A 143257-nucleotide genomic window follows, 5' to 3' on the forward strand; every position below is an offset into this window, starting at 1 on the left:
TGACATGTGGCGGTGTTAGAAAACAGACCTACAGCTCGTTTTTAAACGGGCTTGGGTCGACTAGTAATGTATATTTTGTACATGGAGACAATTTTGTTTTTATATATGAAAAATTATAACTCGAATTGTTTGTAAGTAGGAGACTGCCTGTACACACATAAAGAAGCAAAATAATTTCAGTTACACTCATGTAAAGATGAAGGAAGTTAAACTCGAATCTAAATTCGAAAATTGTGAATCTAATCTAATAATCCCTAACTGTCCCTGCGTCATCCTCCTCCTGTCCGTTTGTCCATGTTTTCTGGCTACTGCGCATGTGTATCCGACAGGAGGAAGATGGGGACAGGGGGTCGGGCGGCCATTGGTGTGCTCGGCGGGGAGCGGAACAACTGCGGAAAATGGCTAGTGGCAACAGGCCCTTATGTGAATTTTCATATGCGTCTAACAATGAGGTCAAGGGAAACAGATGCGTGGTGCAGAAATCTGCAGTATGCAATCCATATTTTTTCTGCATTGCACCTGTATGCAAAAATTTGAATGGGGTCAGCCTGCACTAGGCCAAGATAATCCAGCACTCCAGATATCAGCAACGCATTAAGATAAATTATTTCAGCAAGATGCCAAACATATTATAACAGTATGGCTTTGTAGTAAAAAGTTCAGGAAATAAACGGACTTGCCAGTAGTCCAGATCTTACACCTATTGAAAACATTATAAAACAGAATTACAACAAAGGAAGCCATAAATTGTTGAGCAGCTAAAATCCGGTACCAGACAAAACTGAGTAAAATTATACCGGTACTTTCAGAACTATAGCAATTAGGCTCTTCAGCTCCCAGTGTTTAGAGAGTTGGTAAAAGAGGTGAAACAATACACTGGTAAACATGCTGCTATCCTAACTTCTTCTAAAATGTTTCTGATATGAAATTCAAAACAAGTACCGGTATATACAAATTGCTAGGTTCTCTATACTATTGTCAAATATAGTGTTAAATGGTGTGTAAACCAATGCATTGTTTTTATTTACATTTTACATAACACTTCAGGTTTTCTAGTAATGAGGTTGAAAGTGCATTGTGTATTTAGCATTTCTGTTCATATACCACTCAGTCACCAACAGTACTGCACAAAAATAAGATGTAAGCCTGACCACTTATTTTTGTGTAAATTCTATTTACAAAAGCTGATGTAGGCAGTAACAAAATGCTTGTGGCAAATGGTACCTGTCTGCACTGCGAAGTCACAGAAAAGCAATCACAAAACAAAAAACACTCAAGTAGAAGTTGCTTTTGTCATGGATCAGCAACAGATTCTGGTGAAAATAGTTTTGATACATCTCCACAAGAGCTGGATAGGCCAGGGAGATATTTCAAGATCATCATTTGGAATTCTCTGCTGGGGGGTTGGGAATAAAAAAAACAAAACAAAAGCTTTTGTCTGGAACTCTGAAGATAATACACAGTGCAGTGCTATCCACATATAAACACTACTGTTATCTTCACAGACCAAATATTATCATATCCTTGCAGCCCCATAAGCTGCTTTCCAGGCCTGCTCAGTCACATGATCCCTAGGCACCCCATTCAGTTGTCCCATGCCAGCTATGTACCCCTATTACCTACACACTCTGTCAGCGTTGCCATTCTCATACCAGGCTCCCTGCCCTCATCCTCACCTTGAAGTACCCCTCCTCGTAGAAGGTGTTGGGGGGCCCAAATATTGCCACCTCCCAGTTGTACAGATCCCCCTCATCCACCAGGGTGACCCGGAACCCCTCCACTGGCTCCTCCTGCAGCCCCTTTAGTTCTAACAGTAGCGCCTTCTGGGAGCTGGGCACCGGCATCACTTGCCGGGCCATGGCGGCTCTGCTCCCCGAGATAGAGCTGGGGCCGGAGAGTCCTCTGCGTACTGCAGCTTGGGAATGCCTGTTGTGCTCACAGGGAAGCCGGATGACACGGACGGGACTCTGTGTCAGGACATGTCGCCGACAGCTGCTAACAGTGTGAGGGGAGGTGCGGACTACAACTCCCAGCACCAGGGGGCGGCGCTGTGACGCTACTGTAGTGACGTGCAGAAGGGAATGGATGAGGAGGAGAATGAGGCTCTGCTCTGCAATGCTGCTAGAAGCTTGGGCTCTCACTGTCAGTCCTTTGCTTGCCAAATGTGGATGCTGGACATCTGGGGATGGTTCTTGCAATATTGGGAGCACTAAAGGTGGCCATACATCTCTGGACTTGGGGGCCAATAGACCACCTATATAAATATTTGTTATCGAATTGGATGAAAATCGGTGCCGACAAGAGCATGCCCAATCGGCGATGCAACCTATACCCTTTTAATGCCAAAAATTGGTTGCATGTATCGATCGGACATGCTGCAAGATGTCGGCCATCGTGGTCAAGCAACAAAACCCCCCCCCCCCCGCGCTGTTCCTTCTAGTGTGTGACATCACACATGCACAACATGCTCTGTGCTGGCGGCGTATAGCCGCCAGAGATGGATGGGCAGCGGGCAGTGGGTGACACAGGACATATAATGCACACACGGGGAGCACATTTATACACTAAGGGGGCAGCGGTCTCGGCCAATTCCCGAGAGATTTCAGCATGAAATAGAACTATCCGGGTAACTCTCGAATTCGGATTTGAGCAACTTTACTTTCAACCATACATTAGGGGCTCACATTACTGGGTCGCAACCAGAGTCGCTCAAATCCGAATTCGGGAGATACCCGGATAGTTCTATCCGGATATCTCCCAGTAAACCTGGGAGGAGGGGTCAATCTTTCCTGCATGACGTCTTCTTCGGTCCGTCCCTGGCTCCTCCCATTATGCGTTCCATGCACCGGTCACGTGACTACAAACACTTCCTCCTTCAACGTGACCGCCGCTTGGACCGCATCGTGGGAGGCGCCAGGGACGGACCGAAGAAAGACGTCATACAGGTAAGATTGACTCCGCCCCCCGCTACCCAGCCCGCACAGGTTTACTGGGAGATATCCGGATAGAACTATCCGGGTATCTCCCGAATTCGGATTTGAGCAACTCTAGTCGCAAGCATGACCACTTCTTATTATTCTTATGCAAAAATATCCCACGCTCGTGATGCTCCAGAGCAGCATACCACTCCCCCTAGTCCGACAGACAGCGCTCTAAAGAACGCTTCCACTGCCTTACATTAAATCGTGGTAAGATAGCTGCGTTCATGATTTTAAAAAAAAACGCATTTACGGTAATTTTACTGTGATTGTATTGCAATTTTAATGAAAGTCAATGGAAGCGGTTTGTCAAAAACGACCCGCAGAACTCAGCAAACCTCCCCCCCTAGTCCGACAGACAGCGCTCTAAAGAACGGTTCCACTGCCTTACATTAAAATCATGGCAAGATAGCTGCAATCCTGATTTTTTTTTTAATTCGCCTTTGCGGAAATTTTACTGTGATTGTACCGCAATTTTAATGAAAGTCAATGGAAGCGGTTTGTTAAAAAGAAAAACGACCCACAAACACTTTCCAGTGTGTCAGGGCCCTGAGAGAGAGAGCGAGATCTCTGATCACTGCTGGAGCCATGGATGAGGCTGCTCGTGCTGCTGCTGCTGCTTAACCACTTGCCGACTGCCTAATGCCGATTGGCGGCGGCGGCAGATTGGCTCTCTTGTTCCCCCATGACACCATATGGCGTCATACCATGAGGAGCGAGATTTGACAGGAGCTCACACAAACTCCGTAAGTAAACACACTCTTTATTATTATTATTATTAATTGGATTTATATAGCGCCAACATATTGTACGCAGCGCTGTACAATAAATAAGATTACAGACAATGATAACAGGGGTGACAGCACAATAAGGTAATAGACAATAGATAGAACAATACAAGTAATAAGCAATAAGATACACAACACAATGCAGATAGTAATACAATGCCAGATCAAACACTGGAGTGGTAGTGGTAAAAATACAAGTTCCATAATTCTGGGTAAAGTGCACACAGTCATGTATGATACACAAGGGAAGAGGGCCCTGCCAAAGGCTTACTATCTAGAGGGAGGGGTTGGTGACACGACGAGAGGGGTACATCAAGATGTTCTTGGCAGAGAGGATTAGGGCAGTGTTGAGTTGATGTAGGCCTCCTTGAAGAAGTGAGTTTTGAGTACTTTTTTGAAGATGTTGAGGGTGGGAGCAAGCGTGATGGGCAGTGAAAGAGAGTTCCACAGGATGGGGGCAGCTCTGGTGTAGTCCTGTAGTGGAGCATGGGAGTACGAGATGCGTGGGGTGGTTAGGAGGAAGTTGTTGGAGGAGCGAAGTGGGCGGCCAGGTGTATATCTGCTGACCAGGTCAGAGATGTAGGTTGGGCAGGACTTGTGTATAGATTTGTATGCCAAACATAGGATCTTGAAGCTGATTCTAAAGCAAAATGGAAGCCACTGAAGGGATTTGCGTAGGGGAGTCGTGGAGACAGTGCGGTGGGAGGAATAGATTAGTCTGGCTGCTGCGTTCCTGATGGATTGTAGGGGTGGGGGGGCCGTGCGGTTTTGAGGAAGGCCTGACAGGAGGAAGTTGCAGTAGTCTAGGCCACAGAAGCTTGTATTTTCCGCACTATGGGCTCTATTCACTAAGAGGCAAAACACCACAAAATGTTACCGCTATATTTCCGCCAGCGATCTACTCCGCATGGTTTCCACATTCACTAATATTTTCCGCATGTTTTCCGCATGCGGGAAAAAAGATGCGGAAACAAGCCATTATTCATGCGGGAATCATGCGGTAAAAAGGTCGCATGAAAAAGTGTTTAACAAAAAAAAAAAATTAAAGTCCAGCAAGCACAGCCCTTAAGCCTCCAGACTTCATTAAAGTCAATGGGATGCGGAATATATCACCTACCATTTGTAGGTGATTAAAAAAAAAATAAAAAAATAAAAAAAAAATAAATTAAAAAAAAAAAAACTCTTTGTTTATAAATTAAAAAAAACAAAAAACTACAAATAGCAGCAGCGATCACATACCACCAGAAGAAAGCTCTATTTGTGAGAAGAAAAGGAGGTAAAATTCATTTCGGTGCTAAGTTGTATGACTGAGCAATAAACCGTTATGTCGTGAAGTGCCGAATTGTAAAAAATGGACTGGTAGCCCCTGGAAGCCTGCCCTGTGCTCCGTGTCGTGGCCGCTGGCCCCTTCTGCCATAACTCACATGGCCCGTTCCAGCGTCCACTCTCACCACTCTCCTTCTGTCAGCTTTGCATCCTTTCACCATGGTTACTTCCAGTCGGTGCCTCTCATGATATAAGAGGTGCCAGCTGGAAGTAACCATGGTGACAAGACGCAAAGCCAGTGGCAAGAGAGCACTTAGAGTCGGCACTGGATCGGGGCATGTGAGGTACGGCAGAAGGGGCCCAGAGCAAAGCTGGGGGACCAAAGGTGACAGAGGACAGGGGGACAAAAGTTGACACACAGTGGGGCAAGAGATGACGCAGGGGGACAAGAGTTCACACAGAAAGGGAAAAGAGATGACAAGGGGTACCAGAGATGACACAGAGGGAGACAAGAAATGACACAGAGGGAGACAAAAGAGGTACAGGGGGTACAGAGATGACACGTATGCATGAGGTAACACAGAGGGGGACAAAAGAGGCACAAGAAACAGGGACAGAAGAGGGAACAGAGATGACACGTGGGCATGAGGTAGCACAGACGGGGACAAAAGAGGCAAAGGGTACAGAGATTACAAGTGGGCATGAGGTAACAGAGGGGGACAGGAGGTGACAAGGGGTACCAGAGATGACACAGAGGGAGACAAGAAATTACACAGAGTGGGACAAAAGAGGTACAGGGGGAACAGAGATAGCACGTAGGCATGAGGTAACACAGAGGGGGACAAAAGAGGCACAAGAAACAAAGAGGGACAGAAGAGGCAAAGAGGGAACAGAGATGACACGTGGGCATGAGGTAACAGAGGAGGACAAAAGAGGGAACAGAGATGACACGTGGGCATGAGGTAGCACAGAGGGAGACAAAAGAGGCAAAAAGGGGACAGAGATGACACATGGGCAAGAGGTAGCACAGAGGGGGACAAAAGAGGCAAAGAGGGAACAGATACGACACGTGGGCATTAGTGTTGGGCGAACAGTGTTCGCCACTGTTCGGGTTCTGCAGAACATCACCCTGTTCGGGTGATGTTCGAGTTCGGCCGAACACCTGGTGGTGTTCGGTCAAACCGTTCGGCCACATGGCCGAACTAAGAGCGCATGGCCGAACGTTCCCCGAACGTTCGGCTAGCGCTGTGATTGGCCGAACGGGTCACGTGGTTCGGACCCGAACGCGCTCTGAATGGCCGAACTGTCACGTGGTTCGGGTAAATAAATACCCGAACCACGTCATATCTCCGCCATTTGTCTGTGGGTTTAGCTTTGGGTAGGCAGGCAGGGTAGTTCGCGCTCCAGCCACGCTAGCCAGGGTCCCCCCAGTCATTGTGTCGCTGCTGGGAATAGTAGTACACCGCTCGCTCAGCCACACTATGTAGCATTCTGTTTACTGCCACTCTGTGTACCTCGCTCAGCCACACTATATAGCATTCTGTTTACTGTTCTGTGTCTGCTGGGAATAGTAGTACACCGCTCGCTCAGCCACACTATATAGCATTCTGTTTACTGCCACTCTGTGTACCTCGCTCAGCCACACTATATAGCATTCTGTTTACTGCCACTCTGTGTCTGCTGGGAATAGTAGTACACCGCTCGCTCAGCCACACTATATAGCATTCTGTTTACTGCCACTCTGTGTACCTCGCTCAGCCACACAATATAGCATTCTGTTTACTGTTCTGTGTCTGCTGGGAATAGTAGTACACCGCTCGCTCAGCCACACTATATAGCATTCTGTTTACTGCCACTCTGTGTACCTCGCTCAGCCACACAATATAGCATTCTGTTTACTGTTCTGTGTCTGCTGGGAATAGTAGTACACCGGTCGCTCAGCCACACTATATAGCATTCTGTTTACTGCCACTCTGTGTCTGCTGGGAACAGTAGTACACCGCTCGCTCAGCCACACTATATAGCATTCTGTTTACTGCCACTCTGTGTACCTCGCTCAGCCACACTATATAGCATTGTGTTTACTGCCACTCTGTGTCTGCTGGGAACAGTAGTACACTGCCGCTCACTCAGTCACCCCATTACCATATAGCATTGCTGGGATCTGTAGTACTCTGCTCACCCACCCATACCATTGTACTGCCAGTCACTGTGTATATTGCTGGGATCTGTAGTACTTCACTCACCGTCAACCACTATATAGCATTGCGTACTCTGCCAGTCAGTGTGTATATTGCTGGGATCAGTAATACTCCACTCAACGTCAACCACTATATGAGCTCACCATGAGTTCCTCAGAGACCTCCGCTGTGAGCAGCACTCCCAACAACAGCAACAGCCAACGCCCCACGCAAGCTATAACATCCACCCCAGCAGCCAGTGGTTAGCAGCAGCCCTCCCCGGAGGAGAACGTTGTGTCCATCGGTCCGGCGCCAGAGCGATTATTGAGGGCTGCCATTGAGGAGATGATGGGGCCTGATGTGGAGGAGGAGGTCGGGCTCAGGCCAGCATCCCAAGTTAATGTTGAGGACGATGAAGGGTCTGTGTCTGGGGATGTTGGGGTGGCAGAGGTGGTGGGTGGGTCAGACTCAGGAGAAGAGTTGTATGATGAGGATGATGATCGGGACCATCTGTATGTGCCTCAGAGTCCGACCCCGGAAAACATGTTGTATCGTGTGTTTAGGTACTAAAATCTGCGTTCTCACTTCCCAGTACTGCCCGGGTCCACGGATCCATATAATTTTTTGGGCAGCACTATCAAACTGTGGTACTATGAGTGAGTTGCCATGGTCCTTCTGTGCTGTCTGTCACACTCACCGTCTGTCTGCAGATGGATTGTTCAACACAGCTACGCCATCTGACATGTAGTCCTTGACCATCTTCTCCAGGCGATTGGTGTTGGAGGACGTGGAACTGCCCGTTTGCTGTTCTGTGGGCTGCTGCATAGGTGTCAGAAAATGTTCCCACTCCAAGGACACTGCCAATACCATTCCCCTTTGGGCACTAGCAGCAGCTTGTGTTCTTTGCTGCCCTCCTGGTCCTCCTGGGTTTGCTGAAGTCAGTCTGTCGGCCAGTGGCGTAGCTAAGGAGCTGTGGGCCCCGATGCAAATTGTACAATGGGGCCCCCCTAAGCACTCTATACCTAACAATTGATGCGGCGCACCAAAACCTGCCAATGGTAACTACAGTGTCAGAGGTGCAAGAATGGGATGGGGAACAGTTTGTTAATGGTTACCACTATTCAAAGTATCTATAGAAGTGATTATTAGGCGCACAGGACCAATAGAGAGCTAATACTGTAGTTGAGAGAGGGCCCTTCGGGGCCCCTCTGGCCCAAGGGCCCCGATGCGGTCGCTACCTCTGCACCCCCTATTGCTACGCCCCTGCTGTCGGCGTACAACTGGCTAGAGAAGGAGGAGGATGTCAATCTCCTCTCTAAAGTCTCCATCCTCAAGGGCCTGCTGGAATTGTTCCATTTTTGACCTGTCTGACACTTTCTTCAATCAGTTTTTTAACATTGTGTTTGTATAAACTGGGTATAAACCCAGTAATTGGTGTTGTCCAGAATAATGAATAATAATGAATAGTGAATAATGCGCGGGCCGCGTTCAATGCAGTCTAGCATGAATTGAGCCATGTGTGCCAGAGAATCCTGCCAGACTCATCTGTCTTCATGTTCTTGTGAGCGTTGTGATTGTTGTGATGCACCATATGCGTCACCAGCATCACTTTCTTCCTCTTCTGCTGTCCATTCCCGCTAAATTGTGGAAGTCCAACATGCACCGCTCTGTCCCTCGGCAGTGGGGGCATCCAATTCCTGCTCCAACTCCAGCTGTTCCTCGTCCTGTTCTTTGTCATAGCTGGGACTAGCGTTTCCTGAGGCAGGCTGCCTGATGTTGGTATTATCACGCTGATCGTTTTTATCTTCAGATTACCCCACTTGCATCATGCCAGCGGTTTCCATCTTCAACATTGATTTCTTCAGTAAACACAGCAGTGGTATTGTAATGCTGACTGTAGAGTTGTCACTGCTCAGTCACAAGCAACGTGGATTGCTCAAAATTTTGGAGGACTTGGCAGAGATCCAACACGGTGGCCCAATCAGATCCACAGAAGCTTGGTAGCTAGCTAGCTGCTGGAATGCGCCTCGGCACTGCGCAAAAGCGTGCTAGCATGTGCAGCGTAGAATTCCAGCGCGTAGGGAGGGACATCACCCAGCGAGCGATGGTGCGCTAGATTGAAGCGCTCCTGCATCTCTTGGTGAGTCCTTCAGAAGCGGTACTGGACTTTTAAAAATGTGTTTTTTTTTCCTTCAACAGAAGATCTTCCACGTTGGAGTGAGGAGGACGCCGCCGACCCCGACACCAAGCTGAACCCGGCGAACTCCAAGCAGAGGATCTTCAGGAACCCTCAAGGCTTTGAGCAAGCTGAGGAGGATCAGCAGTCCCGACGAGACCTCTCCTCATATGTGACTGTGTGCAGTGGAGTAGAGCTCCCCAGAACAACCTCTCACTTGTCACTTTGTCACTGGTCACTTTGTCACTTTGTCATTTTGTCACTTTGTCAGTCACTTTGTCACTGGTCACTTTGTCACTTTTCACTTGGTCACTTGTCCAGATGATCTTGGTACACCTTCTGCGATTCAAATTCCTGCACACATTGCTCTGGGATTTGGGTGTGATGAATGATGCATCTAACCGGCCACCGGAGGCAATTAAGGCCTTCAAAACATTGAAAGCAGCTTTCTGTTCCGCCCCCATTTTGCGTCATGTTGAGTTGTTGACGTCATGTTCATCCTCGGCCTCGCCTTGCATTTCAGTGCGAGGTGCATTTTCCACAGAAAAAGGTTGTGAATCCGGGCACAACATTTGTGGCTGTTCCATTGACCTTTCACAGGTAGAAGATTGTGGGGGTGGGAATAGCTCCTCCGAATAGCCCATTGTGTCCTGAAAACTACTCATTGCATTGCTTTGCGCACGCATTTTTTTGTCCTCATGCAAGGCCTGAGTTGCGCCTGAAAGCTTGGCCTTCTCCTCCTGCGCCTCCTCCTGTTCCATCACGTCTGCTGCTGCTGGGTTAGCGTTGCCGCCCGGTCCCTGTTTATTGAACCTCTTATCTTTATTACATTTATGACTGCATGGCGGTACAAAGCATGCTATCCGCACGCTTCTTGTCCTCATGCAAGGCCTGGGTTGTTGTGTCTCAAAGCGTGGCCTTCTCCTCCTGCGCCTCCTCCTGTTCCATCACGTGTGCTGCTGCTGCTGCTGGGTTAGCGTTGCCGGTCCCTGTTTATGGAACCTCTCATCTTTATTACATTTATGACTGCATGGCGGTAAAAAGCATGCTATCCGCACGCTTCTTGTCCTCCTGCAAGGCCTGGGTTGTTGTGTCTCAAAGCATGGCCTTCTCCTCCTGCGCCTCCTCCTGTTCCATCACGTGTGCTGCTGCTGCTGCTGCTGGGTTAGCGTTGCCGGTCCCTGTTTATGGAACCTCTCATCTTTATTACATTTATGACTGCATGGCGGTAAAAAGCATGCTATCCGCACGCTTCTTGTCCTCATGCAAGGCCTGGGTTGTTGTGTCTCAAAAAGTGTGGCCTTCTCCTCCTGCGCCTCCTCCTCCTGTTCCATCACGTGTGCTGCTGCTGGTGCTGGGTTAGCGTTACCGGTCCCTTTTCCTGGAACCTCTTCTCTGTATTACATTTATGACTGCATGGCGACAAAAAGCATGTTACCTGTGCAAAGAAACATGACATTTTCCACATTTAAAAGACAGTTTTTCCTTTGAAACTTTACAATCAATTTTCTCAAAAACTATAAGCTCTTTTTCAAATATTTTTTTTCCTCTTGTACCCACTCCCAAGGTGCACATACCCTGCAAATTTGGGGTATGTAGCATGTAAGGAAGCTTTACAAAGCACGAAAGTTCGGGTCCCCATTGACTTCCATTATGTTCGGAGTTCGGCGCGAACACCCGAACATCGCGGCGATGTTCGGCGATCGTTCGCGAACCCGAACATCTAGGTGTTCGCCCAACACTAGTGGGCATGAGGTAACACAGAGGGGGACGAAAGAGGCACAAGGAACTGAGGTGACACAGAGAGGGACAAAGAATGGATTCAGGTTAAGAATGGACCTACACTCCCCATCTCATTCATTAAACGGGGACTACCCGTATTTCGCTTTTCACTTTTTTCGGTACATCTTGCTAGTACTGAATATGACTTTTTTCCATCAGAACTGTCTTAAAGGACACATCAGTGTTTGCTTTATTTCTTCATGGCAATCTTTAGAGATTTTTTGGTTCATATTGACATGACAGCATCATGCAGTTGGCACCACCCACATCATGTCATGGCCATTCTTCAGTGGCCCATTTTTCCCCCAGAGGAGGGGATGGTTAGGTTATCAAAGAATTGCATGCATACCCTTGCATGCATACCCATTACTAAATGGAGTGTCCTCAGTGGATGCAAAATGTCCATGCAGTTTACAGTGAATTTGATATACAGTAGTTGCGGTGTAGTAAAAACAACAAATATGGCCCTCCTATATGCCATACTTCCCAGCATCTGTGGGCAGGAAAGGGGACAAATCATGAAGGGCAAAAGAAATGAACCCCTTAGGTTCAAGTGATTTTTCCAGTGTTTGGAACACTGACAATGCGAGAAAACACTACAGGACTGTAAATTCAATAGAAATGTTCACATTGAAGCGATTTGCGATTTTGTAAATCACAAACACGTTGCAGGCAGCATTTTGGGAGCTATAGTGCTCCCATGCAAAGTATGTATTTGCTTTTGAAATGTAGTGTGAAGCGTTTTGTGAGAGCTTTCAACACCAAGTACAATACAGTTTCAAATACAAACTACCGTCCACCAATCACAGGCAACGCAGAGTGCTCCAAAATCACTTTTTCACTGAACACAAAATCGCTGAGAAATCAATGTAAAATCACTCTACAAAAATGAACAAAGCACTAGGCAATTGCGTTTGTGATCCAGCCCTTAGGGGGGCTCACTTTAAACTAGGGTTGTCATGGTATACCGGTGGTGCTGTTACAGGGAGATGGAATGCAAGAACAGTAAGAAGTAAGATAAGTCCCAGCGATTTGAGTATGTGTTTTCTCCCACCGCTGTTTGTGCACCCGCCACTGTGCCCCCCTCCCCTCCACCTGGCTCCCTTTACCGGCTGCACCTATTTCTGGCTACCTATACTGGATCCACTTATTTCTGGCTACCTATACTGTGGGCACCTGTTCTTGGTTTCCTATACTGTGGGCACCTATTCCTGGCTACCTATACTGGTTTCACCTATTCCTTGCTACCTATACTGGCTGCACCTATTCCTAGCTACCTATTCCAGGCTACCTATACTGGTGACACCTATTCCTGGATACCTATACTGGGGGCACCTATGCCTGATTACCTATACTGGGGGCACCTATTCCTGGCTACCTATACTCCGGGCACCTATTCCAGGCTACGTATATTGGTGACACCTATTCCTGGATACCTATACTGGGGGCACCTATTCCTGGCTACCTATACTGGATCAACCTATTCCTGGCTACCTATACTGGGGGCACCTATTCCTGGTTACCTATACTGGATCCACGTATTCCTGGCTACCTATACTGGGGCACCTATACCTCGTTACCTAGGCTGCGCCCCCCCTCCCCTCCACCTGGCTACCTATACTGGCTGCACCTACAGTGGGTTGCAAAAGTATTCGGCCCCCTTGAAGCTTTCCAAATTTTGTCACATCACTGCCACAAACATGAATCAAAGTGTATCATGAATACAAAGTGGTGTACATGTGAGAATTGGATCGAAAATCATACATCATTCCAAACATTTTTTACAAATAAATAACTGCAAAGTGGGGTGTGCGTAATTATTCGGCCCTCTGAGTCAATACTTTGTAGAACCACCTTTTTCCTGCAATTACAGCTGCCAGTCTTTTAGGGGATGCCTCTACCAGCTTTGCACATCTAGAGACTGAAATCCTTGCCCATTCTTCTTTGCAAAACAGCTCCAGCTCAGTCAGATTAGATGGACAGCGTTTGTGAACAGCAGTTTTCAGATCTTGCCACAGATTCTCGATTGGATTTAGATCTGGACTTTGACTGGGCCATTCTAAAACATAGATGTTTTGTTTTAAACCATTCCATTGTTGCCCTGGCTTTAGGTTTAGGGTCATTGTCCTGCTGGCAGGTGAACCTCCGCCCCAGTCTCAAGTCTTTTGCAGTCTCCAAGAGGTTTTCTTCCAAGTTTGCCCTGTATTTGGCTCCATAGCCGGCCTTTGACCTGAGCGACCGGAGCGGTCGCTCAGGGCGCCGGCTTCCAAGGGGGCGCCTATAGCTAGTTCCTATAATATTCCAGAAAGGTTCTAGTCTTCATTTTTAAGTGTATTCAGGATAATGCACTCTTTCCATCCATTCGTGGTTATTAATAATATTTTTTCTATTTTACATATGTGATGTGTCACGGAGATCTAAGCATTTGGCGTGATGTGTCACGACGTTAAAAAGGTTGGGAACCACTATCCTAGGAGATATCTCAGGAGAAAAGGAGAATTGCATATGGGCCTGCATGTGTGTGCGTGTGCGCCAAGAGGATGAAAGGGGGGGCACAAAAATTAGGTTTCGCTCAGGGCGCTGTGAAACCTAAGGCCGGCCCTGTTTGGCTCCATCCATCTTCCCATCAACTCTGACCAGCTTCCCTGTCCCTGCTGAAGAGATGCACCCCCCGAGCATGATGCTGCCACCACCATATTTGACAGTGGGGATGGTGTGTTCAGAGTGATGTGCAGTGTTAGTTTTCCGCCACACATAGCGTTTTGCATTTTGGCCAAAAAGTTCTATTTTGGTCTCATCCGACCAGAGCACCTTCTTCCACATGGCTTGTGGCAAACTGCAAACAGGACTTCTTATGCTTTCTGTTAACAATGCCTTTCTTCTCGCCACTCTTCCATAAAGGCCAACTTTGTACAGTGCATGACTAATAGTTGTCCTATGGACAGAGTCTCCCACCTGAGCTGTAGATCTCTGCAGTTCGTTCAGTCACCGTGGGCCTCTTGACTGCATTTCTGATCAGCGCTCTCCTTGTTTGGCCTGTGAGTTTAGGTGGATGGCCTTGTCTTGGTAGGTTTACAGTTGTGCCATACTCCTTCTATTTCTGAATGATCGCTTGAACAGTGCTCCGTGGGACATTCAAGGCATTGGAAATCTTTTTGTAGCCTAAGCCTGCTTTAAATTTCTCAATAACTTGATCCCTGACCTGTCTTGTTTGTTCTTTGGACTTCACGGTGTTGTTGCTCCCAATATTCTCTTACACAACCTCTGAGGCCCTCACAGAGCAGCTGTATTTGTACTGACATTAGATTACACACAGGTGCACTCTATTTAGTCTTTAGCACTCATCAGGCAATGTCTATAGGCAACTGACTGCACTCAGATCAAAGGGTGCCGAATAATTATGCACACACCACTTTGCAGTTATTTATTTGTAAAAAGTGTTTGGAATCATGTATGATTTTCGTTCCACTTCTCATGTGTACACCACTTTGTGTTGGTCTTTCATGTGGAATTCCAGTAAAATTGATTCATGTTTGTGGCAGTAATATGACAAAACGTGGAAAACTTCAAGGGGGCCGAATACTTTTGCAACCCACTGTATTTCTGGCTACCTATACTGGATCCACGTATTCTTGGCTACCTATACCTAGTTACCTAGGCTGCGCCCCCCCCCCTCCACCTGGCTACCTATACTAGATCCAGCTATACCTGGCTACCATACAGGAGGGATGAGGGAGTAGAGCTCCGTAAAAACAGTGCCAGAGATTTGGACGCATATACTGATCCTAAAACCTGGAAAAGATGTGACCTTTTTCGCCACATTTCTCTACTTCCAACTGATGTCAAGATCTTGGCTAAGCTCTTAGCATCAGATTAAATAGGGTCATTCTGTCACTAGTGCATAGTGACCATACTGGCTTTATGCCAGATAAAAAGACCTCACATTAGGAGGCTTCTTGCTAATATTCAAGCAAATTATGAGAAGGTAAGAGCCAAAGGGTCAGTCTACTTAGATGCCGCTAAACATTTGATGCCGGTTGTATGGCTATTTCTTTTAGCGATGGTGGCAAGATTCGTCTTCAGAGATAATTTTATAAAATGGGCAAAAATCCTATGTATAAACCCCCTGGCCCAAATCTGCACTAAGAGCTGGTCCACACTAGGTCCGGAAACGTATCCGTGGCTGCGTTTTTCAAACCTGATGAAAAACGGAGTCCCGGATACTAATGTTTAAAATAGCAGCCAGCCTCACCCAAGTAAAAAACGGATCCGTCTGCGTTTGCGGGGATCCGTTTTCAAAACCTGAACGGAAGGTCTGGACCTGCTGCATTTTCACGCAACGGATCAGGACCACGGATACACGCAGGGGTAGTGAAAGCAATGAGAAAACGCATCTCCAGCTCCACAGGCAAAAAACGGACGTGAAAACGGATAGCCTGAGCTTTATGATTGGCCCAAAAAATCCTCCCACTCCTTCCTAATGATAGAGACGTTTTCTGTCAGGGAAAAACCTGAACGGAAACTGATACAAAACTGATGCACTTTCATCAGTTTGCAGTACGGTGGGTACTTCCCCTGATCCGGACTGCAGTGTCCGTCCTGCAACCGGGTCTAGTGTGGACCCAGCCTAACTCTGATACCTGACTCTTGAGACTCACAGAGGAATGAGGCAAGGGTGTCTCCTTTCTGCCTTATTGTATGCTCTCTCTACTGAACCTCTGGCATGCATGATTAGAAGTCAAAAATAAATACAGGGCCTGCGAGTTGGTGGAATTGAGGGGAAAAAAATGCCAATAGTCTAGAGTAATGGTACCAAACATCCAGATCTTCATGACAAACTGCTGCTGGCACAGTTGTGGTTGCTAATCAGTGTCTGATTGTTGCTGCTGGCACCGTGGCGACTGCTAATTAGTGGTTAGTGCTGCTGGCACAGTGGCGACTGCTAATCAGTGGTTGTTGATGCTGACACCATGGCAACTGCTAATCATTGGTTGTTGCTGGCACTGTGGCGATGGCTAAACAGTGATTGCTACTTCTGGCACCGTGGCGATTGCTAATCAGTGATGGTTGCTGCTGCTTGCACCATGGCAACTGCTAATCAGTGGTTGTTGTTGCTGCTGCTGCTTGCACCATGGCAACTGCTAATCAGTGGTTGTTGCTGCTGCTGGCACCGTGGCGACTGCTAATCAGTAGTTGCTAAATTGTGCAGAGAGGTGCTTCATTTACTCCACATTAGAAGGCGGTCAGTGTAATGAAGCCCCACTTTTTCTTATAAAGGTGGTTCAGCATCCAATCTGAAGTTCTGCCTCCCCCTGCTCACTCGTGACACCTGGAGTCATTTACCATTGTAGTTACTATTACACTACAAAAAACTTCAAGGTCTTTAAAAAAAACAAAAAACATTTTTCACTTGCTTCCACAGAATCAAATTTTAAGGACCCTGCTATTGGTGGGGGACTACCTGTACTGAGAATAAACTATAAAAATATGTCCGTAAATGTGGACTTCCATTGCCATTATTTTTGTAGTCCTATAGCAATTAGGCTGAAACTACAGAGTGGAGGAGGGTAGGCCAAATGGCTGCACATTGTGTGGGAATCCCTGGTCTAGACTATAGACAATACTACTAGTTTAGATTCCCTTTAAGTGGAGTGTTTTACAGTACACAGCAAATCTCATGACAGAGGCCATTAACCTTCCTTTTGCTGTCTTTTCTGGTCTATACAGGTACACTTCTGTACGTATATCTGCTCGTCTGATAGCGTCCACTGCAAACAGGATTATGCTCATATTTGTAAACAGCTACCAACCTACCAGTGCATAATATGATCGGAGTACAGCAGGGCAGGAGATAGGGAAGGTAATAGTATTCTTGAAAGCCCAAATTCATGTTTCCATTTATTGGTAATTTTAGTTGTATACCTGAAAGTTTTGTAAAGATTGTGTTTGCAAAATAAAGGAAATTTGCTGATTTAGGTGGCTGCATGGGGAAGGTGGAGGGGGAACTTCATTCAACAATACAATCACGCTCCCGTTATTCCCATATGGCTAAGTCAGGGAGCACACTTACCAGAGTCGTGCACGTGCACATGTACATGTGACAAAAACACACGCCACTGCACTGGCCATTGATTTGAATGGCTTGCTCGGGAAACGCACGATGCACATTATTTTTTTTGCCGCAATTTAAAAGCAGACAGCTGTTTTTCCTACACAATGTACATGTTCCTGATTACGGTCAGTAGATGTGATCAGCTTAATGGACTACATCTCCTGGTATACATTGCAGCAGCCAAGCCCACGCGACATCGGCACAGGAACAGAAAAGATGGATGCCTGCATATAGACGGGGAGACTATGGAGCAGCCTGCTGTAGGTAAGTGAATGCACACTACCTCTCAAAGCCCACACTATACTCCCTTAGGGGAAGCTTCCATTGATAGGTTTGTGTATAATTTTCCTTTAAAGAGAAGGGAGGTAAAGAAAAATGAGGGGAAGCAGTGGGCATGAGGACTGCTGCCTATATATGCCTGCTCCTTTGCCTTGGATATCTTTTACACAGATGAAGATTACTGTTACATTGTTCCACTATTTACCTGAAGGCATACATTTAAAATCGGCGCAGCAAGACCTGGGCGCAGGATACAGCTGGTATATGGCTGATCCTGCTGCTGCACAAGTCCGGGCCGTGTTAATTACTATTCCCCCTCCAGGCTGTCATGGATAGTGGGGAATGGTATAATTCAGCTTCCAGCAATTACTGGAAGCCGAATTATTGTTTTAAAAGCAACTTCAGCTCAGTCTTCTAACGGCGCCGACGTTACTCACTGAGCACCGCTGTAGATGTACCGTATTTCGCGCCGTATAAGACGCTCCGGAATATAAGACGCACCCAGGTTTAGAGGGCAAAAACCAGGGGAAAAAAAATATATATACTAAACCTGGGGCGTCCATGTTCCAGGAGCGTCTTGTACATGTTATCCCCCAAATGGTACTCCTGTGTGCCCCATCTGTCCTGCTGTGTGCCCCCATATGTCCTGCTGTGTGCCCCATGTGTCCTCCTTTGTCCTGTCCCCACCCACACGTGCCTCAGCTTTTGCCCTCTAATCACCTCCTGCCCCCCATGTGCAACTCCCCCGGTCCCCCCTGCATGCCTCCGATATCCCAGCGTGTCTCCGATATCCCTATTGTATGTATTTCCCCCCTCAAGGTCTGCAGCATCAGCGGCTTACCAGATCCATGCCGCCGCGAGAACTGCAGACACCCGGCATCTCCATACGCTTCCTCTATTGTGCGCTTGTACTGATGACGTCATGAGTACAAGCGCACAATAGAGGAAGCGTATGGAGATGCCGGGTGTCTGCAGTTCTCGCGGCGGCATGGATCTGGTAAGCCGCTGATGCTGCAGACACTGAGGGGGGAAATACATACAATAGGGATATCGGAGACACGCTGGGATATCGGAGACACGAGGGGGGACCGGGGGAGTCGCACACGGGGGGCAGAAGGTAATTAGAGGACAAAAGCTGAGGCACGGGGTAGTCTAACGCTGCGGGCACACAGGCAGGGAATCCCTAACATGGCGGCGGGTCGGATCGGCGGGCGTTTGCAATTTGGGGGTTCCCTGCCTTAGCCGTACAAGACGCAGGGACTTTTTCTCCCCATTTTTGGGGGAGAAAAAGTGCGTCTTATACGGCGCCAAATACAGTAATTCCTATTATTATAGTCTATGGTGGCGCCGGCTGCACCAAAATCTTCCTGCGCTGAAAAGGACTGCTTCGACCTGAAGAGTGATGTACCTCTCCCCATTTTTACTTCTGAAAACCTCTCTGGGAAGCTATTTTACATGCAACAATAGGATTAACCTATTACTGATTAACTTTCTTAGGGATGAGATGTTCCACCTGGTGTGTGTATTTTGTTTTTTAAATATGTTATGGCTATCAAATTCCATGTAAGGTTGGGAGGATAAATATTTGGAGAAACCACCCAAAAAATATTAGCATCCAACTTTATTGTATCAAAAAGTACAAAATATTTGACAAAAGTTTTTGTCAAAAATGATAACTCTTCAGACAGGGAGTCAATTTCAAAAAAAGGATCATACAGTTTAACAATTTACCTCCTAAGTGTAGAGTTGCTGTCTCCTGCCTCAGATTTCTTAGTTGCAGCTGAAGTGGAGAACTCCGATTCAGGTCTCAGAGAAGCAGTGGACCAACATGACAGGAATGAATTACGGTAGGTCTTGGTGTGAACGTTTTTTTGATTCATGCATTTTCCTGTTTTCTCAGACAATGATGGAAAGTGCATCTGCTATTACGTCTAGGCATGGGTTACAACTGTCTGCCACTCATCTTCCTTTGACACATTTTTATTTTTCAGTGTTTTTATTTTATACTGGGGACTCATATTTTTGTATATAACACATAGTGTTTGATCCTAGATTCTTTGTTTTGTAAAGGCCTGATGAAGGGTCATTAGTGACCTGAAACGGACTAGTGTAATTGCCTGAATAAAATTGTCAAACTGTATGCTTTTTTTTTTTAAATGATCGACTCTGTGTCTAAAGAGTTTTGTTTTTTGACAAAAAAAAATTTGCAGAAATATTTTGTAATTTTTCATACAATAAAGTTGGAAATTAATCATTTATGGTAGTTTCTCCAAATACTTATCCTAAGTCTACAATGTGTTGATCAGAGTGTGGTGGACTACTCAAAACTCCTCACCAAACTATCGTATACACTTACCAAATTCAGCATGAGCACGCATTTGTCATGACATCTGCAGTGTGGTCGTAGTAATATTGTAAATTAAAGATGGGGTTTAAATTATTTGTAAATCATTCTGTTTTTTAATTTACATTTCACACAGTATCCCAACTTTTGGGGGGAAAAAGAATTGTACACATATCTCAAGGTACCTGAAAATACATTTGTTGTATTCCAGATTTCATGTATTTCAAAGGAGCCTCACAGTTTCCAGTTGTCACTGCCCGAGGCTTTTAGTGACAAAACCCATCGCATTGAAAAAAAAACAAAAAAAAAAACAAAAAAAAAACACTACAAAGGGTCGCCATAAAATTAGTTTGATTTGGAAATCCAAACATTTTCCTGCTAAAGATAAAATCGCCACTGCACTATTACAGGGATTATCAAAACAAAACAAAACAAAATCAATAAATTAAAAAGGCTTATATCTGCCTACTAGACAAAGAGGAAACTTCTGGGTGACAGCTACACCGATTGTAAGCAACAGAATCCTGTTTTTCTTGACATGCACAGTTCCCTCTGAAAAAGATAGAACATAAATGCACAATAACTGCTGTCAGTACTGTCTGTATCCCGAAAAATTAGTCTGTTTTTACACAGATGTTACTTTAAGACAAAAGCAGGTAGGCTAACTATATGTTTACTAAGGAGTTGAAGACCAGTTTTCATCATAGGTTCTTTAATGATAGGTCTCATAAAAGACTCAAATTTCTTCACTTCTCTGGAACTCCCTCAGTTTGTTCAGTAGTCACCCACATGTACCCGCTTTAGGTGCAATCTGAAAACTCGCCTCTTTAAACAAAAATGTAATCTCACCAAAGACACTTCCTGGCATTCAGTTTCTGCAGGGTTTCTGTGCAAAATGTTATTTAATGAATTTTCATAAAATGTTTACCTGCAACTTACCAAAATGTGTCAAGCAAGGGTCTAGCATACATTGAGTATAATAAAAGTTTCCAACGCAAAATCATGTGAAAATTTTTAAATTTTCCATTTCTGCTGGGTCACACTCCCCACCCTTCAACTTTTTGGCAGAAAACGTGCAGTTTTTGCATTGAAATTTGTGTTCTAATTTTCACATGCAGGTTTCCAGAGCGTGCAAGGGCAAATTTTAATGCAAAGAAAAAAAAAAAAAGCATTCTAGAGGAGACAAGCTCGTCCATGCTGCCAGGGAGGTTAAAGATAAACTCCAACCAAGAATTGAACTTTATCCCAATCAGTAGCTGATACCCCCTTTTACATGAGAAATCTATTCCTTTTCTCAAACAGACCATCAGGGGGGCACTGTATGGCTGATAGTGGTGAAACCCCTCCCACAAGAAACTGAGGACCATGGTACTCCTGGCAGCTTCCTGTCTGTGAACCCTGTTACATTGTGGGAAATAGCTGAATATAAATATATCAGAATATAAATCAGGGATTTAAAAGATTTTACAATGGGCAAACACTGACTAAATCATTTAGACATAATTATTGTAAAAATGATGCACTTTTTTGTATTACATTATTTTCACTGGAGTTCCTCTTTAGCGAACCATGGATCACCACACTACTATTATCCACCTTCATGTATGATGCATCACTGACTTGTTCAATTGTCATTTGCCTGTAACTCAATCCCTTGTAACGCTATATTTTGTATGCTCTATTGTACAATGCCATGGAAGATTCTGGTGCCATATAAATCCACAACAATGTTATCCCAGACTGTAGCTTGGCTTTAAGCTATCACTTAGTGTATTTGGTACTGTACCTGGAGTTGGGTTTTAGAATATAGAGCAAAATAATTCAATGGATTGGTTTGACTTTATCAAGAAAGTGGGAACATGCTCCTTTCATAAATTCATCACGGTTCACAGGGACACCTGCATTTTTACCTAAGAGTGCACGGTCCATAGCAATAGCCAAACAGTCAGGCCCCAGCTTGGAACCAGCCTCTAAATAACTAGCGGGAACTGATAAGTCACTAGCAACCAGTGCTTCTTCCAAAGTGCTCAGTACTGCTTGACAGACTCTTTGGTCCACCTGGTTATCTCCATCCAGAACAGTGAACAAGGTGTCTGCTTTAGATCTGAACTCTATCAAGACAAAGCAGGTGAGTACGCCATAACGGAAGACATCAAATGGCACAGCCTCATAGTCACGACACTTTATCTTCTTCAGAAGAGCAGAGGAAATCTCACTGGGAAGATCACTGTCCTGGCAAATCTTGCTCAACACCTCACTGTAAGTCTTGCCATTTAAACCTGGCTTTTTCTTCCGACCTTCAGCACTGAGACAGTCATAGGCAATGCTTAGGTTGTTGTTAAAGGCAGTCCTGTCAATAAGGAAAAATAGTTTACAAGAAGACATTTTTATATCATTACCTGTACATGTAGCTGCACATGAAGTGACGTAGCGGCAGGGATGCGACGCAGTGGCGAGCGCACGAACAGCGGTGGGGATACAAATACTCACTTGCAGGCAGCCAGCTTCATCCTGAATGATGTACTAGCTTCATTGTACTTCCTGTTCTTGCATCACATTTCCCTGAAACAGCGCCCCCTGGGTGCTATTACAAGATGATGCAAAACCAGGAAGTTGAATGAAGCCCGTACATCGGTGAAGGACCTTGCTGCCGGCAAATGAGTATTTATCCCTGCTGCTGCATCCCCTCTACCCCCCCCCCCCCCGGCTCTCTGTGCTGCGGCCACCTATTTCTGGCTACACCTATCCCTGGCTACCTTTGCTGCAAGCACCTACTACTGGCTACACCTATCTTGAGAGCACCTACTACTGGCTTCACCTGTCCCTGGCTACCTTTGCTGCGAGCACCTACTACTGGCTACACCTATCCTGCGAGCACCTACTACTGGCTACACCTATCCTGCGAGCACCTACTACTGGCTACACCTATCCTGCGAGCACCTACTACTGGCTACACCTATCCCTGGCTACCTTTGTTGCAAGCACCTACTACTGGCTACACCTATGCTGCGAACACCTACTACTGGCTACCTTTGCTGCGAGCACCTACTACTGGCTACCTTTGCTGCGAGCACCAACTACTGGCTACACCTATCCCTAGCTACCTTTGCTGCGAGCACCTACTACTGGCTACACCTATCCTGCGAGCACCTACTACTGGCTACACCTCTCACTGGCTACCTATGCTGCGAGCACCTACTACTGATTACACCTATCCCTGGCTACCTTTGCTGCGAGCACCTACTACTGACTGCACCTATCCCTAGCTACCTATGCTGCGAGCACCTACTACTGGCTACACCTATCCCTAGTTACCTATGCTGCGAGCACCTACTACTGGCTACACCTATCCTGTGAGCACCTACTACTGGCTACATCTGTCCCTGGCTACCTTTGCTGCGAGCACCTACTACTGGCTACACCTATCCCCGGCTACCTATGCTGAGAGCACCTACTACTGGCTACACCTATCCCTGGCTACCTATGCTGCGAGCACCTACTACTGGCTACACCTATCCTGTGAGCACCTACTACTGGCTACATCTGTCCCTGGCTACCTTCGCTGCAAGCACCTACTACTGGCTACACCTATCCTGCGAGCACCTACTACTGGCTACACCGGTCCCTGGCTACCTATGCTGCGAGCACCTACTACTGGCTACACCTATCCTGTGAGCACCTACTACTGGATACACCTGTCCCTGGCTACCTATGCTGAGAGCACCTACTACTGGCTACACCTGTCCCTGGCTACCTTTGCTGCAAGCACCTACTACTGGCTACACCTATCCTGTGAGCACCTACTACTGGCTACACCTGTCCCTGGCTACCTATGCTGCGAGCACCTACTACTGGCTACACCTATCCTGTGAGCACCTACTACTGGCTACACCTGTCCCTGGCTACCTATGCTGAGAGCACCTACTACTGGCTACACCTATCCCTGGCTACCTATCCTGCGAGCACCTACTACTGGATACACCTGTCCCTGGCTACCTATGCTGAGAGCACCTACTACTGGCTACACCTATCCCTGGCTACCTATGCTGCGAGCACCTACTACTGGCTACACCTATCCTGCGAGCACCTACTACTGGCTACACCTGTCCCTGGCTACCTGTGCCGGAAGCACCTACTACTGGCTACACCTATCCCTGGCTACCTTTGCCGCGAGCACCTACTACTGGCTACACCTATCCCTGGCCACCTTTGCCGCGAGCACCTACTACTGGCTACACCTATCCCTGGCCACCTTTGCTGCGAGCACCTACTACTGGCTACACCTATCCCTGCCTACCTATACTGCGGCCACCTATTACTGGTTACACCTATCCCTGGCTACCTTTGCTGCGAGCACCTACTACTGGCTACACCTATCCTGCGAGCACCTACTACTGGCTACACCTATCCCTGCCTACCTATACTGCGGCCACCTATTACTGGTTACACCTATCCCTGGCTACGAATACTGCGGCCACCAATTACTGGCTACACCTAGCCCTAGCTACATATGCTGTGGCCACCTACTACTGGCTACAAAGGGGGGGCCCGGGTCCAAATTGTATAGAACCGTATACCGTAATACCGTCATACCGTGGTATTTTTTTTTGACAGTTATCTTACCATGGAATTTCATACCGTTGCAACCCTAGTAGGTGGTTTATTGTTTCTTATACAGTTTGGGAGGCAAACATAACTCTACTTTTGTATGCAAGTACAGATATCTTTTAAACTATGTAATAAAGTTAGATTGCCTTGGATAAAAATCAAAGTGCAATTATCTCCTCACAGTGCTGATCCTTAGCAATCCACCACATTCGATAGTATCCTTGCATGCCCTTCTGCACTAGGAACATCCTACAGGATGCTCTGACGCTGCATCTGTACAATCATTTCTAAACTGTCGCCTGAAATTAGCATGAATGCTCATTTAGAGGCCAGTTATCTAGCATGTGTACATGGCATCAGTCCAGCAACTCTGTTGGCAGTTTAGCAGTGTACATTGACTTTGTAAGGCAACCTGTTGGCATCAGATGAAAAGATCAGGATGCAACTCTCATAAAGCTTCCTGTCAGCCTAAAGATAGCCATACACTGGTCGATTTGCCATCAGATTTGACCAACAGATAGATCCCTCTCTGATTGAATCTGATCAGAGAGGAATCGTATGGCTGCCTTTACTGCAAAGAAAATTGTGAATCGATTTCAGCATGAAACCGTTCACAATCTGTGGTGGTGCTACCAGTGCCCCCGCCCGCATACATTACCTGCTCCGGCCAGCGCGACTCCCCCTCTTTCCCCTCAGCTTCTTCTCCGCTCTGGTCTCCGGTCCGGCTGGCTTGTCTTCACTGAACTTCTTGTCCGGGGGAAGTTTAAACAGTAGAGGGCGCTCTACTGTTTAAACTTCCTGCCGGGACAGGAAGTTCAATGAAGCAGGAGCCGGTCCGGAACCCAGGGCGGAGAAGAAGCTGCGGGGACAGAGGGGGAGTCGCGCCGTCCGGAGCAGGTAATGTATTGCCGCTAGTGTCGGTCATCGAGCATTCGAACACCGCTATCGACGCACTTCCGACCCGCCGGCGATCGAGGGAAATCTTCTGCACGGACGGATCGACGGGAATCGGTGGGAACGATTGATTTCAGACGGAAATCGATCGTTCTGTCAGTGTTTGCGCAACGATTTCACAGCAGATTCGATCAAAGTGATCGAATCTGCTGTATATCGGCAGCAAAATCGTTAGGTGTATGGGCAGCTTAACATGGTTACTGCATTCAGAGTGCAAATGAATGGAACACAATTAGTTAAACTTGGAGAAATTTGTTGAGAAAATCTCAAAGTTTTCACTTTGATTCTATTATGTAGGTAGATACATACATATCTCTCAACTTGGATCACCACCACTGCCCAATAATGGCCACTCAGCTTTGCCTTTATTAATAGCTATTTGTTTTGATAAATTCACAATGCAGTAAAATGTACTAACATGACAGAAAATGACATCATACTATCAATTTGATAGTATGATGTAATTTTCTGTCAATGCATGTTTGTAAATGTTACTGTACATTGTGAATTTAGTGCTAAAGCTTGATTTGAAAAAAAAAAAAAAAAAAAAAAAAAAAAAAAAATCGTAAAAAAAAAAAAATCAAAATCGAAATTTGACAGAAAAATTAAAAATCGCCATTCAATATTTTCCCAAAATTTTCTGTCAAAGCCAATTCTGATTGGCCAACGATTGCCCAATTTTACCACTTCCATGTAATATGAGAATCTGTTAGCCCTCATACGGTGTAGAAATGGTACAGTGTATTCAGGTCAGTAGGCAAAATACAGTACTGCAATTCTTCAATAATGAATATTCTCCATTATAACAAGGTTAATGTTTTTTGTGGAATGGATTGATACTAGACGAGTAGAATCCCTTTATAGTAAACTCCAAAGGACCAGGAAAAGTAGTTTACTATAGCGGAAATTGTCATAGCAATTGTCATTGGCACATAAAGTATACTATAGTACTGTATCTTAATTCAGTCAATAGTTGGCAGTAATTTTTATTTTCATAGCTTCAGCAAGCAAGCACAGAAAACATATGAGCTAGCTCAAAATTCACAGTGCTCAATATACTTGCAGCAGCTTGCACAGGAAGCATAGGTCTCATTAGTTGATAGATACAGTACTGGTTGTGTGCTCCACTACCCACATTTCTGTGCAGTCTGGATGATTCTGTAACATTGCAGCTATGCACAAGCAAGTCACAGATGACAGTCAATGCCCTCAGTAATCAAGAAGCAGTTTAAGCTTACATATAATTAAGCCACCGGGAAATTTGGGCACAGAGTAAAGCCGATAAATGGCTCACTCTGCTACTGCAAAAATCCCAGTGATGTTATTTACTATTACCCCTCCAAGTCACCATGGACAGCTATTGCTGTTTTTATATTAATTTTTGCTTTGTTTTTTGACGGCACCCAAAGTACTGTCTGGGTGCCATTTTAGCCGTAATTCCTATTGTGGTGACTAAATCTCCGAAATGGTTTTCACTTGATTCGGCGGCTTACACAAGAAGCACAAGTCTCACCAGCTAGTGTTTTTGAGGGTATCCACGCAGGCCCACAGTAGCATGCAAATAGCCAGCAGGCCACAAATGGTTGCCAGCCCACCGACAGCTCATGGGTCTCAGACTTACGTATGGTGCATGAACACGCCCATTCTCCACTTTAGCCGGATACAGAATACCACAGGGGCCAAAAAATACAAGGTTTAATGTAACATAAGTATTACCGGTATATCAGGGTTTACTATACCAGGTGTTAGGCCCGGTTCACATTAGCGGTCGCCGTCCGGAATCGCCATGCCGGAGCCGGACCGCATGCGGGACGGACGGAACGGACGCACGGCATAGCAATGAAAGTCTATGCGTCCGTTCACATGCGTCCGTTTCGTCCGGACCGGAGCGGATCCGGACTCCGGCATAAGATCCAACATGTGCTATTTTTTGGTCCGGCTCCTCCGGTAGACGTATCCGGAGCGGAGCCGGACTGTTGCATCCGGCCAATACAAACCAATGAGAACCGGAGAGCGCACAACACGCTGGCTATAAAAACCGGACGTTCTACCCCACTTCCTATGCTTTTTCTAGTGGCCATTTTGGATGGGGACCACATGGGCCCAGCGTTCACAGAGTGGAGCAGCAGGGATTTCATGCTGGAGCTCTTTGGCAGCAACAGGTCTGATATGTCTGATAACGAGGAGGTGAGGCCTTCTCCCCACATAGTAGTAGGTGAACAACAGGAAGGAGAGAATTCCCAGGTACGAGTAAAAGATGACTGGATCCATGGTCCCAACTGCAGTCTCTGTATCCACGGATGGTCTCCACACGTCCACCTGTCTCCAACAATGACCCCAGAGCTTCTGCTGACCTCCCAGACCCCAGGTATTTACAGGTTGTTATCTCTTTAAGAAACCGGATCCGGACCGCAACCGTGTTCATACCGCACAGAAAACGGATGCAAACGGACCGGATCCGGATAGGAACCGTACGGATTAGGTCCGGTCCGGATCCGGTGCGGTCCGGACATCCGTTCCGGTTTTTACAAAACCGCAAGTGTGAACGGGGCCTAACTCCCATATACTTATAATTGTGCTTGGCTAGGAAATGGACATTTCGCTTTCTATACCCAAATGATTACTATATCAGGAGTTTACTATAACAAGATTATACTGTATATGTTTAATTTGGCCACTTTTATTTTTTATTTTTTAAGGCATGACGTTGATAGAGATGGTCAGTGAGATGCACAGAATTATGGCTATATGCACATTTCATGCAATTCGACCAAACAATGCAAGCTGGATCCCTTTGCATCTCATCAACCTTCTCTGGAGCCTTATTTCAGGACTAGACCACCTCTAATCTTTGAATTATTACAGGTCTCTGATTAGAACACCATTCAGAATAAATAGGTCTGCCTTTGCCTAAACTTACTTGAATTCTGATTGCATTATTTGCTAGGAGAACACCATCATTTGCATTAAAGTAGTAGGTTCCTTCGCACCCACATTTCATACCTCCCAACTTTTGGAGATAAGAAAGAGGGACACAAGCCACGCCCCTGCCACACCCCTATAGTCAGGCATGTTATAAAGATTTCATAAGGAAAATGTGTTTTATAATTTAAACCACATTGGTCCTTTCTATCTTGGTTCATTTCCCTTCATATTAACAAATTAAAATAAGAAATATATCAATTTAAATGATGGAAATAACGTTTAGAATCAACTAAACATTTTTTTTTTGAGTAGAAAAACATTTACTTACATAGATCTGTACATCAGACCTGAAAGAGGGACAAATGAAGAGGAAAGAGGGACAGTTGGGAGCTATGCATTATGATTCTAGTTTTTATGACTGCATATATTTTGCCATACCCCATCTATTAGAATAATGCACAACTTGTACGTGTTGGTTTCCTTTGGTTTTATTATCCCTAAAGCATCCTTTCCCTATGGGCTATTCCTGCACCCACCCCGATGGTCCCCTGCATCAGCACACAGTAGGCAGACCTCTGAGAGTGATGAGCCAGCTTCAGGTACCACAGGGCGCGGCTTAGGCGCTGCTGTCCCAGCAGATGAGGGCCGCGTTCACCACCAGTCGCTGCAGAGCCCAGGCCGAGCTTTCCGAAGTAATCCGCAAGGAAAGCCATCGGATCCTCAGGCCTGGATTCCAGTAATTTGAGCATGGCTTCTCTGAGCACGTCGCGGACCCCAGCCTGTGCCAGGAAATCAGCCTCGCTGGTCTGTCGCGGTGGAGGCCGGGGGACCGGAGAGCTGCCCGCTGCACGCCTCTTGTCTGCTATACTCATGCTGCTCAAAGGAGTCCTGTCGGACGCCATCTTTGTGGAGGTAGCGCTACAACATCCGTTACCAAGTGTTCTGTCACTTTTAGTTATACCTATCGGAAACCACTACTTTCATGAAAGCGCATGCGCGCACATGCGCCAACCTAAAAGCAGCGCTTTCCGACGGGGAGCTAAAAGTGACAGAACACCGGAAGTGGGCGATGTGGGAATGATGCGAAGGGGCCGCCGTTTCCATGGAAGTGTGGCCCGGTGAGCTGTAAGGGCCTACCTGCCGAGTCTCTCCCGGTGTCGGGATGACGGGCCTAAGCTCACCATGACCGGGGAAAAGAAAAAGAAGAAGAGGTTAAATCGCAGCATCTTGCTGGCCAAGAAGATTATCATTAAGGATGGAGGGACGGTGAGTGGAGTCATGACGGCAGCACACATCTGTCGGAAGTGTCATGGCACTAGTAACAGGCACCTCGGAGTCAGGCGCTGGAGGATGACAACAACATATGGCAGCAACTGGTGACTTGAATGATGATATGCATAGGATGTCATGGTGCACCCAAGCTGTGTGACGTCAGTGTTAAGGATGTAATATGCCTTGGCTTCATGTGAATGTTTGATGGGCATGGTGACAAGATGATTAAGCTGCTGGTGTTTATAGTATTGCAGCTGTATTGTGTAACATCATTAGCACTGAACACATAAGTCGGCATTGTAGCAGTTTTTGCTTTGTAGTAGGAGAGTCACAGGTGGAGTGTGAAGGAGCACAGCTGTTATGTGTGTGACTTTGTGTGGTGAAAAGGTGAACATGGCACTGATATGAAACAATCGGTGGCTAGAAGAACTTTCTCGTAGATGTATCCTCCATGGTATACACTCAGGGCCGGATTTCTACTTTTCAACACCCAAGGCCAGCGATTACCAGCCGCCCCCCCCCCCCCCCCTTCTAAATGAAGCATGTACATGTGTTAGATTATAGCGCATGGCATGCTTTGTCAGTTGTATTTTACCCCTACATCCCCGACAATGTTAAGTTGGTCCCACCACAAAAACTGGCCTAACTATGACTATGGTAGAGATAAGATTTTGAGCTCCTCTGAGGACAGTCAGTGACATGACTATGTACTCTGTAAAGTGCTACAGGAGATGTCAGTGCTATATAAATACATAATAATAATAGTAATACGGTAGGACATTAGTCTATGACTATGGTGGGATTAGATTGTGAGCTCCTATGAGGACAGTCAGTGACATGACTATGCACTCTGTAATGTGCTGAAGAAGATGTCATAAATACATAATAATAATATCTTATTTTGTAGCCAGCTCTGGTACACTTTAAATACATTGGCAGAAGTTCACAGATAAGCATGATAGAGAAAGCAACAAGAGTGGGTTGGCAGGGAAAGTGAGACAGGACAGTGGGCATAGAGATAGTGAGAAGGGATAATGAGAGCACTAGCCTAGAGGGAGAGAAGAGACAGGGTGGGCAGTGAAATAATACAACTATTTGTCAGCCTAGTTAGATTACAAGTATATGCCATATGAAAAAGTATATTTGCAGAACATAATCATTCTGCCTTTGCATCCCCACCAACAACCCACACACAGCACAGAGGGACAATGCCTGCACCCCCAGTGTTCTCTCCCCCAAACATTGCCTTGTCCCTGGTAAGTTTCAGAATGCAGCCATGCAAGACAGACAGCAGATTCGTATTGCAGAGCAGCCAGTCTTATCTTAACACATGCCTGACATTCTGACGCTGCCTGCAGAGACCATGAAGGAAAGGCTGCAGCACGATTGGTTACAAGTACACAGTGTACATGCACAGATGTTGCAGACACACTCTATCCCCCGCGCAGAGCTGACAGTGGCAGTGCAGGCAGAGGCTTTTTCCTATTTACCTCTCCGTACAGGCACTATTGTCTTCCTCCTCCAGCAGGTCTGCTCGGCTGGCTCTAGGCAGCTCCATACTTTGGTACCATGATGCTGAGGGAAGGGGCGGAGAGCCTAGCAAACCTGCTGGAGGAAGGAAATAGTGGGTGCACGAAGGGGTAAATATGATAGAGCCACTGCAAAAAGGGTCAGCAGAGCCTCCCCAGCCTGTGACCTCCCTGCTCGCTCCCCGTTTGGTCAAATCTAAAGCTCACCCTCCTCTAGAGCTGATGAGGGAATAAGGGCAGAGGCTCCATCTGATCGCTGCCTGCCTAAGCCTCTCGTGTACCACCAGGACTTTTCATCCCTGCCGCCATGTGTGACGAGTGACTCACGTGTAATCAGACCCAGCCGTTCAGCCTGCCCGCGGCCGCCCGCTGCTAGCCTATTATCTGCAAACTAACGCTGGGCGGTTGCTGATGTGCTGGGTCTGGCTGCCTTTAGCAGAGTGTGGGAACTGGTGAGAGGAAGTGGAGGAGAGTGCAGGGGAGGCCAGACGGGCGGCATGAATAGCGCGGTCAGACGCTTTGATGTTGCTTGTTCACTGTAAACACTTTACTAGCCCCAGCCGCCCTAAAAGATGCTGAAATTCTGGCGCCCTAGGCATTGGCCTAGGTTGGCCTTGCCATAAATCCGGCCCCGTATACACTTAAGGTAGCCATATATCTAGCGATGTTTGCTTCAGTCAACTAACTTTATTGGGTGATCAACTTCAGTATGTTGATTGAAATGTGATTGTCTAGTGGTCCACACACCATAAGCGAGTCACTTTCACTATCCATCTGACTGATGTTGTGCCTCCATGCTCCTGAATGCAAAAACTCATTGTTAATCGATTGATACAGTAGGCGATTCATATGCAATCAACTGATATTTTCCATTCCACTCGATCAACAAAGTTTTTTTTGATTTGACATGATATAGGCACTTTTCATTGATCTTGCATACTAAAACACACCCGATTCTCTCTTGATTTGATAGAATGATTGATTGTACAGCCAAATTGCTAGATGCATGACAACCTTTAGGTCTCTTTCAGATGGCTAGTGAATTCACCGTTCATCAGCTGCTCTCTTGCACCAGCCTGGCGCTTGTAAACGCTCAGTACTGGTGCCGAACAGGCAACCCTCCATGGAGTCACATCCGCAGCCGTGCTCAGATGTGACATGTCACTGTTATCTGCGGCTGGGTGACACACGTGGTGTCACATTCTCTGCCATTTGCCTGAACCACTACCATCATGAAAAAAATAGGCAGTTAAAATCTGACAGAACCGACAGGTTTTGGACTACTCCATCTCCTCATAGGGGATTCTCAGGGTTTTCTTTGTTTTCAATAGCATTTCCTGAACAGCAGTTTAACAGTAAGATACCAGCCAGCCTCCCTACTCCCTTGTACACTATTTTGTTAGTTAGACTTTGCAACTGCTGTTAAGGAAATGCTGTTGAAAACAAAGAAAACCCTGAATCCCCCATGAAGAGATGGTCTAGTACAAAACCTGTTGGTTATGTCAGATTTTAACTGCTTACTTTTTTCGCGATAGTGATCCTATAAATTGCACATGACTGTCACTCATAGGCTGCTGATGGCACGTTGAACTGTCTGACAAGCATGCAGATCAGCCTTTTTCAGTTTTTTTGCTACTGGGTATTACCCTCTCATGTTAAAGAGAATCTGTATTGTTAAAATCGCTCAAAAGTAAACATACCAGTGCGTTAGGGGACATCTCCTATTACCCTCTGTCACAATTTCGCCGCTCCTCGCCGCATTAAAAGTGGTTAAAAACAGTTTTTAAAAGTTTGTTTGTAAACAAACAAAATGGCCACCAAAACAGGAAGTAGGTTGATGTACAGTATGTCCACACATAGAAAATACATCCATACACAAGCAGGCTGTATACAGCCTTCCTTTTGAATCTCAAGAGATCATTTGTGTGTTTCTTTCCCCCATGCACTGAAGTTTCAGGCTGCTCTTTTCTTCCTGCAAACAGTTTTGCCCTTGTTTGTAATTCCTCAGTATGTGAAAGCCCAGCCAGCTCAGAGGACGATTTATCCAGCTTGTAAAAGATAAGAGAGAGAAGAGAGAAGCTGCTCTAATCCTAAATAACACACAGGCAGTGTGCATAAAGGGGAGTTCATAGCAGAACCACAACACTGAAGAACTTGGCAGCCTTCCAGACACAGGCCGACAAGTCTGACAGGGGAAAGATACATTGATTTATTACAGAGACTGTGTTAGTAGAAAGTGCTGCAGTTAGCCAGAACACATTAGAATAGCTTTTGGAACGTGTAGGATGATAAAAAACAGGATGCAATTTTTGTTACGGAGTCTCTTTAAACGTGACACACACGATGTAACTAACCACTCCAATTCGGCAGCATGTAATTGCAGCCGATTGGTGCTTGTGGCCGGGATGCTGAACTGCTTGACAAACGAGCAGTTCAGCCGTCCGTAGAAAAGAAGCCTAATACACATTACCATAGCAACGCTTGCGGTACTTTAGTACTGAGGGTTGCCCTTATAGAGTACCTTGCTGAACACTGCTGGCAGTAATATTGCCATGGGCTTAGGAATGGCCTAAGCAAGAGGCAGACAGTGCAAGCAGTGCTTACCGTAGTAATTGCCACTCTTGATCCCTTTCTAAGCAAAATGTTCAGCAGGGATGAATACATGATTTGGTTCTGATCAACAGTCTTTCCATTTATCCCATACGAGATGAAATATCTTGGTTGCTCCCCTATGTACATAGACCAGTTTTATCCAACTTGCGTAGGTCCAGGCCATCTGTATGCCACCTCTTGCCATAAATAAGGTTTTGGATAAAAATGTTTTGAGGGGAGCACCATGTCCTTCATCTTGGATTACACCTAAAATGCATAACACAATTGGGCAGCCCATGTTATCATGCAGGAAATCCAGTGACCAGTTTCCAATAATCAATCAACTCATTCCCATATGAGATGGAATAATGTGAGGGAAGTAGACTGCCATTTAAGGCAAACATCTGCAGTATTAGGTTTAAATTTATGGAGTCCTCTGGGCGTCGATGGGGGCTTGATGAAGTATGTGTAGCTGTGTCATTTGCTCTTAAACACACAGTGATTTTTTTTATTTTTTTTATTTATTTTTTTTAACCATCAAGAGTTACCAATATTCATGATCATCACAATTGTGGCAGTGGCAATACTTAATGGCAGGACATACACTCCCAATAAAGAAAACACATATAATGGTTTTAACTCATCATATCAAAAATGTATTAATTGCAAATTACAACTCATTAAAAATATTTATAAAAAATACATGGGATGGCCACCCCGTCACGACACATCTACTCGATACACCACACCATACAATCAAATACGCCGGCATCTATCAGTGATAGCAGATATAACTTCGAATACAATGCCAAGCAAGTCCGGTTGCATGCAAAAGGCATTCCAGGCCCAGATATGAATATAGGCTGTCAGCAGGCAGAGTCAAGCGATGTTAGATAATAGCCTTGTTGTTAATATTGCAATAGTATGGCAGCACACAGTTCATCCATGAATGCACAATAAAGCAAATCAGCAAGCACAGTTGTCAGGTCGCTGTGAGCAAAAAGCATCAAAACTTGTCAACTATGAAGTCATTCCCAGGATGTCTCATCATCAAGACATATATCCATGAGAACACCATATGCTTCATAACACAAGTATGGGAAAGTTCATCTCACCATATCCTTAGCTGTAGAAAAAGCGTCACTCCATGCTTACTGATAGTCCAAGATGCAGGTGCTTTAGACTCAGATCCTGAGAGTGTTAGCCCAGGGCTGTTGTGGAAAGATAGCAGCAGTCTAGGCTGTGGTCATCGCTGCAGCCGTCCGGTGTGTGTGGCAGGGTGGCAATGCGGCCCGTTGGTAAGGGCCTCAGCGTGGCATCCCATGCGGCAGGCAGACAGTTTCCCCAACGTTTCATCGGCTTCCGGCTTTCTCAACGGCGTGTCTGTCATTGCCTGCTACTTCCTTGCTATAAACTACAGTTAGTCAATCAGACACATGCAGGAACCACCCACCAGTCAACCAAAACCAATGTGCGTGTGCATAGAGGTGAGGAGCAAGAGCGGGCACGATGTAGAGGGAGTGGAGGAGCGGTGACACGCAACAAGAAAAGGGGCGGGGTCTCACGGATAGCCAGAGATTCTAATATATACAGCCCACATTGGTACAAAAATATATGCACTATTAAACTGTGGATTCAATATCCTGCTGGCAACCCCCGCACCTATCGCAATATTATGCCACCCATCACATCCCCACGTCACAGGTCCTCCTCCTCGTGCACCGGCTGTTCTACATTGCAAAATACAAACCTTAGAAAAAAGCATAGACTATTATACATTTTGCCCATTAACCAAATGCTACTATTATGGCTCCATGGACTCAATCCGTCCAGGGAGACACTAATGGGAAAAAGTTCCAAATAGCACTAAAAACTGACATAACGCACCAGGTCACTCCCAAAGCCAAAGATATAGCCAGGGGTGCGAGTATGGTGCGTTTTAGGGCAGGAAGGACCCAAAGAGCACCAAAGGTACGCATCAAAACACAGGCAGCAGAGCAGCGCCCCCATCAGGGCGCCCAGCAGTGAACCCTACATGGGCAAGAAATGGGCAAAACTTATCTGCTCATTTAGGCCAGGTGCATCACAGGCTTGCAGGTTGTAAATCCATCGGGACTCGCATCGAAAGAGGAGTCCATCTAGATTCCCTCCTCTAATTGTAGGGTGTATACTGTCCAGAACCATGAACTGAACACCTCTAGTACTACTGTCCTGTTCAAGGGCATAGTTTCTCGCGACGGGAGCTCACGTCCCCTTTCTCAATATACTTTATATATTCTGACATAGGTTCTCTAAGGACCTGTTTCCACTGCACGCAGATTGGATGCAGAAAAACTGACTCCAATGAATGCCTATTGGAAAATCTGCATCAGAAAAATCACGTTTAGTGGAAACCGCCCCATAGGCATTCATTAGAGTCAGTTTTTCTGCATCCAATCTGCGTGTAGTGGAAATAGGCCCTAAGAGGACGTTTAGTTTTGCCCACATAAAAGGCTTCACAGTGGCACAATATGTAAACCACTAGAGCCGGTTTACAGTTACCAAAGTGGGACAATGTAACTCTCCTGTCACATGACAGAGAAAACGCTCTGCCTACCTGAACATACTGACAATAGTCACAACCCCCACATGTGTAAGTCCCTATCGTCAAACAATGTCTCTTGAGGGCAACGCCAGGAAAGTGGCTCCGTACAAGTCCATCTCGCAGGGATCTCGCTCTACGAAAGGTGAGGTCAGGTCTTGCAGGCACCATAGGGCTGACCACAGGGTCATTTTGTAAGAGGTACCAATGTCGGTTTAAAATACCCCTGAGTGCAGGATGCTCATCTGTTATCTCCATACTATCAGGCCCCACTGTTTGAAAGTGATTAAAATGAACCTGAAGCCGATAAAAACAAAGTTACATATTTACAGTAATCTAAGGCCTTGTTTGGCTCGCGTGTCCGTCCGAGTTGGGCTGTTTTTGAGGCGTTTTGGGTTTTTTTCCAATTCCCGGCGCTTGGGTGGGCAATTAGTTTTTGTGCTTAGCAGTTTTCTAAGTGTTTTTTTTTCCAAGCGGTTTTGTAATTCACTCCCTGACACAAGTCAGGAAGTGAACTCTGTACCCGGAAAATAATAAATACAATGTATTTATTCTTAAACGCGAACGCAATTGCTACACAAAGCGATTTTGTGAGCCTTTTGCTTTTCTCCTATACTTTCCATTGAGGAATGCCTACAGTGTGAACAAGCCCTAATGCAGCAGGTGGTCTTCATTACTGATAACTATAGTTCCTGGCCAGTCACTCTATAATTTAGAGCACCTGGTACTTTTCTGCAAAACATCAGTGTATCCTATTATTATAGTACCCATACAAGGCTACATTATCCATTAGTAGATCTTCTAGAATCCTTTAGTCCAAAACCAGGTAAGATTTATACAACGCAGCCTGTCGTCCGTGTGAACTTTAGCCTTAGGGCTGGTTCACACAGACTTTTTTGCTGGCATTAAAAGTAACGTTTTTTAGGGATCTACCGCCCTCCCATGCAAGTGAATGGGAGCGAGCTTTTGCAAGCTTTCATGAAAGCCTGCCAGTTGATCCTGGTGTCTCGTCTCCTCTCAAAAGCAACATGCAGCTTCTAGAAGGCATTTGAAAGCAAGCAAAAGCCACTGAAAGCCCATAAAAACCCAGCCTTTCCCTATACTTCCTGCAAAAGCCCAAAAAACACAATGCTCTCCTGAAAGCCTTTAAAAGCCATTGAAAGCTAAGCTGTTAAACGCTGGCATTCTTGGGGGGGGAACCCCCCCCCCCCAAAAAAAAAACAGCGTTTGAACGAGAAGCTGAGCAAAAGCTCAGCAGAAGCCAGTGTGAACCAGCCCTTAGTGAGTTTGGAGTATATTCACTTAACTGTGCCAAGCAGAAGGTGCCCATACACTCATTGATTTTTCTCTTTCGATTCCTTGCAGATTAGATTCATCTGCTGCAAATTGATTCCCCAATATGTTAAATCAATCGATTTTTGATTGATTTTGCCACACAGATTGTGTACACATATTGTCCTCAATTCACTAAGCTTGATCGAACACTTTTTATCAAACGTTTGATAATTTACCTCGTGAGTAAAATCTAATTTTGAATTCACTAAGGTGTTATAGATTTATTTAATGTTTTATCGGTAAAATGTTCAATAAATCTATAACACCTTAGTGAATTCAAAATTAGATTTCGTCCATGAGGTAAATTATCAAACGTTTGATAAAGTGTTCGATAAAGCTTAGTGAATTGAGGCCAATGTGTATAAATTCATCTTGGTCACCGGGGCGGCTTACAAAATAGCCTGCATTGTGGTTGGTTTCCCTAGAAAGTACATTGGAGTTGTGTAGTCCGCTGAACTTCTGTTCACGTCTAAGCATGAATCATTCAGGAACGTTTGTTATTTTGCACATAATTACATGTTTGAAGTGAGCACACCTTCACTTAATTGCACTTCTCATTATAGCAGACCTCAGATCTGCAGATATATATTCGAGCTGCGATGCACCAAGCTGTAATATCACCTATCTTAGGTAATATGTGCCAAATCTTGTGACCTTTTACAGTTGATAATTGGTATAAGCATTACGCATGCCATACATGAAAAGCAAATAATGCATGTAAAAGTGCACCTGTCAAATGTTTTAAATATGGAGGCTGCCATTTCATATTTTTATTTGTAAGTGCTAGCTCCTTCACAGTAATAACAATCCTGTCTATAGTATCTTTAGTCACGTACATGGAAAAAATTGGAACTTACTGCTATAGCAGCCTTCCTGGTCATCTCATAGTATTGCATTATTATTATTATATACATTACTTGTATAAAATTAAAATTGTATCTAAATGTCTGTTATGGTACTTAGTCCAATACTAGTAATTTATCAGATTTATACGTTTTTAAAGAAACGTTTGTATAGACCTTCAATTTCACATTGAATATGTTAAATTGTTGAAAAGCTGTAATTTAGTACAGAAAGTCCCCTACTTACATATGACTCGTGTTACGTTTAAGGCCTGGGACCCACTAGGAGTGCTTTTCTGAGCGCTTTGTGATTTGACAAGCTCTTGCTAATGTAATGCTATGAGTGTGATCCCACTTGAGGAATGGGATTTTATAAAATCCTCCATAGCATTGCATTAGCAAGAACTTTTTCAAATCAATAGTGCTTAGAAAAGGCTGCTAGTGGGTTTGAGCCCTCAGGCTGGATTCACAGTGGTCAGTTGTATAATGCACACGTTTTAATGTGTGTTAACTGCAATGAAGAATGGACATAGACTTTATTACAAAGCCTGCATGCAGCGACTTAGAATAACGCAATCAGTTACAACGCAGTACTGTGAACAGCTCAATAGAAGTTTATAGGCAGTTGCAGAATAATTCTACAATGCAGCTGAGCCCTGTGAACTAGGCCTATGAGATACAAATTTGTCTTCATATACAAAATATTCAATACAATCTCATGGTACAGAAGCTGTTTGTAAGTAGGCGACCGCTTGTATAGGAATTCTTAGACATAATAAATGCTAATTCTTGTCAAATAATCAAATATCGGGAGTGGCCCCAAAAATCACCAAAAGGCCAACACATATTTCTAGCTACTCATTAATGGTGATGACTTTGTGACCCAATTGTGAACAAGATTAATGAAACCCCATAATAACTATTAGAGATGGTCAGTAAGATGTACCATATTTTTTGGACAATAGGATATCCTTTCTCCCCCAAAAATCAGAATCAGATTTATTTCGCCAAATACAGCAAGAGCTATAGTCGGAATTATTTGTGCTACACATGGCATAGACATAGTATAGGAAGACAAGACGCACAGCACAAACAATTTAGAACTGCAGCAATGGTATATATGACAGATTAGTGTTCCTTCCTGCCGGGCGGTAGCAGTCCCATAATAATAATGATAATACTAATAGTACTGCTGATGATGGTGATGGTGACCCCCGTACGGACCTTGGGCAGCGTGAACGAGGGCAGGCAGTGGCGGGAACTGAGAGACCCCGCTAGGGCATGCCAGTAGGCGGGCCTGACGGGGGGAGGTTGGAGTTCAGCAGCCGGACCGCTTGGAGGAAGAAGGTGTTCTTACGTCTGGTGGTTTTGCATGGTATAGACCTGTAGCGGCGGCCCAATGAGAGGAGCTTGAAGTAGCGACTGCCTGGGTGGGAGGGTTCACAGGAGATCACAGTGGCCCTCTTCATCATCCTAGTGGAGTGGAGGAGATCAAGTGGTGGGAGAGGAGCCCCGATGATTCTCTCTGCGTCAGTTATGACTCTCTGCAGTTTGTTTTTCGCTGGCCGTTGTGCCCGCATACCAGACAATGACTGAGGAGCAGAGGATGGATTCTATAGTGGCAGTATAGAAGCTGGTCAGCAGTTCCCTGGGAATGCTGAATCTCTTCAGTTGGCGCAGGAAGAACAACCTCTGCTGCGATTTTCTTCTGAATTTTGGAGGTGTTCAGCCCCCACTTCAGGTTGTTAGTTAGAGTCGTGCCGAGGAACCGCACGGATGTAACCCTAGAGACTTCGGTACCCTCAATGAAGACAGGTGGGAGGGGGTTCCTCCTGAAGTCAACGAGTAGTTCAACATTATTTGCGGCGTTGAGTACTAGGTTATTGTCTCTGCACCAGCTACAGATTCGCTCGACTTCGCTGCGGTACGCATACTCTCCGTTGCTGCCGATTAGGCCGATGATAGTGGTGTTGTCTGCAAATTTGATGACTTTCACAGAGTCTGCGGATGATATGCAATTGTTGGTATAGAGGGAGAACAAAAGTGGTGACAGTACACAGCCTTGTGGAGCCCCAGTATTGGTTCTGACACTGGAGTAGCAGTTGCCGAGCTTCACCTGTTGCGTTCTGTTTGTCAGGAAGTCCTTGATCCACGCTTGAAGGGTGGGGTCTACTCCGAGCTGCTCCAGATTGGTGAGCAGGATGTCTGGGCATATCGTGTTGAACACTGAGCTAAAATCCAGAAACGGGATCCTAGCGTAGGAGGCAGGATTGTCTAGGTGCTCCGTGATGTATGCCAGGCTGGCATTGATGGCGTCCTCCACGGATCTGTTTGCCCTATAAGCAAGTTGGAGCTGGTCGAGGTGAGCGTCCGTGTACCTCTTCAGGTGGGCAAGGACCAGCCGCTCAAGGAGCTTCATGATGTTTGAAGTTAGGGCCACTGGTCGGAAGTTGTTGTGCTCAGTGCTGCCAGGTTTTTTGGGGACTGGTACAATTGCGGACCGCTTAAAACTGGAAGGGACTGTGCCGTCTGATAGTGACCGCTCGAACAAGGACGTGAGCACAGGGGCTAACTGATCAGCACAGGTTCTCAGGCAGATCGATGACACTCCATCTGGGCCAGAAGACTTCTGGGATTTAGTTTACGGAGCTGCCGGAGTACCTCTAGTTCATGGACAGCAACAGGAGCCAGGGCGCCGAGTTCCCCTGAGGGGGGGGGGCATCGTAGCCAAGGCTGATTGGTACACGTGCGGGTTTGGGTGTTGCTCGAACCTGCAGTAGAACTCTTTGAGCTCCTCCGCCAGCCGAAGGCTCGGGGTCGCAGGCTGAGGTGCGGGTTTGAAGTTCGTGGCTGCTCTCAAGCCCTTCCATACCTCCCCGTGTATTGTTTGATTGGAGGCAGAGCCCCAGCTTATTGGAATATCCCTCTTTGCTAATCGCAGTTCTCTTTTCAGGGCGTACCTGGCCTCTGTATTTCTCCGGGGAGCCAGACCTGTGCGCTTCCTCTTTGCATTTCCGAAGTTGGCGGAGCTTGTCATTAAACCAGGGCTTGTTGTTGAGGAAAGTCCTGAAGGACTTGGATGGGAAACATGCTTCCTCGCAGAAGCTAATGTAGGAGGTAACGTTCTCGGCCCATTCATCAAGGGAGGGTGCCTCCAGGGTCGTCCAGTCAGTGGTGTCAAAACAGGTTTGGAGTTCCAGTTTTGCTTCTGCTGTCCATTTTTTGATGGTTTTGACAGTGGGCTTGGAGGTCTCTAGGAGCCGCCTGTAAGTGGGGATCAGGTGGATTGCGTTATGATCAGAGTTTCCCAGAGGGGCTCCTTGGGTGGCCTTGTATGCGTTCTTATGGACTGTGTAGCAGTGGTCCAGGATGTTAACGTTTCTGGTAGGGCAGGTTATGTGCTGCTTGTAGCGGGGCATCTCAAAGCGTAGGTTCGCCTTGTTAAAGTCGCCCAGGATGATGATTAGAGCCTCAGGGAGGGATGTTTCCCACGCGAGATATTGTCACTGAGGGCTTGCAGTGTGGTCTTGGAGCATGCGTCGGGAGGGATGTAGACCACAACAAGGACGAGGGAAGAGTACTCCCTGGGGGAGTATTTAGGCCTGCAGTTTATCGCCAGAAACTCCACATCTGGTGTACAGGTCTTGTTGAGGGTGATGATGTTGGAGCACCAGGAGGTGTTGATGTAAAAGCAGATGCCCCCACCTCTCATTTTCCCAGAGAGGGCTACATCGCGGTCTGCTCTTAGGAGGTTGTAGCCTGGTACATGTACAGAGTTTTCGGGGATGCTGTCGCTCAGCCAGGTCTCGGTGAAACAGAGAACCGGGGTGTTATTGCTGATCTGGGGTTTGCTACCAAGTAGGAGGAGCAGCTCGTCCAATTTGTTGGGAAGTGAGCAGACATTTGCAAGAAGGATGGCAGGGACGGGAGAGCGTAGACCTTTCCTTTTGTGTCGGACCAAAATGGGGGAAGGTGTCAGTCCATCTCATTACTCCAAGCCCCCACCCCTCATACTTCCATCTCCAGCCACTGTAATCAGAAGATTCCACTGCTGTACACGATTGACTTTGTAAGTTTGCCAGGGTCATGCATGACATGGACAGCTAGAGGGCACCGGTGAAACAGGAAGTATGGAGGCCACAGAAGACTATTATGTACAGCGGCGGAATCTTGTGACTACAACAGTTGGAGACGGACGCATAGAGGAGATGGATGGAGGATTCTAAGCACGTTGCTGGATAGGTAAAAGCATGCAATATAGTTAATGTAGTTGGGAGTGTAGTGAGTGTAGCTGGGCAGTATAGCTTAGAGACCACAAGATGTCCCTGCACTATAGATTCACCAAGTTTAGGTCCCCCCCCCTCCCTGATTTTTGCCCTCTAAACTTAGGTGCATCTTATGTTTTCCTGGAGCATCTTATAATCCGAAACATACGATATGCCATTTCAGTTTGAAATTGGCAAGTCAAAATCTGCAGTAAGCTCTTTTGAGCAGGGCTGTCGGATGACTGGTATAGTTTAAAAGGAAATAAATATTCCAGCCTCTCTAGTCTTCTCTCTTCAGCATTAACTTAGTTTGTTTTTTTTCATGCATACTATCTAGTGTTCACAGAGTATATAGTCTTGCTGCCCTCTATCCCTCAGAGGGGCTTACAGTGTAATCTCTACCATAGTCATATGTCCAATTTGGTGGAAAACAAATACCTTGTTTTGTATATTTTTGAAATGTTGGAGTAAGCCAGAATGCATGAGACGTCCTCTTGTCCCCAGGGTTGAGAAGTAGAAGGCTCTGACACATCTCAGTGTTCCTCAAAATAATAGAGGTGGAATAACCATTGAATTTTTAAGATCCCTTAATGTAACAATTTCCAAATTTGCTGGCAAGTGTGGGAGGTTTCAGAGGGATGTGGCCAAGGTCAGATGTAGGAGAGTACATCCTACCTTGGCTGGTAGGGTGACAAAAAAAGCAACCTGCAGGCCTATGCTTAAAGGGAGAAGGATATGGATTTTTCCTTTTAAAATACCAGTTTCCTGTCTCTCCTGTGTCTCTAATACTTTTAGCCACAGCCCCTGAACAGGCATGTAGATCAGGTGCTCTGACTGAAGTCAGACTGGATTAGCTGGATGCCTGTTTCAGGTGTGTGATTCAACCACTACTGCAGCAAATAGATCTGCAGAACTGCCAGGCAACTGGTATTGTTTAAAAGGAAACATCCTTATTCCTCTCAGTTTAGGTTCCCTTTAACACTAATCTCCCTTCTCTGCCATTAACAATGTGAATCTTTGGATGATCAGATGCGATAGTTGGGCCCACTAACAGGATAGCTGCTATCCAATTCAATCAGATGAATGGAATCAATCAAAAAATTATCTATATCGAATAGAAAAATTGAGCACCCGAAGAATCGTATGGTTAATGGCCACCTTAACCACTTAAGGACCAGGGGATATTCCAGTGATCGGTGCTGCGTGGGCTTTACAGCCCGCAGCACCGATCAGGTATGTACCAGGGCGATCAGACTACCCCCCCCCCCTTTTTTTCCCCACTAGGGGGATGTCCTGCTGGGGGGGTCTGATCGCCGCCGGCCATTATTGATTTGCGGGGGGAGGGGCTCCTCAAAGCCCCCCTCCGCAGCGTTTTCTGGCCTCCCCTCCGTTTCCTTCCCCTCTGAGCGGCGCAGGACGGATATCCGGCTTCTGCCTATCAGATGCCGGCGATCCCCGGCCAATCAGAGGCCGGGGATCGCCGATCTATGTCACGGCGCCGTATGTTGTAAACAGCGGGGATTTCTTCCCCGCGTGTTTATGCGTGCGAGCCGCGATCGGCGGCTCGCACACTGTTCACGGATACAGTCTCCGTGAACTGGTCGAGCAGCCGTTTCCATGCTACACCACTAACGACCCGCCGACGCCCATCGGCGTTATGCGGTCGTTAAGTGGTTAATGCTAACCTTCCCCAACACTCTCACCTCCCTCTCTTTTCTGCCTAACACTATTCCCCCCACCCCCCACCCCCCCCCCCCATTCATATCTGAGAAAATTACACACCAGGCAAATACAGTGGTTTGCAAAAGTATTCGGCTTCCTTGAAGTTTTCCTAATTTTGTCATATTACTGCCACAAACCTGAATCCAATTGTATTGGAATTCTACGTGAAAGACCAATGCGAAGTGGTGTACACGTGAGAAGTGGAAAGAAAATCATACATGATTCCAAACATTTTTTACAAATAACTGCAAAGTGGGGTGTGCATAATTATTCAGCCCCCTTTAGTCTGAGTGCAGTCAGTTGCCCATAGACATTGCCTGATGAGTGCTAATGACTAAATAGAGTGCACCTGTGTGTAATCCGTCAGTACAATTACAGCTGCTCTGTGACGGCCTCAGGTTGTCTAAGAGAATATTGGAAGCAACAACACCATGAAGTCCAAAGAACACACCAGACAGGTCCAAGACAGGTCAGGGATCAAGTTATTGAGAAATTTAAAGCAGGCTTATGCTACAAAAAGATTTCCAAAGCCGTGAACATCCCACAGAGCACTGTTCAAGCGATCATTCAGAGATGGAAGGAGTATGGCACAACTGTAAACCTACCAAGACAAGGCCGTCCACCTAAACTCACAGGCCAAACAAGAAGAGCGCTGATCAGAAATGCAGTCAAGAAGCCCATGGTGACTCTGGACGAGCTGCAGAGATCTACAGCTCAGGTGGGGGAATCTGTCCATAGGACAACTATAAGTTATGCACTGTACAAAGTTGGCCTTTATGGAAGAGTGGCAAGAAGAAAGCCATTGTTAACAGAAAAGCATAAGCAGTCTCGTTTGCAGTTTGCCACAAGCCATGTGGGGGACACATCAAATATATGGAAGAAGGTGCACTGGTCAGATGAGACTAAAATGGAACTTTTTGGCCAAAATGCAAAACGCTATGTGTGGTGGAAAACTAACACTGCACATCACTCTGAACACTATCCCCACTGTCAAAAATGATGGTGGCAGCATCATGCTCTGGGGATGCTTCTCTTCAGCAGGGGCAGGGAATCTGGTCAGAGTTGATGAGAAGATGGATGGAACCAAATACAGGGTAATCTTGGAAGAAAACCTCTTGGAATCTGCAAAAGACTTGAGACTGGGGCGGAGGTTCACCTTCCAGCAGGACAACGACCCTAAACATAAAGCCAGGGCAACAATGGAATGGTTTAAAACAAAACATCTATGTGTTAGAATGGCAAAGTCAAAGTCCAGATCTAAATCCAATTGAGAATCTGTGGCAAGATCTGAAAACTGCTGTTCACAAACGCTGTCCATCTAATCTGACTGAGCTGGAGCTGTTTTGCAAAGAAGAATGGGCAAGGATTTCAGTCTCTAGATGTGCAAAGCTGGTAGAGACATACCCTAAAAGACTGGCAGCTGTAACTGCAGCAAAAGGTGGTTCTACAAAGTATTGGCTGAATAATTACGCACACCCCACTTCACAGTTATTTATTTGTAAAAAATGTTTGGAATAATATATGATTTTTCGTTCCACTTCTCACGTGTACACCACTTTATATTGGTCTTTCACGTGGCATTCCAATAAAATTGATTCAGGTTTGTAGCAGTAATATAACAAAATGTGGAAAACTTCAATGGGGCCGAATACTTTTGCAAACCACTGTAGTGTAATGGAAGGAAATCCATTTTGTTCATGGGCCAGTCAGTTTGGCTGTAATGATATATCAATTTTTATTATTTAGCGAGTCTGATATTTAACAATCCATGCATTTTAAATAAAAAAAAAAAAAAAAGTGTCAGTCCAGAATGTGCATCGTACATAATAAACAATGAAGTTGGGTTTTGCTTTTCCTTTCAATGCAAAAAATGATATTGAGATTGTCCACACTAAATTATATCATGCGTTGAGCTATACTGTTATTTATTAACAACGGTAGCATATTAATAGAACTGTACATAGATGGATGTACTCTAGTGACAAATCATTGCAGCATACTGAGAAAACCATACAAGGAATGGAAGTTATATGATGGAACATAAACCAACAGTAATCGGCAGGAATAATTCCACTCAAATCTCGGAGCTAGCAGTGGACTGCACTAAAATGCAGCTTAGATTTTTTTTTTTTTTTTTTTTTTTTTTTCCTTAATATTATTAGACATATTTACCCACCTAACTATATTTTTTAACAATTCTTTTCAGTGGTATGTTCTTTCTTGCTAGTGTTGTAACTAAAAAAAGACATCGATTTTGGCTACAATGAAACATTGTTTTTAAAAGCCAGGATGGGAGTGTATAGCATAGTGTGTGTGTGTATAGCATAGTGTAAGAACAGGTAAGTGCTTTGTTAGCTATGCTGATTCTATCCCTGAAAATTAATGCTGACATTTGTTTAGAATGCATGTGTGCATCTTTAGCATTAACATAGCATTTGCCAACAGTTCTGCTGGGCATTTTAGAGGTTTGTGCAGTCTGGCTGGCAACTCCACTTGTAAACTGGTTGACAAAGAATAGAGACCAAGAAGACAAAGGGTTAATGCATCTCAGTATGAATCTGTGTGCACTGAAACACTGCCATATTCTCCACAGAGAGCAAATATTAACTCAGAAGCAGGTTACTGCTGATCACGCCCTTTGCCTTTACCTGTAGTTTTGAATTCCCGTAGGATTTATGAAGCTGACTTTTTTCAGTGTTTATGTACTATCTCTTTTAAAATGTTGTGGTGTTTAGCACTGCAAAAAAGAGAGGTAGACAAAGGAAAAATGCAACAATATCTGACACTAACTTCTTTTATTTATTTATTTTCTTTTGCTAAATGGGCATGATTCACAAAGCTTTTTCACCTGTTTTCACCTTATCTATGTTACATTTTTAAACTCCCAAAGAGCAAAAATGCCATTTATACTAATTAGGTCATAAATAAGTAATGTATTATTATTATTATTATTATTATTATTATTTAATATTTATATAGCGCCGACATCTTACATAGCGCTGTACAGAGTGTGGGAGGAAACTGGTGTGCCCGGAGGAAACCCACGCAGACACGGGGAGGACATACAAACTCCTTGCAGATGTTGACCTGGCTGGGATTCGAACCGGGGACCCAGCTTTGCAAAGCGAGAGCGCTAACCACTGTGCCACCGTGCTGCCCATATGCCCAATGTATGAGAAGTTTTGTAAATGGAGCCCAATGTGGTAATACAGGAAGGATAGTTTTGTGATACCAGTACCTCGCTAGACTGGCTTTGTACTGGGAAAGTCATCTACACGCACGCGCACACACGCACGCTGCTCGTGCTAAGTGTGGAAGACTCACATCCATCAGCACGAATCCTGGCCTCCTCCAATGTCCGGCGTCACAGCGATCGCTTGTACCACTTGACACGCCGCTACATGTGCTGATGCCCCATGTGGTACAGGTGCTTGCGGTGATGCCAGGACACCAGAGGAGGCCAGGATTCGCGCTGGCAGATAGGTGTGCCTTCAACACTGCACAGGGGAGGGGGGATACATTATCTGGGAGTTTGCCTGTCCTCACCACATCGAGCGCCGTTACTGCTGCACCCAATTTTGATTTTTTATTTTTTTTTTCCCTACAAGCATTTCCCATCAATCCTTTGGATGATTACTGTCAGAAGTCAATAGAAATATCGATCAGGTGTTGCTGCACTGTTTCACCTTCAATGCAATAAAATTATTGGATCAAAAGGTCGGTCAGCCCGTAACATTGAATAATGTATAGGCACCCTTAAAGTGAACCCAATGTGAGAGAAATATGGAGGTGGCCATATTTTCTTCCTTTTAAACTTGTCAACAGTAGTCACACCACGGAAACAAGCATTTGGCTAATCCAGTCATACTGACGTTGGAGCACCTGCTCTGCATGCTTGTTCAGAATCTATGGCTAAAAGTATTACACCCTGTTCACACTGGCTTAAAAATGCTAAAAATTAGTTTGTTTAGAATGGGTCGTTCAGACAAAGGAAATATAAGCTGTGGTCTGGATCGACCAGACACGATGGAGGCCGAAGGAATCAGTGCTAGCCTAGGAGAACGGCGTGTGTCAGTTCTTACTATGCTGCTCGTCACTTGTGTTTCACAAGATACTCACCTGCTGCCATCTACAGGAAGTGCAGAATTATTAGGCAAATGAGTATTTTGACCACATCATCCTCTTTATGCATGTTGTCTAGCTGTATAGGCTCGAAAGCCTACTACCATTTAAGCATATTAGGTGATGTGCATTTCTGTAATGAGAAGGGGTGTGGTCTAATGACATCAACACCCTATATCAGGTGTGCATAATTAGGCAACTTCCTTTGCTATGGAAAAATGGGTCAAAAGAAGGACTTGACAGGCTCAGAAAAATCCAAAAATAGTGAGATATCTTGCAGAGGGATGCAGCGCTCTTAAAATTGCAAAGCTTCTGAAGCGTGATCATCGAACAATCAAGCGTTTCATTCAAAATAGTCAACCGGGTCGCAAGAAGCGTGTGGAAAAACCAAGGCGCAAAATAACTGCCCATGAACTGAGAAAAGTCAAGCGTGCAGCTGCCAAGATGCCACTTGCCACCAGTTTGGCCATATTTCAGAGCTGCAACATCACTGGAGTGCCCAAAAGCACAAGTTGTGCAATACTCGGAGACATGGCCAAGGTAAGAAAGGCTGAAAGACGACCACCACTGAACAAGACACACAAGCTGAAACGTCAAGACTGGGCCAAGAAATATCTCAAGACTGATTTTTCTAAGGTTTTATAGACTGATGAAATGAGAGTGAGTCTTGATGGGCCAGATGGATGGGCTCGTGGCTGGATTGGTAAAGGGCAGAGAGTCCAACTCAGACGCCAGCAAGGTGGAGGTGGAGTACTGGTTTGGGCTGGTATCATCAAAGATGAGCTTGTGGGGCCTTTTGGGTTGAGGATGGCGTCAAGCTCAACTCCCAGTCCTACTGCCAGTTTCTAGAAGACACCTTCTTCAAGCAGTGGTACAGGAAGAAGTCTGCATCCTTCAAGAAAAACATGATTTTCATGCAGGACAATGCTCCATCACACGCGTCCAAGTACTCCACAGCGTGGCTGGCAAGAAAGGGTATAAAAGAAGAAAAACTAATGACATGGCCTACTTGTTCACCAGATCTGAACCCCATTGAGAACCTGTGGTCCATCATAAAATGTGAGATTTACAAGGAGAGAAAACAGTACACTTCTCTGAACAGTGTCTGGGAGACTGTGGTTGCTGCTGCACACAATGTTGGTGGTGAACAGATCAAAACACTGACAGAATCCATGGATGGCAGGCTTTTGAGTGTCCTTGCAAAGAAAGGTGCCTATATACAGTGGAGGAAATAATTATTTGACCCCTCACTGATTTTGTAAGTTTGTCCAATGACAAAGAAATTAAAAGTCTCAGAACAGTATCATTTCAATGGTAGGTTTATTTTAACAGTAGCAGATAGCACATCAAAAGGAAAATCTAAAAAAATAACCTTAAATAAAAGATAGCAACTGATTTGCATTTCATTGAGTGAAATAAGTTTTTTAACCCTCTAACAATAAAAGACTGAATACTTAGTGGAAAAACCCTTGTTTGCAAGCACAGAGGTCAAACGTTTCTTGTAATTGATGACCAAGTTTGCACACATTTTAGGAGGAATGTTGGTCCACTCCTCTTTGCAGATCATCTCTAAATCCCTAAGGTTTCGAGGCTGTCTCTGTGCAACTCTGAGCTTGAGCTCCCTCCATAGGTTTTCTATTGGATTATGGTCCGGAGACTGACTAGGCCACTCCATGACCTTAATGTGCTTCTTCTTGAGCCACTCCTTTGTTGCCTTTGCTGTATGTTTTGGGTCATTGTCATGCTGGAACATCCATCCACGACCCATTTTCAGTTTCCTGGCAGAGGGAAGGAGGTTGTCATTCAGGATTTCACGATACATGGCTCCGTCCATTTTCCCGTTAATGCGATTAAGTTGTCCTGTGCCCTTAGCAGAAAAACACCCCCAAAGCAAAATGTTTCCACCCCCATGCTTGACGGTGGGGACGGTGTTTTGGGGGTCATAGGCAGCATTTTTCTTCCTCCAAACACAGCGAGTTGAGTTAATGCCAAAGAGCTCTATTTTGGTCTCATCAGACCACAGCACCTTCTCCCAGTCACTCACAGAATCATTCAGGTGTTCATTGGCAAACTTCAGACGGGCCTGCACATGTGCCTTCTTGAGCAGGGGGACCTTGCGAGCCCTGCAGGATTTTAATCCATTGCGGTGTAATGTGTTTCCAATGGTTTTCTTGGTGACTCTGGTCCCTGCTAATTTGAGGTCATTCACTAACTCCTCCCGTGTAGTTCTAGGATGCTTTTTCACCTTTCTCAGAACCATTGACACCCCACGAGGTGAGATCTTGCGTGGAGCCCCAGAGCGAGGTCGATTGATTGTCATTTTGTGCTCCTTCCATTTTCGAACAATCGCACCAACAATTGTCACCTTCTCTCCCAGCTTCTTGCTAATGGTTTTGTAGCCCATTCCAGCCTTGTGCAGGTCTACAATTTTGTCTCTGACATCCTTGGACAGCTCTTTGGTTTTTCCCATGTTGGAGAGTTTGGAGTCTGCTTGATTGATTCTGTGGACAGGTGTCTTTTATACAGGTGACTAGTTAAGACAGATGTCCTTAATGAGGGTGACTAATTGAGTAGAAGTGTCTAACCACTCTGTGGGAGCCAGAACTCTTAATGGTTGGTAGGGGTTCAAAAACTTATTTCACTCAATGAAATGCAAATCAGTTGCTATCTTTTATTTAAGGTTATTTTTTCGATTTTCCTTTTGATGTGCTATCTGCCACTGTTAACATAAACCTACCATTGAAATTATACTGTTCTGAGACTTTTCATTTCTTTGTCATTGGACAAACTTACAAAATCAGTGAGGGGTCAAATAATTATTTCCTCCACTGTAGGTCCTAGGTTCTCAACGTGCGGTACGCGTACCCCAGGCGGTACTTCTGATGGTTCCAGGGGGTACTCAGACTTGCTATACTTAACCAAGAATAACAAATTTAGAGTTTTAGAAAATGATAAATCCCATTTAAACAACACCAAATTAGTATTTTAGCTAAATAAAAGCAATAGTAAATGCTTGGAAATTGTTTAGAACCAATTATCATGTAATATGATACCTACATACATTTGTCTAGGGGTACTTGCGATAATGTTTACTATGCTAGGGGGTACTTGGTGAGTACAGGGTTTTAAAAGGGGTACATACTAATAACATGTTGAGAAACACTGCTGTAGGTCACTGATTTTTGTTTTTGAATGTCAGAAATGTATATTTATGAATATTGAGATGTTATATTGATTTCACTGGTAAAAATAAATAATTGAAATGGGTATATATTTGTTTTTTGTTAAGTTGCCTAATAATTATGCACAGTAATAGTCACCTGCACACACAGATATCCCCCTAAAATAGCTAAAACTAAAAACAAACTAAAAACTACTTTCAAAAATATTCAGCTTTGATATTAATTATTTTTTTGGGTTCATTGAGAACATGATTGTTGTTCAATAATAAAATTATTCCTCAAAAATACAACTTGCCTAATAATTCTGCACTCCCTGTATTTGGGTCCTTGCATACTGGAAATGCTGGTATACCAATCCTGAGGCCCCAGCAGAAGCATCTCTGGCAGTAGACCAATGGGATTCGTCCCTCCTCAGAGAGGGTTCTCATTGGTTCACTGAAAATCCTTCCTGGGGAGCGACAATTCCTATTACATAGTTACATAGTTATTTGGGTTGAAAAAACATTGCGTTCAACCAGAAAACAAAGTACAATACCAGCCTGCTCCCTCATATCCCTGTTGATCCAGAGGAAGGCGAAAAACTCTTACAAGGCATGGTCCAATTAGCCCCATAAGGGAAAAAAATCCTTCCCGACTCCAGATGGCAAATCCCTGGATCAACACCACTGAGCATTACCTAGTAATTATAGCCATGGATGTCTTTCAGTGCAAGGAAAGCATCTAAACCCCCTTTAAATGCAGATATATAATTTGCCATAACTAGTTCCTGTGACAATGCATTCCACATCTTAATCACTCTTACTGTAAAGAACCCTTTCCTAAATAAATAGCTAAAACGTTTTTCCTCCATGCGCAGATCATGTCCTCTAGTCCTTTGTGAAGGCCTAGGGACAAAAAGCTCATCCGCCAAGGTATTATATTGCCCTCTGATGTATTTATACATGTTAATTAGATCTCCTCTAAGGCGTCTTTTCTCTAGACTAAATAAATCCAGTTTATCTAACCTTTCTTGGTAAGTGAGACCTTCCATCCCTCGTATCAATTTAGTTGCTCGTCTCTGCACCTGCTCTAAAACTGCAATATCTTTCCTGTAATGTGTTGCCCAGAACTGAATTCCAGAGAGTTAAACAGGGGCAATATTATGCTAGCATCTCAAGTTTTTATTTCCCTTTTAATGCATCCCAACATTTTATTAGCTTTAGCTGCAGCGGCTTGGCATTGAATACGAGTATTCAACTTGTTGCCGATGAGCACTCTTAAGTCCTTTTCCAAGTTTGATGTCCCCAACTGTATCCCATTTATTTAGTATGGTGCTAGACCATTGGTACGACCAAAATGCATGACTTTACATTTTTCAACATTGAATTTCATCTGCCATGTATGTGCCCATATAGCCATCCTATCCAGATCCTGTTGACATATGTCACTATCTTCCTGAGAGTTGTTGATTCTGTACAATTTTGTATCATCTGCAATAATAGCAACATTGCTTTCTACTGCATCTACTAGGACTAGGTTATTGATAAATAAATTGAAGAGCACTTAACCAAGTACAGACCCCTGTGGGACCCCACTGCTAACAGTCACCCATTTTGAGTATGATCCATTGACCACAACGCTTTGTTTTCTGTCCATTAGCCAGTTCCCTGTCCATAAACACAGACTCTTCCCCAGTTCTTGCATCCTCAACTTGCACCAGACTTTTGTGGGGAACAGTGTCGAAGGCCTTTGCAAAGTCCAAGTATATCACATCTACAACATTCCCAATATCCACATTAACATTCACTACTTCATAAAAGACAAATAACATTTATATCGTGCTTTTCTCCTGGCGGACTCAAAGCGCCAAGCTGAGCATGTTAGTCAAACATAGTATGAGCTGAACAGAGGCGCCAAAAGAGTAAAAACAATATTTAAAATGTTAAAAATGCTAAGGGGGCAGTGGTGGACTCACCCCCTTCAAGCAGACCAACAAATACTGTGTAGTATAGCAAAAATAAATTTGGTACACTCCAGGGTTTTATACAACGCGTTTCGCAGACATAGACCCGCTTCTTCAGGCAGTAGAGGTAGGAGTACACTTATTAGGGAAAAAAGGCACGTATTGGTATGTAATCAGACAATCATGCTTGAAAATTAATTAATTCACTTTTTGTTTTTTTTTTAAAAGAGATATTCTGAGTGTGCATTTTTGGCTGAGCGGAAGTGTAAGAACAGAGTGGGGATTATTTACACTGGGGGAGGTAGGGGGGGGGGGGTGTGGGTTAGGGTGGCCAGGGGGGGTTTTAAGCTGCAAGGGGGTGTGGAAGAACAGTGAGGGTTAATTTTACAGAGAGGGAGGGGGGGAGGGGGAGGAAAAAAATGTGGGTTATATTGGCAGGAGCGGGACAATTGTGGAGGATTTACGGGTATAGTTGGGAAGGTAGGGGGAGGGGCTAGAGCGGTTGGTGAGGATGGTCAATGAAAAATGCTACACAAGGATTAGGCATATAGTAGCTACAAACAAGAAAACTGCGTGTGTAATAATGAAAAAACATTAGTAAAATAAAGGTGAATTGATGTATGAGATTACGCTAGTCTCATGTGCAGGGATGAGTTAGAAGTTGAATGAGTAAAGTAGGAGCAAAAACTAACCAGCAAGTTGTCAGGAACACACCTGGCGCCTTTGTGCCTAGGTGTTGTTCTCTGGCTGTTTAACCACCCTGGTGGTATTGACGAGCTCAGCTCGTCCAGGAAAAACTTGCTGAAAGCGGTATTGACGAGCTGAGCTCGTCAATACTGCCAGGGAGATTTATTGTTTCTCTGCCCCGCCGGCTGCACTTTTCCCTCATCAGAGGGATTCCCCAGGATGGCTGGATGCCTGTCAGCACGCTGTGGGTAGCGATCTGTGCTACCCACAGCGTGCAGAACTAGCATCCAGCCACCCTGGGGAATCCCTGTGCAGCCATCGGAGCAGAGAATGTGCTCAGCAGCATGCGGGATTCCCCTTCTGTGCTGCGGGTGGCTGGTGCGGGGATCCCCTCTGTGGGGGGGGGGGGGGGGTCCCCTGCTGTGCTGCGGGTGGCTGGTGCGGGGATCCCCTCTGTGCGGGGGGAGGGTGTCCCCTTCTGTGCTGGCTGGTAGTGGCCGGTACCGGCGGGGATCCTCTCTGTGGGGAGGGGGGGGGGGCATCCCCGTAATTTGCGTGCGGGTGACCCTGTAGTGTGTGTGGGGGGGGGGGGCGGGTATCCCCCCTATGGGGCGAGTCTTGGCCGGTCGGGGACACCCCCTTCTGTGCGGGGGGGGGGGGAGGTGGGTGTCCCCTTCTATGAGAGCTGTGGGTGGCCTTTCCCTCCTCCCTCTCTGTACCCCCGTGCCCTCCTCACCCCCGATCCTGTGTCCCCCCCCCCATCCCGTGTCTCCCCCCTGTCAGTCAAAAGCCCTGCTTTACTCACCTGAGGGCTTTCTCCTGCGCTGGCCGAGATGCACACCCTCCATCTCCATCGCCGAAGTCCCGGTCTCTGTAATTACAGTACGCGGCTTGGTGACGTCACCAAGCCGCGTACAGTAATTACAGAGAACACGAGACTTCGCGATGGAGGAGGAAGTGCGCCGCTTCCGCCGCAGGAGCAAGCCCTCAGGTGAGTAGATCAGGGCTTCTGACGGGGGAGACACGGGATTGGGGGGGGGGGGGGGCACGGGGGATCGGAAGGGATGGGGGGAAGAGGAGGGAGAGGCCACCCACAGCCCTCATAGATGGGGACACCCACCTCCCCCCACAACAGAAGGGGGTGTCCCCGACAGACCATGACTAGCCCCCATAGAAGGGGATATCCCCCACACACACAGAAGGGCCACCCAGCCACCTGCACGCACAGTATGGGGATCCCCCCCCCCCCCCACAGAGGGGATCCCCACCGGCCACTACCAGCCAGCACAGAAGGGGAGCCCCCCCACAGAAGGGACACCCGGCCAGAGTCAGGGGGCAATGGGGGGGGGGGGTGGGGGGGCAGAGGCACCCGCAAACCTGGCTCCCTATACATATGACTCCCTACACCTGGCTGCACATCTGTCTCCTATACACCTGGCTGCACATCTGTCTCCTATACACCTGGCTGCACATCTGTCTCCTATACACCTGGCAAACATCTGTCTCCTATACACCTGGCAAACATCTTGCTCCCTATATACCTGGCAAAACATCTGGCTAAACTATTCCTGGCTAATACATCTGGCTAACTACACCTGGCTGCACATCTGGCTAACTATACATCTGGCTAACTATACCTGGCTATACATCTGGCTAACTATACCTGGCTATACATCTGGGTCTTATACTCACCATTGGCATGCTGATCCCTCGTCGCGTACCTCTGATAGCTTCCCCGGTGCCTTCTTCCATGTCCCTTGGCGGATTTTGCTTCTCCCTTGGAGATCACATGTCCCCCGTCGATCGGCGTTGATGGAACCAGTGTCACACAGCATCATCAAAATCTCGCAGCAAACACTTTTTTTTTTAAATTTAATTCAATACAATAACCTGTATTGAATTCAATACAAAAAAAAAAGATTGCAAAAAAAAAAATTGGTTGAAAATTATGGGAAACTAATTGAACCACTTTTTGCACGGAAATCCTGGGGAAATAGAACGCCAGGGTGGCTACATAGAGACCAAATTGCCTCTGGTTGTGTGCTGGGCGGGCAGGTGGTGATCACGCACGTAGCGCATCATTAATCCGCGTCATCACTAGGCGCCACGCGTAACCATGGTGACGCGTACAGGGCAGGGTACGTACTAACTTCCGCATTGGGCGGGGATTACGTAAAGCGTCACCTATGTCCAGCGGTGGTAATTTCGTAGGCCGGTAGCGCTTGATGTGCGCATGTGCGAGGTTCCAAAGTGCCATTTTTGATGTGGGAAGGGTGCCAGCGGAGGCATTTTTTGGTGTCAGGGCAGGAAACGGGGGTGAATGATTGGTGCCATAACCAGGGGCCTGTGATTGTATTGTATCGCACATGTCATCTATATCATCACCTGCCCCTGTCGCCTTCAGTACGTGGGCCGCACCACGCAACCGGCACGTAGCAGAATTGGACAACACAAAAGAAATATACTTAAAAATTTCCCACTTCACAGCGTATCAAAACACTTCGGCACCCATCACGACAGTGACCCCTCCATGTTTCGCATCACTCTGTGTTCTCCCCAGAATTTTTTTCCAGCCGGGTGGCATGAAAAAGTAGCCGGGTGGGTTGCAACCAGGGGAAAGCAGGGCCGGCAACTCTGCTTACAGCATAGGACATCCCTGTACCCCCTATCACGTCCTCTGCAACCCCTATCACGGCCCATGCATTCCTGCACCCCCTATCACATCACATTCATCCCTGCACCCCTATCACGTCCCATGCATTACTGCACTCCCTATCACCATGCGTCCCTTCACCCCCATTACTCTTACCTAATACTTTACTGCAGCTCCACCTATCTCCCAATAGACAACTCAAACAATACTATTTCCTTATAACATAGGTTATTGCACTCTGACACATTTCATACAATACTGTACCACTATCACATTCCACATATCACTGCACTTCAGTATGCTCCCTTACATCACCCGCCACACTCCACATGATTGCACCGACCTACAGCTTATTAGTGATCACATCCCATCACCCTACATTACAGCACATACATTGCAGCATTACTACAACCATTCTATTTATAAATACACAACCATTCTATGATTATTACACCCTGCAGTATAGGGCACCCTCTGCCCTGATCCAGTATGCTTGCATTTTAACACCGCTTCCTCCCCTTAACCATACCGCCCAACTTTTTGAGATGAGGAAGAGGGACACTTAAGCCACGCCCCTGCCACAACCCCATCACAACCCTATTCATGCATACTATAAAGATTTCCCAAAAAAAATACGTTGTTTTATAATTCAAACCACCCTGGTCCTTTTTATCCTGGTTCATTTTCCTTCATGTTCCTCGTGTTTCATAGTAACATTTTACCGTTCGTGATATATCAATTTAAAGTATGGGAATAAAATTTACAGTCAAACACATTTTTAGTCGAGAGGTGTATATAGGCCTGAAAGAGGGACAAATTAGGAGGAAAGAGGGACAGGACTCCCAAAGAGGGACAGGTGGGAGCTATTTAACATTTCCCAATGTCACCCCCTCCCCCTGCTCACCCCTTTGGCAGCCGCGATTAGGATGAGTTGAATGGCCTCCTTGATGTAGTAGCGCTTGTCCACAGCACCCTGTCCTGCCGCTCTGCTGGAACACTGTGACCCACCTCTACCGCCCGCTTGTGCCCGGCTTTTGATTGCAGTACGGCTTCACGCTGAGTGTCTTCACAGCCATGATCGGCTGCGAGGAGAATACACGTGCTGCAGGCAGCCCAAGGGAGCCACTGGCCAGGCCACTGTACGGACGGGGGATGGGTGTACTAGAGGGGACCGGAGGATGTGCTCCCTAGTTCCGGCTGCGCTGCATCATGTAGCGCATTGCTGCACATCGCTTCTCTCCCATATCCCTGCGGCAGCGATCTGACGATCGGACAGAAGAGAACTCTACAGGCGGGGAGCGCAGCCGGAACTAGGGAGCACATCCTCCGGTCCCCTCTAGTACACCCATCCCCCGTCCGTACAGTGGCCTGGCCAGTGGCTCCCTTGGGCTGCCTGCAGCACGTGTATTCTCCTCGCAGCCGATCATGGCTGTGAAGACAGTCAGCGTGAAGCCGTACTGCAATCAAAAGCCGGGCACAAGCGGGCGGTAGAGGTGGGTCACAGTGTTCCAGCAGAGCGGCAGGACAGGGTGCTGTGGACAAGCGCTACTACATCAAGGAGGCTGCCGCTGATCTGAAGATATAACAGGCGCCAGGAGGGCAGCGCAGCCGGAACTAGGGATTGCTATATTCAGAGGGAGACCCGCTCTATGCGGGGAGACGGCAGCGCACATGAGCGTGTGATGTGGGCGGGCCTTGGAGCACCCGGGCGGGGTTTCAAAACAGCCGGGCGGCCCGCCCACTTAATAGGTCCTGGGGAGAACACTGACTCTTATTGAATCTATCTCACAACAGCATGATGCTTTTGAAAAGCTGCACATGAGACTAGCGTAATCTCATACATCAATTCACCTTTATTTTACTAATGTTTTTTCATTATTACACACGCAGTTTTCTTGTTTGTAGCTACTATATGCCTAATCCTTGTGTAGCATTTTTCATTGACCATCCTCACCAGCCGCTCTAGCCCCTCCCCCTCCCTTCCCAACTATACCCGTAAATCCTCCAATTATCCCGCTCCTGCCATTATAACCCACATTTTTTTTCCTCCCCCCCCCCCCCCTCCCTCTCTGTAAAATTAACCCTCACTGTTCTTCCACACCCCCTTGCAGCTTAAGAGTCACAAAAGATAAGATAAAAGGGTTTATCGATAACTGAACTTAATTCCCTTACGATCCAGAGGATGCATGCCATCCGGGCCAGGTGCCTTGTCTATTTTTAATTTTAGTCTTGCCATCACTTCCTGCATTAAAGAGAATCTGTACTCTCAAACTCTTACAATAAAAGCATACCATTCTATTCATGATGTTCTCCTGGGCCCCTCTTTGCTGTTTCTGCCACTTCCTGCTGCAATCCTGGCTTGTAATTGCCAGTTTTAGGCAGTGTTTACAAACAAAAAACATGGCTGCTAACCAGCATGTGATAGGCTGAGAGAAGCTCAGTCTGTGACTCATACAGAGCCTGGAGGAGGCGTGGAAAGGGTGTGTATAACTTCTTCCTTTCACAGCAGAGCAGCACATTCCTGCCTGAGCCGACAAAGCTGACAAAGGAAAGATTAGATTATATAACAGAGAATACAGCCACTGTGCAACTAGGAAAGGCTGCAGTAATCCAGACCACATTAGAACAGGTATAGGAATTTATAGAATAAAAGAAATAAGGCTGAACATTTTGAGAGAGAGAGAGAGAGAGAGAGAGAGAGAGAGAGAGAGAGAGAGAGAGAGAGAGAGAGAGAGAGAGAGAGAGAGAGAGAGAGAGAGAGAGAGAGAGAGAGAGAGAGAGAGAGAGAGAGAGAGAGAGAGAGAGAGAGAGAGAGAGAGAGAGAGAGAGAGAGAGAGAACCAAATCTAGTGTGGTAGGTACTAATAAATGGGTAAAATAGAAAAGAGTACAAAGTTATACTCGCAAACCAGGGTTACCTCCAGACCACCACTGTAATAGGCAGGTGAGGAGATTGTTCTGTCCTCACTCAGGGTTAAGAAGTCGCTCTCTGTAGATAGGAAGAACAAGAGGTATCCCCCTCCACCAAGAGTGGATATTACAGTGGCTTGCAAAAGTATTCGGCCCCCTGGAAGTTTTCCACATTTTTTCATATTACTGCCACAACGATGAATTAATTTTATTGGAATTCCACATGATAAACCAATACAAAGTGGTGTACACGTGAGAAGTGGAACGGAAATCATACATGATTCCAAACATTTTTCACAAATAAATAACTGCAAAGTGGTGTGTGCATAATTATTCAGCCCCCTGAGTCAATACATTGTAGAATCACCTTTTGCTGCAATTACAGCTGCCAGTCTTTTAGGGTATGTCTCTACCAGCTTTGCACATCTAGAGACTGAAATCCTTGCCCATTCTTCTTTGCAAAACAGCTCCAGCTCAGTCAGCTTAGATGGACAGCGTTTGTGAACAGCAGTTTATAAATCTTGCCACAGATTCTCAATTGGATTTAGATCTGGACTTTGGCTGGGCCATTCTAACACATGGATATGTTTAGTTTTAAACCATTCCATTGTTGCCCTGGCTTTATGTTTAGGGTCGTTGTTCTGCTGGAAGGTGAACCTCCACCACAGTCTCAAGTCTTTTGCAGACTCCAAGGGGTTTTCTTCCAAGATTGCCCTGTATTTGGCTCCATCCATTTTCCCATCAACTCTGACCAGCTTCCCCTGTCCCTGCTGAAAAGAAGCATCCCCAGAGCATGATGCTGCCACCACCATATTTGACAGTGGAGATGGTGTATTCAGAGTGATGTGTAGTGGTAGTTTTCCGCCACACATAGCATTTTGCATTTTGGCCAAAAAGTTCCATTTTGGCCTCAACTGACCAGAGCACTTTCTTCCACATTTTTGCTGTGTCCCCCACATGGCTTGTGGCAAACTGCAAACGGGACTTCTTATGCTTTCTGTTAGCAATGCCTTTCTTCTTGCCACTCTTCCATAAAGGCCAACTTTGTGCAGTGCACGACTAATAGTTGTCCTATGGACAGAGTCTCCCACCTGAGCTGTAGATCTCTGCAGCTCGTCCAGAGTCACCATGGGCCTCTTGACTGCATTTCTGATCAGCGCTCTCCTTGTTTGGCCTGTGAGTTTAGGTGGACGGCCTTGTCTTGGTAGGTTTACAGTTGTGCCATACTCCTTCCATTTCTGAATGATCGCTTGAACAGTGCTCCGTGAGATGTTCAAGGCTTTTGAAATCTTTTTGTAGCCTAAACCTGCTTTTAAATTTCTCAATAACCTTATCCCTGACCTGTCTGGTGTGTTCTTTGGACTTCATGGTGTTGTTGCTCCCAATATTTTCTTAGACAACCTCTGAGGCCCACACAGAGCAGCTGTATTTGTACTGACATTAGATTACACACAGGTGCACTCTATTTAGTCATTAGCACTCATCAGGCAATGTCTATGGGCAACTGACTGCACATCAGACCAAAAGGGGCTGAATAATTACGCACACCCCACTTTGTAGTTATTTATTTGTAAAACATGTTTGGGAATAATGTATGGTATGATTTTCATTCCACTTCTCACGTGTACAGCACTTTGTATTGGTCTTTCATGTGAAATTCCAGTAAAATTGGATTCAGGTTTGTGGCAATAATGTGAAAAAATGTGGAAACCTTCAAGAGGGCTGAATACTTTTGCAAGTCACTGTATGTCTAGTGTAATGGATAACAGAGGCGCCAAAAGCATTTTAAAACTTATTAACAATTGATTTTATCCCTTTGGCGCCTCTGTTATCCATTACACTAGATTTTGTTAGTCTCTTATTTAACATTACAATTGGAAGACTGAGACTTCTCTGCATCCGCAATTTGCAACAGTGCTGTTTCCCTTGTGAAGACCGATGCAAAGAAAGCATTTAATAACTCTGCCTTACCTTGGTCATCCACCATTGAGCTCCCACACTTATCCTTTAGGAGTCCAGTACAGTCAACTTTTTTTTTTTTTTTTTTTTTTTTTTTTTTTTTTTAGAGTTGATGTACTTGTAAAACTTCTTTGGGTTAGATTTGATATCCCTAGTGATTTGATTTTCAGCTTTAAACTTTGCAAGCCTAATTGCACTCCTTTATAATTGCTTAATGCAGCCCGTTCCCCTTTAGTCTATGACTAAAGGTATTAGAGACACAGGTTTAGGAGGCCTGCCAGGCAACTGATATTGTTTAAAAGGAAATATGGCAGCTCCCGCCCCCCCCCCTCCCCTCTTCGGGTTTCCTTTCAGCCTGGTACACACTTTCAATTATGAGTGGCCAATCACTGACCACTTTTACCACCTCCATGTAGCATGCGGGTTTGCTTACACAATCTGCTTATAGTACTCAATATCTGTTGACCCTCTTACTAGGTGGAGGTGGTAACATTGGTCAGTATTTGACCAATAATAATTTAAAGTGTGTACCAGGTTTAAGAGACACGGGGTGCCCCTCCTGTATTTGGAATTGCCCAGTGGCCCCGTCCTCCGGTCAGCTTGGTCGGGAAGCAGTGCGTCTTTCTGGCCAGGCTGCATGCAACCCCTGCTGGCACGCATACCACAGCACACAACCCACAGCCGGGAGCGCTCTGTGCATGCGTGTGACGTCAGCAGGGCTGTGGAGTTGGTATATAAATCATCCGACTCCTCAGTTCATGAAACCACTGACTCCAACTACGACTTCACAGTCCTGGTCCTAAGACCTCTTGCCACATTGCCCCACTCAATATTAGATCAGACTTCTGAGAGATCTAATATGCCTCTCCTGCTTTGCTCAGTCTCTCAAAGAACATTTTTCCTAATAGATGATCCATCAACATAGTGCTCCAAATATGGATGGAGGAATCCTCCATTTTTATGGAGTCTGGTCTGTCTAGAGGCTTCCCTCCACCTAGAGAAGTATCTAACAATTTTATTTTTTTTCCTGCCGCCTCTGGTTGACTTGAGTTGAGGTGGTTGCTGGGAGATTTAGCTTAAGATCAGCTTTAATGTCTACTAACCGTACACCATATGTACCAACACTAGGTTCCATGTCTAACAGTAGAGAAGTTAAGTTGAATGCACAAGGTAATGCAAAAGCACTTTAATGGAAATGAAAAAGCACTTTAAATGGTTGGTTGTTCATCATTCTTCAAAGTTCTATGGATATTTGAGTAAATTGAAAACCAGTCTTTCCAGAGTGGATTGTAGCTTAGGAACAGAATACCATTGCACTTATTTGTGCACTCCTCTCCTGAAGTGCAAGATTTCTATTTTTTTTTTTTTTTTTTTTGAATTTCTATAGCTCCAGCAGATTACAAGCGTAATCACAGCAGATAACGGAATACAGTATGTTGGCGCTTTATAAATCAATAAAAATAATATGCGGCCCTGTGGTCCTCTCCTCACACACTTCCCTCTGTATTTCTTTTGTCCAGAATAACAAAGTATTGTATATCCATTTATAGTATAGGTGATTCTTATATTTTCTTTACACAGCGGCAGGGAGTTGGTGAGCCCAGTGTCTACCATGCGGTGGTGGTTATATTCTTAGAGTTTTTTGCCTGGGGTCTATTGACAACACCTATGTTAACGGTAAGCAAGATGGGCTATCACACTTTTTTCTAAATCCTGCATACTTGTTGAGAGGCTAACGCCTGATGTTTCTGTACAGGTACTGCACCAAACCTTCCCGCAACATACATTTCTAATGAATGGCTTAATCCATGGCGTTAAGGTAAGAATGTGTCAACTGTGTAGTTATATGTAGGTGAAAGAACTACACATTTACAGCCTCTGTATCTTATGTGTGCCTTTTGACCTCTTAACTCTACCTCAATTCTTCCAGGGTCTTCTCTCCTTCCTTAGTGCCCCCCTCATTGGAGCACTATCCGATGTGTGGGGCAGAAAGTCATTCCTTCTCCTCACTGTTTTCTTCACATGTGCACCTATACCTCTACTCAAGATCAGTCCATGGTATGTAATGGCGGTGGTGGTAGGTAGCTTGTAACGTAGTATATATATTTTTTTTTTCTTTCTTTTTTTTTTTAATCTTTTCTCGCTCTCGCTTTCTCTCTGATTTATCAAAGTGTCTCAAGAAACTGTCCATGTTGTCCTACTTGCAGTGAAACGAATTTATCTAGCCTCCATGGACAGTTCTTTTAGACAGTGATAAATGAAACCGATTTTCCTCTTTGTCTTTTTAGTCTAACATATTTTTGTGTGTACTTGTTTGAGAGCCTTCCTACTTTCAGGTTTTAGAACTCTCTGCATATGGTATTTTCTACAGGTGGTACTTTGCTGTAATATCTATGTCTGGTGTCTTCGCTGTTACCTTCTCAGTGATCTTCGCTTATGTGGCTGATATCACCCAGGAACATGAGCGGAGCACAGCATATGGCCTGGTAAGTCTTACCTCTCATGGGCCCATATGCAATTCACTATTTTTCCTTGTCATAAAATGCCTTTTAAGCCACCAGCAACCAAGAAAATACAATAATTTTGATGGTACCTTTTCACCAATGTTTGGGCACTTTTTCAGTTGTAAAATGCTGAAAATTTAGTTTCATTAGAATATGAAAATGATCTCCTAGGAGATAAATCAGGTGGAAAAATAATTGCATATGGGCCATATTGTTTTAAGAGGGGGGGGGGGGGGGGGAGTTTATTGCAGAAATCAATTCACATAGATGGTGAGTGCCAATGCAGTGGCGCGCCTACCCTAAATAAATGTATAGTGATAATTAGACATGCCCCAGAGGACTTATCTTGCTGTTCTGTGAATATTTCCCATGCTGCAGAGAAGCCACAGCCCATATTGAATGTTTTGAATCCCAGCCAGGGCATTATGTGCATGGAATTTGTTCACTCTGGTTTCCTTCCACACACCAAAAACACACAGATAAATTAATTGGCCTCTACCTAAAATTGGCCGTAGATTATGATGGAAATTTGGGGAAAAAGAAGGGAACACCGAGAACCCGATATAGTGTAGTATGTAAATGGTATGGGTGATTGCAAAGTAAGTAAATGATATACTCACAAACCAGGGTTACCGCAAAGGCAACCACTGTCAACGCAAGTGAGGAGATTAGACCTGTCTGCACTCAGGATTAAGATGTCGCTCTCTGTAGATCGGAATAAGAAAAGGAGTATGAATATCCACCAGGGGTGGATACTGATATTGTAAAAGAGAACAGAGGCACCAAAAGGATAAAATGTACTAAAAGTTTTAAAATTTCAAGGGAGGCAGAGACAGAGGCACTCAGCGTGTTCTCGAGACACTACTGTTTTGTACTCCTCCCTGTTATTGCCTGAGGAAGCGGGAATATACCTGCGAAACGCGTTGCATTGTATGTTGGAGTATCTGAATACATTTTTCTGTATGAAAATGGACAGTTTCATGTCTGCTTTGGGGAGGTAAGTCCACCACTGCCTCCCTTAAAATTGTAAAACTTTTAAGTACATTTTTATCCTTTTGGCACCTCTGTTCTCTTTTACAATATGATGGACATATGACTATGCTAGGGATTAGATAGCGAGGGACGGTCAGTGATATGACTACATAATCTGTAAAGGGCAGTGGAAGATGTCATCGCTTTTTAAATACTGAATACAGTAATAATAATAGTGAATGCTTATTTTCTCACAAATACCCCAACATTAATAAGCAAGAAGTATATCTAAATACAACGTAAACTAAGAGGCAAACTTCTCATCACTATATAAATACTTATTGCTCACTGGTGGAGCAGTTTGTAAAGGCTTTCTGTCTTAAAGGACACAAAGTGTGAGAGAGGTGAAGTCTGCCATATTTGTTTCCTATTTAAACAATACCCGTTGCCTAGAAGTCCTGCTGATCTTTCTGGCATCAGTTGTGTCTAAATCACACACCTGAAACAAGCATGCAGCTAATCTTGCCAGATAGGTGTACATATGTACTCGTCACCAGTGAGTTGGGCGCACGAAAAGCCGAATGTCTGCTCTCGCTGCTGCCGAAAAACTCTGACGTTAAATACTATTCTTCGGGGTTCGGCAGCCGGCGCCCCGAATTACCTTTACGTGTCCTGTGCAGTATTATGTTACTGTTTCGACGCTGAGTGCTGAAACAACCTGCTTTGGGATAGTGCTTATTTAGTAGGATGTTTTTTTCTGTGTTTTATTTTTATTTTTGTTTTGTTTTGTTTCTTCTTTCCCTCTGCATTAAATATTCCAGGTACTGATTCCTGATAGCCTGGAATGTATGAATAGTTTCCAAGATTACATGCACAAGTTTACTAGCCTCGTTATGCATACAGGAATAATACAGTAATGCCCAAGTGTCATTTTTGCTCATGGTGTTTGTCATTTTCCGCATGTATAATATCCACTCGTTTTGTCCATGTTTTCCTCAGGTGTCTGCCACCTTTGCTGCCAGCCTGGTAACTAGTCCTGCAATTGGTGCCTATTTGGCTCGTGCATACAGTGACACTCTTGTGGTTGTTCTGGCCTCTGGTGTGGCACTTCTGGATATTGGATTCATCCTACTTGCTGTTCCTGAGTCTCTACCTGAAGAAATGAGACCGGTGTCCTGGGGAGCTCCCATATCTTGGGAACAAGCTGATCCTTTTGCGGTAAAAAATGTTTAAGAATTTCCCTTCTACTATTAAATGAACTCAAGCATTAAATGAACACAGCAGTGTTTGGCCCCTTTAGGCTGGTACTAGAAAACTGACGAATTGCTGCACATACTCGCTGGTCACGATGCTCTCCCACTGCCTCAGGGCCGTCTCTATGACGGCAGAGCGATGCCAGCCGGTCAGGAGCTTCTCTCATTGGCACTGTCTGTCAATGTAAGCCAATATGATTGGTTCACAATGATCACGCGGTCAGGAGCCAACGGAAGCGGTCCCTGACCTGCTCAGAGTTCTGCCATTTTATAGACGGCAGGACGAGCGGATTGTGGATGGTGCAGAGCGTCGATCGACGGTAGCGCGCAGCGGGGGAAGGAGAAATCTACGTCCTGTCAGAGCTGCGCAGCCACCTGCAGGACGTAGATTTCTACCAGCGTGGTCCGGAAGTGGTTAATGAACACAGAAAAAAATAGCCATTTTCAAGAGACTCCTAAACTTCAGTGTCAAAACCGTTCTCACTGAAAGAACCCTGGTTACATTTTCAACGTCAACACAAACCTAAAGGATCACGATTACTAAAAATGTAGATTGAGAAATAAACATTGCTCATATTACTTTACTGCATACAGGGGGATTCAACTCTGCGTACAGTAATGTAATATGAGAAACATTTATTTATCAGTATTCTTTGTTTTAAAACAATGTGTAGAAATATATAATTTTTCATGACACAAGAACTCCTTTCACATTAGCAGCTGTCGTGATCTAATGGGAACTCCACCTCTTCACTTCCATGCAATTTCCCATCAGATCAATGGGTAGAACCGATCATTTCTGACATGTCTGATCTGCTACCAATCGATAACTGGATTGATTTAGTGCAGGATTGATTTAGTGCAGTAGTGATCTGAAAATCTATCCGGCTCTCAATCGGGAGCAGATAGGACATGTCGGAAATTATCTTTTCGACACACTGATCTGGCAGGAAATTGCATGGTGTGTACCTAGCATTAGACTAATTCATGTGAGGCTTTCAGCCATTGCATCTCCCAGTCTCCACTCGTTAGTCACTGCTCATATCTCTGCTGCCTGTTGTCAGCGGATTGTGTTACAGTGTGTAATAGAGTTTCTAACAAAGAGATCCAGCCATTTATGTTGTGTGGAAACTGAGCCGCTAACCTCTTACAGCTCACACTGTGAGAAATGAAGGACCAGGAACCTTCCTAACAAAAAAACACAAGGTATACTGAGAGCCAGAGATAGTGTAGTATGTCATTATATAACGGTACATGTGTGAAAAAGTGATTGAACCCATATCAGACAAAAAAGGGAAACCAAGAACCCGCAATAGTGTAGTTCATTAGAGTGTGATAAATAATCGTATTTAGTAAGTAAATGATACTCACAAGCAAGGGTCACCACTCAGGCAACCACTGTAAAGGTAGGTGGGGTGATTAGACCTGACTCCACTCTTAAGTCGCTCTCTGTAGACAGGCAGGGAGATATCACCGCTCCAACAAGGGCAGACTAGACTAAACACTGGTATTATGTACATAGGCACCAATACAAGAGTAAAAGCCGTTCAAAAAGGGAGGTAGTAGTGCACCTCCCCAATTAGCAGGCAAATATCAGGGTAACTATAATCTGTCGCTTGGCTTATACTGAGACAGATTATAGTTACTCCGATATTTGCCTGATAAAGCAGGAGAACGCCTGTGAAACATGTTGCATTGTGGAGTATTTAAATACAGAAAATTCCTGAACAAAATCAACAGGTTTGTGTCTGCTAATTGGGGAGCTAAGTCCACCAAGACCTCCCTTTTTTTTTAAACAGCTTTTAGCATATTTTACTCTTATATTGGCACCTACCAGTGTTTACTCACAAAGCAGGATTGCTAAAAAATGTCCGCTCCAAATTGGCAGATGAGGGTCTCAACCTGTGCTCATTTGGGTATAAGGGTCTCTCCAAAGGTTTTGTTTTCTAACACAAAAGCTAAATTATGTCATATCTACACTGGCCAATAGATCCCTTTCAGATCAGAGAGGGATCTATCTGATCGAATCCCTCCCCACACTACACGCATACTTTCAATAGATTTCAGCATGAAATCACTTTAAAAAAAATCTGTGCACACCTGCTTCTCTTTTATATTCAAAATCAGGCCTGCATTACCCCCCAATCAGTAACACATTTATAACCTAGTAGCTGATGGCCAGACATTGCCCGGGTATGTATTTGGCTGGTGTTGGCTCCGCCCACTTTTCCTGAATTACACAATGACCTAGTTTGTGAGCTTTGCAGTCTGGCATCAATTTGCATTGAAATGAAACAAATCTGATTGGCTGCGTCTCCACCCCCTTTTCTGAATTTGAACCCCAGTCACACAATGACCAACTGTGCCAGGTTTGAGGCTTGTGCCATTAACCGTACAAAAATGGCAGCAATAAAATAATCCCCTTGAAAATCAATAGGTTGATTTTGATTGGTTTTTGTAGGCTCCACCAACTTTTCTGAATATAAATCCCAGTGACTAAGTGTGCAAAGTTTGAGAACCCTGCCATTAACAGTGTAAGAATGGCTGCAGTCTACATTTTCTCAGAGAAATTTGTATTTGTCTCTGCCCACTTTTTGGTTATGGGGATTAAAAGTATCCTATATGTTATTCCAGGTAGTGTACTATGTGTGTGCCAAATTTCATTCAAATCCATTCAGCCATTGTTGCGTGATTAACAAACATACAAACATTCAAACTTTCGCATTTATGATATTAGTGAGATTGTTTTTGCTGGTTGAGAAACCCCCTTCCTGTCTAAAATAACATCTTCAGGGCTCACGATCATCAGTGATTTGAGTTCGAGTGAGATAAATGGTTAGTATTCTTGACTTTCAGTGCTAGAGTCTTAAGTTCTCATTGCAGACTGGGAAATGGAGTTTCCTCACATTCTTTGTCCATAAAATGCTGAGCTCTGTAAAGAGAGGACTTGTCATCTGTGATTAATATAGGGGAATATGAAAATATACCGATAAAGAAACAATAGTCCCACAAAGAATGTACATGTTATAATTACCATTTCCTCCTATTTCTGTTTAGCTCAGTGAAATTATTTTTGGTGCCTGTAAATCTGTAAGAGTTTCACTTACATTTTCAACTTCTGCAGAAATGCTGCCAGCACTTACATGTCAATTTTCAAATGACAACCTGTGGATATGATGCTGAGCATGTGCACTCAGTCTTTTTGGTCTACCATGGTGAGGCCTGATCCTGTTAAACTGCTATATGGCCATGGCCACTGTGCTTATGGCCATCTTTATGTAGAGCAACAATTCTATTGATTTAAAATCCCCAGGGAGTTCTCTGAGCATTAACACCAAATTTAACACCTGCTCCTCATTCACACCTGAGGCATTTTAGCACTGAGTAACATTACCCCGAGCGGGAAAAAGTCTCCTTGGGCTGAATGTTGATACTCTTCACCTATGGGTGTACTCACTTTTATTGCCAGCGGTTTAGACATTAATGGCTGTGCGTTATTTTGATGGGGCACCAAATTTACACTGTTATACAAACTGTATACTGGCTACTTTACATGGTATTTTCAGTGCTGTCCCATGAAAAGATATGATCTAATATTTACAAAAATGTGAGAGCTGTTCTCTCTTTTGTGAGATAGTGTACCTTGTACATATTAAAATAAATTGACACTGAATAATGTCCTGATGCTTTCACCGTTGTTGAAGGCAATCTGTTGTTCTGAATTGCATACAAGTGAACCTGATGCTTTTAGTGGTTTGTTGACTTTCCATCTTTTTCCTCTTCAGTCATTACGCAAGGTTGGCCAGGATTCAACAGTTCTGCTCATCTGTATAACTGTATTTCTTTCCTACCTTCCTGAAGCTGGGCAGTACTCAAGTTTTTTTCTTTACTTAAGACAGGTATGTTTAAATCTTCTAGATTTGGGGGATTTTTGAAATTCACTAGCATTCTCTAGACATAATTGAGCAGTAGAATTGTCTGTGCATGTACATGGGTCAGCCAACATGGTGGCTAAGTGGATAGTGTCACAGGAGCCCTGGTGGCTGGAACGCGAAATGCCTTCCAAACGGTTCCAGCGCACAGATCGTGCAAACTGTGGTCGCAGTCAATGTGAAGAAACCGTTGGGAATTGGCTGCAGACAAACCAGAAGGGAGCCTGTGGGTTACGGAAATGCACTTTACACACTATTTCAAGGCATATCTGCCACCACCACTGGTATGGGCCAGTGGTCCCTACCGACTGACTGATCCTGCAAATAAAACGGTTAAAACACGCTGTATTCTGTCTAGATATAAATAATAGTAGCGACTCCTCAGAGACCTGAGTTCAGTTTCTGTGTATGGCTGTATAGCAGGTGTAGCGGAACAGTAAACTACTTTGATAAAGTATTTATTTACGTGCAATATAAATAATTAATATATACAGAAAATTATTGAAATCAACAATTATGGAAACATTAATAGCCAGTATGAAATAAAAAAAGGAGAAAATACTTAACCACTTGAGGACCACAGCCTTTTTTCCATTGAGACCACTGCAGCTTTCACGGTTTATTGCTACCACCTAAATGAATTTTACCTCCTTTTCTTGTCACTAATACAGCTTTCTTTTGGTGCTATTTGATTGCTGCTGCAAGTTTTAGTTTTTATTATATTCATCAAAAAAGACATGAATTTTGTCAAAAAAAATGACTTTTTTAACTTTCTTTGCTGACATTTTTCAAATAAAGTAAAGTTTCCTATACATTTGAGCGCGAAAGTTATTCTGCTACATGTCTTTGATAAAAAAAAAATTCAGTGTATATTTTATTGGATTGGGTAAAAGTTATAGCGTTTACAAACTATGGTGCCAAAAGTGAATTTTCCCATTTGGAAGCATCTCTGACTTTTCTGACACCTTGTCATGTTTCTTGAGGTGCTAAAATTCCAGGATAGTATAAATACCCCCCCAAATGACCCCATTTTGGAAAGAAGACATCCCAAAGTATTCAGTGAGAAACATGGTGAGTTCATAGAAGATTTTATTTTATGTCACAAGTTAGCGGAACATGACACTTTGTGACAAAAAAAAAAAGTTTCCATTTCTTCTAACTTGCGACAAAAAAAAAAATGAAATCTGCCACGGACTCACTATGCTCCTCTCTGAATACCTTGAAGTGTCTACTTTCCAAAATGGGGTCATTTGTGGGGTGTGTTCACTGTCCTGGCATTTTAGGGGGTTCCTAATTGTAAGCACCCTGTAAAGCCTAAAGATGCTCATTGGACTTTGGGCCCCTTAGCACAGTTAGGCTGCAAAAAAGTGCCACAAATGTGGTATTGCCATACTCAGGAGAGGTAGTATAATGTGTTTTGGGGTGTATTTTTACACATACCCATGCTGGGTGGGAGAAATATCTCCGTAAATGACAATTTTATTTATTTTTTATTTTATTTTTTTTACACACAATTGTCTATTTACAGTGATATTTCTCCCACTCAGCATGGGTATGTGTAAAAATACCTCAAAACACAATATACTACTTCTCCTGAGTACGGCGATACCACATGTGTGGAACTTTTTTGCACCTTAACTGCGCTAAGGGGCCCAAAGTCCAATGAGTACCTTAAGGATTTCACAGGTCATTTTGCGACATTTGGTTTCAAGACTACTCCTCACGGTTTAGGGCCCCTAAAATGCCAGGGCATTATAGGAACCCCACAAATGACCCCATTTTAGAAAGAAGACACCCCAAGGTATTCTGTTAGGAGTATGGTGAGTTCATAGAAGATTTTATTTTTTGTCACAAGTAAGCGGAAATTGATTTGAATTGTTTTTTTTTTTTTTACAAAGTGTCATTTTCCGCTAACTTGTGATAAAAAAATAAATCTTCTGTGAACTCACCATACACCTAACAGAATACCTTGGGGTGTCTTCTTTCTAAAATGGGGTCACTTGTGGGGTTCCTATACTGCCCTGGCATTTTAGGGGCCCTAAACCGTGAGGAGTAGTCTTGAACCCAAATGTCTCAAAATGACCTGTGAAATCCTAAAGGTACTCATTGGACTTTGGGCCCCTTAGCACAGTTAGGCTGCAAAAAAGTGTCACACAAGTGGTATCGATGTATTCAGGAGTAGTATAATGTGTCTTGTGGTGTATTTTTACAAATAACCATGCTGGGTGGGAGAAATATCTCTGTAAATGACACATTTTTGATTTTTTTTTTTTTTTTTTTTTTTTTTTTTTTTTTACACACCATTGTCCATTTACAGAGAGATTTCTCCCACCCAGCATGGGTATGTGTAAAAATACACCACAAAACACATTATACTACTTCTCCTGAGTATGGCGATACCACATGTGTGACACTTTTTTGCAGCCTAGGTGCGCTAAGGGGCCTAATGTCCTATTCACAGGTCATTTTGAGGCATTTGTTTTCTAGACTACTCCTCACGGTTTAGGGCCCCTAAAATGCCAGGGCAGTATAGGAACCCCACAAGTGACCCCATTTTAGAAAGAAGACACCCCAAGGTATTCTGTTAGGTGTATGGTGAGTTCATAGAAGATTTATTTTTTTGTCACAAGTTAGTGAAAAATGACACTTTGTGAAAAAAACCCAATAAAAATCAATTTCCGCTAACTTTTGACAAAAAATAAAATCTTCTATGAACTCGTCATACACCTAACAGAATACCTTGGGCTGTCTTTTTTCTAAAATGGGGTCACTTGTGGGGTTCCTATACTGCCATGGCATTTTACGGGCCCAAAACCGTGAGTAGTCTGGAAACCAAATTTCTCAAAATGACTGTTCAGGGGTATAAGCATCTGCAAATTTTGATGACAGGTGGTCTATGAGGGGACAAATTTTGTGGAACCAATCATAAGCAGGGTGGCCTCTTAGATGACAGGTTGTATTGGGCCTGATCTGATGGATAGGAGTGCTAGGGGGGTGACAGGAGGTGATTGATGGGTGTCTCAAGGTGTGATTAGAGGGGGGAATAGATGCAAGCAATGTACTGACGAGGTGATCAGGGCTGGGGTCTGAGGGCATTCTGAGGGTGTGGGCGGGTGATTGGGTGCCCTAGGGGCAGATTAGGTTCTAATCTGATGGGTGACAGTGACAGGTGGTGATAGGGGGTGATTGATGGGTAATTAGTGGGTATTTATGGTAGAGAACAGATGTAAACACTGCACTTGGGAGGTGATCTGATGTCGGATCTGCGGGTGATCTATTGGTGTGGGTGGGTGATCAGATTGCCCGCAAGGGGCAGGTTAGGGGCTGATTGATGGGTGGCAGTGACAGGGGGTAATTGATGGGTGATTGACAGGTGATCAGTGGGTTATTACAGGGGGATAGAGGCATACAGTACACGGGGGGGGGGGGGTCTGGGGAGAATCTGAGGGGTGGGGGGTGATTAGGAGGGAGCAGGGGGCAGTTTAGGGTTAAAAAAAATAGCGTTGACAGATAGTGACAGGGACTGATTGATGGGTGATTAGGGGGGTGACTGGGTGCAAACAGTGGTCTGGGGGGGTGGGCAGGGGGGGGTCTGAGGGGTGCCGTGGGCGATCAGGGGTCGGGGGGGGGAATCAGTGTGCTTGGGTGCAGACTAGGGTGGCTGCAGCCTGCCCTGGTGGTCCCTCGGACACTGGGACCACCAGGGCAGGAGGCAGCCTGTATAATAGGCTTTGTATACATTACAAAGCCTATTATACGCATTGCGTGCCGGGTGCTAGTAACCCGCCGGCGCTTCCGAACGGCCGGCGAGTTACAGCGCGAGGGGGGCGATCGCCGCCTAACCACGCCCGCCGCCACCCCTGCCGATGGGCGTATTGCTGTCGTTTAGGCCCGGTCTTCGCCGCCGCCCATCGGCTGGGGGCGGTCCTGAAGTGGTTAAGCTGGCCACGAACGGTCCAATTTCTAGCAAAAAATCGTTTGAGCGATCAGAAATTCTGATCGGATTGGTTGTAAATAATCTCCATTGGTGGACACAATCGATTATGAACGAGTGAAAAAAATGTCGCCCGAATGAATTTTCGTCGAACGAAAATTTGGATTTTCTTGGTGGTCGTGATAGATAGGAAGCAATGATTGGTTAGTTGATGGTGTAGTGAACGATTTTTTGTCTGATCAGAATTTTTGATCGTTCGAACGATTTTTCGCTAGAAATTGGACTGTTAGTGGCCACCTTTAGGCTAATGGAAAGATGTCCTGTTGTGGGAAAACTTGTAAAGTCCTTGGTTTCAATTTCCGCAAAGTTCTTGGTTTCAGATCAGAACAAAGTCCAAACAAGATGGCTACCACTAGTTCCTCAAAGTTGCAGCAGCTGTCCTGGGGGGCAAAATGTAGGAATGAGGGAGGAGTCCCTCGCAGACACTATTGAACAATGTACGTCTTTGGGTGGAGTCTCAAGTACAGCCCAGGGGTTGGACAGGGGCGGTTAGCTCCCTGCGTCGGTTTCCCATGCCTACCAAATATGACATTTGTCAAATATCTCGGCTTACGCTTTCCGCACACAGATGACCATCACATATTCATATGCCAGTTCATATGATACCAAACTTGCTTAGGGTAGAGGATTCAGGTCCTGAGAAGTTTAATAACTGGGTTGTAGGGGCCCCTGGCCCCTCTCGCCTGGTATCAAGAGATTCAGCATGACCCTACGGATTCAATGATACCGCTCTCATAACTACCCTATTTACGGTATTCTTTAAATAGGCAAAAAATTATATAATGCCTGCATCTGCCTTTGCGGTGCCTGTCAGTCTGTGGGAAGCAGGTTTGGAATAGGCTTCCTGCTGGGAGTAGCTTCCTGGCTCTCCCTGTATGAAAAGGCTCACCACATGGTGGGCAATTGACATCTGCCTGAGGTAATTAAAAATAAACATTTCTCCCTGGACACAGGCCTGGCCCAAGCTAATTAACAAATCAAAAGACATCCTGCGCCCAAGTACTGCTAGCTCTCTGTTGAGAAAAGAGAGAGCCCAGATTGACTGCAGATGCTCCTACACAACCAATCTAGATTATATCGATCTTAACCGCATCGATGCAGAGAATCGATTGCGATCACATGTTCTGCACGTGCGGTTCAAGGACGCGGCTGCGGCTACGCAACCATCCGTCACAGATAGCACTGTTAGGATGCAGCTCTAGGGTACTGCGTTAAATTATTAATCAGGACCATGTGTGCCTTTTAATGTTTTTTCCATGTTTGCACAGGTTTCTCAGCTTGCTCCAGATTTGCCTCGCGTAACAAAAAACATGCTGGCAGGTTAACCTTTTCTGCCTCCATGGCAGTATATCTACGCCCTTAAAAACCTCACCTAAGCCTCAGGTGCATAGATATACGTGCCTCCGCCGTGATCACCGCTCTGTTCGCTCCCCATCACTTGTGCGCGCGCACCTGCGCTCGTTCTTGCTGACACCCGTTAGCCCGGAGATCAATGAATGGAAACACCGTTCCCATTCATTGATCTAAGTCCCCGTAGCAGTGATCGGCGGCAATGGGCGTAGCAATGATCCACAATTCACTTCCTGTAAGCGTACATTGTACACTTACAGGACGCATAAAAAAAAAAAAAAAAAAAAATACCGAGGACATCTTGTGGCCAAAGAGTAAGATTACATCTACAAACATTTTTTTTTTTTTTTTTCCTTCATTGGACTTTTTTTTTACATTTAAAATTAACCAATTCCCTCCCACACTCTCCCCAAGTTATCCAAAAATGTTTTGTATAATGTAAAAAAAAATTACAATACAAAAAAAAATACATAAATAGTTACCTTAGGTACTGAACGTTTTTAATATGTAAGTCAAGCAGGTATATTACTGTTGTTTTTTTTTTTTTTAAATTGTGGGCTTGTAAATAGTGATGGACGCAAAACTGAAAAAATGCACCTTTTTATTTTCAAATAAAATATTGGCGCCATATATTGTGATAGGGACATAATTTAAACGGTGTAATAACTGGGACAAATGAGCAAATAAAATACGTGGGTTTTAATTATGATTGCGTGTTTTATTTTAAAACTATAATAGCCAACAACTGAGAAATAATGATTTTTTTATTTTTATTTTTTTTTACAATTTTTTTTTTCTTATTATACCTTATTGTAAAATGCATTTAGCATAAACTAATTCATGGTATAATGTACCACCCAAAGAAAGCCTACTTGGTGACGGAAAAAAAAAAGATCTAGATCATTTTATTGTGATAAGTAGTGATGAAGTTATTGGCGATTGAATGGGATGATCACTGAAATGTGAAAATTGCTCTGGTCCATAAGGGGAAAATACACTGAAGGCAGAAGTGGTTAATTGATTGTGAGCCCATTTGAGGGACCATGTGTGGTATTAATTCAGTGTTCTCTGTAAAGTGCTATGGAAACTGTGTACTATATACAGTAGCTTAAAAAAATAATGCTTTCAGTAGACAAATGGCTAATACATGAGCTAATGTCTGCGGTACAACCAAGTATTAAGCTCTAGAAATACATCACAATATATGTTCCTCTAGTAAAAATCTCTTGTACACCCCCTGCTAATAACTGAAAGAAATAAAAAGCCAACTACCCTCGCTAGGAGGTAAATTGCTGCAAAGTTTGTGGTGACCAAAAAAAACAGAAAAAGGTACAGATTGTGAGATTGTGTCAGCATCTAAAAGGGCATTATCTTTAATAAATCCATAGACCAGTCATGTAGAATCTATGGCACATGTGCCACAGGGGGAAGTCAGAGCCCTCTTTGTTGGCAGTTTTGAGCTGCAGATTCGGGTCGAATTTGTGGTGGGGGAGAAATGAAAGCATGTAGTGTGCATAGTGGGGGGGGGGGGGTAATGTTCATCTTTCATCGCACCAGGATGCACGCAACCCATCTTTCTTCTCCCAGACCATCTTTATGGCATTGCACCATAGAGACGAAACACCTGGTAGGATGATGGGCTGCGTGCATCCTTGTGGATCCTGTAGAGGTGAGTCACTTCACACCTCCATTGCGCACTCTACCTGGGGTGTGTGTGTAAAGGGGTGGGGGATCATCTGGCTACCTACTCTTGTGGGGGAATTATGTGGCTATTTGCACTGGTGGGGGGAGGTCACCTGGCTATCTGCGTGGGGTAGTGGTATTGTTTGGCAACCTGTACTGGGATAGTATTCAGTTTAGGCCTCCTTCGCACAGGCAACCAAGGCAGGAGACCAGGAAATATGCACCAATTGCAAAATTAATGAAATCTCTTTCATAGAACATCTGCTGGAAAAACAAGTTGAACTCTAAAATCAAAGTGGGGCTGTGGCAAGGGCTGCAACCAACATGGGGCGGTTCTAAGCAAATATTTAAATAATTTGGTAGTACATGCAGCAATAAATTATATAACAATCATTGTTTATGATACAACCAGCTGGATTCCCTGAGATTTGTTGTTGCTGGTTGTATCATATACTTATCGATTGTTATATAATTTATCTCTGTATGTAGTACTTGTGACACTCCAGCCCCGCGATCCCGTCGAGATCTGCTCCCGTTAGCGTACGCAGGAAGTATGGGTGCTGACGGACGAGACCGGTTGCTGGATCGTCAGAGTGAGAAAGGTTAAAGGCGACAGAGCGTGCCAATCCCGTCTAATCTGCTCCCGTTAGCATACGCAGGAAGTACGGTGAACAGACTGACAATAAAGATTGGTCGCGCAGCTGCCGACAAAATGTAATGGGACAAACATTCACCAATCCCGTATTACTAGGCCACTGTTGCCTTGCAGGTCTCATGCACTAGAGACTGCTGGAGGCAAATTCACTGTGTGCGTAGTAAACTGTTAAGATTGGTTGGAGGTGCCCATACATGTACAATCACGATTGTATATACAATCGGTAAACTAAAAATATTGATTTCGCGCTGGAAATCTGGTACATACACTGCCACCACTCTTCCAGTTCAGTAGGGAGGAAAGAGACTCCCGCTATCATAATACGGTAGCCAGCCCGATCACGTTCGACATGCTCCAGTCACCGTTTGGGGAATAGTCACTTCCGAAGGCTTAAAGACTGTGAGCAATGTGACGTTAAAGAAAGGTTACTGGGTCCATATATGATGCAATCTTGATTGTCTCCAATCGAGAAAACTAAAGTTATTGATTCCGCACAGGAAATCTGGTACTAGCTAATCCTCAAAGGAAGAAACGGTTATTTACAACCTAGCTAGCAAATCAACAATTTATAAACAAATGATAACAATGCGGTAGTATGACTGACTCTTCAGAGGGCAGATTCGTTATAGCAGCAATCAGATGACCAGAACAGGCACAAGACTGAATGATAAAATCGTTAGTTTTATTCTAAAGCTACATACACACAGCTTATTTTAGAACAGATTGATTGGACAGAGAGAAGAGATGAAAAGAAACAAAATGTCCGAATATACAGTTCAAATACCGTTATCGGTAGTCCCTGCGGCAATCAAAGTCCAGAATGGCCAATTGCCATGCGGCCTTAAGCCTATGTGAGAAAGTCCCAAAATGGCGGTTTCGTCATGCGGCCAGAGGCCTTGTGAGAAATCCAATGGAGATTTTGCGCCAGTGTCCTGCTGGCTGCCCAGATGTTATGAGGCCAGGATTTCAGGTAAAATGGACTCAGAGCTTTCTGGGCTCTCTGTGGTTATAGCCCCCACTCCAGCAAGGAGGGGTTAGGGGGTGTGGATCACACACCTCTTTGGAACAGGAGATCTGCCCGCCCCTCGCATGAACACAAAAATATACCTGAATCATGATAGGTGTGCTAATCTTCAAACCATACAGGTTATGTTAAATCTAATAACATTTTCAGGTCGATCAGAATTTAACGATCACAATGATATCAAACTTGGGGGGTTTAGAGTGAACGGTGACCCCAAAATGCATATCTCTGCTTTGGCAGGGCTTACCGTTAATTCGGAAACATCCAATTGTGTGGTTTGTTCCGAATTTCATAATAAGCGGGTTCTAAAGGCCGTTGTCTATTTGGAAAGTCATCTTTATGACAAAAGAGAGATTTCATATTTGTGAGATCACAGAAATGTTTTCCTAAGGTCAGAAGTCTTTTGAAGCTCGGGCAGCAGCCTAGGTGTCAGATCTCCTGCTGAGGCTGGGGCCGATCAGTCTGGAGAAAACTGCAATTTATGAGCTTCTGTCAGCTGATATCTACCCTTCATCTGATGGATGAGCTTATAAACTCTCTAGGGAGCCACATAAGGCCAGGAAACACCCTGTCCCATGTAGGTGAGAGATTTTGTAATTAGAAGCTACCAAAGAGCCAGGGAGCAGAGAAAAAAAAGTGGATTTAAACCAAAAAATGTCACTCTGGTTGCTTGCAATGAAACTCGCAAGTGCGTTTGGGACTTTAATGGCGTACGCGCGGTTTTCTCGGGAACCGCGTGCGTCACAGTACTAAATTATTTAAATACATTATTTGCACAGAACCGCCCCTCTTTGCCTTTAAATTTGCCACTTCGGCCTTGCTGCAGCTTCTGCTTGGTATTAAACACACGTCACTTCACTCTCCTGTGATAGCTTAAAACTCCTTTTTTTTTAAGTCACGTGTCCTCCTGGTAGAGGCAGTTAGCTTTTTCCTTCTAATAGCTCGTGACCATACCAGGCAGACCACTAGGGCATGCCTTCGCTCTAGTAGTGTGAAAGCTGTCACTAAACATCCATTCTGCTGTGAGAGAGAAAATCTAATGTGATATTTTCCTTTAGGACAGAATTGCAGAAATGTGGTTTTATATTTTCCAAACTTCAGTATTTCATTTATCATTTTTTGTTTTTGTTTTTTTTAATCAGGTGATTGGGTTTTCATCAGAGACAGTAGCTACCTTTATTGGTGTCGTTGGAATACTGTCCATTTTGGCGCAGGTTAGTTTTGGGGTTTGTAGCTTTCTGTCCTTTTGTTATACACTATATGCACTTATTTTGGTACTTGCATATTAAGCCATCCAGCAGAATGCTTTGGCTGTTAAAAAAAAATAAAAAAAAAATACATATATCCAGGCACATCGCCTCTAAATTAAATAAGGCATTAAATAAATTATTAAGGAAAGGGAGGTGCTGAAGGGGGTGTGGCTAGAAAACATCAAAAATCTATTAACCCTTCGCACTCTCGCATAAAAATGTTCAAACAAATGCATTCACAGATTCACTCATCCAGGCACAACGGTTATCCCTACAGCTAAGTTAAAAGCCGGGGTTTTAGTTCACAGAAGAATGCATTCTTATACTTAGTCACCTATACTGCGCAGAAGTACCCAGGTAAACATAGGTGTCCTAACTCTGGCCCTGTAACGTGCATAGTGCAGACATGTGAATGCATTTGTTTGAACATTTGCATGCAAGAGTGCGAAGGGTTAATAGATTTTTGCTTTGGCTGTTAGACACACTGATAAAGTGTATACTGTTCCTTTCAGTGTCTCCATTCCTTTCTGTTACCTCATTCACTAGAAGTGTCATTGTTCTTCTTAGTGGAGAAAATAAAAAGTTCATATGATTTTACAGTGCATTCATTAAATAAATGAAGAATTGACACCTTTTCTGGCATTAGTCTACTTTAGGGGATTCAGTGGGAATCCCGGTGTTTGGGGTGTAGGGTTAGGGTGCTGGGTTCAGGGGAGGGGGGGGAGTTATGGGTTAAGGAGGGGGAAGGTTAAGGTTAGGTAACCCCCTCCCGGGTGGACCTCTAACATTGATCCTAAACCCCTTCCCCTCAACCATTCCTCTCCTTAACCACCACCACCAACCCCCCCTCCCGGAATCCCACTGGGTCCCCTAAAGTAGACTAGCGCCAGTAAATGTGTTCTTAATTTAATGTAAATTCCTATGAATTATTTATTTTCTCCACTGAGAGACGCCACAGCACCGCTAGTGAACGAAGTTGCAATCTTTAAATACTGAAGGGAATAATCCGCTGCTAAAGAAACACAGTATACACTTTTCCAGTGTGTCTAACAGCCAAACCGTTCTGCTAGCTGGCTTAATATGCAAGTACCTTTTTGTTTGTATGAAAATATAACCTTTGTCTCTCTCTTTAGACTGTAGTTCTAGGTGTTCTCATGAGGTCCATTGGTAATAAGAACACTATACTCCTTGGACTTGGCTTCCAGATCCTACAGTTGGCTTGGTATGGCTTTGGATCTCAGCAGTGGTGAGTTGTGACAGGTTCTGTCCTCTCAACTTGGAAGCAAGACTTGGCTTAATTTCTCTTGCATGTATAATATGTAGGTTTCCGTATAACATCTGCTTACATCAGCTACTGATTACAATTTTCCAGAACCTGTTTTCCAGAGTGTGTCTTGTTGTTTTTTCTATTTATTCTTGAGTGGTTTCTCTTTATAATGTATAAATACTGTATGTATAATTATACAGTTAAATACACCATTTAGAGAACACATATATGCGAAATTGCTTACATGCCAAAATGCATGTAATGCACGCTTACATGCTAGATATTCCAGCAATACAGCTTGTCCAACTTTGTGACCTCACATTGCCATCTAAGCAACATAAGTCCCTCTTCTACCAAATTGTATGAGTAATGCAGCATAATTCGCCACACCACTCCTAAGTTGAGATCTTCATATTCTGCTGGGCACACACACACGACAATTTTAGAATCACTGATTATTTATACATTGGAATCTCATCATAGTAATCTCTGGTATAGTAAACCTTTGGCTATAGTGAACTTAGTCTCCAGGTTATGGCCATGTGCCTGTATAATGTTTGACAAATTCTGATATAGCAAACTAGCTTGGCCAGATCCTTTGAAATGCAGTAACACACACACACACACAAACACCCTACACCTTACGTGTGTGTGTGTTTTCCGCCTACTTTTTTAAATCTTGCCTTTCTGCTATTCTTCAGTGAAGTAGTAGTATTACACAGTATACTAGCAGGTGTCTAATACTGTCTTAGGCCTGGGACCCACTAGAGTGATTTTGTCTGCATTTTTGGTTTGCCGGTGATTCTAAAGAATTCTTCGCCAATGTATTGCAATGGTGGTGAACCCACCAGTGCAATTGCGATAAGGGTTAATTGCAATCACAGGACATGCAGCATTTTGGGTGCCATTGTGCTCAATGCAATGTATAGATTTTGCAACGATTTGGGGGCTGAACATTTCGTTTTTTCAAATAAAGTTTGTTATACTTAGAGTGTCCTGATGCCTGGCTTCTGCCTGTAGCTCCATCCCCTAGCAAAAGAGGTCACATGTGCTTCTCTGATTGATGCTAGAGTAGCAGCCATGACCTCTTCTGCTAGGGGGCTACAGACAGAAACTGGACAATCGGGACACCTGGTAAGTATAATGAAGTTTATTTGAATCAAAATAAAAAAAACTAATCAGAAGCGCTGTGCAGTTTACTGCCGAAATGCCGCGAAACGCAATCAGTCTAGGAATTGCTGCACATAGTGCTTGAGATATTTAAAAGTGATGCAGTGATTCCAAGTGGGTCCCAGGCTTTAAACTTTGGATGTGTGTGATACTTCTGTGCATCAGCCTCTCTAATTTAATTGTTTTTGTAGGATGATGTGGGCTGCGGGAGCAGTAGCTGCAATGTCAAGCATTACTTTTCCTGCCATCAGTGCTGTTGTTTCTCGCAATGCAGATCCTGACCAACAGGGTGAGTTCTTAATCTGTGACTTCATAGATGAAAAGGCCAAAGGTGAAAATCTAGAAATATTTAAAGAAAAACTCCAGGGAAAGGGCAGTGCTTGAATAGAGTAGGGAAAAGTTGTTCTTCATTACTGCCTTTGACCTTGCTGATTATATTTCATTTGTTTCCTGTCACCAGTACCACAAAAAGGAAATCTTTTTGGCTAGGAGACAGACGGCTATAAAGGTCTGCAAAAAAAAAAAAAAACCCTTCAACAAACTGCTAAGTAAAGTGCTGTTTTTGGTGTTAAAGTTCAGATTCCCTCACTTCGGATGCTGGTGGTTCTTCAAGTCTGAATCAATAAAAAATAAAGCAGGGCTACTTGGTCAGTGCTTCCCTGGAATTTCCTGACTCCCCATCATTCTCCAGCCATGCCTTTTTTATTTTTTTTTATTTTGGGTTTATCACAGCTTGAAGGGAAGTCCCCCTTAGTTGCCCTCAAAAAGCAATTAAAAAAAAACCCAAACTGGTTGTGTGAATATGGATGAACATATCTTCCATTGATTTTATCTTTACTGCTTCACTGTGCTTCTCTTTGCGTAGTTCATCTTCAGACACATGTGCTGTGCAGATAGCACTACTTATTCAGTAATGGAAAACACACCATGCTTTATGGTGCATGCATCCAACAACATTTTTACAGCCCAAATATGCACTCCAATAGCAGGAGGGATATAAAAGGTCTGAAAATTAAGTTTGCAAACTCATCCTAGAAAGTGCTACATACCTTATTGGTAAAAATCTCCATGGTCAAAAACATTCAAAAGTACCCAGTCCACCTTTTTCCGTAATGTCTATTAGACATTCCCTTGATGCCCTGAATAGCCTCAAAATGTCTTCCTTTCAATATGTCCTTTATCTTCGGGTAAGAATAAAGTCATTAGTGGGCAGATCAGTTGAGTTGCTTCAGGGTTGTATTGTTATACCTGTGCTTATCTGTGATATCTGGGCCTAAAACATTGTCTTGCCTATCCAAGGGCTTGATGCACATAACAGCAGTAATATTTCTGTGCACAGACCGCACACAGCAATATCGCCCTTACTTCCCACCAATAAGTTCTGCGAGTTACGCTATTAGTGTAACCTGCAGTACTCGAGTAACACAATCATTACTACGGTAGTGAGTGTTACCATCACATGTTACCGAAGCAACGGTCCCGCTAGGCTACTAGCCAGGGGCCTTTATAGACATAGGCATTTCAGGCCATTGGCTGGAGTGTCATTGGTCCTGGGGTCGCCATGCCCATGGATTAAGCCCTGCCTTCCAAATAAAGCCTCCACAAGTGTTCTATTACCTGCTTCTGCTGTGTCCATTAGTGCAAGTTGCAGACAGCTGCCACTGTGTCCCTTTGTCCCCTGGTGCATCCTTCTTTCCCGCTTTGTAAGTCCTTCTGTCCGCTTTTTTTGCCTCCTTCAGACCCCTGTGCCACTTCTGCCTCCCTGTGCCACCTTCTGTGCCCCTTTGTGCCCTCTTTTCCCCTGTGCTACCTCTGCCCCTGTGTTCCTCCTTCACTGCCCCTCTGCCCCCTGTTCGTCCATCAGTGCCCCTCTGCCACCTTCTGTGCTTCCTTTTGTCCTTCTGTCTCGCTGTGCCTTATTCTGTACCCCCTTTTTGTCTTCTGTCCCCCCTTTGTGCCTCCTTCAGTCCCCCTGTGCCTCCTTCAGTCCCCCTGTGCCTCCTTCTTTTCCCCTTTGTGCCTCCTTCAGTCCCCCTTTGTGCCTTATTCAGTCCCCTGTGCTACCTCTGCCTTCCTATGTTACCTCTGCCCCCCTGTTCCTTCTTCAGTGCCCCTCTGCCTCCCTTTGGCCTTCTGTGCCTCCTTCTGCCCCCCCTTTATGCCTCCTTCAGTCCGCCCGTGCCTCCTCTTTCCTCCTTCTGCTCCCATTTGTGCCTCATTCAGTTCTCCTTTATGACTCCTTCTGGCCACCCCCTCCCCCCTCCCCTGGTGCCTCATTCTTTCCCTGATTCTGCCTTTTGCTGTTTCTTAGTCCACCTGTGCCTCCTTCTGTCCTCATTTGTGACTCCTTCTGGCCCTTGTGCTGGGACTCCTTCTGGCCATCAGGCGCTTGTCACTCTGTGCCTCCCTCTGTTTCCATGCTTCTTTCTGTCCCCTTGTGCTACCTCTGCCACCCTTTTCATCCCTCTGTCCCACTGTGTCTAGGCTGCTTCTGTCCCCCTTTGTGCCTCTCTCTGGCCCCCTGTTCCTCCTTATGTCCCCTTGTGCCACTATCTGTCCCTGTCCCCCTCCTGCAATCCCCCAGCCCAGTGTCTAAATGCAGAGCATAGCACAGCAGAAGCTGTGCTCTCACCTCACCTCCTGTGCTGTGCCTGTGTGTCTTCTGCTTTTCTCTAGTGCTGGCACCTGACTTTCCTCATACTACGTGTCGTAGGAGATGCTGGGCAGACAGGCAGAAGCACTGCACTGGACTCCAGTGGAGGGGTGAGAGCACAGCTTCTGCTACGATATACTCTGCATTTGCACACTAAGCTCAGGGAGAGCAGGAAGGTGGTGTGCAAAAAATGCAAGAGGATTGGCTGGTTGTTTTTATCTCGGGTACTCCTTGTATTAAACTTCCACCATATACACCACATGGTTCATAATCGTGTGTGTGTGTGTGTGTGTGTGTGTGTGTGTGTGTGTGTGTGTGTGTGTGTGTTTTACGTGGGGGGGGGGGGGGATGACACAGGACTTTTTGCCTGGAGTGACAGGCTAGAAATGGCCCTGCCTTGTCAATGTTACCTTAGTCTGCTATGCTACTCACAGTCCTCTGACAATTTTGAAGCACAATTCAGCAAATTGATGTTGTTGTTATTATTATTAGTTGGATTCATATAGTGTCAACAACAGACAGTAAGCAATAAGGTACACTGTGCAAAATCATACACTGGAGTAATAGGCTCAGTAATTCAGGTTCACCTTACTCTGTGAGCAAAGTGCACAGATACACAAAGAGTGAGGGCCTTTCCAAAGGCTTACAATCTAAAGGGAGGGGTTGATAACATGTTAAAGAGGTTGAGATTACCTTGGTGTGATGTTAAGTTGTGGAGAATTGCTTATGAATTCTGATAAATTTGATTGCTTCACCCTTCTAACGCCACCCTTCAATATTGTTGAAAAGTTTTTGTCCGTTCTGCTCTTTGCTGGCTGCCCTGACCTCTGTTTGTCAGTGACGTTTTTTCTATCCTTAGAAAAATGTTAAATCCATTTGAACACTGCTGTTTTCTTCATGTCATGATACAGTACCTATAAACCTGGAGTAACATGTCCCTGCTTTCATTTCAACACTTACCAAGTTTAACAAGAAAAGTAAAGTTTGTTTTTTTCTCTAAAACAGGCTACAACATTCTCACGAAAGCACACAAAAACACATAACAATAAGGAACGGCTTTCAGCTAGACACCATCACACATTGACACCAAGACAACTGTGAAACACTGAAGTAAGCTGTTAATTCGCACAAAACACATTTAAAGAGAAGCCTCTCCTACCTGGCCCCCTGGTGATCGGGGCTGCACAGGACGCTATCCGTCCTGTGCAGCCTGTGACAGGTCGTCCCCTGTCACATGGCGGCGATCCCCGGCCGCTGATTGGCCGGGGATCGCCGATCTGCCTTACGCAGCAGCGCCGTACAATGTAAACAAAGCGGATTATTTCCGCTTGTGTTTACAATTAGCCTGCGAGCCGCGATCGGCGGCCCGCAGGCTATTCACGGAGCCCCCCACCGTGAATTGACAGGAAGCAGCCGCTCGCGCGAGCGGCTGCTTCCTGATTAATTCGCCTGCAGCCGGCGACGCAGAACTGCGTCGCTGGTCCTGCAGCTGCCACTTTGCCGACGCGCGGTATGAGTGTGCGGTCGGCAAGTGGTTAAACATTCCAGATCACTCTGTGCTTTATGGCTCAAACTGTAATTCAGACAGCAGATCCACGGGTATAAGACACCAGATCTAGTGTTCATAAGGGGTAAAGAAGAACTATAGTTTATTTTCCCAGAAAAGTCCTACACATATTGGTAATAGGTACAGATTTTATATGCCTTACAGTTATCACTGGTTTCTATATATACAGTACTTTTAGTCTACCTCTTATTTTGTCGTGTTGCAGCAATATCAGGATAAACTCGTTGCTGCAGCACTGATTTTATCATGGTGACGGGAGAGATCAGGTCAAAAGAGAGACAGCACTGGGTTGTCAGCTGATCAGGCAGGCAGTTCTATCATCTGGATACAATTCCAATACTACTTTTCATTGTAATTCAAATTTTACATTACAGTATTCAAAAAGCATTAAAGGGATACTGTAGGGGGGTCGGGGGAAAATGAGCTGAACTTACCCGGGGCTTCTAATGGTCCCCCGCAGACATCCTGTGTTGGCGCAGCCACTCCCCAATGCTCTGGCCCCGCCTCTGGTTCACTTCTGGAATTTCTGACTTTAAAGTCAGAAAACCACTGCGCCTGCGTTGCCGTGTCCTCGCTCCTGCTGATGTCACCAGGAGTGTACTGCGCAGACACAGACCATACTGGGCCTGCGCTGTGCGCTCTTGGTGACATCAGCGGGATTGAGGACACGGCAACGCAGGCGCAATGGTTTTCTGACTTTAAAGTCAGAAATTCCAGAAGTGAACCAGAGGCGGGGCCGGAGCATCGGTGAGCGGCTGCGCGGGCACAGGATGTCTGCGGGGGACGATTAGAAGCCCCGGGTAAGTTCAGCTCATTTTCCCCCGACCCCCCCTACAGTATCCCTTTAAAGTATCTGTACCAGAGTCAAAGCTTCTGATCTGCATGCTCATTCTCTTTCATTGACCTATTGCATTAGAGGAAGATCAGAACAGTCAGGCAACTGGCATTGTTCATTAGAGATTGAAGATGGCAGCCTCCGTATTATTTAGTTTCCCTTTAACCTCCTATTGAAAACACAAAGTTCCAGCTGTTGACCTCCTATCATAGTAAAAAAATGCAGATCTGAAATTTTTTTTATTTTTTTTATAAAGAACTAACCCTGAAGCCCATTATATAACAGGCGCCAGAGAACTTCCTTTCAGTGTTTGCCGCCCCTGCTTTCGCATACCCACAGCTGCTGCCTTGTGCCTGCTCACATGCCGCACTTGCACTGCAGGCACCTGACACGGACAGAGGCAGACACAATGATGGGTTTAATCGTATAGGATATTTCCTTTGTGATAAAAAGGTATGAAGAGATCACTAAATTTTTAGGCTGTTTGTTTTACTAAATGTTTCTTACAGAGGAAAATCTAGCTGCAAACAGCTTTAATAGAATAAGAATATTTCTTCCTGTGATACAATGACAGCCGCCATGTTGTTTGTAAACATTACACAGAGGCAAGCTTATCTGCATCTTGAGCAAAGAAAACTAATCCCCCCTCATCCTCCCCTCTGCCTCTGAAATCTCTGGCTAGTAATACCTCCCCCTCCTCCTGCCCAGACTGAGCTCCCATGAGCCCTTGCTACTGTCTGAAAGTGCCTTGGCTCTCTGAAAACCTGTCGGCGTGGCTTGTTTAGTTTATAGGGAATTAGAGCATTAAAACAAAAACAAAAAAGTATTTGGCTTGAGGAATGCCCTATAAACAATAGGAAAGGAACACCATTATGCAATGAGTAAAAGTTCATCTCGGATCCACTTTAAGGTGGACATACAATTGACAACTGATATATTTTAAATGTCATATTTACCCCCAATATAGGTGTGGTCCAAGGAATGGTAACTGGAATTCGTGGCCTGTGTAATGGACTGGGACCTGCTCTGTATGGTTTTGTCTTTTACTTGTTTCATGTGGAACTCAATGAGATGACCGACGTGGAGCCTTCTGACAAGGTCCTTAAGCCCAACATGGCCAACCCCTCAGATGAAGTAAGCAACCACAGAAGTCCAATCTGAGAGGGAAACTATAGGATTTTGTATGAGATTGCTAAGAATTTGGAAATTTCCAGTGACCTGAGATGAATACATGTGATTTTGAGAATAGTTTTTTGTATGTACACATGGATGAAGGTTGGTTTTCTGTATTGCAATATGAGCACAGGGAGTTTTCTGTGTAGGTTTTAGGCATCATTAATTCCACTAGAATAACCACCGAGAAGGCAGCCCCAGTGGCCATGGTGGATCTGATTCCTTACCCTTATTCCCTCCAATACCAGGGTATTTCTCTGTTGCTCTCCTAGTCCTCCTATGTAGAGTAGTATAGCAGTGGTGGATTAAAAGTTATATTGCTTCCTTTAGTATCTGGTCCTCCGCTTCATTGACTCTAGTCACCGTCACTTACGATTGTCCTTGTCTCGAGTCTTTTCACAGCACAAGACATCTTGACATGCAAGAGGATTCAAGAACAAGGTGGAGGTGAAAGACAGCAGATGCCTGCACTTATGGGGAGGGTAGTCTCTTATAGTGGCTGCGTTTGTCATTGGAAGGGGTTGTAAAGATGGTCATATGACCGATTTTGTGGCCGATTAACCATCCGATTCAATAATTATCGAATGAAAATTAGTGCCACAGCAAGCATGCTCGATCAATTATTTGACCGATTTAGGGCTGAAATCGATCTAATGTATTGATTGGACATGCTGGAAAAAACTCAGCCCAACGTGGTTAATCAGGTGCACAGCGGAACGCGATGGAACCCCTGGCTGCTGTCCCCCTCGAAATGTAAATGTTCCCCTCGGTGCATTAAAACGCTTTACCTGTCCGCTGTCACCCACCGCTAGTGATAAAGGTGCCCATACATTTTCTGCATTGGCACCACGTATAGCACGTGGGGTGTGTGTATGATGTCACACATGCTACCCATGTGCAATATGCTGGTAGCAACGTAAGGCACCAGTGTGAAAGGGGACAATGGCTATCATTCATAAAGCATTCCCGCATGCGGTAATGCTGAAAACAGCTGACTTTGACCACTTAGCAAAATGTCAATTCATAAAAGCTGTTACCGCATGAAAAGCTCAAATTACAGAGCAGTGAGGTAAATTACCGCCTTGTGCGATTTTCTCAACACATGTCACTAAATGTCAATTCATAAAGATTAGAGCAGGCGGTATTGGGATGGCGAATACCGTCTGTTTAGAAAAGGTAATAAGAGAGCGGATAACGGCAAAGTTAATGGAGACAGACCTCCCAGGCAGCAGCGGCGAGACAGAACAAACAAGGCTTTCCAGAATACCCCAGGCTGTGTTTTTTAACCTCTTGGGTACCTGTTTTCATATATATATATATATATATATATATATATATATATATATATATATATATATATATATATATATATATATATATATATATATATATATATATATATATATATATATATATATATATATATATATAATTTTTTTTTATTTTTTTTTTTTACATCAGAAAGCCTGCATGTGTAATATTTCTTAACCACTTTAGGATCCTTGGTACGCATATCCACGCCCCTTTAAACTTCACGTGCGGATCAGGGGCGTAGATATGCGTACTGCTGCCTTACCGTCGCTTTCACGATCCCCGCGCTGTTTTCCGCCGATCCACCGTTGCAGCCCCCTCCATCTGTGATCAGGATGTGAGAATCTTTTGATTCTCAATCCCGATCACCGTTCCCATCACCGTTCCCGTGTCTTCGCAGAGCTTGTTAAGGTGCATAAGCTCTGAGACCAACACTTCAGTGTTCGCTGTGTTCTATTAATAGAAACACGGTCTCAATAGCACCATCTTGTGGTCAAAAAGTAAAATACACCTATTTATGCCACTATACTGTTTTCCATAGCAAGTTTATTATTTTTTTTTTTATTTTATTACTTTTAACCTCTTCCATCACTACCCCACAGTTACAGAAATAAAACACTTGTTAAAAAAAAATTACATCATTTAATTTTTTTTTACATAAATAGTTACCTTAGGGACTTTTGTAATACGGATGTCATGAGTATATTTTTTCAAAAAAAGTTCTTGTAATAAGTGAAAAAATATTAAAAATCCCTAAATGGAAAAATACTCCTTCATTTCCAGTTAAAATATTATCACCATACATTGTACTAGGCACACAATTTAAACGTTGTAATAAACCGGACAAATGGGCAAATAAGATGTGTGGGTTTTATGTACCAAAGCACATTTTATTTTAAAACTATAATGGCTGAAAACTGAGAAATAATTTTTTTTTCCCTTATTATTCCCTTTACAATGCATATAAAATAAAATAATTCAGAGCAAAAACTACCACCCAAAGAAAGCATAATTTGTGGCGAAAAAAACAATATATAGATCATTTCAGTGTGATAAGGAACAATAAAGTTATCGCTGAATGAATGGGAGGAGCGCTGAAATGTGAAAGTTGCTTTGGTTTTTAAGGGGAAAAACCTGTGATCCTGAAGTGGTTAAAGTTCTTCTAAGCTGTGGCAATTAAATAGATTGTTTAGAAAGACTAATAGACAGAATCAGCACAGATTCAGGCCAAACAGAGCAGTTTAAAAAAAAAATGCACATCTAAAGGGAAGTTGGAGATGCCTCTTTTATTGTAACACTCTCTCTTCAAGAGAAAATGTATCAACTCAGACAGCTTCTCATGTTACTGCCAGCCTAGTTCGGGAAATCCCTGAACTTCTATCGCAACTGTAAACATTTTTATGAATTCGCATACAGAAGTCTAAAATACCGAATGCGGTATTTTCCCACCTGGATTATTTTACTGAACACACTTTTTTATGAATGATAGCCAATGTAGGGGCACCTTTATCACTATCGGCAGGCAACAGCAGACAGTTTAAGTATTTTAATGCATGGGAGGACACCTTTACATTTGAGAAACAGCAATGGAGGCGACGTCACAAGGCTGATTCCCGAAAGATTTCATGCTGAAATTGATCAGGAATCTACCTGTGGTGTATGAGAAGCCAACAGATCATTCTATGATCAGATTCGATCAGTGAGAGATATGTCTCTTTGTTGATCTTCCCATATATCTCTAGATGTATGGGCATCTTAATATAGTAAGGGTTGGCAACTGATGGTAGCTGCACTTTCAGTGTGGGTGCCATGGGGGGTTGTACTATGCAAGGAGTTGGGGTTATGGTGACTGTACTGTTGGGAAGTGAGCCACAATGGTGCCTGCCCTTGTCTTATCCTATGACCCCTTGTGGGTGAACTCCTTGGTGATGGGGGGGGGGGGGGTAATTAACAGCAAGGTTGCAGGTAAATGTTTGATTAATGTTGGATTTAGGGTTAGAAAGGTTAGCGACAGTTCTTCAGGAGGAGGCCTTGCAGTTTGCTAAATTACATTGTTCGAATAACAAAAATCTGTCTGCTAAACTTTGGGTGAGGGTTGAATTAGTGGTAGGCTAGACTTTAGAGCATAATTTATAGGTAGTTGGATGATACCTTATCACTGGTATTAAGTTAAAAGTTCCATTGTGCCTGAAATGAATTGCATTCTTAAAAACCTTTTCTATGTGGACATTCTAAGAAGTTCTTCTGTTTTCTTTCAATCACAGAGCAGCATCATCCCTGGGCCCCCCTTCTTGTTTGGAGCATGCTCCGTGTTGCTTTCCTTGCTCGTAGCACTCTTCATTCCAGAGCATAACAGCCTTACAGTGCGTTCTGGAGCTCATAAAAAGCATAACAATGGTGCTCAGAGCCATGCACTGCTACCTCCCGCTCACCTCCCAGAGGGCAAGGAGCCACTTCTTGATGACAGTAGTGTATGACTGGAGGACTGTACCCGAGCATACAAGCTAATGGGAATGACAACATCATGGATTGCTTTGGACACTGTGGAGAAGCCGTGCCTGCAGGAACCGAGACAGCAGAGCCAAATGCCAGAGGAAAAATGTAGTGTGTTTTTACTACCCCATTTACAGGGGTTAAATATAGCTAAAGCTGTCCCAGGATACATTGTGCCACTAAAAGTGACAGCAGAAAAAAGCAATAGTAATTGCCTGTTAAGCAGGTGAACTCTGTGGCTAATTTAAATTATATAATTCTGGCAGCAGTCTGTTGACAGAGGATGGGACCTGCAATATATGTATATTGTAGACTGGTATGAAAGAAGCCTAGCTGTGGGAGGGACATCAGGGTTGTGGGAGAGGCAATAAAATTGGAGCATCACTTGCCAAAATGACCATTGTTTTCTACTTGGCCTAGCCATAGAAGCAGCATCCATAGCATTATAACAGTGTGTTTTAATTTCTGTTTAATAATTTTTTTTCTATTGTTGACGGATGGACATTTGCGGTTCCTTTTTTTCTCTCTCTCTCTCTTTTAAATTTTTTTTTTTTTTCCTGTTCTTCTTTAAATCAGCGTAATTTTGCATTCCAACCGCTTCCATGCACCACAGTGTAGCCCTGAGAGGGCTTGGTTATATGAAGTACCCTCATCCTGGTCTGACAGACTAGCCTCTCACTGTACAGAATTAAAGTTAATTTTTTTTCAAAGAACTTACTCTTTTGTATGTTGTTTACCATTTGTTGGTTGTGAAATTTAGCAATGATTTTCATGGAGTAAATTAATTTATGTCAAGCTACAGAGCACTAAGGAAGCATTGCCATACTTGCTTTTTAAAGGTACAGTGCCTATAATTATTCGTACCCCTGCGGGGGGGGGGGGGGGGGGGTTTGAACCATTTCTCAGCTTTTATTTACATTTGAGCAAAAGGTGTCCAGTCCAAAATTATTCACAAACTGCCACAGTCTGTAGGAAAATCTAAAGTTCTATACCATTCCAAATAGCCCAAGCTTTTCTAAAGCATCCTAATTACCCTGATTAATTGGACTGTGTAAAATCTCAGAGGACGTGGTCGGAAGCAAAAGTGACACCTGTGCTGGCCAGGAGGATAGTGAGAGAAGTGATAAAGAATACAAGGATCACCACCAAGGCCATCCTGGTAAGTCTGGGCTCTGCTGGTGGCAATCTCTCAAGGCAGACAATCCAACGGATACTGCACACTGCTGGGTTCCACGGCTGCAGACCATGGAGGATGCCACTTCTCCAGATAAGGCCCCATTCACACTTGCGGTTCGAGTCCGCAAGTGTCCGGGGGTCCGGGGGCCGCAAAGAGACCGTACGGGTCTCTGCGGTGGCCACAAGGCGGCACAAGTTGCGGATCCGGAATGTGTCAGTTCCGGCTACAATAAAGTAGCCGGAACTAGATACTTTGCAGTGCCAGAAAGGCACCGCAAGCATGGGGGATACTGGCATGTAGTCCGGGCCCCCCAAGTGGCATAGGACCGGTGCTGGAAGCATCCGGTCCTATTGCCAGTGTGATGAGAAACATCCGTTTCTCATTGCACAGCATGGGCCGCAAGTTCGCGTCAGGATCCGGCCCGGGTCCGCAGCCGCACCGGGACGGACTGAAAAATAGCGCATGTTGGAAAAAAAAGCCGGACCGTCCCGGAGCTGCGTTCCTGGATCGGATCCGGACGGCGCACGAGTGTGAATGGATACATTGATTAACAATGTATCCATTCACCATCCATTGTGTACGGAGCGTTCCGGGTCCGGGGAAGCCGGACCTGGAACGCTAATGTGAACCGGGCCTAAGGCACACAAAAGCTCATTTGGCCTTTGCAAATGCTCATCTGGACAAAGAAGAAGACTTCTGGTCTTCTGTGTTATGGTCAGATGAAACAAAAATTCAATTGTTTGGTCACAATGATGTTTCCTTCACTTGGCGTAAAAAAGGAGAAGCCTTCAACCCAAAAAAACACCATCCCCACTATCAAACATGTTTGTCTGCACTGTCTGAAGAAAGGGACCCGCCGTGGCCCTGAAACAATTCTCATGTATATGTGCTGATGAAGCAATACATTTAATTTCTGCACGTTGAAGCTGGTGTGCTAACCTGAACTTACAATTCACTATATAACATGGTGGTGGTAGGAACCTAATGCTTTGGGGATGTTTTTCAGCCAGTGGACCAGGGAACCTAATCACAGTATATTGCACCATGAAAAAAGAGAAATACATGAGGACTCTCAACAACAAGATCAGTCAGTCTGCAGAGAAACTTGGCCTTGGACACCAGTGGACATTTCAGCATGACAATGACCAAAAACCCACAGCAAAAGTGGTGAAGAAATGGTTAGCAGACAACAACATTAACATTTTGGTGTCGCTCAGGCAGAATTCTAACTTGAATCCGATTGAGAATCTGTGGAGGAAGGTAAAGATCAGAGTGATGGCAAGAAGACCCTCCAACCTGAAAGATTTGGAGCTCATTGCTGAAGATGAATGGGAAAAAATACCTTTGGAGAAATGCAAAAAGCTGGTCTACAATTATAGTAAGTGTTTGATTGCTGTAATAGCCAATAAAGGCTTTTCTATTGATTATTGAGAAGGGTGTGAATAATTTTGGACTGGACACTTTTTGCTCAAATGTAAATAAAAGCTGAGAAATGGTTTTTTTTCCCCACAATAATGCCTCTTGTACATCACCTTATTATCTTTTGGGAGACACCTATGTCATTTCCTGTCAAAAAAAATACTTGCTGGTTGAATAAAAGTAACTTGAAGTCAAAATTTGCCAGGGGTATGGATAATTATGGCAGCACTGTAAGTATCATTAACTACTTGCCGACCGCCCATAGCCAATTGGCGGCGGCAAAGTGGCACCCCCAGGACCGTGTAACGGCAATTGGCGGCGGCACCTGGGGGACCAAATCGCCGGGGATCGCGCGCAATGATGCCCGTGCATCCGCCGGCATTAGGCTCCGCCCACCTGCAACGTCAACCCGCCGGCCAATTAGCAGCACTGGCAGGTTGTTAACCCCCGATCTGCCGCGTTAGAAGCGTATAATACGCTTTGTAATGTATACAAAGCGTTTTATACAGGCTGCCTCCTGCCCTGGTGGTCCCAGTGATCGAGGGACCACCAGGGCAGGAGGCAGCCCTCCTGGTAAGCACACAAACACACTGATCTGCCCCCTGATCGCCCACAGTACCCCTCAGACCCCCCCCCCCCCCTGATCACCCACTCAGACCCCTGTTTGCACCTAATCACCCATCTGTCACTATCTGTCAACGCTATTTTTTAGATCAGGCCCTAAACTGCCCCGTGGGGCCTCCTGATCACCCCCCCGCCTTCCCGTGTAATGTATACATCTAACCTCCCCTGTAATCACCCACTCATCACCTGTCAATCACCCATTAATCACCGGAGCAGTGCTTTTCAGCGCTGCTAGATTTGGGCGCAGCCAGCGCCGCCATAGACTATAAAGGGATTCAGTCTATAGCAGCGCTCAGTGAGTAACGTCGGCTCCGTCATAAGACGGAGCCAAGGTTGCTTAAAAATCATAATAATTCGGCTTCCAGCAATCGCTGGAAGCCGAATTATTTCATTCCCCCGCTATCCATGGCGGCCTGGAGGGGGAATAGTAATTAATTCGGCCCGGACTTGTGCAGAAGCAGGACCAGCCATATAACAGCTGGATCCTGCGCCCAAGTCTACCCGCGCTGAATTCAAATGTACTCTTAACCTCCCCGGCGTTCTATTGAGATCGCCAGGGAGGCTGCGGGAGGGTTTTTTTTCAATTTAAAAAAAACTATTTCATGCAGCCAACTGAAAGTTGGCTGCATGAAAGCCCACTAGAGGGCGCTCCGGAGGCGTTCTTCCAATCGCCTCCGCCGCCCAGAACAAACAAGGAAGGCCGCAATGAGCAGCCTTCCTTGTTTGGCTTTCCTCGTCGCCATGGCGACGAGCGGAGTGACGTCATGGACGTCAGCCGACGTCCTGACGTCAGCCGCCTCCGATCCAGCCCTTAGCGCTGGCCGGAACTGATTGGTCCGGCTGCGCAGGGCTCGGGCGGCTGGGGGGACCCTCTTTCGCCGCTGCTCGCGGCGGATCGCCGCAGAGCGGCGGCGATCAGGCAGCACACGCGGCTGGCAAAGTGCCGGCTGCGTGTGCTGCTTTTTATTTGAAGCAAATCGGCCCAGCAGGGCCTGAGCGGCAGCCTCCGGCGGTGATGGACGAGCTGAGCTCGTCCATACCGCTCAGGAGGTTAATCACCCCTTGTCCCCACCTGTCACTGCCACCCATCAGATCAGACCCTAATCTGCCCCTTGTGGGCACCCAATTACCCACCCACACCCTCAGATCACCCTTAGACCCCCCCTGATCACCTCCCCAGTGCATTGCTTGCATCTATTCCCCCCTCTAATCACACCCTGAGACACCCATCAATCGCCTCCTGTCACCCTCTAGCACACCTACCCATCAGATCAGGCCCTAATTTGCCCCGTGTGGGCTCCTGATCACTTGGCCAAACCCTCAGATCCCCCTCAGACCCCCTTCCGATCACCTCCCCAGTGCATTGATTGCATCTATTCTCCCCTCTAATCACCCCCTGAGACACCCATCAATCACCTCCTGTCACCCCCTAGCACTCCTATCCATCAGATCAGGCCCTAATCTGCCCCCTGCGGGCTTCTGATCACCCGGCCAAACCCTCACCCGCCCCCCCCCCGCAGTGACAGAATTTTTTTTTTCTGATCACTGCTGGTCTCTACCCCTGAACAGTAATTTTGAGGCATTTGGTTTCTAGGCTACTCCTCACGGTTTTGGACCCCTAAAATGCCAGGGCAGTATAGGAACCCCACAAGTGACCCCATTTTAGAAAGACACCCCAAGGTATTCCGTTAGGTGTATGGTGAGTTCATAGAATTTATTTTTTGTCACAAGTTTGTGAAAAAAAACAAAAAAACAAAAATCAATTTCCGCTAACTTGTGACAAAAAATAAATTCTATGAACTCACCATACACCTAACGGAATACCTTGGGGTGTCTTTCTAAAATGGGGTCACTTGTGGGGTTCCTATACTGCCCTGGCATTTTAGGGGTCCAAAACCGTGAGGAGTAGTCTAGAAACCAAATGCCTCAAAATGACCTGTGCAATCCTAAAGGTACTCATAGGACGTTGTAGTATAATGTGTTTTGGGTGGCTGGATAGTGTAATGGTTAAGGGCTCTGCCTCTGACACAGGAGACCTGGGTTCGAATCTCGGCTCTGCCTGTTCAGTAAGCCAGCACCTATTTCAGTAAGGAGTTTCTTGGGCAAGTCTCCTTAACACTGCTACTGCCTACTGAGTGCGCTCTAGTGGCTGCCTCGCAAGCGCTTTGAGTCCGACAGGAGAAAGGCGCTATACAAATACTGCCATTATTACTGCCATTATTATTTTTACACATGCCCATGCTGGACAATTGTGTATAAAAAAAAAATTGTCATTTACAGAGATATTTCTCCCACCCAGCATGGGTATAGATGTAAAAATACACCCCAAAACACATTATACTGCTTCTCCGGAGTACGGCGATACCACATGTGTGACACTTTTTTGCAGCCTAGGGACGCTAAGGGGCCCAAAGTCCTATGAGCACCTTTAGGCTTTACAGGGGTGCTTACAATTTAGCACCCCCCAAATGCCAGGACAGTAAACACACCCCACAAAAGGGGCATGGTGAGTCCGTGGCAGATTTAATTTTTTTTTTGTCACAAAGTGTCATTTTCTGCTAACTTGTGACAAAAAATAAAATCTTCTACTCACCATGCCTCTTAGTGAATACTTTGGGATGTCTTCTTTCCAAAATTGGGTCATTTGGGGGGTATTTATACTATCCTGCAATTCTAGCTCCTCATGAAACATGACAGGTGCTCAGAAAAAAATGTATACAAATCCACAGCGCTTGGTACTCAAATCGGCATCTGCAGTAACCCCACAGTGCTCATAAGCATATTTCCACAGTGACCATCACCAGAAATAAATCGAGAAAGGTCACTTCTCCATCCAAGAATCACATAAACATTTATTAGAAGCTGAATCTACATCACATATACAATGACTTACTTCCAGGGTCCTTTTGACAGCGACCCTTAGTAGTTAAAAGCATATAGTGTAACCCAGTACACATTTAAAATCCAAAAAACGATCTCATAAAAGTTGCCCAGTCTCCAGTTCCTACCGGTTTCAGCCTTGCGCCGTCATCAGGGAAGAGTGTTCCCGGTTTACCCAAACCAATAAATATACACTTATTGGATTTTTTTTTTTTTTATCAGACATGTAGCACAATAAATTTGGACAAAAATGTATATAGAAATTTTACTTTATTTGAAAAATGTCAGCACAGAAAGTTAAAACAAAATCATTTTTTTTTGATGAATATAATAAAAACTAAAAATCACAGCAGCAATCAAATAGCACCAAAAGAAAGCTGTATTAGTGACAAGAAAAGGAGGTAAAATTAATTTAGATAGTAGGTTGTATGACAGAGCAATAAACTGTTAAAGCTGCAGTGGTCTGAATGGAAAAAAGTGTCTGGTCCTTAAAGAGACTCTGTAACAAAAATTTCAGCAGTATTTCTCCTATCCTACAAGTTCCTAAGGCTGTTCTATTGTGCTCTGGCTTACTGCAGCACTTTCTACTTGCACCGTCTCTAATAAATCAACTTATCTTTCCTCTGTCGGATTTATTGGCTATGTCTGGAAGGCTGCCAACTCTTCAGTAATGTGAACACGTTAACTCCTTCCAAGCCCCTCCAGTGCTCCTGTGATGATTATTCCTCACAGACCACGTCCCTGCTCTCACTGGCAGCTTGTCTGCTATCTGTGAGGCTGATAAACACAGACTGATAAACTGAACAAATAATAGCTGGCTGAGGAGGAAGCTGCCTGTCAGGCTGACACGAGTGCAGAGCCAAGACATAGCTTGTCATGCTTCATTGACACAGAGCTCTTTCAAAACTTGCACATAACCTCTGGAGACTGAATTCAATGTGTAACCCACTGAATTCTCTGTGTACTCAGAGTTCACTGCTCTGCTGATGTACTTCCTGTTTTGGTGGCCATCTTTTCTGTTTACAAAACAGTTTATAAAATAGTTTTTTTTACCCTCTTTATTGCAGCGGAGCGCAGCAAAAATATTACATAGGGGGCTAGGAGATGACCCCAAACAGGCAGGGATGTTTGTTTATACTTCATTTTGTGAATACAGATTCTCTTTAAAGAGAACCTGTACTGAGTAAAAATATTTAAAATAAACACACGAGGTAACTTCAAATAAACATTACATAGTTACCTTGCCATCAGTTCCTCTCAGAAGCTCACCATTTTCTTCTGACAATAATCCCTTCCAGTTCTGACAATATTTTGTCAGATCTGAAATATATTAGTTGCTGTCAGTAAAATATCAGTTGCTGTCAGTTATAGCTGAGAGGAAAACGGATGTACCAGGCAATGTCCATGTTTCCCTATGGTTCAAGTGGGCGATGTTACAGTTTAACTGTGTGCTGACCAGAAAGCTGTTATGGGTAATGGCCATTTTCAAAATGGAGGACGGAAAATTCCCTTGATTACAGTGAACAAACAGGACGCGGGACAGGAGAAAGACACTGAGGAGTAGACTACATGGAAGGTAAGTATGGCTTGTGTATGCTTATTTTGACTTTTATTTTCAGTACAGGTTTTCTTTAAGGGGTTTTATGACTGCAGTCCTTAAGTGGTTAAAATGTAGTGCTATTTAAAGCACCATTCTGTCACTGAGCAAGCTAGAAATGGTTAAAGAGGACCTACAATCAGGGCCGGTTCTAGACTTTTTGCTGCCTGAAGCGAACATTGTGAGGATAATGATTCCCCCCCCCCCCCCTGCCAATTTGAAATGCAATAAGTAACCACATATGACACACATAAACTGCAACAATTGCCCCTAAGTACCATCACTGGTATCAGTGGGCATTATAGATACAAAGAAAATACCCCAATATGCTGCGTATTATCCCCCCCCCCCAACCAAAGTGCAGTCACTGGCCTTCATTGGTGCTCAGTGGCAACTGCATTTTCCTCCTCATTCCTGCTGGGGATGGGATGGGGGAGAGTGACTCAAAGTTACAGAAAGTCAGATACTTTGACCTGTTTTAACACCAAAGGATATTCCAGGATGGTTACACATTCACTGCAGTTATGTAACCAAAACGTCTAACAGAATCAATTAGCAATGGAAAGCAAGAATTTCAATTAGATTGAAAATAATTGTTTGTCTTTGAGCTGAGTTGTTAACGCCCCGACTACTGTATCTGACTACTAATCAGAACTGATCTATATCGCTCTGCCCTGTACTTTTTTTTTTTAATATCATAAATGTTTATTCAAAATTTTTAAAGAGATAGAAACATAGATAAGAACAAACAGCGGCCAACAAGGCCCTACCACACTGTCTGGACATAGTACAATATACAAGAATATGGGTCTAGGACCCTCCAGGCTCATACAAAAATATGAATACAATTTATACTACTGTACATAATAATGATTCCACCTTCATCATGGATCTAGGTAAGGTACGATCGATAACGATAATTGTGCTGCCCGTTATATTCTTCTGTCCAGTAAATCCCCGTTGGTCACCATAACATATAGAGTAAGGAAGAAGAAAGAAAGAGACAAAGACAAGAAGAGAAAAGAGAGGCATAGATGAAAGAAGAGGAGGAAAGCGGGGTTTCCGTAGAACGTCCCCACTCCCCCCCCCCCCCCCCCCCCCCCCCAAAGGCACAAGAGGCTTATCTGTTGCTCCCCAAAACAGCCCCAACAGGAATTAGACTTCGGATTCAAGTAAAAGCTTCCCCTCCTCGGAAAGAGTAAACACCTCCTCCATATCCGTTTATATTTCTCCTCTCTATCAGAGGCCAAGTGAATCAATAACTCTGTATGTTTTAAAGCTGAAAGTTCCTGCAACCAGTCTTGGATCGTCGGAGCCTGAGTGGATTTCCAAAATTTTAGGGATAGTTAATTTAGCAGCTGCCAAGATATGGCGAACTAACGATTTTTTATAGGTTCTAATAGGACAGTCTATTTTAAGGAGCAGCAGGGAAAGTGGCTCATTGGGTACCTTGATCTCACTTATAATTTCTATAATTTTGCAGATTGTTTCCCAAGAAATGAGTAAGTTTGGAACATGAATGCCATGTGTGTATCATATCTCCGACTGCCATACCGCATCGCCAACATAAGTCTGAGATGGCAGGATTAAAGCTGTGAAGCCTTTCTGGTGTTCTGTACCAATTGGAAATGATTTTATAAGCATATTCCTGGGCCCTAATTGAAATGGAGGATTTATGTGCAAAAAGAAAGCATTTAGTCCACTCAGGTTCCGAAAGGTCCCCATTGAGTTTAGATTTCCACTCTAGCAATAATTTGGGAGTCTTGTCACAAAGATAAGGAAGTATCACCGAGTAAGAGCAAGAGATTCTATGTTCTAACGGAGGATGCACAAAACAGAGGTCTTCTACATCTGTGAGGTCTCTACAGGAGAGGCCAGTATCTACCGTCTTTTGCAAAAAATGTACTAATTGCCTATAGTTACATAGTTACATAGTTACATAGTTACTTTGGTTGAAAAAAGACATACGTCCATCGAGTTCAACCAGTACAAAGTACAACTCCAGCCTGCTCCCTCACATATCCCTGTTGATCATAAAATCCCTGGATTAACATCATTGGCATTACCTAGTAATTGTAGCCATGGATGTCATTCAACGCAAGGAAAGCATCTAAGCCCCCTTTAAATGCAGGTATAGAGTTTGCCATAACGACTTCCTGTGGCAATGCATTCCACATCTTAATCACTCTTACTGTAAAGAACCCTTTCCTAAATAAATGGCTAAAACGTTTTTCCTCCATGCGCAGATCATGTCCTCTAGTCCTTTGAGAAGGCCTAGGGACAAAAAGCTCATCCGCCAAGCTATTATATTGCCCTCTGATGTATTTATACATGTTAATTAGATCTCCTCTAAGGCGTCTTTTCTCTAGACTAAATAAACCCAGTTTATCTAACCTTTCTTGGTAAGTGAGACCTTCCATCCCACGTATCAATTTTGTTGCTCGTCTCTGCACCTGCTCTAAAACTGCAATATCTTTTTTGTAATGTGGTGCCCAGAACTGAATTCCATATTCCAGATGTGGCCTTACTAGAGAGTTAAACAGGGGCAATATTATGCTAGCATCTCGAGTTTTTATTTCCCTTTTAATGCATCCCAAAATTTTGTTAGCTTTAGCTGCAGCGGCTTGGCATTGAGTACGATTATTTAACTTGTTGTCGATGAGTACTCCTAAGTCCTTCTCCAAGTTTGATGTCCCCAACTGTATCCCATTTATTTTGTATGGTGTTAGACCATTGGTACGACCAAAATGCATGACTTTACATTTGTCAACATTGAATTTCATCTGCCATGTATGTGCCCATATAGCCATCCTATCCAGATCCTGTTGCAATATAACACTATCTTCCTTAGAGTTGATGATTCTGCACAATTTTGTATCATCTGCAAAAATAGCAACATTGCTCACTACTGTATCCACTAGGTCATTAATAAATAAATTGAAGAGCACTGGACCCAGTACAGACCCCTGTGGGACCCCACTGCTAACAGTCTCCCATTTTGAGTATGATCCATTGACCACAACTCTTTGTTTTCTGTCCATTAGCCAGTTCCCTATCCAAGCACACAGACTCTTCCCCAGTCCTTGCATCCTCATCTTTTGCACCAGACTTTTGTGGGGAACAGTGTCGAATGCCTTAGCAAAGTCTAAGTATATCACATCTACAGCATTCCCAATATCCATATTAGCATTCACTACCTCATAAAAGCTGAGCATGTTAGTCAAACAGGACCTGTCTTTAGTAAACCCATGTTGATGCTGAGAAATAAGATTATTTTCTACTATGAAATCATGTATAGTATCTCTTAGTAACCCCTCAAATAGTTTGCATACAACTGATGTTAAGCTTACAGGTCTATAATTTCCTGGATCTGATTTTTTGCCCTTCTTAAATAATGGGAAAACGTGGGCTGTACGCCAATCCACTGGGACTCTGCCAGTTGCAAGAGAGTCACAAAAGATAAGATAAAGGGGTTTATCTATAACTGAACTTAATTCCCTTAGGACCCGAGGATGCATGCCATCCGGGCCAGGTGCCTTGTCTATTTTTAATTTATTTAGTCTTGCCTTTACTTCTTCCTGCGTTAAGTATTTAATATTACAGTTAGAAGATTGAGACTCTTCCGCCTCTGTAATTTGCAACAGTGCTGTTTCCTTTGTAAAGACAGAAGCAAAGAAAGCATTTAATAACTCTGCCTTACCTTGGTCATCCACCATTGAGTTCCCACCCTCATCCTTTAGGAGTCCTATACAGTCAACCTTTCTTTTTTTAGAGTTGATGTACTTGTAAAACTTTTTTGGGTTAGATTTGATATCCCTAGCGATTTGATTTTCAGCTTCGATCTTTGCCAGCCTAATTTCTTTTTTACAATTTTTATTGCACTCCTTATAATTGCTTAGTGCAGCCTCGGTCCCCTCCTGTTTTAGGACCTTATAGGCATTCTTTTTCCTCTTCATTTTATCTTTAACCTTTCTATTCATCCATAGAGGCCTTTTTTTATTCCTAGACATTTTGTTTCCATATGGGATATACATACTACAATATTGATTGAGAATACGTTTAAAAGCTTGCCATTTCCCTTCAGTGTCCTCCCCTTGTAGTATATTATCCCAGTTCACCAAACTTAGTGCCTGCCTGATTTGATTGAACTTTGCTTTTCTAAAATTCATAGTTTTATATATTCTCTATATTCAAAGAGAATAGTTTTATATATAGTTTTATATATTCTCTATATTCAAAGAGAATACGTGGGGACATATGTTGAGCCTCAACAAGGTCCCCAAGGGGGGTTGGTTTTCCATTTTGCCATATTTTTTTAAGCGTAAGACCGGGAGTGAGCTTTCTCAGTGAATTGGAGGGTTCTTGTCCAGGTAGAAACATAGGATTATCCCATATGGGCATGTTGGGGCCAACATATGTAGCCATGCGATGATGGGCAATTAACTGGTCCCATACTCCAAAAGTAGTGAAAGAAAGGGAAAAAGCCCTCGAGGGTGGTGTCGGTCATTTAGCAGGCCATACCCAAATACCAGCTCCTGGATCATAGAGCAGTATCCCCTTTTCCAATTCAACCCACTGTGCCTGGCGATGATTATGTACCCAATCTATTGTTCTATTTAAGTGAATCGCATAGTAATATGCTTTTGGGTGCGGGAGGGCTAAGCCGCCTGCATCCCTGCTCCTTTGTAAAGTAAGTAGCGCTATTCTGGATTTACCAGATTTCCATACATACTTGGAAAACAACCTGGAAAGTCGGTTCCAAAATTTCTGTGGTATTTTGATGGGCAGAGTTTGCAAAAGATAAAGAAGCCTTGGCATCAGATTCATCTTAATTATATTTACCCTCCCCATCCAGGAGTGAGATAGCTGGGCCCAGTTTTTGACATCACCTTCAAGGGCCTCCACAAGAGGCAGAAAATTCAACTCATAGAGTTTAGATAAGTCTGTGCTAAGATAGGTACCCAGGTAAGTAATGGATGGGGACTTCCACTTAAAAGGCAAAGCATCCCTCAGAAGTTGTTGGGTATCATTAGGCAAGGAAACATTGAGAACTTCTGATTTATTTCAGTTGATTTTGTAATTGCTAAGAGCCCCAAACTACTCAACCAACCGTAAGAAGACAGGCAGAGAAATGACTGGGGAGGTCACATACAGAAGCAAATCGTCAGCGTAGATAGGTGATTTATATCCTCTGGACCCTACAGTAATGCCTTTGATATCTGGGTTGCTTCTAATAACCTCGGCTAAATATTCCATATACAAAATATATAGTAAGGGAGATAGGGGGCAGCCTTGTTGCGTCCCATTATGCACTGATATTGCTTCTGACAGAACCCCGTTAATTTTGATCTTAGCAGTAGGAGACTGGTAAAGGGCAAACACCTTTTGAAAGAAGAATGACTCCATCCCAATGCCCCTATGAACCAATACTCTCTGCAAGAAATGCCAGGATACCCTATCGAAAGTCTTTTCAGCGTCGACTGATAATAAAAGAGCCGGGATCCTGTCTGCCTTGTACTTTTTTTTAAGATTTTATTTTAAAATACTTCCATAAATCAAATAAAAAATTTTTGATAGTTCCTGGTGTTTATATTTATGAAGGTGCCCATACATTTGATAATTTTTCCTGTCGATTCCAGGCAGATCTGATCACTCTGATCTCCAGACATGGAATACAGATTGATCTTACCCTCTCCACTGTGTCCGTAGTCAGACACTATAAGATCACTACAATAAAAGAAACAGGAGCGCTCCTTTGGTGCATTAACTTTTTACTTTAAAATGGACACGCTTAAAGATTACACTCACAGTGTATTAATAGACAATTGTAGACAATACACCTGCTTGCTGCCGACCATACCACCAGCTGGGACCTGCACCAATCGCCTACTGCGGACCCTCTACTTTGGAAGCCCACCTGGAGAGCCTGGTTCTCGGCTGCCTTAAAGGGGACACGTGCTTATGTTGGCTGGACAACGCTGACAGCCAATATTTTTCAGGTGAGACCTGTCCTGGATAGGACAGTAACTTTTACATACTATTTAGTTTCTCATAGCGATCTTTTCTGTGGTTATGTAGTAAAATGAAAGATAGCTATGTAAAAGACCATACACAATTTCTGGATTTTGTGTGTTGTAGGGGGCGCCATTTTGTCTAGAGAGAGAGGCGGGAAGGGGGTGTCACTTGACTCCTCCTGAGGTAGATGGACTTATGCTGAAATCCTGCACATGCCCAGTAGATGACATCAGAAGAAAGATTTCACAGGAGTGGTGTATTGCAGAGATTTGACCAGAGAAAGCTGTGCATGCCTTTCTCATCTCCCTTTACTGCTGCTGCCTGTAATCCTAAAGCTGCAACATGTTTGCAGCATTACAGGCAGGAGGGAAGGCATACATTGCTTTCATTAGATTATGCCTCTGCTTGTTATTCTGTATCGGTGCCCCCCCATAATTGCATGGGTGCTGAGTTCTCTCATCACCTGCTTTGGCTGGCCTCAATGATGCATCCTTCTATCACAGCTCACTCCTAGTGCTGGCATTTCTTCTTGAGAGAAACCTATACAGCTTCTAATGCTTAAACAGAGACTAATAGGCAGGGTTGCTCGAATGTACCAAAATTCGATTCGGGTACATTCGGGTCCGGGGCAAATTCGAATTCGATTGTGATCACCGAATTCGGTTCGTGTTCGGTAACAAAATTCGGGAAAAAATCGTGTTCGCGAATTCGGATGTGCTTTTTTTTTTAACGGAAATCACATTTAACCACTTCCCGACCGCCTAACGCACAGAGGCGGCCGGGAAGTGGACCCCGCAAGGACCGCCGTATAGACAAATGGGGGCGGTCCTTGTAGGGGCATGGGCGGAGCGATCACGTCATCCATGACGCGATCCTCCACCTCCGCCTGTCGCCGCTCACCCGCCGCAACATCCCGCCGGCCATACGGAAGCGCCGGCGGGATGTTAACACCGCGATCGCCGCATACAAAGTGTATAATACACTTTGTAATGTTTACAAAGTGTATTATACAGGCTGCCTCCTGCCCTGGTGGTCCCAGTGTCCGAGGGACCACCAGGGCAGGCTGCAGCCACCCTAGTCTGCACCCAAGCACACTGATTTCCCCCCCCCCCGCCCCAGATCGCCCACAGCACCCCTCAGGACCCCCCTGCCCACCCCCCAGACCCCTGTTTGCACCCAATCACCCCCCCCCCCTAATCACCCATCAATCACTCCCTGTCACTATCTGTCAACGCTATTTTTTTTTTATACCCCCCTCCCCCCTGCCCCCTCCTGATCACCCCCCCACCCCTCAGATTCTCCCCCAGACCCCCCCCCCCCCTGTGTACTGTATGCATCTATCCCCCTGATCACCTGTCAATCACCCATCAATCACCCCCTGTCGCTGCCACCCATCAATCAGCCCCTAACCTGCCCCTTGCGGGCAATCTGATCACCCACCCACACCAATAGATCGCCCGCAGATCCGACGTCAGATCACCTCCCAAGTGCAGTGTTTACATCTATTCTCTACCCTAAACACCTACTAATTACCCATCAATCACCCCCTATCACCACCTGTCACTGTTACCCATCAGATTAGACCCTAATCTGCCCCTTGCGGGCACCCAATCACCCGCCCACACGCTCAGATTGCCCTCAGACCCCCCCTTATCAATTCGCCAGCGCATTACTTACATCTGTTCTTCCCTGTAATAACCCACTGATCACCTATCAATCACCCATCAATCACCCCCTGTCACTGCCACCCATCAATCACCCCCTGTCACTGCCACCCATCAATCAGCCCCTAACCAATCTCATCACCCACCCACACCAATAGATCGCCCGCAGATCCGACGTCCGATCACCTCCCAAGTGCAGTGTTTACATCTATTCTCTACCCTAAACACCCACTAATTACCCATCAATCACCCCCTGTCACTGCTACCTATCAGATTAGACCCCTATCTGCCCCTAGGGCACTCGAAATCACCCGCCCACACCCTTAGAACGCCCTCAGACCCCAGCCCTGATCACCTCGCCAGTGCATTGCTTGCATCTATTCCCCCCTCTAATCACACCTTGAGACACCCATCAATCACCTCCTGTCACCCCCTAGCACACCTACCCATCAGATCAGGCCCTAATTTGCCCCGTGTGGGCTCCTGATCACTCGGCCAAACCCTCAGATCCCCCTCAGACCCCCTTCCGATCACCTCCCCAGTGCATTGATTGCATCTATTTTCCCCTCTAACCACCCCCTGAGACACCCTCAATCACCTCCTGTCACCCCCCTAGCACTCCTATCCATCAGATCAGGCCCAATACAACCTGTCATCTAAAAGGCCACCCTGCTTATGACCGGTTCCACAAAATTCGCCCCCTCATAGACCACCTGTCATCAAAATTTGCAGATGCTTATACCCCTGAACAGTCATTTTGAGACATTTGGTTTCCAGACTACTCACAGTTTTAGGCCCGTAAAATGCCAGGGCGGTATAGGAACCCCACAAGTGACCCCATTTTAGAAAAAAAGACACCCCAAGGTATTCTGTTAGGTGTATGACGAGTTCATAGAATTTATTTTTTGTCAAAAGTTAGCGGATATTGATTTTTATTGTTTTTTTTTTTCACAAAGTGTCATTTTTCACTAACTTGTGACAAAAAATAAAATCTTCTATGAACTCGCCATACACCTAACGGAATACCTTGGGGTGTCTTCTTTCTAAAATGGGGTCACTTGTGGGGTTCCTATACTGCCCTGGCATTTTAGGGGCCCTAAACCGTGAGGAGTAGCCTAGAAAACAAATGCCTCAAAATGACCTGTGAATAGGACGTTGGGCCCCTTAGCGCACCTAGGCTGCAAAAAAGTGTCACACATGTGGTACTGCCGTACTCAGGAAAAGTAGTATAATGTGTTTTGGGGTGTATTTTTACACATACCCATGCTGGGTGGGAGAAATCTCTCTGTAAATGGACATTTGTGTGTAAAAAAAAAAATCAAACAATTGTCATTTACAGAGAGATTTCTCCCACCCAGCATAGATATGTGTAAAAATACACCCCAAAACACATTATACTACTTCACCTGAGTACGGCGGTACCACATGTGTGACACTTTTTTACACTCTAAGTACGCTAAGGGGCCCAAAGTCCTTTAGGATTTCACAGGTCGTTTTGCGACATTTGGTTTCAAGACTACTCCTCACGGTTTAGGGCCCCTAAAATGCCAGGGCAGTATAGGAACCCCACAAATGACCCCATTCTAGTAAGAAGACACCCAAAGGTATTCCGTTAGGAGTATGGTGAGTTCATAGAAGATTTATTTTTTGTCACAAGTTAGCGGAAAATGACACTTTGTGAAAAAAAAACAATTAAAATCAATTTCCGCTAACTTGTGACAAAAAATAAAATCTTCTATGAACTCACCATACTCCTAACGGAATACCTTGGGGTGTCTTCTTTCTAAAATGTGGTCATTTGTGGGGTTCCTATACTGTCCTGGCATTTTAGGGGCCCTAAACCATGAGGAGTAGTCTTGAAACGAAATTTCTCAAAATGACCTGTGAAATCCTAAAGGTACTCATTGGACTTTGGGCCCCTTAGTGCAGTTGGGGTGCAAAAAAGTGCCACACATGTGGCATCGCCGTACTCAGGAGAAGTAGTATAATGTGTTTTGGGGTGTATTTTTACACATACACATGCTGGGTGGGAGAAATCTCTCTGTAAATGGACAATTGTGTGTAAAAAAAATCAAACCATTGTCATTTACAGAGATATTTCTCCCACCCAGCATGGGTATGTGTAAAAATACACCCCAAAACACATTATACTACTTCTCCTGAGTACGGCAATACCACATGTGTGGCACTTTTTTGCAGCCTAACTGTGCTAAGGGGCCCAAAGTCCAATGAGCACCTTTAGGCTTTACAGGGGTGCTTACAATTTAGCACCCCCCAAAATGTCAGGACAGTAAACACACCCCACAAATGACACCATTTTGGAAAGTAGACACTTCAAGGTATTCAGAGAGGGGCATAGTGAGTCCGTGGCAGGTTTCATTTTTTTTTTGTCGCAAGTTAGAAGAAATGGAAACTTTTTTTTTTTTTTGTCACAAAGTGTCATTTTCCGCTTACTTGTGACAAAAATTAATATCTTCTATGAACTCACTATGCCTCTCAGTGAATACTTTGGGATGTCTTCTTTCCAAAATGGGGTCATTTGGGGGGTATTTATACTATCCTGGAATTCTAGCCCCTCATGAAACATGACAGGTGGTCAGAAAAGGCAGAGATGCTGGAAAATGGGAAAATTCACTTTTGGCACCATAGTTTGTAAACGCTATTACTTTTACCCAAACCAATAAATATAGGCTGAATGGTTTTTTTTTAATCAAAAACATGTTTGTCCACATTTTTCGCGCTGCATGTATACAGAAATTTTACTTTATTTGAAAAATGTCAGCACAGAAAGTTAAAAAAATCATTTTTTTTTCCAAAATTCATGTCTTTTTTGATGAATATAATAAAAAGTAAAAATCGCAGGAGCAATCAAATAGCACCAAAAGAAAGCTTTATTAGTGACAAGAAAAGGAGCTAAAATTCATTTAGGTGGTAGGTTGTATGAGCGAGCAATAAACCGTGAAAGCTGCAGTGGTCTGAATGGAAAGGGGGGTAAAGCCCTAGGTCCTCAAGTGGTTAAATAGGTGTAATAAAAAAAATAAAAAAACACAGGGAAAACTTTTTTTTCTGCATTTCTTGTTTATTCTTCACCGTCTTCTTTTTCTGTTTTACCATCTTCTTTCTTGTCATCAATCATTACTATCATCTTCATCATCATCTTCTTCACTGGCATCTGGTTCTTCAAGTTCTTCTTCAATTGGTTTTTCATCTTCTTCTTCACCTGGTTCTTCTGCGTCTTCTTATTCTCCTTCTTCATCATCATCTGGTTCTTCTTCTTCATCATCTGGTTCTTCTTCGTCATCATCTGGTTCTTCTTCTTCAATCATCTGGTTCTTCTTCTTCACCTGTTTTTTCTTCACCTGGTTCTTCTTCTTCTTCATCATCTGGTTCTTCTTCATCTGGTTCTTGTTCTTCTTCTTCATCTGGTTCTTCTTCTTCTTCTTCTTCACCTGGTTGTTCTTCTTCACCGTCCACCACCATCTTTTGTTTTTTTTTGTTTCGTGTTCATATTCTTCCTCTTGAACCCAATGTAATGTTTTTTCCCTTACAGAAGTGTACTGTTGTAAAATTTTATCTTCAACACCAGCATAGCTAAATTTGTAATCAATCATCAAGGGGTGAGCAGCACAAACCAACTTTTAATGCAATTTTTTTTGCAAAGTATGCACGCAGCAGTGGAGACCCCAATCCCCACAAGAAATATATAACATACAGAGGGGCTGCAGCACACAACAGGAAAACAGTGACAGGGGCTCTTGGTTACGCTTTAACGCGTTTAAGCTCACCAACTGCGCCAAAGTGTCCCCGATCTGGTGAGTCCTACTCTAACCATACAATGCTAGTTTTTATCAGCAGTCTAGTGGGAACTAATCCAAAAACCCAAGAGTCAACTAAATGGGAAAAAAAGGAAATTAAAAGCACCTCACCTTTCACTAGCTACCAAACGAACTCTCTGGACATGTACTTTGCAAAAAAAATTGCATTAAAAGTTGGTTTGTGCTGCTCACCCCTTGATGATTGATTATAATTTTCCCCTGTGAGCCTGCATAACCACGCCCACCTCTAGCACAGTTAAACATATAAATGAGTGCATTGCACATGTCCAGAGAGTTCGTTTGGTAGCTAGTGAAAGGTGAGGTGCTTTTAATTTCCTTTTTTTCCCATTTAGTTGACTCTTGGGTTTTTGGATTAGTTCCCACTAGACTGCTGATAAAAACTAGCATTGTATGGTTAGAGTAGGACTCACCAGATCGGGGACACTTTGGCGCAGTTGGTGAGCTTAAACGCGTTAAAGCGTAACCAAGAGCCCCTGTCACTGTTTTCCTGTTGTGTGCTGCAGCCCCTCTGTATGTTATAGCTAAATTTGTGGCGTAATAGCCAGTGGCGCATGGCAGCAGTGCATAATTCTGTGGACCCTGGCGGTGGGAACATAGACAGCAGGAGGATAAATACAGCAGCAGCAGAAGGAGGAGTGACGTGTGGCAGCAGGCAATGTAACGGGGCCATGGTACTTAGCGTTGGTAGTACCACGGCTGTAAATAAAGACAGCAAGATCAGGAGGTTCCGGACAGCAGTCGTGAAGCCCACATTGTGTCCAATGCACAACTGGGACAGCACAGTTTACAACAGTATATAGCTATTGTAGTGGCGTAATAGCTAGTGGCGCATGGCAGCGGCACATAACTCTGTGGGCCCTGGCGGTGGGAACACAGACAGGCATGAGGATAAATACAGCAGCAGAGGCAGGAGGAGTGATGTGTGGCAGCAGGCAATGTAATTTGTGGACCCTGGTGGTGGGAACACAGACAGCAGTAGGATGAAAATCAATTCAGCGCTGCGTAATAAGTTGGCGCTTTATAAATACATACATAAATAAATTCATAAATAAATGAATTCATAAATAAATACAGCAGCAGCAGGAGGAGTGACTTGTGGCAGCAGCAGGCATGTCACACGGGCCATGGTACCTAGCGTTAATACCACAGCAACTAAAGAAAAACCAGGCCAAATTATCAGGACCCAGGGACTGAAGGTTGATGTCAAAGAATAACTCCCAGGCATCTCATGTCTGTCGCCGACAACAGGTGCCTGGAATGTGCCTTCAATTCAGGTCTGTGAGCCTGTCCACGCCCTCTGTGGACAGACGAGAGCGCTTCTCGGTGACCACGCCACCGGCCGCACTGAAGCACCTCTCGGACAGCTCGCTGGAAGGGAGGCAAGACAGAACTTCCAGGGCGTACTGCGCCAGCTCACTGCAGATGTGCAAGCGCTCCACCCAGTACTCCATGGGGTCCACACTGCCGGTGTCAAGCCCACTGAAGGACCCCATGTAGTCGGCCACCATCCGGGTCATGCGCTGGCTGTGACTTTGAGAGGAGGTGGCTGCTGCACGCACCTCCTCTCTCTGCTGCTCCACCGTCCTGTAGAGTGCCTGTGTCAATGACAGCAGGTCTCCTGGGCGCCTGATGCTGCTGCTGGCTGCAGGCACCGGCTGCTGTACTAGCTGGACAGGGACAGAGGGGGTGGAAGGCTTCCTCCAGTCGCCGAACAGGGAGCTGCTGCAACTCCCTTGTTCGCTGCTCACGGTCTCTAGCAGGCAGAAACTGAGCCCACCTCAGCCGTGGGTCCAGGATCATGCTGATGTAGGCGTCCTCCCTCGCTTGCATCTGCTTGACCCTGGGGTCTGTGCGCAGGCAGCGCAGCATGTGCGCTGCCATGGGGAACAGGGTGGTCCGTGCAACAGAGACATCAGGGTCAGCGTCCTCCTCCGCCCCCTGAGCCTCTTCCTCCTCTCTCCACCCTCGCACCACTGCTGCTGCGCTCCGCTGTTCCCCCTCAGCAGCAACTTCCAGCACCTCCAACTCATCCTCCTCCAGGGACTCAAATACCTGTCCGACAGTGGACTGCGCAGGCGGCTGCTGTTCTAGCTGGTTCAGGGCCCAAATCCACCAAATCGCCATGTGCCCTGTCCAGCAGACAAACAAAGGGCACCCATTGGCAGAGGGATGTTTGTTCCTGGCTCACCAGGTTAGTTCCCTGCAGGAAGGGAGCCAACACCAAGCAGACCTGCTGCATCTGCCCCCACTGTGCGTTGGTGAGGAGGTGGAGTTTGGTGGTGCCGGCGAGAGTGCCATCCACGATGTAGCGGTTGACAGCCCTCCTTTGCTCAACCAGCCGCTCCAACATTGCCAGGGTGGAGTTCCAGCGAGTTGGCACATCGATGACAAGGCGGTGTCGTGGCAGGCCCTCGCGCTCCTGGACGCCTGCCAGGTTTGCTGCGGCCGCAGCTGAGCGGCGGAAAGTGTGCACAATTTTCCGCGCCGATTCCAACAGCTCCTCCATCCCCTGGTAGGTGCGCAGGAACTTCTGCACCACCAGGTTGAGGACGTGGGCCAAGCAGGGGACGTGGGTCAAGTCTCCCCTGCTGATGGCAGCCAGTAGGTTGGCGGCATTGTCGGACACCACCAATCCGACTCTCAGGCCTCTGGGGGTCGGCCACGTCTTCTCCTGCTCCCTCAGGTAGCGGAGCATGTTGGCTGCCGTCAAGCTGTTTCATCTCCAGCAGCACTTGGCAGTGGCGGGCCTTAACGCTGCTGTTGATGCGGTGTCGCTTGGCGGTGGGAGCTGCTGCTTCTCCCCTGACCCCGCGTGGTGGCACCACATACATGGTGCTGATGCGCCCGAGGATGGACCTGCTGCTTCCTCGCTCGGGCTTTCCACCAGGCTGACCCAGTGGGCCGTAAAGGACAGATAGCGGTCTGTCCCAAAATGGCCGCTCCATGAATCCATGGTTATGTGGATCCGCGCACTCACGGCGTGATCGAGCGCGCGGCCCATGTTTGCCATGGCAAAGTGGTGCAGTGCTGGGATCGCCGTGCAGGAGAAGTAGTGGCGGCTGGGGACTTGCCACTCTGGGATCCCAAACTGCAGCAGCACTCTCATGTCACTCCCCTCCTGCACAAAGGAATATGGCAGGAGCTGGGAGCACATGGCCCGGGCAAGCAACCCATTCAGCACCTGGATGCGCCTGTGGGCGGGAGGCAGCACCTTGGTCACACCGGAGAACGACTCGCTGAGCAGGGTCTGGCGTCGTTTGTCTGCACAGGAGGATGAGGCGGCCACTGTGGAGGGAGCTGATGAGGCCACTGAGGACTGGCTTGCCGGGGGGGGACAGCGAGTTGCTGCTGCTTCTGTGCTCCTGCTGCTGCTGCTGGATGGACAGGAGGGTGGGATGCTGCTGCTGAAGTCTGTGCAGTGGCTGTCTGGCTCTGACCACTGCCTGCACAACTGTCCTTCAGCTTCATATACTCACTATAGTCATCAAAATGTTTGTTCTGTAAGTGGGTCTGCAGGCACGAGGTACTCAACTTGAGGAGATCGCGACCTCTGCTGAGACTGACACTGCAACTGTTGCAAATTGCACGGATCGCGTCCACTGTGCATTTAGTGAAGAACTGCCAGACTGTGGACTTCAACTTGCCCTTCGAGCTTGAGGGCTGGGGATTTTTTGGGCCCTTGGAGGGTTGTGTTTTTTTCTGCTTGCTTGGAGGTTTGCTGCGGGTGGTGGTAGCGGCTGTGGCTCCTGCCTTCCACGCCCTGTGCTTGCCGCCTTGCTGCTGCCACGCCTCTGCGCCAGAGACACCTCCACTGATGACGAGCTGCCTTCAACCAACTGTGCTGGTGGTACTGGTGGCACATAGCAGGGGCAAACACAGGATTTTTAAGGGGGGGGATTCCTGAAAGGTCCAGAAGCACTTATGTCCTCGAGTGCTTCCGAATACAGGTGGCTCCATACTGCCCATGCACAAAAGTGCGCTGGCGTATTATGGAGCTGCCTATCTTTGGAAATACTCAAGGACACAAGTGTTTCTGAGGGTTTCTGGTAGCAGCAAATTTGAACGGGGTACAGCGCTGGAACAACTCCCCGAGAGAGGAACGGGAGATAGACTTAGTTTGGACAATTCAGTGGAATATGCCACATAGTGTCACATAGCGCAAGCGATACCCATATGATGCAGGGATATATGCAACTGCGGAAGATGGCGGCGCTATATAAATACTAAATAATAATATTTTGCCTCACCAGAACTGCACTTTTATTTAGCTTTCCTGTATGACAAGAAGACACAGCCAGCACTAGGGAAAGAGGGAAACGAACGTGAATGAAGGAGGCTGGTGCACACCAAGAGGGCTTCTGAGCGTTTTTCAAATCAACAGTGATTTGAAAAGCGCTTGGCTAATGTTACCCTATGACAGTGTTCTCACAGCAGCGTTGTGACTTTTTCAAAGTCGCACATATACTGCATGTAGCATGTTTTTGAGCGATTCATTCAAAAATCGCTCTGAAAATCGCTTTACAAAATCACACTCACAAATTGCTAGCGATTGCTATTGTCATTTTGGCGTTGCACTAGCCCAGAGAGAAGAGTGGAGAAATTGAGAATAGCCTGAGATGGAGCAGAGAACTTATCTGTATTGCAGTCCCACATCAGACAGGTTACTTGCCTGTAATCGGACTCCTGTCCCTGCCAGTCTCCCACACAAGTCAGAAAGAAGCCCTCCTGGAGTCTAGGGACTGTCAAAAACTTTTCAACTTGTTTAACACCTTATCCACACATGCAGTCATTATAACAATGGGGAGAGACCAGACAGATGTTTGCCCATGGACAGACCCTGAGTCCAGGCAAGCTCTGCATCATGCTGTGCATATTTACCAGCTTGCCTGCCCTCTAATTGCATTATGTCTGACACTTCTGTGCTGTGGAGAGTCAGGGACTCCAGAATCAACATTCTCTCACTGCAGGCTGCATCTTCTTGTGGGGGAAGCTGGGCTGCCTCTCTCATTCTATTAGCTGGTGGGAGGCACCAGAAGTAAGAAGGGAGGGAGAATGAGGCTGTTTATATTATGCGGGCTTCCCTGGCTGAATACACAGCTCAGTGCAGGGGGGGTGTTCCAGACACCCGGAATAGCCCCCTCCGTTCGCCAGTGCATAGGGAGGATCCAGCACGTCATCCTCATCCCCAAACATCTCCTTTGAGCCCGCCTCAACCAACTCCTGTACCCCAAAATCCCCTGCATCACACCCCTCCTCATCAGCGCCAACCACAAACTGCTGCACCTCAAACTCCTCCTCCTCCTTGCATGATGATGTCCCCATTATCTCCTGCTCAAACTGCTCCACAACATCCCTGTACACGGCTGCAGTCACTGGGGTGAAGACCGAGCTCAGTGAGGGCAGGCTGGTCAATGCGGGCACCGCGACCTCAAGCGGTGGTGGAGGCCTGCTGCAGACCGGAGTGCTGGTGGCACTGGTCTCGCTGGTGCTGGAGGCCTGGCTGGAAACAGTGGCTTGCTGCTCCGCCATCATTTCCACCACAGCCTGCACCTGACTCTCCACAATGGGTCGGGGGCGACGACCCGTCTCAAATATGGGCGCAACGCGTGACTGTTGGGCCTCTGCTCCCTCCTCCACAACTCAGAATCAGAATCTTTATTTCGCCAAGTGCGATCAAGTCGTACCCGGAATTGGTTGTGGTTCACATGGCAGTGGCAATAGAGCAAGACAGAAACGAGACGTTAACAGATACAAGCAGTACAAAAAACAGACAGGCAGCAACACACAGTTTAAATTTCCGATTGGCTCGCAAGCAAGTCATGAGTCTTGAGTCATGAGCCGCCACCCAGGTATGGGTTTGTTCCACTCAGGTAGTAAAGTAACAGCACTTGCACCTAGAGTCATGAACTTCCTGTAAGTGCACCAGGGTGACGGCTGGTTATATGCCTGCCCCGGCTGGTGGCGGACCTGTCACAGACCTGCTGCTGGCAGTGGCTGCTGCAATGGCGCTGCCTCTACTGGTGGTGCCTCGCCCTCTACCTCTACCAGTCATTGTGCAATAATGTACAAATACAGTAAAAAAAGGTGTAGAAAAGGGCGGGAAATGGTGTAAACTTTAACCTCCCTGGCGGTTTAATTATTTTGCCAGGGAGGCTGCGGGAGGGTTTTTTTTAAATTAAAAAAAAAATATTTCATGCAGCCAACTGAAAGTTGGCTGCATGAAAGCCCACTAGAGGGCGCTCCGGAAGCGTACTTTCGATCGCCTCCGGCAATCGAAAGTAACAAGATAGGCCGCAATGAGAGGCCTATCTTGTTTCGCTTTCCTCGTCGCCATGGCGACGAGCGGAGTGACGTCATGGACGTCAGTCGACGTCCTGACGTCAGAGCCGCCCGATCCAGCCCCTAGCGCCGGCCGGAACTGTTTGTTCCGGCTGCGCTGGGCTCGGGCGGCTGGGGGGACCCTCTTTCGCCGCTGCACGCGGCGGATCGCCGTGGAGCGGCGGCGATCGGGCAGCACACGCGGCTGGCAAAGTGCCGGCTGCGTGTGCTGCTTTTTTCAGAACTCAAATCGGCCCAGCAGGGCCTGAGCGGCGACCTCCGTCGGCATACCCCGAGCTCAGCTCGGGATTACCGCCAAGGAGGTTAATAAAGTCTGGGTTGGTGGTGGTGACTGGTGTTGAGTGACAACAAAAAATGAAAGTTTTTTTCTTTCTTTTTTTTTAAATAGTAATACTACTAACAGCAGTAGTGTAGTCTACAGTACTAACTCGTGTGACAGATAGTGACAATTAAAGTCAGTCACACACGGTCAGACGCAATCAATAGGGTCGGGCAAATGACAGTGACTCACAGGTCACAACGGATGCTGGCCTGTGATGTAACGGTTATTTGTTACACAGTACAGAAGCTAATTAAATCACAGACTAACAGTAGAAAAAATTAACTGAACGGGTAGTAGTAGTAGTAGACTAGTAGTAGTAGACAGGTAACTAATAAATCCCTAGTTAGTGTACTACACAATAACTAAGTGGTGTGTCAGATAGTGGGTGTGAATTAAAGTCAGTCACACACGGTCAGACGCAATCAATTGGGTCGGGCAAATGACAGCGACTCACAGGTCACAACGGATGCTGGCCTGTGATGTAATGGTTATTTGTTACACAGTACAGAAGCTAATTAAATCCCAGACTAACAGTAGAAAAAATTAGTAGTAGTAGTAGTAGTAGTAGTAGTAGACTAGTAGTAGACTAGTAGTAGTACGCAGGTAACTAATAAATCCCTAGTTAGTGTACTACACAATAACTAAGTGGTGTGCCAGACAGTGGGTGGGAATTTAAAGCAGGACTGTGGAGTCAGAGTCGTGGAGTCGGAGTCGGGGCAATTTTGGGTGCCTGGAGTCGGAGTCGGGAAAAATGCACCGACTCCAACTCTTAATGAATTTAAACTGTAATTAAAATAGAAAATATGATAAAATGTTCTATTTCTCAGATAATAGTAATCATAAATAATTTATACATACAGTAATAGCTGTGCTTAGTCCACAAAAATGGAATAAACCAATCAAAATTAGTTACTTGTGCTGCTTCAATAAAGCAGTCCCCGTATTTTTAAAGTCCGATATACACATCTGATTGTGAATGTATATATGATGTGTACACAGGAATCTCTTATATATACGAAATAACATCTATGCCTGATGTGTAGCCGTGTCACTAATAGAGATGGTCAATGAGATGGAAATAATTCTTCGTTGATTCTGATTTATGCAAATGTACAGAAGATCCAGGTGGGGAAGGAGGACAGCGAGGGACTGATTAGCCTGAAGGGGGCTGGAGGAAGCCCCAGGTATGTATAAAACTTTAATTTCATCTGTCTCAGGTATACTTTGTTACACAGTAGTACTATACTCTACACATGCACTCTCCACAGAGCTGCAGGGAATCCACTGAGAATGTTGTGCACATTGAACACAGAGGTGTTGTCTATCCCCCATAAACCTGGTTCAGATTGTGCATGAAGAATGTGTAATAGAGGAAGAATCTCCTTTTTCCCCTGCAGAGCACTTGCACATCACTCTTACATGTACCCACAGTCACATTGCCTAGGGCCTGATAGATGTTCTTTGTTCCGGCCTGTACCTTTTACAAGTACTCTTACCAAGGACTAGTTTTAGTCTATGACTAAAGGGAATAAATATGGCAGTCTCCATATCCTTCTCACATCAGTTGTCTTTTAAAATTCCTAAGCATTGGTAGTTAAGAGACGAATTTCATGTTACATACTTTCAATCAACAAGATTGTAATATGCAAATTAGAAGAGTCGGAGACGGTGGAATCCTAAACTGAGGAGTCGGAGTTGGTGGATTTTTGTACCGACTCCACAGCTCTGAATTTCACACATGGTCAGATGCAATCAATAGGGTCGGGCAATGACAGTGACTAACAGGTCACAACGGATGCTGGCCTGTGATGTAACGGTTATTTGTTACACAGTACAGAAGCTAATTAAATCACAGACTAACAGTAGAAAAAATTAACTGAATGGGTAGTAGTAGTAGTAGTAGTAGTAGACTAGTAGTAGTACGCAGGTAACTAATAAATCCCTAGTTAGTGTACTACACAATAACTAAGTGGTGTGTCAGACAGTGGGTGGGAATTAAAGTCGGTCACACACGGTCAGACGCAATTGTGGAGATATATTGGGGTGCTGATGATGTTAGGAATACAGGAACATCCAGTCGTGTAGCTTGGAGCTAACTGACAGGTGGGGAACCCTCCTGAGGATGCTAAAGGGTTACCCCACCCGGCCAGGCCGTCAATGTAGGCTTTGGCAGGATGATTCGTTAGAATCACCTGCCAGCGCTATCTGGAAGGGGAGCAATCATGGGAATGCTGATGGGCTGTCCCGTCAAGCAGAACCAACAGTGTAGGTGCAGGCAGGATGATCTGGGAAGATCATCTGCCTTGCACCAAGTTAACGGCGGAGGTGTGGAGATATATTGGGGTGCTGATGATGTTAGGAATACAGGAACATATTTTTTTCATTTTTCTGTCTACTAAGTCTGCTAACAGCTAGGCTGGCTCTTGAAGGTGTCACCTAGCTCCAGGAAACGGTTAATGGGAGCCTGTATGTACATGTAAATTCTGTATGCCTGTTACAAGCAATTCTGGCTTTGGGGAAAGCTGTGTGTACTATAGGACAATAGGAAGGGCTTTTGAGTCTGTATGCAGTTCCTCTGAGAGTGGGTAACTGCTAATTGGGTTGTCTGCATAGGTTCTGAACTCTTTGACATGTAGACACCCAATTGTCCCAAAAGACAATCGGACTAATTGAATCTGCCAACTTCATAGGCTATCAGGAAACTCGGTAATTTACCTAGCACAGCCTGATGCAATGTTGAAAAGCCTCACTACAATCTTTTGATGTATAGACTTTTACCTGCGGGAATGTTGAGGAAGCGTTAATCAATTGTCACCTGCCGTGGGGGAAGTCCTTTTTGATGATCTGAGAACTGAGACAGGAAAGGATATGACGCGCGTTATGTAGGAAATTGAATTATTCCTGGAAATGGACATGTGAGTGGCCTCAGGCCATCCAGGGGACTATATAATCCCAGCTTGGGACTGTCACAAATCGTAGTTTTTGGAGGTAGCTCACATGGCTAGAACTAACCTGGTTCCTGACCAGAAGTGCGTACCCCCGCAACAACGCCAGATCGATACGCTGGTACGTTTATTTCCCGTTTATTTTGGTAAGCAAAATCGCTTTTGTGTGTATCTTTGTAACTCTTAATTTTGTAACTTTTTTACTTTGTTTTTTGTAATCTTTTATATATATTCTGTTCTGCATTGTTCCATGTTTTTCTGGAATATTAAATTATTATTTAATAAGCTTGACTTCTGCCATACTAAACTAACACTCATAGCCTAGAGGAGACTGCAGTGTAGCTGTGTATAAGTCCGTGCCTAATTGTATGCTTGAGCAACACTACCATATGAAAATGTAATTGCATTGTGTGTATGGGGCACTTCTGTGCTCGACAGCCGAGTGGGAAGTCTAACAGTATCGTTCGGAACGACTGTTAGTGGTTTTGCTGCACGACAGTGTAACTTGCATTACAAATCATTGTCTGATTGTGCTGTGTAACTGTACTGTGTGTGTGGGTGCGTGGCGTTCTCGTATTCGGCCTAAGCGCAAAGCTGACCCAAATACGAAAACGCAGATTGCGTGTTTAGCCCTCGACAGCGGAGGGGACGTGTCTAGCAACGCTAGTGGTGGCAGTGGGAAGTGTTTGAGGGGTTTCAGCCTTGTTTGTAGCTTAAATAAGGCTGTTCCCCGCTTAATCTGGTCAAACCCGCAGTCGGGAACCGTATACGCAGGCGTGCCGCGGGCCAGTTCCTGACAGCAATCAATTGGGTCGGGCAAATGACAGCGACTCACAGGTCACAACGGATGATGGCCTGTGATGTAACGGTTATTTGTTACACAGTACAGAAGCTAATTAAAGAGAATCTGTATTGTTAAAATCGCACAAAAGTAAACATACCAATGCGTTAGGGGACATCTCCTATTACCCTTTGTCACAATTTTGCCGCTCCTCGCCGCATTAAAAGTGGTTAAAAACAGTTTTAAAAAGTTTGTTTATAAACAAACAAAATGGCCACCAAAACAGGAAGTAGGTTGATGTACAGTATGTCCACACATAGAAAATACATTCATACACAAGCAGGCTGTATACACCCTTCCTTTTGAATCTCAAGAGATCATTTGTGTGTTTCTTTCCCCCTGCAGCTATCTTCCACTGAAGTGTCAGGCTGTTTCTTCCTGCAGAGTGCAGACAGCTATGCCTGTATGTAATTCCTCAGTATGTGAAAGCCCAGCCAGCTCAGAGGAGGATTTATCCAGCTTGTAAAAGATAAGAGAGAAGAGAGAAGCTGCCCTAATCTAAATAATACACAGGCAGTGTGCAGAAAGGGGCCTGAAGGGGGGAGATGCATCACAGAACCACAACACTGAAGAACTTGGCAGCCTTCCAGACACAGGCTGACAAGTCTGACAAGAGAGAGATAAGTTGATTTATTACAGAGATGGTGATAGTAGAACGTGCTGCAGTAAGCCAGAACACATTAGAATAGCTTTTGGAACTTGTAGGGTGATAAAAAACAAGATGCAATTTTTGTTACAGAGTCTCTTTAAATCAAAGACTAACAGTAGAAAAAATTAACTGAATGGATAGTAGTGGTAGTAGCAGTAGTAGACTAGTACGCAGGTAACTAATAAATCCCTAGTTAGTGTACTACACAATAACTTAAGGTGGCCATACACTGGTCGATTTACCATCAGATTCGACCAACAGATAGATCCCTCTCTGATCGAATCTGAATAGAGTACTGGTTAAGGGCTTTGACTTTGACATGGGAGACCAGGGTTCGAATCCTGGCTAGGGCCAGTACCTATTCAGTAAGGAGTTCAAGGCAAGACTCCCTAACACTGCAGGGTGGCCTCCTGAGCGCGTCCCAGTGGCTGCAGCTCTTGAGCGCTTTGAGTCCAACAGGAGAAAAGCGCTATATAAATGTTCGGATTATATTATTATTATGATCAGAGAGGGATCATATGGCCACCTTTACTGCAATCAGATTGTGAATCGTGCCAGACAGTGGGTGGGAATTAAAGTAGGTCACACACGGTCAGATGCAATCAATAGGGTCGGGCAATGACAGTGACTCACAGGTCACAACGGATGCTGGCCTGTGATGTAACGGTTATTTGTTACACAGTACAGAAGCTAATTAAATCACAGATTAACAGTAGAAAAAAATTAACTGAACGGGTAGTAGTAGTAGTAGACTAGTAGTAGACTAGTAGTAGTAGGCAGGTAACTAATAAATCTCTAGTTAGTGTACTACACAATAACTAAGTGGTGTGTCAGACAGTGGGTGGGAATTAAAGTAGGTCACACACGGTCAGACGCAATCAATTGGGTCGGGCAAATGACAGCGACTCACAGGTCACAACGGATGCTGGCCTGTGATGTAACGGTTATTTGTTACACAGTACAGAAGCTAATTAAATCAGACTTACAGTAGAAAAAATAAACTGAACGGGTAGTAGTAGTAGACTAGTACGCAGGTAACTAATAAATCCCTCGCGTACTTCAAATAACTAAGTTGTGCGGCGCAGACAGTTGGTGACCATTAAAGTCGGTCACACACGGTCAGACGCACGTAATCAATCAATTCGGTCGGGCAGGTGACAGTCACAGGTCACTGACAACAGATGCTGGTGGCCTGTGATGTGACTATTATTTATTACACACAGTACAGAAGCAAATAAAATCACACACTAACAGTGGAAAAAATTTACTGAACAGGTAATAGTAGTCGTACGCAGGTAACTAATAAATCCCTAGCGTACTTCAAATAACTAAGTTGTGCGGCGCAGATAGTTGGTGACAATTTAAAGTCGGTCACACATGGTCAGACGCAATCAATCAATAGGGTCGGGCTGATGACTGTCACAGATCACAACAGATGTTTGCTGGCCAGTACAGTGTACACAGTCAGTAACTAACACAGTACTGAAGCTAATAAACTAAAAGACTACAGCAATACTAAATTAACTAAACTAGTACTAAGTAAGTACACAACTAACTAGAATCCCTAACCTACCTAAGCTAGTAGTAGGCTAAGGCTGCCCTAGGCTAGCAGGCCTAGCCTGCACACAGATTAACACTAGCCTAGCACAGTATACAGTATACACTAGCTGACTACAAACAATCAAATTACTATCTATCTATATAAGAGTACAATAGATGTGTTTAGGAGGTGTTTAGGAAGCAAAACGCTAGGTTTAGCACAAGAACGCACTTGCTCAGACGCAGCACAGCACTGGAGATACTCTCAGTACCAGTACAATCACACAAGTACGTGGCTCCGCAACATGGCCGCCGCCTTATATAGAGGAGGGGAGTGCCAGGCTCCTCTCCTCTGATTGGTTGCTAGCGTTGCCAGGGCCTCGGCTGGAGGACTTATGATTGGCCCACGTCACCCGCAACGTCACTCCCGAGTCCCGAAGCCGAACCCACTGCATCATCCGGCCGAATTCGAGTGTGCATATTCAGGAAACTTCGCATTCGGGTTCGGTATATTCGGGTTTGACTTCGGCAACGCTGAAATCTACCCGAATTTTTAGGGTAGATTCGCATTCGGGAGTCCTGGAGAGCAACCCTGCTAATAGGTATCTAATAAAAACTTATATAGCTCAGTTTCTCAGATCATTATGACTTTATTTTATAAACCATTTACATCACAATATTCAGTTTAGTGCTCTTTCTACACCGCAACGCTTTATATGGCATGTAGACCTTTAATAATATAATTACCGTGGTAGTAGATTTATAGTTTGTCCTACTCCCCTCCCACCTCCTCTGTGAAATTCAGCTGTAACCATCTGACCTTTCCAGTAATTCCATTTCATGGTACATTGTGGAATATAAACAAATTTCTCCTGAAGGAAATTGTCACCTCCTGGAGATGAACGCAGCCAAGACTAAGATAAACATTTCAGGGTAAAATTGAAAATGTTACGTTTTGTTTCAGCATAATCCAAATCTAGAGACTTTTATGGAAGAAATTAACACAAAACTAAAGTCAAATAGAGAGAGCAGCCCTACATAAATCAAATCAATGTGTGAAGTCTTTAGTTGTGGTCATCAGTCCACCATCCTTTGTCCATTAACCTTCCTGGCGTTCAATTTCTGCTGAATAACTGAGTGAAAAGTGGGTCAATTCATTTTCATGAATTTTTTTGCCTGTGATTTAACAAAATGTGTCAAACAAGGGTCAAACCCTTTTGGGGGAGGGAGATACTTGCCTCGGGAGGGGGAAGCCTCAGGGTCCCAATGAGGTTCCCCATCCCTGTAGCTGCAGGCAATCCAGCGCTGGCTTCCCCGACTCCTCCTGCAATCCTCTCCGATAAGCCTGAAAAAGCTTGATTTATTTACCTCTCCGGTATCCAGCGCAGACGCAGTAGCGGCTCTTTGTGCGGGCTAGGCGGAAATAGTTGAACCCGATCATATCCGCTCTACTGCGCAGGCACAAAAGGACTTGCGCCTGCGCAGTAGAGTGGATCGATCGAGTTTGGCTATTTCCGCCTTAAAGAAAACCTGAACTGAAAATTAAAAGTCATGTCCTGTTTGTTCACTGTGATCAAGGGAATTTTCCGTCCTCCATTTTGAAAATAGCCATTACTCATAACAGCTTTCTGGTCAGCACACAGTTAAACTGTAACATCGTCCACTTGAGCCATAGGGAAACATGGACATTACCTGGTACCAGTGGCGTACCTAGGGCATTTGACACCCGGTGCTAGGTATTGAAAGACACCCCCCCCCCACGGTACACCACCTGCGAAAAAATGGGCGTGGCTATGACCGGATGGGGCGGAGCTAATTTAAAAGTGCACCCAAGTTTTAGTCAACCTTTCTCCAGAAAATTCACATCATTGCGCAGCTTTTCTCCAGAAAATACACAAAATGTCAGAAGCTTTCAACATAAAATACACGTAATGCGAGAACATTTCACCAGACATTACACGTTATGTGAGCAGATTTCACAAGAAAATACATTCAATCATGTCGGCAGATTTGACCAGAAAAAAATCATTCAATCTTGCGGTAGATTTGACCAGAACATACACAATGTCAGCACCAGATTTCACCACAAAATACACAATATCAGTAGTTAAACTGACCACAAAATACACAATGACGGTAGTTAAACTGACCACAAAATACACAACGGTAGTTAAACTGACCACAAAATACATAATGACGGTAGTTAAACTGACCACAAAATACACAATGTCGGTAGCAGATCTGACCACAAAATACACAATATCGGTAGCAGATTTGAGTGTTGGCAAGCTGATAGCCTGGTGGGTAGGTGGTGAAGGGTGAGCAGCCTGATTGCCTAGTGGGTAGGTGGGCAGCCTGCTGGGTAGCAGTGGTGGGTAGGGGGGCAGCAGTGGTGGGTAGCCTGCTGGGTAGCCTGGTGGGTAGGTGGGCAGCAGTGGTGGGTAGGTGGGTAGCATGGTGGGTAGGGGGGCAGCAGTGGTGGGTAGGTGGCCAGCCTGCTGGGTAGCCTGGTGGGTAGGTGGGCAGCCTGCTGGGTAGCAGTGGTGGGTAGGTGGGCAGCAGTGGTGGGTAGGTGGGCAGCCTGCTGGGTAGCCTGGTGGGTAGGTGGGCAGCCTGCTGGGTAGCAGTAGTGGGTAGGTGGGCAGCAGTGGTGGGTAGGTGGGCAGCAGTGGTGGGTAGCCTGGTGGGTAGGTGGGCAGCCTGCTGGGTAGCCTGGTGGGTAGGTGGGCAGCAGTGGTGGGTAGGTGGGCAGCAGTGGTGGGTAGCCTGGTGGGTAGGTGGGCAGCAGCGGTGGGTAGGTGGGCAGCAGCGGTGGGTAGGTGGGCAGCAGTGGTGGGTAGCCTGCTGGGTAGCCTGGTGGGTAGGTAGGCAGCAGTGGTGGGTAGGTGGGCAGCAGTGGTGGGTAGGTGGGCAGCAGTGGTGGGTAGCCTGCTGGGTAGGTGGGCAGCAGTGGTGGGTAGGTGGGCAGCAGCGGTGGGTAGGTGGGCAGCAGTGGTGGGTAGGTGGGCAGCAGTGGTGGGTAGGTGGGCAGCAGTGGTGGGCCTTTTCAAGCTTATCGGTGAAGATTCGGGGGAGGCAGCGCTGGATTGCCTGCAGCTACAGGGATGGGGGAAGCCTCATTGGGACCCTGAGGCGCTAGTGCGCCTACGCATTGTGTACAGACCACCTGAAAACCCCATGGAGGTGGCAACACTTTGGCCAGGGAGCGCTGTACAGCCACAATTAGGATCCCTGGCAACTTTACCTATTTTTCAAAACATTTTTTTGCTCAGTGTGTGGGAAATTTAAAAAAAAGACGTGGGGTTTCCTCTCCCAAGCCTCTTTAACCCCTTGTCCCCCATGCAGGCTGGGATAGCCAGGGTGCAGAGGCCTGGCTGCATGGGGCTTCACACCTTGAGCTATACCAGCCCACATGGTCCATGGTATGGGGGCGGGGACTCTGGAGGAGAGGGGCGGGCAAACCTCCCCCTCTACCCAGGAGCCCTTGTCCAGTCCATGGACAAGGGGCTCTTCCCAACCTCTGGTGCCCAAGAGTGGCGACGATGCCTGGAGGGGTTCATGGTGGCATCTGTGAGTCCCCTTTAACCACTTCCCGACCGCCGTATTGACAAATGGCGGCCGAGAAGTGGACCCCGCAAGGACCGCCGTATTGACAAATGGCGGCGGTCCTTGTAGGGGCATGGGCGGAGCGATCGCGTCATCAGTGACGCGATCCTCCGCCTCCGCCTGGCGCCGCTCACCCGCCACAACATCCCGCCGGCCATACGGAAGCGCCGGCGGGATGTTAACCCGACGATCGCCGCATACAAAGTGTATAATACACTTTGTAATGTTTACAAAGTGTATTATACAGGCTGCCTCCTGCCCTGGTGGTCCCAGTGTCCGAGGGACCACCAGGGCAGGCTGCAGCCACCCTAGTCTGCACCAAGCACACTGATTCCCCCCCCCCCTGCCCCAGATCGCCCACAGCACCCATCAGACCCCCCTGCCCACCCCCCAGACCCCTGTTTGCACCCAATCACCCCCCTAATCACCCATCAATCACTCCCTGTCACTATCTGTCAACGCTATTTTTTTTTATCCCCCCCCCCTGCCCCCTGCCCCCTCCTGATCACCCCCCCACCCCTCAGATTCTCCCCAGACCCCCCCCCATGTACTGTATGCATCTATCCCCCCTGATCACCTGTCAATCACCTGTCAATCACCCATCAATCACCCATCAATCACCCCCTTTCACTGCCACCCATCAATCAGCCCCTAACCTGCCCCTTGCGGGCAATCTGATCACCCACCCACACCAATAGATCGCCCGCAGATCCGACATCAGATCACCACCCAAGCGCAGTGTTTACATCTATTCTCTCCTCTAAACACCCACTAATTACCCATCAATCACCCATCAATCACCCCCTATCACCACCTGTCACTGTTACCCATCAGATCAGACCCTAATCTGCCCCTTGCGGGCACCCAATCATCCGCCTAAACGCTCAGATTGCCCTCAGACCCCCCCTTATCAATTCGCTAGGGCATTATTTACATCTGTCCTTCCCTGTAATAACCCACTGATCACCTGTCAATCACCTGTCAATCACCCATCAATCACCCCCTGTCACTGCCACCCATCAATCACCCCCTGTCACTGCCACCCATCAATCAGCCCCTAACCTGCCCCTTGCAGGCAAACTGATCACCCACCCACACCAATAGATCGCCTGCAGAGCCGACATCAGATCACCTCCCAAGCGCAGTGTTTACATCTACATCTATTCTCTACCCTAAACACCCACTAATTACCCATCAATCACCCCCTATCACCACCTGTCACTGTTACCCATCAGATCAGACCCTAATCTGCCCCTTGCGGGCACCCAATCACCCGCCTACACGCTCAGATTGCCCTCAGACCCCCCCTTATCAATTCGCCAGTGCAATATTTACATCTGTTCTCCCCTGTAATAACCCAATGATTACCTGTCAATCACCTGTCAATCACCTATCAATCACCCATCAATCACCCCCTGTCACTGCCACCCATCAATCACCCCATGTCACTGCCACCCATCAATTACCCGCTGTCACTGCCACCCATCAATCAGCCCCTAACCTGCCCTTTGCGGGCAATCTGATCACCCACCCACACCAATAGATCGCCCGCAGATCCGACATCCGATCACCTCCCAAGTGCAGTGTTTACATCTGTTCTCTACCCTAAACACCCACTAATTACCCATCAATCACCCCCTGTCACTGCTACCTATCAGATTAGACCACTATCTGCCCCTAGGGCACTCAATCACCCGCCCACACCCTCAGAATGCCCTCAGACCCCAGCCCTGATCACCTCGCCAGTGCATTGCTTGCATCTATTCCCCCCTCTAATCACACCTTGAGACACCCATCAATCACCTCCTGTCACCCCCTAGCACACCTACCCATCAGATCAGGCCCTAATTTGCCCCGTGTGGGCTCCTGATCACTTGGCCAAACCCTCAGATCCCCCTCAGACCCCCTTCCGATCACCTCCCCAGTGCATTGATTGCATCTATTTTCCCCTCTAACCACCCCCTGAGACACCCATCAATCACCTCCTGTCACCCCCCTAGCACTCCTATCCATCAGATCAGGCCCAATACAACCTGTCATCTAAAAGGCCACCATGCTTATGACCGGTTCCACAAAATTCGCCCCCTCATAGACCACCTGTCATCAAAATTTGCAGATGCTTATACCCCTGAACAGTCATTTTGAGACATTTGGTTTCCAGACTACTCACGGTTTTGGGCCCGTAAAATGGCAGGGTGGCATAGGAACCCCACAAGTGACCCCATTTTAGAAAAAAAGACACCCCAAGATATTCTGTTAGGTGTATGACGAGTTCATAGAAGATTTTATTTTTTGTCAAAAGTTAGCGGAAATTGATTTTTATTGGGTTTTTTTTCACAAAGTGTCATTTTTCACTAACTTGTGACAAAAAATAAAATCTTCGATGAACTCGCCATACACCTTGGAGGAATACCTTGGGGTGTCTTATTTCTAAAATGGGGTCACTTGTGGGGTTCCTATACTGCCCTGGCATTTTAGGGGCCCTAAAACCGCGAGGAGTGGTCTAGAAAACAAATGCCTCAAAATGACCTGTGAATAGGACGTTGGGCCCCTTAGCGCACCTAGACTGCAAAAAAGTGTCACACATGTGGTACCGCCGTACTCAGGAAAAGTAGTATAATGTGTTTTGGGGTGTATTTTTACACATACCCATGCTGGGTGGGAGAGATTTCTATGTAAATGGACAATTGTGTGTAAAAAAAATCAAACAATTGTCATTTACAGAGATATTTCTCCCACCCAGCATGGGTATGTGTAAAAATACCACATGTGTGACACTTTTTTACACCCTAAGTACGCTTGGGGCCCAAAGTCCTTTAGGATTTCACAGGTCGTTTTGCGACATTTGGTTTCAAGACTACTCCTCACGGTTTAGGGCCCCTAAAATGCCAGGGCAGTATAGGAACCCCACAAATGACCCCATTCTAGAAAGAAGACACCCAAAGGTATTCCGTACGGAGTATGGTGAGTTCATAGAAGATTTTATTTTTTGTCACAAGTTAGCGGAAAATGACACTTTGTGAAAAAAAACCAATTAAAATCAATTTCCGCTAACTTGTGACAAAAAATTAAAAACTTCTATGAACTCACCATACTCCTAACGAAATACCTTGGGGTGTCTTCTTTCTAAAATGGGGTCATTAGTGGGGTTCCTATACTGCCCTGGCATTTTAGGGGCCCTAAACCGTGAGGAGTAGTCTTGAAACAAAAATGACCTGTGAAATCCTAAAGGTACTCATTGGACTTTGGGCCCCTTAGTGCAGTTAGGGTGCAAAAAAGTGCCACACATGTGGTATCGCCGTACTCGGTAGAAGTAGTACAATGTGTTTTGAGGTGTATTTTTACACATACCCATGCTGGGTGGGAGAAATACCTCTGTAAATGACAATCTTTTAATTTTTTTACACACAATTGTCCATTTACAGAGTTATTTTTCCCACCCAGCATGGGTATGTGTAAAAATACACCCCAAAACACATTGTACTACTTCTCCTGAGTACGGCGATACCACATGTGTGGCACTTTTTTGCACCCTAACTGCGCTAAGGGGCCCAAAGTCCAATGAGTACCTTTAGGATTTCACAGGTCATTTTGAGAACTTTTGTTTCAAGACTACTCCTCACGGTTTAGGGCCCCTAAAATGCCAGGACAGTATAGGAACCCCACAAATGACTCCATTTTAAAAAGAAGACACCCCAAGGTATTCTGTTAGTAGTACGGTGAGTTCATAGAAGATTTTATTTTTTGTCACAAGTTAGCGGAAATAGATTTTTATTGGTTTTTTTCACAAAGTGTCATTTTCCGCTAACTTGTGACAAAAAATAAAATCTTCTATGAACTCACTGTACTACTAACTGAATACCTTGGGGTGTCTTCTTTCTAAAATGGGGTCGTTTGTGGGGTTCCTATACTGTCCTGGCATTTTAGGGGCCCTAAACCGTGAGGAGTAGTCTTGAAACGAAATTTCTCAAAATGACCTGTGAAATCCTAAAGGTACTCATTGGACTTTGGGCCCCTTAGCGCAGTTAGGGTGCAAAAAAGTGCCACACATGTGGTATCGCCGTACTCAGGAGAAGTAGTATAATGTGTTTTGGGGTGTATTTGTACACATACCCATGCTGAGTGGGAGAAAGATCTCTGTAAATGGACAATTGTGTGTAAAAAAAATTAAAAAATTGTCATTTACAGAGATATTTCTCCCACCCAGCATCGGTATGTGTAAAAATACACCCCAAAACACATTATACTACTTCTCCTGAGTACGGCAATACCACATGTGTGGCACTTTTTTGCAGCCTAACTGCGCTAAGGGGCCCAAAGTCCAATGAGCACCTTTAGGCTTTACAGGGGTGCTTACAAATTAGCACCCCCCAAAATGCGAGGACAGTAAACACACCCCACAAATGACCCCATTTTGAAAAGTAGACTCTTCAAGGTATTCAGAGAGGGGCATGGTGAGTCCGTGGCAGATTTCATATTTTTTTGTCGCAAGTTAGAAGAAATGGAAACTTTTTTTTTTTTTGTCACAAAGTGTCATTTTCCGCTTACTTGTGACAAAAAATAAATTTCTATGATGAACTCACTATGCCTCTCAGTGAATACTTTGGGATGTCTTCTTTCCAAAATGGGGTAATTTGGGGAACATGTCAGGTGGTCAGAAAAGTCATAGATGCTTGAAAATGGGAAAATTCACTTTTTGCACCATAGTTTGTAAACGCTATAACTTTTACCCAAACCAATAAATATACACTGAATGGGTTTTTTTTTATCAAAAACATGTTTGTCCACATTTTTTGCGCTGCATGTATACAGAAATTTTACTTTATTTGAAAAATGTCAGCACAGAAAGTTAAAAAAATCATTTTTTTGCCAAAATTCATGTCTTTTTGATGAATATAATAAAAAGTAAAAATCGCAGGAGCAATCAAATAGCACCAAGAAAAAGCTTTATTAGTGACAAGAAAAGGAGCCAAAATTCATTTAGGTGGTAGGTTGTATGAGCGAGCAATAAACCGTGAAAGCTGCAGTGGTCTGAATGGGAAAAAAAGTGGCCGGTCCTTAAGAGAGGTAAACCCCTAGGTCCTCAAGTGGTTAAGAAGTGGACCCCCAGATACCAGCCCCCTCCCTAGGAGAACTGAGTATAGAGGTACAAAATACCCCTTACCCATTTCCACAAAGGGTTAAATGAAATAAAAACATAACGAGAAAAGTCCTTTATTATTCTTAATTAAATATAAATACATACCGCTACCTTTAAAAAAAAAAAAAAAATACACAGCTCTAGTTATACCAAGTATAGCTAAAGCCGAAGCATCTTTGAATTTGGCCCCAAAGCTTCCCATTGGTCTATTAACAGCCCAATGGGAATCCTTCTGATCTCCATTGGAATGTTAATAGACCAATGGGGAGCCTTGGAGCCAAATTTACACTTAGAATAGCTAGAGCTCTGTCCTACATGGCTCCTGCTCTTCTCCCCGGCCACTGCACCTATCGCCTCCACACACACTGGCACCCTGGAGCACCCTGTTATCAGGGTGCCATGGGTGCTCCAGGGTGCCTGAGTAGGTGGGGGCGGTATGCGGGTGGAGAGCGAAAAGCCATGCAGGAGGTACGGACGGAGCTCTAGCTATACTAAGTATAGCTAGAGCTGCGCGGGCAGTGGTGGTGTGTGGCGGCGGGTGCGCAGAGATCTTCAATTAAGATTGCAACGTTAGAGGATATTGGCGTGAGACATTTTCTAGGTTATTGACGTGGAAACATTTTTTTTAAAGGTACAGGTAAGTATTTCTGGTTAATTAAGAATATTAAGACTTTTTTCGTGGTAGTGTTTTTATTTCCTTTAACCCTTTGTGGAACTGGGTAAGGGGTACTATGTATCCCTATACTCAATTCTCCTGGGGAGGGGGCAGGCATCTGGGGGTCCCCTTCTTAAAGGGGGCTCCCAGATGCCACCATAAACCTCCCCCTCCAGGTGTTGAGGCCTCCTCTTGGAGCTCTGGAGGTGGGGAAGAGCCACTTGTACATGAATTGGACAAGGGGGAGAGGGAGAGGCTTTGCCATACCATACCATACCATGGACCATGCGTGCTGGTATAGCTCAGCTTGCGAAGCCCCCTTTTTTTTAAATTTCATTTTATTTTTTTAAATTCCCCCAATATGAATAAAACAAAAGTTTTAATGGGTATAGTTGTCAGGGATCCTTGCCGCTTCTACAGGGTTTCCAGGGGGTCTGTGCGTACTGCGTATGGACCCCCTCGGAAACCCCATCATGAAATTCATTGCTCTTTCTTTTGATATATGAAATTTTTCACTGCCATTAGGTTGCTACATTATCTGTAATTTACCGCATTTAAATGTATACTTTTTTTTCCTATCGTAACTTTAAAATTGATTTTCTCCAAAACTATAAAGTCTTTTTGAAAAAATGTTTTCCACTTGTACCCATTTTTCTCTTTAACCACTTCACAACCATAGGCTTACACCCCCCCCCTAGTGACCATGCTATTTTTTACAATTCAGGCCAGTGTAGCTTTAACCGCTCGCTGCAGGGCCGTACAACTCAGCACACAAATTATCCCCCCCCCCCCTTTCTGCCCACCAACAGAGCTTTCTGTTGGTGGGCTCTGATCGCTGCTGCCGTGTTTATTATTTTTTTTTTTCTTTATTCGTGTTTTTTTTTTTCAAATATATTTTTTTTAATTTCGCCCACCCCCCCATCCTCATAAGCCAACGATAGCGATCAGCTAAGTGACACGGCTGTCCCCAGTACTGCACTGGCGTAGATCGCAGCACTGTACAATTTAAATAGACTGCGGTTTCGCCGTCTAACATTCTCCTAGCGGATCAGAGCGATCCCACCACAACCAAAATGCTGGTTTCTGATGAAACCGATATGGATTATGTAGCCACTTCACTCCATGTAGAATTCAGTACCTCTGCACTACTTTGGATTCAAGGATGGTCAATGATATTTAAATAATTCAAAGCTAATACAAATGTATGCAGCTTGAAAATGGACCAATCAAATGCAGCATTTGCATACATTTCCATAAAATTACCACAACATTTGCGTGAGTTTGGAATTCTAGGCATTCTTCGTCCAGACTACTTTGGTTATGTGAAAACCCAAAGGACCAATTTCACACTAGAAATCACAATTTGCGATCGTGATTTTGCATTGCAATTTTTCAGCGATTGCGTTTCTCATTCGGGGAATGAGAATCGCATTGCGATCACTCTAAAATGCTACATGCTTGTTTGTGACAAATCGCAAGCACTGCAGTGAGAATAATTCCATAGGGATACATGTGTCACAGTGCTTTGCTGATCACCGGCGATCAGCGAAGTGCTGAAACACTGCAGGAAAGCACCCCCTGTGTAAATGGGCTCTATGGCCCCTTTCCCACTTATATGTTGCTGATCACATTTTTAGCAACGCAGTTGTGTAATCCGCAGGTATATCAGGAGTGCATAGACTGCTCTGTCTGATCCTTTATTTCCACACTGTATCACAATGCATGGTTGCAGAGAATTTAGCACAAAACACAGTAAGTACAATTCTATATATCATAAATGAATGTGATTGCAACCGTATCGGTGAATAGAAACAGATCCTGTACATAACAAAATCCATCAACATCTCTGTTTATCCGTTGTGGAAAATGGTCTGATTTGCAATGCAGTGTGAACTAAGCAGTACACTAGCCACTCCAGCTTTGCATTGGTTTGAATCCAATATTCTTGGAACTGGTTTTAATACTTGTACACCTTTGTGTTAAAGCGGAATGAAACCCAGCATTTCTTCTTTGCTCTAATAGATTATTTACAGCTTATTATATACTACCACCAATTTTTTTTTTTACTAGAACAGCATTCAAAGGGTTAAACACAGGACTAATGGCCCATACTCACGAGGGACTTTTGTCGCCTCAACACGCGGCGTGCGCGTGTTGCGGCGACAGGTCGCCCGTGAGTATGGGCCGTTGCACGCGCGCGCACCCCGAACTGTCGCCCGTCGCTCATGTCGCCATGCGATTGAAAGTTTCAATCGCATGGCGACAGTCGCCGCCGCACCTCCGCCGCAACTGTCGCTAGTCCGCGTGAGTACGCGGACTAGCGACAGCAACCTCCATTAAAGTATATGGAGCTTCCGGCGGAGGGAGGAGGAACGTTGGCGACAGCTTCCGCCTCGCCGCTGGTCCCTCTTCCGCGTGTGTACGCGGAGGGACCTGGCGAGGAGCTGTCGCCGGCCTGTCGCCCACACGCTCACGTGTGCTGGCGACAGGCAACATTTGCAGCCCGTGAGTACGGGCCATTAGAAGCTCCCTGCCAGGAAAGCTGGACGCATCGGAACTGGAGATAATGTTATCTTGTGTTTACTTAATTGTATCAAGTGAGGAATGTAAACACTTTTCTCTGACAGTGCAGACTCTCCTGAACACACACAGACAGACAATCAGAAAAGCATTTCTGCTTACATTAGAAGATGAATAAAGCAGTTATGAATAAAATGCAAAGTAAGCTCTCAGAGCAAAAAGTGTACTTTGGGAACTTGTAATTTATAAATGATTAACCACTTCACCACTGAGGGGGTTTACCCCCTGACCACCAGAGCAATTTTCACCTTTCAGCGCTCCTTCCATTCATTCGTCTATAACTTTATCATTACTTATCACAATTAAACGATCTATATCTTGTTTTTTCCACCACTAATTAGGCTTTCTTTAGGTGGGACATTATGCCAAGAATTATTTTATTCTAAATGTGTTTTAATGGGAAAATAGGACAAATCTGGGAAAAAAATTAATTATTTTTCAGTTTTCGGCCATTATAGTTTTTAATTAATGCATGCTACTGTAATTAAAACCCATGAAATGTATTTGCCCTTTTGTCCCGGTTATAAAACCGTTTAAATTATGTCCCTATCACAATGTTTGGCGCCAATATTTTATTTGGAAATAAAGGTGCATTTTTTTCAGTTTTGCGTCCATCCCTAATTACAAGCCCATAGTTTATAAAGTAATAGTGTTGTACCCTCCTGACATAAATATTTAAAAAGTTCAGTCCCTAAGGTAACTATTTATGTATTTTTTTTTATTGTACATTTTTTTATTTTTTTTTAATTACAAAAAAAAAAAATGGGAGTGTGGGAGGTAATGAGTTAATTTTTTGTGTAAAAGTAATTTATTTGTATGTGAAAAATGTGTAGGGTGTAGTTTTACTATTTGGCCACAAGATGGCACAGTAACTTTTTGTTTTAATGCGACCTCCAAGCGTCCTTCCGGAAGCTTGGAGGAAGTACTTGGAGGCTGTATCTTTTCACAATGATCGCGCTACCCATCGGAGAGCAGCGGATCATTGCGGGGCTTAGATCAACGAACGGGAATGGATTTTCCCATTCATTGATCTCCGGGCGAGCGGGCGGCGTGTTTACGAGTGGGAGCGCAGGCAGCGGCGGGAACGCGGAAAGTACGGATTTCTCCGTCCCTGGGGGTTAAAGGATGGAAAAAGGGATGGAGAAATTCGTACGGGCGGGGGGAAAGTGGTTAATAATACTTCTGCACAAAAGCAAATATGATAAATGTATGGCATATAAAAAGTAGGAAAACATGTTTTTATTGAATATTATGTCAGGGTTTTATACCGCTTTAAAAAGCAGCATATTTATAAGTATTAATGCAAAGTTTTATTTTACAAACTTATAAAATTCTAAAATCATTTCTCAAGATTGAGTACTGTATATTCCAGCGTATAAGACGACTGGGCGTATAAGACGACCCCTCAACTTTTCTAGTTAAAATATAGAGTTTGGGTTATACTGGCCGCATAAGACTACCCCTCTTCCAACGCACACCAAATAAATATTTAAAAAACATCATATACTGGTACTATGTATGAACAGATACTGGTGCTGTATTGTATGTGGTACCCAGTGTATAACACTATATAGATGATTGACTGGATTGGTCAGCTCTCCTTGTCTCCTTGTTTATCAGAGGTATGGTATGGAGGAATAGATTGCGCTGTGCCCATAAAACATGGCTCTTTCACCCGTCTGGCCTGCCCTTGAATCCTATTTACCTCATTCTCTGCCTCTCAGATCTCACACATGTGTGCCTGTGCCGCTTCACTACAGTCCTCAGCAGGGAGAGTCGGTAACAGGACAGGTCGTATCACCCGGCATCAATGACACCCGGCGTATAAGATGACCCCAGACTTTTCAGATGATTTTCAAGGGTTAAAAAGTAGTCTTATACGCCAGAATATACAGTACCTTATTTGTTCCTGGTTATAATAGTGGAAGAAATTATTTCCTGTTATTGTTTCATGAAGTGTGCAAAAAGCAAAATACAGTCACACAGAGTGATTCATGTAGTCATTTAGTCACTGGTTGAGGTGTTCTTGTGTCCTCATATTTTAGATATTTAAAATATGACACAAATGCATGCTTGTTGTTGTGAACATTAAAGTGTACCTGAGATGAATCAAAAGTAAAAATTCATACATACCCCAGGTATATTTCTCCCACCCAGCATGGGTATGTGTAAAAATACACCCCAAAACACATTATACTACTTCTCCTGAGTACAGCGATACCACATGTGTGACACTTTTTTGCAGCCTAGGTGCACTAAGGGGCCCAACGTCCTATTCACGGGTCATTTTGAGGCATCTGGTTTCTAGACTACTCCTCACGGTTTAGGGCCCCTAAAATGCCAGGGCAGTATAGGAACCCCACAAGTGACCCCATTTTAGAATTATGGTGAGTTCATAGAAGATTTTATTTTTTGTCACAACTTAGTGACACTTTGTGAAAAAAAACAATAAAAATCAATTTCCGCTAACTTTTGACAAAAAATAAAATCTTCTATGAACTCGTCATACACCTAACAGAATACCTTGGGGTGTCTTTTTTTCTAAAATGGGGTCACTTGTGGGGTTCCTATACTGCCCTGGCATTTTAGAGGCCCAAAACCGTGAGTAGTCTGGAAACCAAATGCCTCAAAATGACTGTTCAGGGGTATAAGCATCTGCAAATTTTGATGACAGGTGGTCTATGAGGGGGCGAATTTTGAGGAACCGGTCATAAGCAGGGTGGCCTCTTAGATGACAGGTTGTATTGGCACTGAAGTGCAGGAAGAGCAAGATGTTCTCAAATCGTGACCTGGACATGGCAGCAGAGAACATGGGCATGTGATTGATGGGTGTCTCAGGGGGTGATTAGAGGGGAAAGTAGATGCAATCAATGCACTGGGGAGGTGATCGGAAGGGGGTCTGAGGGGGATCTGAGGGTTTGGCCGAGTGATCAGGAGCCCACACGGGGCAAATTAGGGCCTGCTCTGATGGGTGTAACGATTGCGGAATTATTTCCGTGGTCAGCGCACAGAACGTGCGCTGACACTGCGGAAATCCTCCACAAGCGTATAATCAAGAGAACCCAGCTATGGTGCTATGCACCTGTAGAGGGAGATTCCCACCGGCAGATGGAGCTGTGGAGTACAGTCGGACACAGCCTCTGTACTGCCACAGATGCCAGATGGGAATTGCATGAGTTGAAGCAATGCAGGGCTGGGTAGCCCTAAAAGAGAGAGAGCACAGAGACAGAATAAATGTGTGTCCACCAATCTAGTCGCCACCCAGCGACAGTGAACACACATTCGCAGAAACAAAGTACGAACGCAATCGCAAGACTGGCGATTGCCAACAGTGACACTAGACCGAGCAGGACAGAGAAAGAGAGTAGCAAAAGGCACAGCAAACAAGAACAATCAGAACAACGAGGAAAATAACAAACGCTAACTAAACGCGAACATCGCACTCATTCGCAACAGCAAAAGCACTTAAGCACGATCACCGCGTGTTAGGTGCCCAGTGATAAGCGTGCCACCCTAACTAACCAATGTAACACAAACACGAAATAGAGAACGCAAACGCTTGCTTACCTCACCGAGCCTACAGCAAGCGTTCGTACAAGACAAGACAGAGAGAAGGAGCAGCCAGCAGCAACCGCAGCTCTGGCCTACACTCCCAGACATAGTACAGAAGGAACCACCGCTGCTACCGCTAGAGCGAATGCGATCCAGACAGACAAACAGATGGGGCTACCAGTAGCAACCGCTGCTCTGGTTAGCACCCCTGAGGCAGAATACAGAAGGAGGCACTGCCACTACCACTAGGGCGAATGCGATCCAGACAGATGGAGCAGCCAGTAGCAACCGCAGCTCTGGCCTACACTCCCAGACATAGTACAGAAGGAACCACTGCTGCTACCGCTAGAGCGAATGCGATCCAGACAGACAAACAGATGGGGCTACCAGTAGCAACCGCTGCTCTGGTTAGCACCCCTGAGGCAGAATACAGAAGGAGGCACTGCCACTACCACTAGGGCGAATGCGATCCAGACAGATGGAGCAGCCAGTAGCAACCGCAGCTCTGGCCTACACTCCCAGACAGACAGAACGATTTCCTGTCGACCGCCGCTGGCGACAAGACAATCGACACAGAGAGACAGAACAAGGCAATACAGATAATACAACCTGACTGCACTAGAAGGAATGCCTAGTGCAGTCCCCAGGAATTACTCTAAGATAATCTTTAGCAAACAAGCAAGGCTGATACTCTAGGAGAGTTTAGCAGGAACAAACCTTCATGACCAGCAAGGGATTCTGGGAGAACATGGTATTTATACTGCAAGCCTTCAAAGGAGGCAGCTAGGCAATTTGCATGACAAGTGTATGCAAATTCCTCAGGAGAGCAACTCTGAAACTTGCAAAGCGAAGACACGTCTCTTTTCCAGAGACCTGCAGCATTCAGACCTAAAGAATGGACAAACAGCTGTCTGCCCGTGCAGAAAGCTGAGCATTTCGTTAAAATGGGTAGGTGTGCTAGGGGGTGACAGGAGGTTATTGAGGGGTGTCTTAAGGTGGGATTAAAGGGGGGAAAAGATGCAAGCAATGCACTAGCGAGGTGATCAGGGCTGAGGTCTGAGGGCGTTCTGAGGGTGTGGGCGGGTGATTGGGTGCCCAAGGGGCAGATTAGGGTCTGATCTGATGGGTATCAGTGACAGGTGGTGACAGGGGGTGATTGATGGGTGATCAGTGGGTGATTAGGTGGCAGAACAGATGTAAACAATGCACTTTGGAGGTGATCTGAGGGTGGGTCTGCGGGCGATCTGATGGTGTTGGTGAGTGGGTGATCAGATGCCTGTAAGAGGCAGGTTAGGATCTGATGGGTGGCAGTGACAGGTGATTGACAGGTGATTACATGGGAGAATAGATGTATACAGTACACGGGGGGGGGGAGGTCGGGGGGGGGGGGGGTCTGAGGTCATTCTGAGGGTGTGGGCGGGTGATTGGGTGCCCTAGGGGCAGATAGGGGTCTGATCTGATGGGTAGCAGTGACAGGGGGTGATTGATGGATGATCAGTGGGTGATAAGATGGCAGAACAGATGTAAACAATGCACTTTGGAGGTGATCTGAGGGTGGGTCTGTGGGCAGTCTGAAGGTGTGGGTGGGTGATCAGATGCCCGTAAGAGGCAGGTTAGGGTCTGATCTGATGGGAGGCAGTGACTGGGTGATTGACGGGTGATTGACAGGTGATTACAGGGGAGCATAGATGTATTCAGTACACAGGGGGGAGGGAGGTCTGGGGGGGGGGGGGGTCTGAGGGTCGTTCTGAGGGTGTGGGCAGGTGATTGGGTGCCCTAGGGGCCGATAGGGGTCTGAACTGATGGGTAGCAGTGACAGGAGGTGATTGATGGGTGATCAGTGGGTGATTAGATGGCAGAACAGATGTAAACAATGCACTTTGGAGGTGATCTGAGGGTGGGTCTGCGGGCGATCTGATGGTGTGGGTGGGTGATCAGATGCCCATAAGAGGCAGGTTAGGGTCTCATCTGATAGGTGGCAGTGACAGGTGGTGATTGACAGGTGATTGACAGGTGATTACAGGGGAGGATAGATGCATACAGTACACGGGGGGGAGGGGTCTGGGGAGGATCTGAGAGTGAGGGGAGGGGGTGATCAGGAGCCCCCAGTGGGCAGTTTAGGACCTAATCATAAAAATAGTGTTGAAAGATAGTGACAGGGAGTTATTAATGGGTGATTAGGGGGGTGATTGGGTGCAAACAGGGGTCTGAGGGGTGGGCAGGAGGGGTCTGAGGGGTGCTGTGGGCGATCAGAGGGAAGGGGGGGGCAGATCAGTGTGCTTGGGTGCTTTCCTGGGTGGCTGCAGCCTGCCCTGGTGGTCCCTCGATCACTGGGACCACCAGGGCAGGAGGCAGCCTGTATAATACACTTTGTATACATTACAAATTGTATTATACACTTTGTAGCGGCGATCGAGCAGCTGATAACCCGCCGGCGCTTCCGAACGGCCGGCGGGTTACTGCGCCAGGTGGGCGGAGCCTGTTGCCGGCGGCTGATCGCATCACTCGATCGCCACATAACCACACCCACTGCCACCAGCTGCGGGCGGTCGGCAAGTGCTTAAAAAGAAAAACATCAGTTTTTTTTTTCTATGCAAAAAATATCCCAGGCATGCCCTTTATAAAGATTTGATGAACGTCTTGCTATTGCATGGCCTGATTATGTCTCTGGATGTAGTTATAATGTAACTGGGAGTAGACTTTTTTTATGCAAAGGCAAGGAGTTTTGAATCAGGAGGATACCACTTATGCAAAGGGAAAAACAAAAAACCTTTAAGTCCTTTTTGATGTGATCCACTTCACCTCAA

At 45.2% G+C, this 143257-nt stretch overlaps 3 protein-coding genes across 4 annotated transcripts in view; 1 reads left to right on the forward strand and 2 right to left on the reverse strand.

The window, feature by feature from the left end:
• CDC34 (cell division cycle 34, ubiqiutin conjugating enzyme) overlaps positions 1 to 2037 on the reverse strand; it is a 17670-nt gene extending 15633 nt beyond the window's left edge. Inside the window, exon 1 of one of the 2 annotated variants that reach the window (XM_068234064.1) lies at positions 1677 to 2037. In XM_068234064.1, coding sequence (XP_068090165.1) covers positions 1677 to 1859 — 183 coding nt within the window. In that variant the 5' untranslated portion in view covers positions 1860 to 2037. The remainder of the gene's footprint in view (positions 1 to 1676) is intronic. The other variant, XM_068234063.1, reaches the window with a different exon arrangement.
• Positions 2038 to 19998: 17961 nt separating this feature from the next.
• On the reverse strand, positions 19999 to 29390 carry TPGS1 (tubulin polyglutamylase complex subunit 1). The gene is made up of 2 exons (XM_068234066.1): positions 28966 to 29390; positions 19999 to 22255 (listed from the first exon to the last, which is right to left on the reverse strand). Exons 1-2 carry the CDS (start codon positions 29292 to 29294, stop codon positions 21727 to 21729), a joined length of 858 nt encoding a protein of 285 aa, XP_068090167.1. The 5' UTR covers positions 29295 to 29390; the 3' UTR covers positions 19999 to 21726.
• A 31-nt stretch (positions 29391 to 29421) lies between these two features.
• Positions 29422 to 93787, forward strand: LOC137512572 (hippocampus abundant transcript 1 protein-like). The gene is made up of 12 exons (XM_068234065.1): positions 29422 to 29658; positions 63566 to 63661; positions 63741 to 63803; positions 63915 to 64042; positions 64356 to 64470; positions 66460 to 66678; positions 70499 to 70612; positions 80494 to 80565; positions 81735 to 81847; positions 83230 to 83327; positions 89061 to 89227; positions 92842 to 93787. The coding sequence occupies exons 1-12, from the start codon at positions 29575 to 29577 to the stop codon at positions 93052 to 93054; spliced, it is 1482 nt and encodes a 493-aa protein (XP_068090166.1). The 5' UTR covers positions 29422 to 29574; the 3' UTR covers positions 93055 to 93787.
• Positions 93788 to 143257: the final 49470 nt, after the last annotated feature.

The sequence above is a fragment of the Hyperolius riggenbachi genome, chromosome 1 (assembly GCF_040937935.1).
Source record: "Hyperolius riggenbachi isolate aHypRig1 chromosome 1, aHypRig1.pri, whole genome shotgun sequence".
Classification (NCBI taxonomy): domain Eukaryota; kingdom Metazoa; phylum Chordata; class Amphibia; order Anura; family Hyperoliidae; genus Hyperolius; species Hyperolius riggenbachi.

Coding starts and splice junctions, on each gene's coding strand:
- TPGS1 (XM_068234066.1), bottom strand. CDS start 29,294: ATGGCGTCCGACAGGACTCCTTTGAGCAGCATGAGTATAGCAGACAAG. Junction 22,256..28,965: donor CTGGCTCATCACTCTCAGAG/GTCTGCCTACTG, acceptor CCTTATTGACAG/GACTGCCTTTAACAACAACC.
- LOC137512572 (XM_068234065.1), top strand. CDS start 29,575: ATGACCGGGGAAAAGAAAAAGAAGAAGAGGTTAAATCGCAGCATCTTG. Junction 29,659..63,565: donor TCATTAAGGATGGAGGGACG/GTGAGTGGAGTC, acceptor TTCTTTACACAG/CGGCAGGGAGTTGGTGAGCC. Junction 70,613..80,493: donor TTTTTCTTTACTTAAGACAG/GTATGTTTAAAT, acceptor TTTTTTAATCAG/GTGATTGGGTTTTCATCAGA.